The sequence below is a fragment of the Heloderma suspectum genome, chromosome 9 (assembly GCF_057233095.1).
Source record: "Heloderma suspectum isolate Gila_16-S chromosome 9, 16-S_ref, whole genome shotgun sequence".
Taxonomy (NCBI): Eukaryota; Metazoa; Chordata; class Lepidosauria; order Squamata; family Helodermatidae; genus Heloderma; species Heloderma suspectum.
Window position 1 is genome coordinate 384,611 of NC_139466.1, and position 144,179 is coordinate 528,789.

General features: G+C 48.3%; 1 protein-coding gene across 2 annotated transcripts; it reads right to left on the reverse strand.

Annotated features, from left to right (window-relative positions):
- Positions 1-9,894: 9,894 nt before the first annotated feature.
- LOC146338276 (gamma-aminobutyric acid receptor subunit beta-4) lies at positions 9,895-109,545 on the reverse strand. Of its 2 annotated transcripts, none has more exons than XM_084813291.1 (9): positions 109,448-109,545; positions 105,698-105,786; positions 92,239-92,306; positions 45,469-45,689; positions 34,813-34,895; positions 33,823-33,960; positions 18,998-19,150; positions 17,723-17,967; positions 9,895-10,284 (listed from the first exon to the last, which is right to left on the reverse strand). In XM_084813291.1, exons 1-9 carry the CDS (start codon positions 109,543-109,545, stop codon positions 9,895-9,897), a joined length of 1,485 nt encoding a protein of 494 aa, XP_084669417.1. The 2 variants fall into 2 exon arrangements, with proteins under 2 accessions (XP_084669417.1, XP_084669418.1); XM_084813292.1 differs by having other exon boundaries at positions 17,711-17,967; positions 109,448-109,527.
- Between the last annotated feature and the right edge of the window lie 34,634 nt (positions 109,546-144,179).

Consider the following 144,179-nt stretch of genomic DNA (forward strand, 5'->3'; position numbering starts at 1 on the left):
AACAACTCGTTATACTTGAGCAGCCATGTGGCCCGTCCACATTGACAGGGGCCTCCTGGTCCAGGGTCCTTCCAAGCACTATGAAAAGTTGCCAGAATAAGATCTGCTCCCCTCATGCTCACTCCAAATTGGAGGCTACCCACCACCACCACCACCACCACCACCACCACCAAGAACACCACACCAGTCTGTCGTACATTCCCACACTTGGACAGTTTTCATGTACGCCTACCGTGCCTTGAGGGCCCATTGGCTGATGGTGAGTGCTTTGCAGGGTTCTCTTTCAAATGTGTCTGTTTGTACACAGGCCCCCAAATATAAATGTAGTATAAAAAACAGAGGAAAACATCCCACATTCAAATTGACAGTGGAAAGAAAAGAACATGTCTTCTTTCAAGGCTGTATTTTGAAAGTGTAATTTCTCTTTTGGGTTAGAAAAAAAACAAGAAAGATTTCTGACCAATTGATTTTTAACAATTTTAAAATACATTTTAGTTCATGTACATCGCCATTTGCTTTTAAAAAAGGAAGTGTGTGTGTGTGTGTGTGTGTGTGTTTGAACACTTTTTCAAAAAAGAAAAACATGAATGCACACACATTACATTTGTTTGGCACTGTTATGATCTTTTTTTAAAAAAAACATTTTGATAATATTGATCATGTCTTATACAAAACTGTAAACTATTTTCAAGTTTGTTTTTTAAACATTAGTTCATTGTCATCTTCCAAAAACTGTCACTGTTGAAGTAACAGGATTACTAAAAAGAAAAGCCAACACATATATTAAAGGAGACAGTTTTTGAAAGGACACATATTAAGTGATTGGTGAATCGGCACTTCCTGTCACAGCTGCTTCCCTTCTGTAGAATGTGGGTTCTTGATGGCTGTCCAGTCGCAGGAAGTGGCTGCTTGGGAACAGGAAGTGTTTGCTCACCAATCACATTTTCACACCTGTAGAGTAGACAAAGATGGCTCTTTAGGTTATTTTATTTTATTTCTTCGGGTTTTTTTTTCTTTTGTTTTTTTCTTGCCTTTTTATACAAAAAATCTACATCTAAATCACTTTGCTAGAAACATTATTTCCTTTTCTGGTTTGTACACTTTTAAAGCAGAATCTGCTTTCATGGAAAAAAAAAGAGAGACAAAGGTCAAGGACTTATTTCATGCAGAAAAATGCAAATCAAAGAAAGTTCATAAAAACTGGTGTTTTTCCTTTTTTTTCTCCCCCCCCCTTTTCCCTTTTTTTTTGGGGGGGGACACACTGTACAGGATGCAAAGTAGCCACTCAGAGAAGGTTAAAGATGATTCATAGCAGTTCATTCTGCAACATATGCTTATGTGACAATTCCATGGGCTTCCCTGGCCTTTCCCTTGTTTTATTTAATTTCACGTTTCCCCGGTAAAGTGATGTTGCCTCTTTGTTAGACACCAGAAGAGGCAGGTACATCTAAGTCAGCTTCTGAAAAAGGCCAGATTCTCCCCTCACTCAAGAAGCAGCTTCTCTGCCCATTCACATAACGACATTCAGTTGTGCCTCACAGCTCACCCTTCCAGCTAACTGAGGTGTTGCTTGCCATGCAAAGCAGTTGCCCTTTTTACTAAATACTCATCATATGGGATGTTTAAAACTCATCTGGCCAGAACTTGCCTGATTCATGATGAAATGATAAATACAATGCCATGATCTACCAAGAAGCAACTGATGTTACCCACACACAAGATATCAACACCATCAGGACATCTAACATCTTTTTGCTATGGCCCTGGAAATACCCTGAGTTTATAGTCTGCTAAGAAGTGAGGCCTCAACTTGCTGAAACCTTTCCTGCAGTCATCTCCCCATCTTGATTTACTTACAGTCTTGATTGGGATAGGCTGCTGTTTCCATGCTGGACTCAAGAGCATAAGCAATTAAAATCTAGAGATGGTAATAGATATTTGTAAGAGTTGACAAGACTTCAACTTCCACAGACCTATTCATTCTGTAGAATGTCACATTCTGTGTACCGCAGAAGCTTATGCTTGGCCCATAAAAATGACACATAAAAGATGACACACATTCAGATTCCGTTGCCTGCCTCTCTTGTAAAACACATCACTGACATGGGTCCAGCAGCAAAAGGGCTGATTTGTTTTTTCCTGCTTCCACTCAGTCCTGAAAGGGCTGGACATGCTGATTCTGTGCAAAGCATATTGACGTAGGAAATCCACATGTAAATGAGCTTTGGGATGGCATCTTGCAAAGACTAAGAGGAACTCTAAAATCAGAGGGATAGCTTTCTTTCCTCACCCCTGCATGACAAGGCTGCACCCATCAAACTCCCTTCCTTTTCCTAACTATTAAAGGTGCCGGATCTCTGTTTTCCTGTGTGTCCTTCATGAGGATCATAAATTGCAAAAGGGATCCAGGCAAAACCATCCTCAAAAATACTGTCTCTGATATCTCATTGTTTGTGTCTAGCATGACAAAGGCCTTCTTCAGTGGCTTTTGCCTGGAATCTCATGATAAAACCATGGTGGATTCACTCAGAAGTTCATTCCCATCATTATTGTAAAACACAAAGTAGAATCTGCAATTTACACAAACATCTATCCTGTCATTATCACAAGCTGTGTGGCATTTAGGCTGTATGTTTAGTTTGCACCATCTTGCTTGACCCTGGGCTGGCATGAGAGCTTTTAAGACAGGATGGAAGAGGATCATCAGGCAGGCAAACATTTGGAATGGAATGCTGTGCCATTCCCCAGGCCTTCCAAGGGTTCTAGGCCTTTTTGGAGGCCTGGCATGAGCAGGGGCAGAGGCCGTTCCTCCCACTGTGAGGCATAGCCAGTGGAGTGTTCAGCCTGAGGCTTGGCTCTGAATCACAGTCCTTCTCCTCGCCCAGGGTCTTTTCCCTCCTGCCACTTTTCTGCCCTCCCCCTCCCCTTGGGTCTGGCCTAATAATGCTGCTCTCTGTTCTTCAATTCACTCCCTCGCTGTTCCAGCTAACATGCAGTGTGTGGTAGCACACCAGCAACATGGCAGCGCTAATGGGACACAAGTGAAGCTGCTGATATTGTGGCACATTTGCAGGCTGGTGTGGGACAAGTATCTATCCAACAAATGGCCAAGCTGGAGGCAGAGTCTGCTTGTCTAGCACAACTTTCCAATAATTTCACTTGTGTCTCTTACACATCGAAAATATTTTGCCCTGAATCTCACACCATTTCAACCTGCAATTTGTTCCTATAGTCACAATGACATTCTGCCCCTCCCACAGCCAGCTCAGTAAAACAGGTCACTGGCAACCATGTGGCAAAAGAGTCACCAGATGCTTTGCAGATAATAATACCCTCCATAGACCAAGGCACCCTGGATCTGCCCCAAATATGACCCAGTGGCCACCAGTGATAATAGACGTGCATATCTGGTATGCCATATCACAAAGACAGACATAATGGAAAGAAAGGGAGGGGTCCATAACCCTAACACAGCTTCCTCCAAAGGCAGGGAATCATCCTCTCCTCAGGAGGACATTGTTCATCCCTCACCCCACCTGATTCACATTATGATCACCCTCCAGCCCATGAATGCCTGCTGAATTCCTAAAGATCCCAGCTACACGGTTCAACCCCGGTCTAACCAACTGGGCCACCATTAGTGGTTGGTTTGAAGGAACGGCATCTCGCTCATATTTTTGTAACCCTAAATCAGAAGTGTCTTGTTGTTAGAGGGTCGTGTGGGAGGCAAGCAGCCTCTATCACATTTCAGAAGTGGTTAGATGAGCTTCCTGCCTCCTTCCCCAATCTTTATTCTTTTTGTGTTCTTGAAAGGAAGCAAATGAGCATTGGAGTACAAAACAGGGCAAAGGGAATAGCGTTTTGTCCATGTATAAAGCTTTTCTATTAGGTGGAGGGGAATTTCAGATTTCTATTAATGAACTTTCTTTGAACTCTTGAGATTGTCAAATATTTCCAGTTGTTTTCTTTTTAAAATACTAGTATTTGATTTTAACATTTTCATACATGAAAAATGCCATAACTGTTGAGCAGGAAAGTGCAATTTTGAGTGCATGAAAAACCTGTGTGTGTGTTGGGGGGGGGGGTGTCCTTATAATCTAATATTGATTTTCACACACATTACCTGATTTCCTTTGTGCCTGATAATGGCATTACTTCTGGGTTTTCAAACAGGAACATTTATATGTCATTGAAGAGGTCAAAGCTTTCCTGTTTGAGGTTTGGAGAGAATTTCTTTCCATGTCCCTTGTCCATCATTATCAGAAAGTTCTTTTTAAATTTTAATTATCTCTGCTATTGCAGCTATGCAACCATTCACGTCCAACACCTTGCTAGTGTTGTCTGCTAATGATCTTTTCAGCAGAAGCTAAACTTGATCTCCTCACCACCCCAATGCAAGGTTCCGCCTACTTAGTGAGTACTTATTTGGGGCACGTTGCGTCTTGATTATTGGAGGAGGGAGCAGTTCACAGGTGCACCGCACATATTCATCATCTCTTCAAATGTCTGGCTATTATGGATGGAATTAGCGTGCATGGATGGAAAACACACCAAACAAGTGCTGGACCAGAGAGGGGGAGAATGCCGAGATGTCCTGGAGTGCAGCGTGATGAGCGGTGGCATTGACAACGCCGCCACAGATTGCGTTCTGGGCCTGTCATGTTCACCACACACAGAACAACAACTAACACACTGCACAATGCTGGTTTTGACAGAAGAGTTGACACAGCTGACAGAGCTGCACAAGGGGTGCAGTGGAAGTGCTCTTGGGCTGAAAGACAGCGAGAGGATGTGTGCTGTACTCTGAGGAGGACTGCTATAGGCACCTCATGGCTCATTCCTCACTCAGGATTTCCCTGCGAGCAAAAGGAGGCTTGGTTTGGGCATATCAGCGTTGTGACATCACAGCAGGGAGAGTCTTGCGTTCCAACTAGCCCTTCAAGTCTCTTTGGTGATAGTCTTTGCCCGATTCTAATACAGGACTAGTCACATATATTGGTATTTTAGATTGCTCTGCAATTGGGAACATAATCACAGCTCCTCTACCACAGGGTGCTGACTCAACCCTTGTGTTGTCTCAAGTTGTGGAGAAATGGCCGAAGACACTCGCTCCTCTGAGGGCAGAGAAGAAACGCTATGTCTGGGAGCCTCCACATTCTCCCCGTGTCATACGTTCACCTCCACTAGGTGAAGACTGGCAAGACTGGGCGTTGGTGTGCCCTGAAGAGCAGCTGCCCTGCGAAGTTACAGCTGTTCTTTTCCTTCTCAGACTTGCCAGTCCCACACTTTTTCATATTGTATGGTGTGGTAAGGAGGGGAGAGAACGGGACCACTGCAGACCAAATCAAGCTACTGGTAAGAGGTGGTGTGCCTCTTTACCCAACCAATCCAGTCACATAGGTCACCATGAGAAGGGATGGGGGCATTGCACATATCTCCACCCACCACTTAAGTTCATTTTTCAGAAGTGTTTTCTGGTGGAACTCTTTTTAAAAAATTGACATTTCACCTTGTCAGCTGTTCATTCCACCTTTCTCCTTAATAACCACACTTACTTGGTTTACATCAAAATGTCATAAAATAAACCATAACTGAAAACAGAACCCAAGGGCAGGTGATATACAGCCCCCTCCAACCAACTCCACCTTTCCCCACCCTCCTCTCCAGCTTGAGCCCCACAGGAGCACATCCCGAGTCGGGCCCTGGGCCCTCTAGTGCAGCATTGTCTGAACCGACTGCCAGCAGTGCCTCTCTAGGTTTTCAGGCAGAGAAGAGTTTTTCCAAGCCTTCCTGGAGATGTGGCCAGGGATTGAAGCTGCGGCCTTTTGCATGCAGAGCAGGGGCTCTGCCACTGAGCGATGGTCCCTCCCCTCTCTTTCATTACTCTCACAAATCGACTCCCTGCCTCTCAGGTCTGCTGAAGATGCTCTCTGCCCCCCCGAGACCAGCCCCACCTGCTTAGCTATTGGTCCGGGTGACGTGGGCTGCTGCAGAGTCAGACCATCTACTTTGGCTCCTGCTGTCAGCCAGGATGCATGTTATCCTCCCTTCCTGAACTACCCGTCCGACCCTTTAAGAATGTCATACCAGACTGCTTTCCCTCCCTTGCAGCCCAAGAAACCAGCTCCATCCCATTGCAAGCATTCCTTGACATGCCACTGACTACAAGACACCACAAACTACTGGCTTTATTTCTTCCTTATGTTTCTCTGTAACTGATTGCCACTCTCTCTCACTTCCTTTGCCAGGCTTCTCACAGAACCTCAACCCTTGCCTCCACTTGCTCAGCTTCTGGGAAGTTCCTGAACTGTGTCACTGTCCATGGAGGGAATGCTCAGCCTTCTCCCCATTGAGCTCCAAGATGGAGGTTGCTTCTGTGCACAGAGACCACCTGTCCATGAAATCACCATAGAGTCCAGTTTGCTTCATTTATGGTGAACTTTTCCTATATAACCAACAGGCAATTTTATGGATGAAGCTTTGCCTCCAAAAGCATAATATTGCCTTCACACACAGCTGCATTTTCCCACTCTCCCCTAGCATTTGATTCACATGCTAGTTTATCTACTTTCCCCACCCCCCATGAGAAAGGAGTGGAGGGGTGGAGGGATTGATAGAATGGTATCTCCAGTTCATAAAAGTCCCTGAGTGGTGGCCCTATTTTGTGCCAGCAGAAGAAAATGAAGCACACATGACGATTGCACTGTCCTGAGATTTCTGACATTCCCTTCTCCTCCTCTCCCACTCCCCGCTCAGGAAAAAGAGTTGTGATTGCTGTAAACCTTCATATCAGGCCTTCTATCAGGCCAGGATGACCAAACCATAGAGCTGGACAAGGTCCCCTCCAGGGAGCCCCTCCAGGCTCTCACTCAGAGACAGAAGGCCCAGCCTGTGCTCGAAACAGAGAGCAGCCCTGTGGAGTGACCCAAGAACCATCCCTGCCCTTCCAATTACTTGAGCAGATGCCCTGTTTTTTCACTTGCTGCTGCTCTAACATCACAAAACAGCACATCTAGGAGCGAAACAAACTTGTTGCATGGATTAAGGAGGCCTGGATAAGAAGGCAATAATGTCTAGAAAAACTGACTAAAATATCAAGAGTGGCCAAGAAGAAAGTAGAGCAAGCCCCCCTGCTAGCTTGGCACAAGACTCCAGGTGACAGAGAACTGAGGCACAAAGATGGGTTGCCGGTTCAAGCTCTTGACAGGAGATGAAGGGAGCCCTGGCTGAGCTACTTCTGCCAAGATGATAGCCAAGTGAGACCTTGACTGAAGTTCTGAATAGGGATGGGGCTGGTTTGGGCACAGGTGGCACTAACTGGAGTGTGCAGTCAGTGAAAATACATTAACTATGGTGACAGACTCGGAGAGAGCATGAGTTGGGAGGGGCAGCTAAGATGGTGTAGCTGGAGCCTGTTGTCCAGGCAGTGACAAGAAGTTTGCCACAGTTGCTCCACCACTGGCTTTTCTTTTCTTGTTCTAAAGCACAAGGATTCCTGGCTTGCAACAGGTACAGTGTCAATGAAACGGAAACATCTTATCTAGTACAGCCAAAGGTGGAGCTGAAACTCCTCAAAGGTTGCACAGTGTCTGTGTATGTGTGTGTGTTTGCATGAGCGAGAGAGCAAAAGAGATGGGGGGGGGCAGTATGACTTGATCAGAGATGGATTTTGTAATAGTAAACCTTTATAGGATCTGTTAGTAGAGAATGTGACATGTATGCATGTGTTCATATATTTGATAACTACTTTGTGAAGGAAAAGTGGAGAGATCTCCAGCCAGAATCATACAACTTTGCATGGCCTCAAACACCCTCTCAGACATCCATGCACACCACAGCAAAGGGCTGCAGCTCCATCAGCTGACAGTGCCCCTTCTTCCAATTGTTGAATACATCCCACGGGTGGAGCTGACCAGCAAAATGTTTGGCTGAGAAAAGAAAGCTGTCTGTGCACAGGTATTCTCAAAGAGATGGAAAGCAATCCCTCTCCCCTGGTGAAGGTAGAGTAGTACAAATCAAGCTGGAGGATCTTCTAAAATATTGTAACCCAGTGTAAGAGTTGGGGATGAAGACAATTAAAAATAAATGCTATTCTTTTGTTTCCAAAGTATCATTACCCATAAATTATGCTGTGCATGTCATTTGCATCTGTTATCTGATAAGGCTAACTATCCGTTGGCTTTTGAGATGTGCTAGTCTTTTGGCACCCAGGATACAGTGGGGCAAAGGGAGATGCTGAAGATACAACAGGGAAAATGTGTGTTAAATGAAGAGTGCGTTTGGGATGTGCCTCATGCAGTTCTGCTTTTGGTTTTCATGTGGCATTTGGTGCATGTAGTGACAAGAGACATTTTAGGCCAGCTGTTCCAAAACACTTAATGAAGTTACTGATGACTTGCTCTAGGACTGTGAGCTCGCACAAGCACTGCAAAGCTCAGTGACAGCACCTCTGCCTTTCCACTGACCACTGAGGCTTCCAACATGCTTCTAAGATATTGAGTCCTGCATAATCATCCCAGGGAATGAGGGGAGGTGCCTTTGGGCATGTCTGCTATCCATCTTTATCCAAGGTGAGAAGCCATGGTCCACATGAAGGACCATCAGGGCACCAGAAGGCCCTCAGTCCTCCTCTTGCTGCAGAAATGTGTTTGGGAGAGGATGCCCTGCAGGATCACCTATAGGCTTCATTGCCTACAGAGCCCACTTTGCCTGCTTTGGCTCACAGAAAGAGGATGAGGTGAAGAGTGCTCCCATTCCAAATCTCAGCTGCAGTTCTCTTCTCCTGCCGCAGTAGAGAAATCTCCACAGCCTGGTCCCATCTCTCCAATTTGTGATGGAAACAGCATGCGTCACCTTGGCCATTCCCATCCTGATCTGCTGCACTTAGCTGCCTGAACCTACCTGAGAGTGGGATGCTCCCCTACATTCTTGAGATTCACCACAATACATGCACACAGGACCCCCCACACCCCACTGTCCCCAGTTACCCCTCACAGATATCCTCTTGCTAGAACAGACATTACAAATCCCTCCCCACCACCACCACCAAAGGTAATGTGCTTGTACACATTCCCACACATTCCCACTAGAGAACAAAAACAAAAACAACCAAACAGTTCCCAAGCTCTGAAGGCTAGAAAAGGCAGCTTGCAAACATGCCGGTCACTCTGACCTGGGCACCACCCTCTCAGCTGCTCCCCCTTCTACAAGTATTTCCCCATTTCTGCCCAAATCACTGCAAAATAAAGATTTCATTAGTTTTAGACAGATAACTGTATATGTATGAGGCAGAAAGAGAGATAGAACAAAGGAAGTGCATGCAGTGTGAGAATGCAGTTCCATCTTTCAAAGGAATAAACATGAGAGGGGGAGAGAAAATAAGAAAGGGATAAAAATGACCCCAAGAACAAGGAAGTGAGACATCTCTGAGAAAATGGAGCAAAGGGTCGTGCGCTTGCCAGCATGTCCCAAGGTTCACTGATGCAGCTCCATCCTCATTACTGAGTCAGCTGCAACAATGCGTGTTTTTTCAAAAGAAAACAAGTCCACCCCCACACCAGTGGTAAAGTACTTCAAGCCAGAAACTACCAGAAAAAGAAAGAACAAATGAAAGAAAGAAAACAAGATGGTGCCCCTCCTTATCCCTGGAAGCCAACACCTCCCGTCTCCACAAACCCATGTTACCACCACACATGGTCTGTGTGTACATCATGTGCTGAAAAGAGGAGAGACGTTTAGGAGAAATGTAAACCGAAGGTTGGGGTGGGGTGAGAACTGAGAATTTGTCACAATTGAGAGAAAAACCCAGACCCCAAAGACTGCAGCACTCGGGTGGTGGCGGCGGCATTTTCATAGTTTGAGTGTCTTTTCTATTTCTTCCGTGGCTGGCAGGCATCAATTTACATAGTACAGCCAGTAAACCAGGTTGAAGAATCCAAAGGTGATGGGGAAAATGATCCGCGACCACTTGTCAATGGTGCTGACATCTGCCAGGTCCGGAATCTTGAGCTTCAGCTTTGAAGAGCGCCGGCGGAGGCGGCAGTTCGCACGGTTGCGGGCGGCAGCGGTGGCGGCGGCGTGATGGGCCAGTGGGACATGGCGGTCCAGAGCTGGGTGGTGCCCGAAGCCATCTCGGGAGGCTAGTTGCTTGCGGAACTGGATTCCCGATCCTTCGAAGGACATGACAGAGTTTCGCGAATCCCCTATCGTGCTCATCATGTCCGCAGCCAGCAGCTCATTGTTCATTTCCAGAGTGCTGAGAAGGATGTTCCCATATGGGTCAACCTGGAAAGCGTAGCAAGCATTGCACAGCATGAACATTTTACCTGTCCAATGAGTGGTGTCTGATCAAACATTGCAGTTGGCTTCTTTGTTTTAATAAATAATTTATTTATCTGGGCAGCCCCTGCTCATGGGCTGTTAACAAGATTACTTGGAGGAAGTTGCTCAGCAGCTCCATAGGCTGAGAAAGGGACACTGATAGCTCTTGGCCAGGGGGCTCCCAAATGGAGGGGGTCTAGCGCTGCCAATCATTGCTCTTCCACTGTGAGCTAAAAGCAGAGTTCCCATGGACTGTCCACATTCCAGGGGGTCTAGTGCTTTTTGGATGTGGCCAATGGGTGTGACATATCTGAGTGGGCACTAATGTCCCCACCCTTTCTTGACCTCTCATAATCTCTATCCCCTTCCTCCCAAAAGTTTGAAGTGGGTGCTTCTCAGCACCATTTAGCACCCTGTTTTCATGTGTGTGTTTCATTTCCACCCCCAAAAAGAGAGCCTGCAGCACAGGGAAAGTGTGTTGCAGCCTTACTTCCAAGTAAACATGGTTACAATGAGGCTGTAAATCCTGATCCTTATGGTCAGTTTCAAAACTGAGTTAGGAAACTTGCCAACTTGATTTTTTTAGTGAAGCTGCCAAGTGTTGTAATTAGTCAGCTTGTTGGTCAAAACTCATGCATTCATAATGCTGACCTCTGTAGGGAGCTTAGATTAATGTATGTATGTATTTATTTACAATATTTGTATACCGCTCCTTATCTAGAACAGATTTCGGAGTGGTGAACACAAGAGATAAAACAGTAAAAGGATAAAAACATCAGATTAAAATTATGCTATTTTAAAAAACAGGCAAGCAATACAAACCATGACTGTTCAATTAAGGAATGCCTCCTGGAACAGTACTGCTTTCAGGAGGCACTAGAAACAGCACAGCGTTGGTGCCTGCCTGACCTCCAGGGGCAGGGAATTCCAAAGAAAGGGGGCTGCCACACTGAAGGCTCTTCTCCTTGTGGACTCCAGTCAGGCCATAGGTCGAAGTGGAACCACCAGGAACATACCCTCCGATGACCTCAGTGACCGGGCAGGTTGGTAAGGGAGAAGGTGCTCTCTCAGGTATCCTGGTTTAGAGGTTTGTACAGTAGTAGTAAAACCTTACACCTGGCCCAGTAGTGAATAGACAGCCAGTGCAGTTCCCTCAGCAAAGGGGCAGCTCCTGACAAGTGTCAAGCTGCTGTGTTCTGCGCTATCTTCAGCATCCAGAGCAGCCTTAAGGGCAGCCCCACATAGAGTGCATTGCAGTAATCCAGCCCTGAGGTTACTAGTGCCTGTATCACTGTGGCCAAGCGATCCCTGTCCAGCAGAGGCCATAGTTGGCGAATCAGCCAAAGCTGGTGGATCTAGGAGTACCCCCAAACTACAGACCTGATCTTTGGGAGTGCAACCTCACCCAGAACAGGCAATGAGCCTGTCTCCAGGGCTTGGGAACCACTCACCCACAAGGCTTCCATCTTGCCAGGATTCAGTTTATTGGCCCTCATCCAGCCCATTACTGAGTTCAGGCACTGGTCCAGACCACAACTTGCACAGCCTCTCCTGCTTCAGATGTCAAAGGGAGATAGAGCTGTGTGTCATCAGCATATTGATGGTACCTGGCTCCAAATCCCCTAAGGACTGCTCCCAGCAGCTTCATATAGCTGTTAAATAATATTGGGGACAAGACGGTACCCTGCAGAACCCCATAGCTCAATTGCCAAGGGGCTGAGGAACTGTCACCCAATGTTACTTTCTGAAATTGGCCCTGCAGGTAGGAGCAGAACCACTGTAACACAGTGCCTCCGATACCCATCCCACAGGGTCGATCCAGGAGGATCCCACGCGATGGTATCAAAAGCCAATGAGAGATTGAGCAGAATTAACAGGGCTGCACTCCCTCTGTCCCTTTCTCGATAAAGGTCAACCAAAGCTGATTCAGTCCCATAACCAGGATGAAACCCAGATTGAAATGGGTCTAGATAATCAGTATCCTCCAAGAGTGCCTGCAGTTGTTCCACCACCACCCTCTCCAGAACCTTCCCTAAGAAAGGGGTATTTGCAACTGGACAGTAGTTGTCTCATACCATTGGGTCCAGAGTGGGCTTCTTCAGGAGCAGTTGCACTACTGCCCCCTTAAGGACAGCAGGGACCATTCCTTCCCAAAGGGAAGCATGATTCACCACACCCTGGACCCACCCAGTCAAACCCCCTTGGCTAGCTTTTATTAGCCAGTAGGGGCAAGGATTGAGAGGGCACATGGTCAGTCGCATTGCTGCAAGTACTTTGTCTACATCATCAGGCCACAACACATGAAACTGTCCCACAAAATTGGGCAGCTGGTGGCATCAGACACCTCGACTGGAACTGTGCTACCAACAGCATCAAATTTGCTGCAGAAACAAGCGATTTTGTCCTCAAAGTGTGATGCAAAAAGGTCACAGTGGGTCCTTGAGGGCACCAGTGCCCATTCACTGGGGAGAGTGTTAACAGCCCCCGGACCACCCCAAAGAGCTCTGCTGGATGGCTACTTGAGGACACAATGGAGGCAGCAAAGTAAGCTTTCTTTGCTGCCTGCACTGCCACACAATAGGCACAATTATGTGCTCTGGAGTGTGCTCAGTTATCTTTGCTTCGAGACTTGCATCATTTGCACTCTAGCAACATGCAGCCTGTTCATTGCCCATAGCTCCCCAGTATACCAGGGAGCAGAATGGGCACCACAGCCCCGGAGGGGGCACTCGGGAGCAATCTAGTCGATGGCCCTCCACATCTCACTGTACTACAGTGAGGCTAGGGCCTCAGCTAGATCATAGGATCATAGAATAGTAGGGTTGGAAGGGGCCTACAAGGGCATCGAGTCCAACCCCCTGCTCAGTACAGGAACCCAAGTCAGAGCATCCCTGACAGATGGCTGTCCAGCCTCGTCTTGAATGCCTCCAGTGTGGGAGAGCCCACCACCTCCCTAGGTAATTGGTTCCATTGTCGTATTGCTCTGACAGTCAGGACGTTTTTCCTGATGTTCAGCCGGAATCTGGCTTCCTGTAACTTGAGCCCATTATTCCGTGTTCTGCACTCTGGGATGATCAAGAAGCAATCCTGGCCTTCCTGTCTGTGACAACCTTTCAAGTACTTGAAGAGTACTATCATATCTCCCCTCAGTCTTCTCTTCTCAAGGCTAAACATGCCCAGTTCTTTCAGTCTCTCTTCATAGGGCTTTGTTTCCAGCTTTCCAGATCACCACCTTTCTTCACTGGAAAGTCCCCAAGAGTATTCAGAAATCCATCAGATTCCATCAGTCTCCTGGGGCAGAACATCTGAATGGGTCCCCACCCCTGCAGGAGGGAAGTAACATCATGAGTTCAAATCTCACCAGGAAATGTTCTGACCATGACAATGAGGTTACTTGGACCCTCCCCCCCTCATTTTCAGATTACTCATCTCTCAGCTTGGAGCAAAAACCAAATCAAGGGTGTGCCCTGTTTCATGTGTTGGGCTGATGACAAACTGAGACAGCCCCATGGTTGTCATGGAGGCCATGAAGTCCCAAGCTGGAGCTCCAGAGACAGCCTCAGCATGGAAATTGAAGTCACCAAGAACCACCGTTGGTTTCCTCCAACATCACACTTGAGACCACCTCCACCACCTTGGACAAGGAGGCTGTTGGGCAGAGGGGTGGGTGGTACCAATCTGTCTCTATGGCTCAACACCAGGTGCAGCCCCTCAAGGCCTACTCAAAGGAGGAGTGGTTTCCTGGTGATAGGGATGGAGGTTCTATGAACCAAGGCGACTCCCTGCCCCCACCAGCCCTCCAACCTATGTTGGTGCTGCACTGAGTGCCCAGGTGGACAGAGCTGAGTCAGGTCAACCCACCCAGCTCACCCACCCAGGTCTCAGTAATACACACTAGATTGGCCTTCTCATCCACAATTAGGTTGTGGATAAGTGCGGTTTTATTGCGGACTGGCCTGGCATTAAATAGTAGCACCACAAGACAGGAGGGCACAGTGGATGGGCTACCAGGTACATGAGAGGTAAAGGAGGGGGGTAGGAGGGGAACCGTGTATAAACATCTGTGACCCATTCACAGATTGGGGTCTTATGAATTTGTTTTTAATTTCAGAACAGATTGTGGGTTTCAGAGCATGTGCAGTCTGCATCTAAACTATGGCATTTCTATGCACGTGTTGAGTTGGTTGGCGTAATCCTTTTCTTTCAGGAGGAAATGTGATGATGGCACTTAAACCCTTTAGGCAAAGGTTGGCATTTGAACACTTTCCACAAAGCAATCATGTTTGAAGAAACAGCCACATAAGTAATATACGTAAACCTTCATATGCTGATCTATATCTCTCCCCTCCATATACCAATCAGCGATGGCAAGTAAACATTACTTTCTTAGAAATGCCACAAGGAAACAGGGAGGGGTATATAACATGGTGATGCATGACGTCATGATAAATTACGTGATTCCAAGCTACAGCTCCCAAGATGCAGTGTGATATTACACATGCATGAAATCTCGTATACACAGAATGAGATCTTGAATTAAAGGAGAACTCTCATCTGAGGTTACATGGATTTTCCTCAGAAAAAACAAATTCAAGTGGGGTCACTAGAATGCAATGGCTAGATTTTTCTAGTCAATTTCAAAGGAAGGCAGCAGTTGAAATTGACAAACAGCATATCAGTTTGCCTCCTTTAAAAAACAAGGCAGCTTTTTCATAATTTCATTCCAACACAGCAACATTTAAATTTAATAAATAAATATTGAGGGCCAGTGGCAACCTTACAGCTTAACCTTAGGATGGCAACCTTACAGCTAAATCCTTCACAAGTTTACTTAGAAGTAAGGATGTACAGATTCTATAAAATCTGTCCTGTCTGCGTTTCATGGATTGTCAGGTGCCTTTCGTTCCATCGTCTGCTCATGGATTGACTTGGATTTTTTCCGTTTTCCAAAATTTAGGCAAATTCATATTTGCACAAATTCACCTTTGTGGAAATTCACACTTGTGAAAATGCACAAATCCCCCCCAATGCAGAAATCACCCCAATGTGCATTTTCATGCTTTAGCCCATGGGGAAAATGCCCATTTCAGCCAGTGGTTTTTTTTTTTTAAATTTACATATTTTTCTATGACTAAATTTGTATAAAATTCTAGAAAGTAAAAAAAAGAAAAAGTCCACTAGTCTGCAGAATCCCTGCAATTCAGGAAAAACTGGTCCACTGCAGAATCTATGGGTCAGATCCATAGAAATCCAAATTCACTTGATCCTGTTGCAGATTCCTCCTAGAGCCCTGTGTAGAAGGGGGCACCTCTGTGTTCAGTGGGACCTCTCCTGCTTTGTAAGACTGGAGAAGCCTTGGGGAGGGGGAAGGACTTGATCTGCAGGATACAAAACAGCTCTGCAGCTGGAAATGCCAGCCGCAGAGAAAGGAGGGGCATCCCCAAAGGTCATCCACCTTCCCCAAGGACAACTTTTCCCACTGTGCTTCACTCGTGCACTTTCCTGTTCACACCTTCTGAAAAATGGTACTGCTGTTCTGGTCTGTCCCTCCTTACCAGATTTTTTGCAGTTACAAAAAAAGATGGATGCAGCAGTGGAAAAACTAGTGGATCACAATATCATCTGGACTCACCCTAAAATTCTGTGAATAAGGCAGGGTAATTGGACAATAAAACCCTCATATGAAAGCACCCCAGGTCCCAGCAGCATTTATTAAGCATATAGCAAAAATCTGGTGCCAATACAAATATTCAGTGAAGTTGAAACTAATGTTTCAAACATTCTCTGGCTCAGTTGCTTGATCAAAAGTTACATTAAGCTTAAGGGCAGAAACAGATTAATGCAACTGACTGTAATAAAAGATAAAGCACCATAAACTAATTTGGCAAAAATACCAGCATCTGCAGCTGTGTTATTCCTCGAATTATCTTTTTTTAAAACTTACACCAGACTTTAACTGCAAAATAAAATTCACATTGAAATTGGGGAGGGTTCCAAGGCAACTGTTTTTATTTCTTAAAATTCTATTTTAAAAATTAGTGCAAGATTATTTTTGTTTGTTTGTTTGTTTTGAGTGTTTATATGCCACTTCTGAAGTGTACAACCTTCAAACGCCATTAGACAGACTTTTTAAAATTGGTAAAATAATACTGAAATAATAATGATAGTGATGGATCAACCTGTACAGGCCCCACCACTCTCCTATAGATAGTGGGGAGGCAAAATGTACCTTATCAGGTGCATCTGCCTCACCTCTGATGCCACAGAGGATGTAACATGAAAACAGGGCCTCCAACGCATATAGGATCTAACTGCGTCATTGATTCCAAGTTTTGGAAAACTGATAAGTGAAATGGGCCTACTCACGTTGGACTTTATACACATCAGTCCTATTGGAATATTACACCAGTGTGTACATGCCCAGTGATGCCAGAGAAGGGACAGGTGCACCAGGTGGATGGGGAGGTAAAGCCCACTCTCACTCCCCTCCCACTTCCCATAATGAATAGGGAGTGGTTTGGGTCTGTATAGCTTGATCCCACTCACAAGTAAGAGCAAAACTGGAATGGAAACCCACACTGAAACTGTACAAATAAAAGTACTTCAAATAAAAGAGGGTGCCTTTTTTTTGGTCAACATTTCCCACCCCACTGTATAATTTGGTCATGATAGGAAAGCTATTGGCCTCTCTATTCTAATACACAACTATGAATCCATCACATCTTCCACTCAACCAAGATCGTTCAAGAAGGCAACACAGATTAGGGGTCTGGAAATTAAGAATTCCTGAGGGCCCTGGATCTCAGTGGCATGGGGCTCAGCTCATCAAACATGAGTCTCAGAACCACTATTAGTGGCACACATCTTTCCATGGCAGGGAGACACTGGTTTTAAAAGTGGGAAGTTTACACATAAATGTGAAGGACTCAGACTCTGGGCAAAGCATGGGAAGCGGAAGTGTGCGCTGCGAGCCACCACTAATCCCAGGTCGGCCACAGGCACTCTGTAGCATGGGCAAGCCACAGCTGCTCCTACATCATTTGGAAAATAAAAGTGAGAGCCTTACTGAGACCTCTGCTGCAGAGGGGCTCTTTTGTGCAACCAGACAGGGCTTGCTTGGGAATTAGGCAGGGATGCTGGAGTTGTCCTCAGAGCATGTGAGAAGCATTTGTAAGCATCCATCTGTAGAAGTGGCTGGGGATGGATTTTGAGCAGGAAAATATCTAGCAGAGAAATTCTAAGCCGCTCCCACTGCTTCTCCACTCAAAATTGCAGCCTCCCCAAATTACTTTTAACATATATACTTTAAAACTACCTTGGAACTTCATGACATGCATTAGTATGAACCAGGTGGTTTCACTGCTAATCTGCAACGAGGAGGGTGACAAACCTGCTCTCTCACCCTCTTCTCCTCGTATCGGTGCCTCTCATTATTTGCCTTGTTGATGCGCTCACTCTGTTTCTTCTGCTGCCGGGGGCCACGGCCAAAGAAAATGTAGTTGACGAATGCATATTCCAGGAGTGCCAGGAACACGAAAACAAAGCAGCCCATGAGATATACATCGATGGCTTTGACGTAGGGGATCTTGGGGAGGGTCTCCCGCAGGTGGGTGTTGATGGTGGTCATGGTGAGCACCGTGGTGACCCCTACATAGACAGAATGCATGCATGGTTACTCCACAAGTGTTGTGCACTTGTTGTTGCTCTACAGAGCTGACTGCCAGGCAAAAAGAGTAATGATCACCATGAGAGTGGAATTCCAGCTCAACCATCACAGTCACTGGTAGTCCTTGGAGAAGTCTTCATCCCTAAGCCTCAGTCTAATTCTAAAGAAACCAAGAATCAACACTGCAAAATAAACTGCTGAATATAAAATGGGTCAACTTATGTACTTGACTTGGGCATTGAGTTTCTTCATGCTCAAGGTGAAATTTCACTTTTATCAGGGTGGACAGCTAGAAAATAGGAGACAGGCAGGTAGACTGCCTGCTTTGCATGCAGAAAGTCCCAGGTTTAATCCCCAGCAGTATCTCCAGGTAGGGCTGGGAAATACCCTTGTCTGTCTAAGACCCCGGAGGGCCACTGCTGTCAGTCAGCGTAGACAGTGGGGAGCCAGGAAGCCCAGTGGTCTGACTCCATGCAGGGCGGCTCCCTGCCTTCTGCACTGAAGGCCACATCCACGCCGCACTGCGAGATGCGGGGAGTATAATTAGGCTAACTTGCATGTATAATCGCACATACTTAACAATATTTGCATCCCGTTAACATGGACTTAATCCAGTTGCTGGGCATGTTGCTCTTTTACAATACCCTTTCTCTGAAATGGTGACCTTCAAATCTGAAACTTTCAGCATTGAAAAGCAGTGGCCTTTTTGCTGCTGCCTTCTTGTTTATAAAGCACTCTCACTTGCTGCTAGTCTTGCTTTTGTCTTCACGCACATACACACACTTCCTTCATTGCTCAACTCTGGATGCAGCCATCCTCAGTCTAACTGGAACGAGTGACAGGAGATGTTCAAGGCACTTTGTGCAAAAAGCACACATGAATGCCGTTTCAGAGAGCAGTAAGTTCTTTCTCTTTGCTCGCCTAATTAAAACACCCACAAGGGACACACTTCTGCTGCCCCAACCTTCCTATTCTCGTGTCTTTGAGGTAGCTGGTGGGCAAAAGACATACCTAGTGCAACTCGGGCTGCAGAGGCATCATAGTTGATCCAGAAAGAGACCCAGGAGAGGATGGTGATGAGTATAGAAGGCATGTAAGTCTGCAGGATGAAGTAACCAATGTTTCTTTTGATCCGGAAACTGAGGGATAATCGAAGGTAGGAGCCTGTCAATTAGATGATAATAAAACAACAATATGTTTAGGAAAAGGGAGATTTCCAGATTATTCTCTCTGGGAATCTCTAGTTTTAGCTTTTGACCACACAAGACCCAATAGCTGCTGCCTCAGCATTAAAGGGACCCCCCAACCCTCCCACAATCCACCATGGTGAACATGTGTTACTCATCTGAACAAATGCAACACTTTTTCCAAATAGATGCATTTTCCACCAAATTATTAAGGAATAGCAACAATTCCAATTTAAAGTTTGTTAATTTTCCTGCCTCCCAGCTGAGCAGAGCACAGCAGAGCAAGCTGCTCCAGCTGGTCCAGGGACTACAGAAGCAAGCAAGCTCCCAGAGAGCGAGCAACCACAGCGAGCAAACAGGGGGAGCAAACAGGAGTTGGCCAGCGGAGTTGCAGTGGTTGAAGAGACAAAGGAGACAAAGGAGACAGAGGCAAAGAAGTAAGTGGGCTGCAGAAAGCCCAGGGGGCTGCCCTTTTATCCTTCTGATTGGCTGTGAGCTCACCAGGTGCTTCTGAGAGCTCCAACTGAATTGGAGGGGTGTGGCCTGAGTACTCCCAGCAGCTGACTGGGCGGGAAGCTTCAGTCTGATTCCCGCCTCCCAGCTGAGCAGAGCAGAGCAGAGCAGAGCAAGCTGCTCCAGCTGGTCCAGGGACTACAGAAGCAAGGAAGCTCCCAGAGAGCGAGTAACCAGAGCGAGCGAACAGATGGAGCAAACAGGTGTTGGCCAGGGGAGTTCAGCAGGGGAGGTCAAGGGGGAGGCCCCTAACATTTTTTTAAAAAAATTATTTTTCTTCTAACACATACAGTGGGACTCTGCTTTTAACCTCTACTGAGTAGAGGAGCAGGCACAGTCTAGTCTAGAACAATCAGAAAGCTAGACACAAAAAGGGAAAAGAGGCAATGGAAGGACAAGACTCTCCAGTGGTGGTGATCTGCAAAGTGCGTGCAATGTTTGTTTTCTTGCCTGAGAACAACATGGCCTACACCTGCAACAAGTGCAAGTTGATCACGCTGCTGGAAGAAAAAGTAAGAGGACTGGAGCAGTGACTGTCAATCCTCCAGGTAATAAAAGAACATGAAAGGTACTTGGACAGAATGGTGGAACTACAGCAGCAAAGTGAAGAACAGAAGCTTGAAGAGCAGCAGCAAGCTGAGCAGAAGTGGGAAATGCTGAGGTGAGGAAAAATGGAGTAGAGGATACTCCTTGGAAAAGGGTGACAGTTAGGAGAAGAACTAGACACCACTCTGCACCAGTGGGAGCAGTGAAGCTGTGGAACCGATTGCAAGTACTTGCGGATGAGACTGGAGGACAGCCTGCAGAGGAAGAATCACAGGGGAACCTACATGAGAGTGAGCAAGGGGCTGAAGGCCAGTCATGCAGAGGCGATGAAACCCAGGCCTACAACAAGAAGAAGAGAAGATTAGTAGTAGTGGGAGACTCCTTGCTGCGTGGGATCGAGACCCAACTATGTTGCAAAGAACCGTGGACTTGCCAGGTATGTTGTCTCCTGGGAGGACAGATTAGAAATGTGACTGAAAGATTGCCTGCACTCATTAAGCCCACTGACAGGTATCCCTTTCTTCTCATCCATGTGGGAACAAATGATACCGCCAAGCGGAGCTACGAAGAGGTCATGTCAGACTTTGAAGCTTTGGGAAGGAAACTCCAGAACTTTGGGGCCCAGATAGTTTTCTCATCCATCCTTCCAGTAGTTAGGAGAGTGATAGAAAGGGAACGAAATATACTCCGGGTGAATGACTGGCTACGAAGGTGGTGCCGGCTTGAGAGATTTGGATGCTGGGACCACGGGCTATACTTCCTGGAAGATGGGCTGTTGGCAAGGGATGGGCTGCACCTCACAAAGTCTGGGAAGAATGTGTTTGGCCACAGCATGAAGAACTTCATCAGGAGGGCTTTAAACTGAATCCTACGGGGAAGGGAGATGTAAAGTTGGGGTAACAATGGACGAAGGCTCATGCACCTCAATGGAGAGAACAGCTCTAATAGCACCCAATAATAGTCTTCACAAACATGTAGGAAGGAAGCCAGACTATGAAGCACATGGTCTTCGATGTCTATATACTAATGCCCAGCGTATGCGAAACAAACAGAACGAACTTGAACTCTTAACACAGGAGGGAAATTATGACTTGATAGGTGTAACTGAGACTTGGTGAGATGAATCTCATGACTGGAATACAGCAATTGAAGGATATAACTTGTTCAAAAAGAACAGGAGGAACAGTAAGGGAGGTGGGGTTGCACTATATATGAAAAATACATACCTCTGCACAGAAATACAGGAGGATGAGCTTGGTAGCCCCATCGAGAGCATCTGGGTTGAAATAAATGGAGCAAAGAATAAAAGGAACCTGGTGGTCGGAGTCTACTACCGGCCACCCAATCCAGGAGAAGATGAGGATGAAACTTTTGAAAAGCAAATAACCAATGTTTCAAGGAAGCATGATGTAGTAGTAATGGGAGACTTCAATTTCCCCGATATTTGCTGGGAGAGAAATTCTGCAAAACATGGCCCCTCCAAGAAATTCCTGACTTGTGTGGCGGATAACTTCCTCCTACAGGAAGTAGAGGAAGGAACTAGAGGATCGGCTATCCTTGACTTGATGCTAACAAACAGAGATGACTTAGTGAGTAAAGTTGCAGTTACAGGAACGCTGGGGGAAAGTGACCACGTTGTACTTGAGTTCATGGTTCTAAAGGAAGCAAAAGCCTAGTGTAGCCAAACGCGTACCCTGGATTTTAGGAAAGCTGATTTTAATAAACTCGGAACAATGATCAGTAAGGTCCCATGGCAAGCGATTCTAACGAGAAAAGGAGTCCAAGATAGGTGGGAGCATTTATTTATTTATTTATTTATTTCATTGCTATACCTCCCAATAGCTGAAGCTCTCTGGGTGGTTCACAAAAATTAAAACCAAACAGCACACAATAAAACAATTTAAAATATATAGAACATTAAAACCACAATATAACAATACAACCACAATAAAACCTAGCAGCAGTGCAGGAGTTTAAAATACAGATTTAAAACAGCAAAGCTAAAAATTTAGAAAGCTAAAATGCTAACATGCCTGGGAAAATAAAAAGGTCTTCACCTGGGGCCGAAAGGAATACAATGTAGGTGCCAGGTGAACCTCACTAGGGAGCTCATTCCAGAGCCGGGGTGCCACAGCAGAAAAAGCCCTCCTCCTAGTAGCCACCTGCCTCACTTCCTTTGGCAGGGGCTCACGGAGAAGGGCCACTAACAATGATCTTAAGGTCTGGGCAGGCACATATGGGAGGAGGCGATCCTTCAGGTAACCTGGCCCCAAGCCGTTAAGGGCTTTGAATGTTAACACCAGCACTTTGAATCAGGCCCGGAAATGGACTGGTAGCCAGTGCAGCTGGAAAAGTACTGGTGTAATATGAGCTCGCAGGCCAGTCCCTGTTAACAATCTTGCTGCCCTATTTTGGACCAGCTGAAGTTTCCGGACCATTTTCAAAGGCAGCCCCATGTATAATGCATTGCAGTAATCCAGACAAGAAGTTCTTGTAACTAGCTACAGTTATCCAGAGCATGGATAACTGTAGCTAGGCTCTCTCTGTCCAGATAAGGGCGTAGTTGCTATACCAGCCTCAGCTGATAAAAAGTGCTCCGTGCCACTGAGTTCACCTGTGCCTCAAGTGACAGTTCTGGATCCAAGAGCACCCCCAAACTACGAACCTGATCCTTTAGGGGGAGTGCAACCCCCTCCAGAACAGGTTGAATATCACCTAGCCGGGCAGACGAACCACCCACTAACAGTACCTCCGTCTTGTCTGGATTGAGTTTCAGTTTATTGGCCCTCATCCAGTCCATTACCGTGCCCAGGCCCTGATTCAGAACAGCCACTGCCTCACCTGGGTTTGGTGAGAAAGAGAGGCAGAGCTGGGTGTCATCTGCATATTGATGGCACCTCAGCCCACACCTCCGGATAACCTCCCCCAGCGGTTTCATGTAGATGTTAAACCGCATGGGGGATAAAATAGAGCCCTGTGGAATCCCATGGCACAATTGCCATGGCACAGAGCAATAATCCCTCAGCACCACCTTCTGGAATTGGCCATCCAAGTAGGAGCGGAACCACTGCAGTGTGGTGCCTCCAACTCCCAACCCAGACAACCTATCCAGAAGGATACCATGGTCGATGGTATCGAAAGCCGCTGAGCGGTCCAGGAGAATCAACAGGGTCACACTCCCCCTCTCCCTCTCCCGGCAGAGGTCATCCCACAGGGCGACCAAGGCAGTTTCTGTTCCAAAACCAGGCCTGAAGCCCGATTGAAATGGATCTAGATAATCCGTTTCATTCAACAGTGCCTGGAGCTGTCCTACAACCACCCGCTCAAGCACCTTGCCCAGGAAGGGGATGTTGGCCACTGGCCTATAATTGTTAACATCCTCTGGGTCCAGGTTAGGCTTTTTCAGGAGTGGTCTAAGTACTGCCTCTTTTAAAGCGGCAGGCACCACTCCCTCTCTCAAGGAGGAATTTACAACCTCCTGGACCCAGCCGGACAACCCCTCCTTGTTTGATTTAATAAGCCATGAAGGGCAAGGGTCAAGCACACAAGTGGTCGATCGGACTTGGCCAAGCACCTTGTCCACATCCTCAGGCCTCAGTAACTGAAACTCATTCAATAAAACTGGACCAGACGGTGCTCTGAACGCCTCTACCAATGGAACTGCATTAATGGTGGTGTCCAATTCATGACGAATCTGAGCGACTTTATCCTCAAAGTGCCGTGTAAACTCGTCACAGCATGCTACCGAGGGTTCCACCATCTCTCTCCCTGGCCCAGAATGTAACAGGCTGCGAACCACTCAGAAAATCTCCGCTGGACGACACTGAGAAGATGCAATGCTGGTGGAAAAGAACTGTCTCTTTTCCAACCTTACCGCCACAGAGTAGGCTTGATAGTGGGCTCTTACCTGTGTTCGGTCAGACTCAGCACAAGTTTTCCTCCACCTGCATTCTAGCCGTCTTCCCTCTTGCTTCATTGCCCTCAGGTCAGGTGTATACCAAGGAGCTGGCCGGGCTCTGCTCAGAGGGAGAGGGCGCTTGAGCACGATCGTGTCAACCGCCCAAGTCATCTCTACATTCCACAGAGCGACCTGGGCTTCAACAGGAGCACCAGCCATGCCAGCAAGAAAATCCCCCAGAGCCCTCTGGAATCCATCGGAATCCATTAATCTCCGGGGGCGGACCATTTTAATAGGTCTTCCACCCATGCAGAGGGGAAAGGCCGCCAGGAGTCTAAACCTCAGCAGGAAGTGATCTGACCATGACAAAGGGACAGATGTTAATTACTCCACTTTCAGATCACCATCCTCCTGCCCAGTTGAGAAAACCAGATCAAGCGTGTGTCCTTTTATATGCGTTGGGCCGATGACATGTTGGGACAGCCCCATGGTTGTCATGGCGGCCATGAAGTCCTGAGCCGCCCCGGATACAACAGCCTCGGCATGGAAGTTGAGATCCCCCAGGACCATCATCCTAGAGGTCCTCAACACCAAGTCCGAGACCACTTCCGTCAGCTCAGGCAGGGAGTCTGATGGGCAGCGGGGTGGGCGGTACACCAACAGAATCCCTAATCTGTCCCGGGTACCCAACACAAGGTACAGACACTCAAGATCTGCACTCCAATGAGCAGGAAGCCTGGAGAGGGAGATTGAATTCCTATAGACCACGGCAACCCCCCCTCCCCGACCCTCAAGTCAGTGTTGGTGCTGCACCGAGTACCTAGGAGGGCACAGCTGGGAGAGAGTGACCCTTCCCAGTACCCCCGCCCAGGTCTCAGTAATACATACCAGGTCAGCCCCCTCATCCACAATCAAACCATGGATGAGAGAGATTTTATTTTGGGCCGACCTGGCTTTCAGCAGCAGCACCAGCAGACCCGAGGGCAGACTGGTAAGGCTGCCAGGAACCATCAGGTTGGGGGAAGAACCAGAAGAGGGGACAGCTGTAAGGTGTCTAGCCCCTCTTCTCCTCAGCTGGCCTGTTAATCCCCCAATGCCATACCTCCCCCTGCCCGTGACCATAGTTATAGTGGCACCTCCCCGACCCCCTGAGTTGCCCAATAGTCCTCCCAGGCACATATTAAAATCTTAGGATATAAAATGTTCAACAGTATAAAATATAACAGATAAAAGAGATAAAAGAGAACAGCAGCTAAGAAGGAGCAGATAAAGTCCACATTTGCCCCTTTCTCCTTTTAAAAAAGGAAATTCTCAAGGCACAATTACAAACAATTCCAGCAAGAAGAAAAGGTGGAAAACAACAGAAGAAGCCAATGTGGCTTCACAAAAAGCTTAGAGATGACCTGAAAACAAAGAAGGACACATATAGGAAGTGGAAAGAAGGCCAAGCAACAAAGGAAGAGTACAAGCAGATGGTACAGAATTGCAGAGATGGCATCAGGCAGGCTAAAACTGAGAACGAGCTGAGGTTAGCGAGGGATGCCAAAAGCAACAAAATGGCTTTCTTCAGCTATGTGCATAGTAAAAGGCAGAGGAAAGAAATGGTGGTTCAGCTATTAAGTAAGGATGGGAAAATGATAACAGAGGACAAAGAAAAGGCAGAGTGCTCAACTCCTACTTTGGCTCAGTCTTCTCCCAAAAGAGGTCTATGATCCCCCTGGTAAAGACAAAGTACAGCTGAAGGGGCAGGATTGCAGCTTGAGATTCATAGGCATACGGTCAAGGAACACCTAATTACTTTGAATTCAAATCGCCAGGGCCAGATGAACTGCATCCTAGAATAATAAAGGAACTGGCAGAAGAACTCTCAGAACCACTGTCTATTATCTTTGAGAAATCATGGAGGATGGGGGAAGTGCCAGATGATTGGAGGCTAATGTTGTCCCTATCTTCAAAAAGGGTAAAAAGGAGGAACCTGGGAACTACAGACCAGTCAGTCTGACATCAATCCCTGGGAAAATTCTGGAGCAGATGATAAAGGAATCCATCTGGAAGCACCTTGAAAACATTGCAGTGATTACTCAAAGCCAATATGGATTTGTCAAGAACAAATCCTGCCAGACGAATCTGATCTCAGTTTTTGATCAGGTCACCTCCCTTGTGGACTGCGGGAATGCTGGAGACATCATATACCTCAACTTCAGCAAAGCTTTCAACAAAGTGCCCTATGATATCCTGGTGAGCAAACTAGCTCAAAGTGGGCTAGATGAAACAACGATCCGGTGGATCCACAGTTGGCTACAGAATCGGACTCAAAGACTGCTTATCAATAGGATCGTCTCAAACTGGGGAGAGGTAACGAGCGGGGTACCGCAGGTCTCAGTCCTGGGCCCAGTGCTCTTCAACATTTGTATGAATGACTTGGAGGAGGAGGTGCAGGGAATGCTGATCAAACTGGAGAGGGTTCAGAGGAGGACAACAAGAATGATCAGGGTACTGGAAACAAAGCCCTATGAAGAGAGACTGAAAGAACTGGGCATGTTCAGCCTTGAGAAGAGAAGACTGAGGAGAGATAGGATAGCGCTCTTCAAGTACTTGAAAGGTTGTCACAGAGAGGAAGGCCAGGATCTCTTCTCGATCATCTCCGAGTACAGGACACGGAAATGTGGGCTCAAGTTACAGGAAGCCAGATTCCGGCTGAACGTCACGGAAAACCTCCTGACTGTTAGAGCAATACGACAATGGAACCAATGACCTAGGGAGGTGGTGGGCTCTCCCACACTGGAGGCATTCAAGATGAGGCTGGACAGCCATCTGTCAGGGATGCTCTTGACTTGGATTCCTGCATTGAGCAGGGGGTTGGACTCGATGGCCTTGTAGGCCTCTTCTGTGATTGTTATATAAAATTATGAAGTGATACAATATAGGCCACCAAATAAATGATGCAAAAAGAAATTACTTTTAAAAAAACTCATTAACTGGCAGAGGGCACCAGCTTCATTTTCCTAGTTTAGCAGCCAGAGACAATGACAAGGAAACCATGATTATACCTTCCAGTTCACCCCAGTGGAGGCTGGTGGCTCCAATTTCAGTGAGGCTGTAAATTTATTCTGGGTTTCAGTCAGAACTCTAAATTATCTATCCAAGGTGCTGAACCTTATCTCCAAAATAGGTTCAGCACCTTGGATAGCCCGTATAGAGTTCTGGCTGGTTCTGACTGAAACCCAGAATGGCTTCACAGCCCCATGGAAATCAGAGCCACCAGCCTCCATTGGTCCACACCAACATAAATGGGGTGCTAAGGGACCTATCTGGCAGAGAGAGGGCACTCATTGGGCCAGGGCCACCTCCACATGGGACAGGAAGGTTTTGCAATATAGTTTCAGGGAAGCAATTACACCCAGGACTCTCTCTCTCTCTCTCTCAATACACCCAGGACTGTCTCTCCCTGAAATCCAACTAATATTTTGCTAAGCTGAACACCAATATCCTCTATTTTGAAAAAAGGAACCCGAATGCTTATATAATCAAGATACCAAACGTTCTTGATTTGGCAAAATGGAAGAGTTAGAAAAGGAAAAGAGGCAATGAGGAAAAGGTTATGACTCATGACTGCTCAAAGACATGGAAAATATACTATGAAGAAAATTATACCTGATTCAGTAGTACCAGCTAATACTAATATATGGAATATTTATAATATGAAATCCTTCCTGTGCCACCTTTCCTGCAATCTCCCCACATCCTCTCTCTCCTTACTGACCTCCACACAGTCTGTGTAACCCCTTTCCTGGCCATCCCATGCCTGAGACTTTTACAGCTCATAATCAAAAGAGATCCCAAGCAACAAGCAAAAACTCTTTAGCAAGTCCTAGAGCACTGAGAAGCAAACTAGATCTGAGGTGAATTGCATGTTATTATTTATTTATTTATTTTAAAAAAGTTTACTGCACCCCCAAGTGTTTTACAGAATATATTAAATAATATAATAAACAATGGTTAAAACTTATTTTAAATAAGCTAAAAGCAGCTGCAACACCCCACCCCCAAACCAAAATCAATAGTCAGTAATAAAATTAGGAACAGCTGCGTCAATTAATTCAATTGCTGGCAGAACACAGAGAGACAGGAAGATGACCTAGCCTCTCTGGGCAGGGGGGCTCCACTGGTCTGAGGAAAACCCCTCCGGTGTTGCCACCAGCCGTGCCTCTGAAGCAGTGCACATGCAAGAGCAGCATGGCAGCTGATGGGCAGATTCACACAGGGTGAGGCAACCCTTCAAGCACCCAGAGTCCAACCCATTTAGGGCTTTAAAGGGCATAACCAGCATGTTGAATTGCAGCTGATACAATAAAGGGGTCTCATGGTACCAGCACTTTGCCCCAGTCAAATTTCTAGCAGAAGCATTCTGCACTAGTTGATGCTTCTGAGTAGTTTTCAGGTCAGCCCCACATAGATTGTGTTACAGCAGTCCGGTCGAGATGCTAAATATGAGCCAGATGTGTGATGCTGCTGTTTAAAAAGCTAATGTAGTCTTGGGCTGCATTAACAGAAGCATAGTGTCCAGGTCATGGGAAATAATGCTTCTGCTCTATTCTGCTTTAATCAGACCACACTTGGCACCAATAGAGCTTCCTTGAAATGCAAATAGCAGCTTTAGAGGAATGATGCTTGTGAGGAGAATAGTTAAATTTCCCTTACTGGCCCCCACCCCCCATGGTACCACAGCTGCTCAGACTGCCATTTAAATAACCAAAAAGAATGTCTGCTTTAATTGCATTCACACTATTAACACTGCATCTAGTTTGCCTCTGACTGTGATTTGTGTCATGGCACAGAACTGTCTGTGACACTCCAATATTTAAGAAAGAAAGAAAATTATTTTTTAATCAGTTGATTAATCAATTAGAATAAGCAATTAAAACTATACTAATCAATTTAAAAGGGGCCCCTGATTAATCAGGCAACGGGTTTTCATAGAATCATAGAAAAGTAGGGTTGGAAGAGGCTACAAGGCCATCAAGTACAACCCCCTGCTCAATGCAGGAATCCAAGTCACAGCATCCCTGACAGATGGCTGTCCAGCCTCGTCTTGAATGCCTCCAGTATGGGAGAGCCCACCACCTCCCCAGGTAATTGGTTCCATTGTCGTATTGCTCTTACAGTCAGGAAGTTTTTCCTGATGTTCAGCCGGAATCTGGCTTCCTGTAACTTGAGCCCATTATTCCGTGTCCTGCACTCTGGGATGATCAAGAAGAGATCCTGGCCTTCTTCTCTGTGGCAACCTTTCAAGTACTTGAAGAGCGCTATCCTATCTCCCCTCAGTCTTCTCTTCTCCAGGCTAAACATGCCCAGTTCTTTCAGTCTCTCTTCAAAGGGCTTTGTTTCCAGTCCCCTGATCATCTTTGTTGTCCTTCTCTGAACCCTCTCCAATTTGATCAGCATTCCCTGCACATCCTCCTCCAAGTCATTAATAAAAATGCTGAAGAGCACTGGGCCCAGGACTGAGCCCTGTGGCACCCCGCTCATTACCTCTCCCCAGTTTGAGAAGGTCCCATTGATAAGCAATCTTTGAGTCCGATTCTGTAGCCAACTGTGGATCCACCGGATCGTTGTTTCATCTAGCCCACTTTGAGCTAGTTTGCTCATCAGGATATCATGGGGCACTTTGTAGAGTGTTCTTTGAGTCTCTCTTCATAGGGCTTTGTTTCCAGTCCCCTGATCATCTTTGTTGCCCTCCTCTGAACCCTCTCCAGCTTGTCTGTATCTTCTTATAATGTGGTGCCAAGAACTGGACACAGTACTCCAGATGAGGCCTAACCAGTGCTGAGTAGAGGGGAACTGGTACTTCCCGGGATTTGGAAGGTATGCTTCTATTAATGCAACCCAAAATAGCATTGGCCTTTTTTGCAGCCACATCACATGGTTGGCTCATCTTCAGCTTGTGATCTACAAGCATTCCGAGATCCTTCTCACTTGTAGTGTTGTTGAGCCACGTATCCCCCATCTTGTAACTATGGAGTTGGTTTCTTTTTCCTAGATGCAGAACTGGGCATTTATCCCGTTTAAATTTCATTCTGTTGATTTCTGGCCAGTGCTCCAGTCAATCAAGATCCCTTTGAATTTTGTTTCTGTCTTCCAGTGCTGAAGAGCACTGGGCCCAGGACTGAGCCCTGCAGTACCCCACTCGTTTCATCTGGCCCACTTTGAGCTAGTTTGCTCATCAGGATATCATAGGGCACTTTGTCGAAAGCTTTGCTGAAGTTGAGGTGTTCTGGCCCTGGCGAGTTGAATTCAAAGTAATTGACCATATGCCTATTGATCTCAAGCTCCAATCCTGCCCCTTCAGCCTGCACTTCGCCTTTGCCAGGGGGGTCATAGACCCTCTTTCAGGAGAAGACTGAGCCAAAGAAGGAATTGAGCACTTCTACCTTTTCTTTATCATCTGTTATCATTTTGCCATCCTTATTTAATAGCTGAACCACCATTTCTTTCCTCTGTTTTTTACTATGCACTTATCTGAAGAAAGCCTTTTTGTTGCTTTTGGCATCCCTCGCTAACCTCAGCTCGTTCTCAGCTTTAGCCTACCTGACATCATCCCTGCAATTCAGTGCTACCAGCTTGTACTCTTCCTTTGCAGCTTGGCCTTCCTTCCACTTCCTATATGTGTCCTTTTTTGTTTTCAAGTCATCTCTAAGCTTTTTGTGAAGCCACACTGGCTTCTTCTGTTGTCTTCCACCTTTTCTTCTTGTTGGAATTCTTTGTAATTTTGCCTTGAGAATTTCCTTTTTTAAAAGCTCCCACCCATCTTGGATTCCTTTTCTCGTTAGAGTCGCTTGCCATGGGACCTTACTTATTACTGTTCTGAGTTTATTAAAGTCAGCTTTCCTAAAATCCAGGGTACGCGTTTCACTACACTCGGCTTTTGCTTCCCTTAGAACCAAGAACTCAAGTACAACATGGTCACTTTAGCCCAGAGTTCCTATAACTGCTACTTTATCCACTAAGTTGTCTCTGTTGGTTAGGATAGTGGATCCTCTAGTTCCTTCCTCTACTTTCTATAGGAGGAAGTTATCCACCACATAGGTCAGGAATTTCCTGGAGGGGCCATGTTTTGCAGAATTTGTCTCCCAACAAATATCGGGGAAATTGAAGTCCCCCATTACCACTACATCATGCTTCCTTGAAAAATGGGCTATTTGCTTTTCAAAAGTTTCATCCTCATCTTCTCCTGGATTGGGTGGCCGGTAGTAGACTCCGACCACCAGGTTTCCTTTTATTCTTTGCTCCATTTATTTTGATCCAGATGCTCTCGATGGGGCCACCAAGCTCCTCCTCCTGTATTTCTGTGCAGATATGTATTTTTCACATACAGTGCAACCCCACCTCCCTTACTGTTCCTCCTGTTCTTTTTGAATAAGTAATATCCTTCAATTGCTGTATTCCAGTCATGAGAGTCATCCCATCAAGTCTCAGTTACACCTATCAAGTCATAATTTCCCTCCTGTATTAAGAGTTCAAGTTCGTTCTGTCTGTTTCGCATACTCTGGGCATTAGTACAGAGACATCGAAGACCATGTGCTTCATAGTCTGGCTTTCTTCCTACATGTGTCTGAAGACTATTATTGGGCACTATCAGAGCTGTTCTGTCCATTGAGGTGCATGAGCCTTCGTCCATTGTTACCCCCAACTTTACATCTCCCTTCCCCTTAGGATTCAGTTTAAAACCCACCTGATGAAGTTCTTCATGCTGTGGCCCAACACATTCTCCCCAGCCTTTGTGAGGTGCAACCCGTCCCTTGCCAACAGTCCATCTTCCAGGAAGTCTAGCCCGTGGTCCCAGAATCCAAATCTCTTGCACCTGCACCACCTTTGTAGCCAGTAATTCACCCAGAGTATTATTCTTTCCCTTTCTATCCCTCTTCTAATTACTGGAGGGATGGATGAGAAAACTATCTGGGCCCCAAAGTTCTGGAGTTTCCTTCCCAAAGCTTCAAAGTCTGATGCGATTTCATCATAGCTCCGCTTGGCGGTATCATTTGTTCCCACATGGATGAGAAGAAAGGGATACCTGTCAGTGGGCTTTATGAGTGCAGGCAACCCTTCAGTCACGTCTCTAATCCATCCTCCTGGGAGACAGCATACCTGGTGAGTCCATGGTTCTTCGCGACATACTTGGGTTTTGGTCCCACGGAGCAAGGAGTCTCCCACTACTACTACTCTTCTCTTCTTGTTGTTGTAGGCCTGGGTTTCATCACTTCTGCTTGACTGACCTTCAGCCTCTTGCTCACTCTCATGCAGGTTCCCCTGTAATTCTTCCTCTGCAGGCTTTCGTCCAGTCTCATCCAGTTTTAAAAATATGGATAATTATTTTTAATATAATACTTTCAAAAACTGTAGAGTATAAGTAAGCACTATCTTCGAGGAGGAGATAATTATCCATCCCACTCTCACACAGGAGGGGAGTGAACACTTCCTACTCCTCTGAGATGGTGCTTGTTGTGACATGTAAAAGAGAACTGACAGAGCAATACTACCGTGGAACCAATTCCCTGGGGAGGCGGTGGGCTCTCCCACCCTGGAGGCGTTCAAGACGAGGCTGGACAGCCACCTGTCAAGGATGCTCTGACTTGGATTCCTGCAATGAGCAGGGGGCTGGACTCGATGATCTTGTAGGCCCCTTCCAACCCTGCTATTCTATGATTGTATGAATGCTTATCTATTCATAACTCTTGTTTTATGCTGCAGATTTAATCAACTAATCAATCAATAAAAACGCATACAATCCATTACCTTTTATGTCTTTGAGTGTGTAATTTCTATTTTTAACAAATTTAAAGCAGAAATAGACAGAGAATAACTTGTCACATGTGCTTTGCATGTATTTCCATGGATGTTCACATCCAGTCTCTCTGGCAGGCAAAATGATTCTGGGGAGTGAAGCGGGTGGGACAGGGCTTTTCTTACTTTTTGCTTTGTCTGCTTATTGGACCCTACCTGCAGGGTTCGGGGTGGAGATGTGGATGGGCGGGGTCAGATGGATTAATTCCCTGGAAGCCGTAGCAGTAATAATGATCATTTGAGGTGCCTGTGTGTGCGTGCATGTGTGTGTGGGGGGGAGGGGTGCTTCTGAGACAGCATCTTGGACTGCCCAGGCCAGATTGCAGCACAGCCACTGCACAAGGGTGGCGAGATGATCACTGGACTGCTCTCTGAGTGAAGGAGGTGAGCAAGCAGGCCAGTGCAATGGCAGCCATATGTCGCCCACAGGATCCGTAGGGCTGCCAACTGCCTGCTTTCACGGTGTGCAGAGAAGAGGACATCCTAGGCATGCACAAGCCCAGGTGTGCCTGGATAAGAGGAAGTCGAAGTAGGGGAGCCTCACGCCATGCAGGTGGTGCTGCCATGGGAAGAGGAAGGGACTGAGGACATCTTCTGCTGAAGCCTGCCTGCCCTTGGGAGTGATGCAACAAGGGGCAGCAAGAGGCCTGGGAAGTTGGCCTTCATGTATGTGAAGAACAGGCCACATCATTAGGTGTTCATGGCCTCCTTCCATGAAAAATATTTTCCCTAGCAGGGGAAACTGGGTGCCTAATCCTTCAACAGCCACATCAAGCCCACAATGCTCGAGGGAACAGCTGCACCTCTCTCGGCCCAGGTTGTCTGCCCATGTGCCTGACATGAGAGCCCACCTGTGGTGAAGACTACTTCCCTGGTGACCAGTCTCTGCTCAATGATGGTGAACTGGGGAAGCTCCAGCACCTCTATTCCAGTCACGGCGGAGTCATTTCCTTGCCAGAAGAAGACAATGTCGTCGACCGTGTAGCCATCTGGGTGGGAGAGGAGCACAGTCAAGACCAAGCCAGCGGGTCGCAGCAGCCCCTGGAGCCGTGGGGGACACCTGCCATCCCTGGGGGAGGGACCGGCCAAGCGGGAGCCAAGCTCTTCCGCACCGCCACCCAGGCAGGCATCCTGAGCTCCCTGGCTGGGAAGGGGGGAAGGGTGGGAGGCCTCAGCATTCACAGGGCTGGTGTGTGTGGGGGCTTCCAGGGGGCAGAAGGCCCCCTGCCTGAGGCCTGGTGCTCATCAACCTATCGGGGGGCAGCAGCAGCATGGCTAGTTGGAGTCTCTGTCCAGCAAGTGGGTGGGCGGGCGCCAGGGACGGGGGGAGGGAGGCTGCTGCACTCATGGCTTCTGGGTGGGCCAGTGTGCACAAGTGCTGGACACTCTTGTGACTGGGCACCACTGCAAATCTCCCCCCCGTCAGCTTTGGAAATTTAACAGGCAGGGGGGCATGGGCAAGGAGGATCCAGGGGCCCTGGGTTTGCAGTGGCTCCGGACTGGGGAACCTGCTGACCAGCTGGCTGTGATTTCAACAGAAACAAAATTCCATCCAGATCCTACTGCTTTAATTTTGAACCTTTTTGACTGCCACTTCTGGATGTGGACAGGGAGAAAACCCCACTTTAAAAGAGTGCAGCGGTAGAAGAATGTTTGCATGCTGATGACACTTCACATGATTTCTTAGGCAGCAGCCAAGAACCATAGGTGTGGACGTTGCAGCGTTCTGCCTGGGGCTGAGCACTGAGAGGCTGCGGCCGATTCCAGTGATGGGAGACCTGGTTCTCTTTCTTCCCTGTTCACATCCAAACCCATTCGGGTGGGGACTGACTGATACGCACAGCTCTCGATTTCCAGGGTGCAGTTTTGCTGGTCAAGGGGGTATCTCCTCAGATCCATCATGCAAGCAGCTGTGGTGGTGATTCTGAAAAACAAACAGAAGACAAAGGAAGACAAATCAGCATGATGGCTTCTGTTGCTACGACAACCACCGCACGAGGCTGTGGGGAAGGCGTGTAGTAAGGAGGGTGTGAGTGCTGCTCGTCTCAGCACCAACTGCATGGTTTAAATCATTTGTGACTCACTGCAGCCGGCCCTGCATCTCTGTTAAAAGGATAATAGAGGTGGGGGTGGGGAGCCAATGGAAAAGAGTGGGAAGAAGAGGGATACTTGGGTTTGTGACGATGCATGGGGACAAGAAAACATCTATAAAAAAGAAAATGCACACGGCTCTTCTAGGCTCTTAAGAGAGAATCAGTTCTTTCATGTGGCTTGCAGCATCACTGGCTATTTCAAAACGAACTTACAAATTGCATCCAGTGGAGCATTTTGGCTTCTAAAACATTGTTTCTATAAGGTGACTAAAATCCAAGCATAGATCTTTCCTACTGTGGCACAGGCAACCCACAAATCACCAGCGTAAGTTACATAAACAAGTTATATAATTCCCACTTCACCAACACAAAAAAGCCAGTTGCAAATTCATGAACACCAAATAATGAATTCATAAATGACAAAATGGCAACTGCCACTGTACACATCAAGTGCAAAACTGACACGCTGAAAGAGGTCTGAGTTCAATCTACAAAAGCAGTCACATTCAGAATCTGACAGGTCAGACTGCAGAAGACCCATTCTCCATTTCTAGCTGGGTGCACATGATCGCAGGGCAAAATATCCCCGCCACCATGCGTGTGAGATCACAATTTACATAATTACCCGGGATGCAGTGTGGGTTGTTGTATCGTCTGAACCTGTGTGTGGCACAGCAAGGGTGACTTTGTATCCACAGTACAATCCCTACTGCAAGTTGTGGGCTGTGGGGTGGGTATGAAGTTACTCCTGCCAGGCTGCAAGCCAGGTTTGGATGACATGGCAACTCATGCGGCATTGTGGGTAATTATGTAAATCGCGATCACGCCACTGGCAAGCGCAGGGGCAAGGAAAGAAGCAACGATGGGTTCTTTCGCCCTGTGCTCATGCAAACCAAGCCCCTGTCTCTGCTGCCTAAGCAGGCACATAGACTCATAGAATCATAGAATAGTAGGGTTGGAAGGGGCCTACAAGGCCATCGAGTCCAACCCCCTGCTCAATGCAGGAATCCAAGTCAGAGCATCCCTGACAGATGGCTGTCCAGCCTCGTCTTGAAAGCCTCCAGTGTGGGAGAGCCCACCACCTCCCCAGGTAATATGTTCCATTGTCGTATTGCTCTTACAGTCAGGAAGTTTTTCCTGATGTTCAGCTGGAATCTGGCTTCCTGTAACTTGAGCTCATTATTCTGTGTCCTGCACTCTGGGATGATCAAGAAGAGATCCTGGCCTTCTTCTCTGTGACAACCTTTCAAGTACTTGAAGAGTGCTATCCTATCTCCCCTCAGTCTTCTCTTCTCAAGGCTAAACATGCCCAGTTCTTTCAGTCTCTCCTCATAGGGCTTTGTTTCCAGTCCCCTGATCACCTTTGTTGCCCTCCTCTGAACCCTCTCCAGTTTGTCTGCATCTTTCTTAAACTGTGATGCCCAGAACTGGACACAGTACTCAAGACAAGGCCTAACCAGTGCTGAGTAGAGGGAACTAGTACTTCACATGAGTTGGAAGCTATACTTCTATTAATGCAGCCCAAAATAGTATTTGCCTTTTTTGCAGCCACATCACATGGTTGGCTCATATTCAGCTTGTGTTCGACAACAATTCCAAGACCCTTCTCACTTGTAGTATTGTTGAGCCAGGTATCCCCCATCTTGTAACTGTGCATTTGGTTTCTTTTTTCTAGGTGCAAAACTTGGCTTTTATCCCTATTCAATTTCATTCTGTTGATTTCTGCCCAGCGCTCCAGCCTATCAAGATTACTTGTTCAAAGTGCACATGGAACAGGGCTGCTGCTGCTGTCAAACCAGAAGAGCTGCGGAGAAGAGGGAGGTGTGGCAGGCACAGCCTCTCCTACAGCACAATGGTGAGAGAAGTGCCATCCGCCAAATTCTCCCTCTAGTCCAACTGTTAGAACTTTCACAGTGGTGGGCTTTACTGGGAAAACCACACAGCCACGGCTCACCTGTCCCTTGTCTACCCAGTGGCATTTGGGTAAAAACAGCTATTGCTGGATTTCCAGCATATAGAACAATGACTGAAGTTATTCATAGCCTAGCAAGAAATACTATCCCCAAATATTTTCCTGCAGATGTGAGTATGAGTGGGACAGAAGCAATGTGCAGTTCCTCTGTTGTTGTAGGTGTGTGTGGGGTGTGTGTGTCTGTGTGGATTGTGTATCCACAGGCCTTAGTAACCATGCAAACAGGGTTTTTTTGCTGCTACTGTGGGAAGAGGAATCTGTTTTTCCCAAACAGAAAATCTGACTGCTCAACTATGTGTTGAAAAATTGATAAAACCATCAGAAACCAAGTCCTCAATGGGAGAGAAACAACGTGCGTATGTACAGTTGGCAGCAATGCAGCCCTCCTGGTTGTCTGGATTGCACTGTGTTCATCTCTCTCTCTCTCTCACACACACACACACACACACACTCCCACACACACACACATTCTCTCTTGCTGGAGATCGTGACAATGGAACCAATTCCCTAGGGAGGCGGTGGGCTCTCCCACACTGGAGGCATTCAAGATGAGGCTGGACAGCCATCTGTCAGGGATGCTCTGACTTGGATTCCTGCATTGAGCAGGGGGTTGGACTCGATGGCCTTGTAGGCCCCTTCCAACCCTACTATTCTACGATTCTATGCTCTGTGGGGGTGCTTGGGCAGTGCTGATATGAAGTGCAGATGATGGTATCGCCTGGTGGCAGGGGGATTGTAACAGTGGCACTCTGTAGGCCAATAGGGAACTTTTGCCCCCTGCCTCACCAGGACCGCTGGGACCCAGCTTGGTGACAACCTTTTTGAAGACATGTCAATTTCATCAAGTTTTGCCAAAGACCAGATGTGTCTGTGTTGCTCTGTGGGTGTCAAACGTGGTTGGAGAGACCCTGTTTTCTTGTGGCAGAAAGATTCTGACCTCCACACAAGCCCTTAAGATACCCCAGGATAGGGCTCCCCTGCCAAACACGTGTGTGTGCCTGTGTGAGTGTGTGCATGGGGCTGGATGGTGACTGGCCTGCATTAACCATCCATAAGGCATTAATCAAGCAGCACATTCGATGATGCAGGCAGAACCAGCCAAATGTTAACAGGAAAGCTTTGTTATTGTCTAAGCCGTAGAGGGAGCAGGGGAGATCATAAGTAAGAGGGGGAGTGTGTATAAAAACGGAAGATGGAGGCAGGTTGATAGTAAGCCAGAATGGAAGGGATCAGCCTGGCCAAGCTGCTGTCTCTTTAAGAACTGTGGCATGCTAAATTTATCTCTCTGCTGTCTGTGACGATGGTTGTAGGAAGCCTTGAGGAAGCCACTGCTGCCTGACATGCTATAAATAGATCTGAAGAGACAGAGGGAGATACGCGTGCGCGCACACACACACCCCTCATAGGGTGGAGATGCTACATTGCAAATGAGGGGCGAGGAAAGGTGCTTAACCCCTATGGGTGAAGGAAGTGCTAGAGCCTGGGGAGGTCACTGCCAGCAGGCTCCAGGCACACCCTGCCCATGGGAAACCAGTAGGCCAGCCAGTTTCCCCCTGCTTCTCTCCTAGAGATCAGGCAGGAGCAGCAGAGGGATGGCTGCATCCTCAGGGGCATTCCCAGCCCTCGGAGAGGTGCAGCAGTGGGAGTCGGAGGGACTGCTGCCAGGGCCTGTGACTCATCCCGCATGCCTCACGTGGCTTGCTCTGTATATATTGTACTGCACCCGTGGGAAACAGTATCCACAACTGCATTCTCCTCTTTCCCCCTAAACTGTGAAACACAAAAATGTATCAAATGACATTTTTCCAGCTCATTTGCAGGACCCTGTGGGCTGAAACCTCCCTGCAGTGTCCATCCCAGGATGACTGGTGAGCACAGGATGGTTGCAGCAAGGAAGCCTGGTGGGGCTTTATGATGCCCCCCCCCCCCCGGCTCTGTGTCAGGAAGGACCCTGCAGCCACCTGCAACCCAGAGGCTCTGGGGCAACCACCTGCTTGGAACCAATGTGAAGGTGTTCCATTGAATGCGTGGGATGGCCTTTCTGTGGCCACTCATCACAGCTCTGCCCGCTTGTTTTGGGTGAAGCAGGACTTTGCACTTTTGCCCATCAAGAATGCCATCCTGCAATGTGACAAACTCCAGCTACTTTTGGCCCTGGCTTTTCCATAGGTCAATGGCTCTCCCTAGGAAAAAGGTTCCCCATCCCTACTTTACACATTAATTGTGGGGATCCAGACACCATATGAACAAGAATGCGATGTGGCTGCTAAAACACTAAAGTATTTTAGCCTGTGTTAACAGAAGCATAGCACATCCCGAGAACAGCAGCCAGGATGGTGAGGGGTCTGGACACCAAGTCCTATGAGGATTAGCTGAAAGAGCTAGGTATGTTTGGCCTGGAGAAGAGAAGACTAAGGGGAGACATGAAAGCTATCTTCAAATATCTGTCACGCAGAGGATGGAGCAGACTTGTTCTCTGTTGCTCCAGAGGACAGGAATAGAACTAATGGCTGGAAGTCACATGGAGGCAGAATTTGGCTAAACTTTAAGAGAAACTCCCTAACCATGAGGACTGGTTGGCAGTGCAATGGACTCCTTCGGGTATGTGACCCCTGCTCACCGATTTTGCAGCCCCTGTTGACTCTGGTGCTTGTTTGTCATGGCTGCAAGAAAAATGATGTGATTTTGTACAAAAAAAAGCTACATTGGGAGTGCACACTTTTTAAGAAGAAGAACTGTGCTTCGGGAGGCTTCCAGGAGTGCAATTCTGCTTCTAACAAGGTGTGTGCTCCTTGCATGCCTTGGTTTGGTGCAAAACATTGGGGGGGGGGAGTTGGTGCTGTTGGGAATATTGCAACCTCATCTGCAAAGGTACAGGAGGAAAGGGGTAGTGTTGCAGTTAGTTCGTGAGAATTTGGGCATAGCTAGCCTTAGGATCTCTATAGCCTACAGTGTGGCTTCCTGCTCCTCCCCTTTCCTCCCCTTTGGAAGCTATGCTTCTATTAATGCAGCCCAAAATAGCATTTGCCTTTTTTGCAGCCACATCACATGGTTGGCTCATATTCAACTTGTGATTGACAACAATTCCAAGATGCTTCTCGCTTGTAGTGTTGTTGAGCCACATATCCCCCATCTTGTAACTGTGCATTTGGTTTCTTTTTCCTAGGTGCAGAATATGGCAATTATCCCGATTAAATGTCATTCCGTTGTTTTCTGCCCAGTGCTCCAGTCAATCCAGATCACTTTGAATTTTGTTTCTGTCTTCCAAAGTATTAGCTATCCTGCCCAATTTTGTGTCATCTGCAAATTTGATCAGCATTCCCTGCACCTCCTCCTCCAAGTCATTCATAAAAATGTTGAAGAGTACTGGGACCAGGACTGAGCCCTGCGGTACCCTGCTCATTATCTCTCCCCAGTTTCAGAAGGTCCCATTGACAAGATGGGGGATACGTGGCTCAACAACACTACAAGCGAGAAAGATCTTGGAATTGTTGTCGATCACAAGCTGAATATGGGCCAACAATGTGATGTGGCTGCAAAAAAGGCAAATGCTATTTTGGGCTGCATTAATAGAAGCATAGCTTCCAAATCCTGGGAAGTACTAGTTCCCCTCCACTCAGCACTGTTTAGGCCTCGTCTGGAGTACTGTGTCCAGTTCTGGGCACCACACTTGAAGAAGGATGCAGACAAACTGGAGAGGGTTCAGAGGAGGGCAACAAAGATGATCAGGGGACTGGAAACAAAGCCCTATGAGGAGAGACTGAAAGAACTGGGCATGTTTAGCCTTGAGAAGAGAAGACTGAGGGGAGATATGATAGCACTCTTCAAGTACTTGATAGGTTCTCACAGAGAGGAAGGCCAGCATCTCTTCTTGATCATCCCAGAGTGCAGGACACGGAATCATGGGCTCAAGTTACAGGAAGCCAGATCCCGGCTGAACATCAGGAAAAACTTCCTGACTGTTGGAGCAATACGACAATGGAGCCAATTCCCTAGGGAGGCAGTGGGCTCTCCCACACTGGAGGCGTTCAAGACGAGGCTGGACAGCCTTCTGTCAAGGATGCCCTGACTTTGATTCCTGCATTGAGCGGGTGGTTGGACTGGATGGCCTTGTAGGCCCCTTCCAACCCTACTATTCTATGATTCTATGAAACGCTCTTTGAGTCCGAATCCGTAGCCAACTGTGGATCCACCAGATTGTTGTTTCACCTAGCCCACGTTGAGCTAGTTTGCTCATCAGGATATCATGGGGCACTTTGTCGAAAGCTTTGCTGAAGTCAAGGTATATTATGTCTACAGCATTCCCACAGTCCACAAGGGAGGTGACTTGATCAAAAAATGAGATCAGATTCATCTGGCAGGATTTGTTCTAAAAAATCCATGTTGGTTTTGAGTAATCACGGCATTGTTTTCAAGGTGCTTCCAGATGGATTGCTTTATCATCTGCTCCAGAATTTTCCCAGGGATTGATGTCAGACTGACTGGTCTGTAGTTCCAAGGTTCCTCCTTTTTACCCTTTTTGAAGATAGGGACAACGTTAGCCCTCCTCCAAACCATCTGGCACTTCCCCTGTCCTCCATGATTTCTCAAAGAGAATAGACGGCGGTTCTGAGAGTTCTTCTGCCAGTTCCTTTATTACTCTAGGATGCAGTTCATCTGGCCCTGGAGAGTTGAACTCATTCAGATTAATTAGGTGTTCCTTGACCATATGCCTATCGATCTCAAGCTGCAATCCTGCCCCTTCAGCCTGTACTTTGTCTTTACCAGGGGCGTCATAGACCCTCTTTTGGGAGAAGACTGAGCCAAAGTAGGAATTGAGCACTCTGCCTTTTCTTTGTCCTCTGTTATCATTTTGCCATCCTTATTAAATAGCTGAACAACCATTTCTTTCCTCTGTCTTTTACTATGCACGTAGCTGAAGAAAGCTGTTTTGTTGCTTTTAGCCTCCCTCGCTAACCTCAGCTTGTTCTCAGCTTTAGCCTTCCTGACACCATCCCTGCAATTCTGTGCTACCTGCCTTTACTCTTCCTTTGTTGCTTGCCCTTCTTTCCACTTCCTATATGTGTCCTTCAGGTCATTTCTAAGCTTTTTGTGAAGCCACATTGGCTTCTTCTGTTGTTTTCCACCTTTTCTTCTTGCTGGAATTGTTTGTAATTGTGCCTTGAGAATTTCCTATTTTAAAAACTCCCACCCATCTTGGACTCCTTTTCTCGTAAAAGTCGCTTGCCATGGGAACCTTACCGATCACTGTTCTGAGTTTATTAAAATCAGCTTTCCTAAAATCCAGGGTACACGTTTGACTACCCTCAGCTTTTGCTTCCCTTAGAACCAAGAACTCAAGTACAACACGGTCGCTTTCCCCCAGAGTTCTTGTAACTGCTACTTGATCCACTCAGTCGTCTCTTTTGGTTAGGATAGTGGATCCTCTAGTTCCTTCCTCTACTTTCTGTAGGAGGAAGTTATCGGCCACACAAGTCAGGAATTTCCTGGAGGGGCCATGTTTTGCAGAATTTGTCTCCCAACAAATATCGGGGAAATTGAAGTCCACCATTACCACTACATCATGGTTCCTTAAAACATTGGCTATTTGCCTTTCAAAAGTTTCATCCTCGTCTTCTCCTTGATTGGGTGGCCTGTAGTAGACTCTGACCACCAGGTTTCCTTTTATTCTTTGCTCCATTTATTTTGATCCAGATGCTCTCGATGGGGCTACCAAGCTCATCCTCTTGTATTTCTGTGCAGAAATATGTACTTTTCACATACAGTGCAACCCCACCTCCCTTTCTGTTCCTCCTGTTCTTTTTGAACAAGTAATATCCTTCAATTGCTGTATTCCAGTCATGAGAGTCATCCCACCAAGTCTCAGTTACACCTATCAAGTCATAATTTCCCTCCTGTATTAAGAGTTCGTCCGTTCTGTTTGTTTCCCATACTCTGGGCATTAGTACAGAGACATCGAAGACCATGTGCTTCATAGTCTGGCTTTCTTCCTACATGTGTCTGAAGACTATTATTGGGCACTATTAGAGCTGTTTTCTCCATTGCAGTGCATGCGCCTTCGTCCATTGTTACCCCAACTTTACATCTCCCTTCCCCGTAGGATTCAGTTTAAAGCCCTCCTGATGAAGTTCTTCATGCTGTGGCCAAACACATTCTTCCCAGCCTTTGTGAGGTGCAACCCGTCCCTTGCCAACAGCCCATCTTCCAGGAAGTATAGCCCGTGGTCCCAGAATCCATATCTCTCTCGTTGGCACCACCTTCGTAGCCAGTCATTCACCCGAAGTATATTTCGTTCCCTTTCTATCACTCTCCTAACTACTGGAAGGATGGATGAGAAAACTATCTGGGCCCCAAAGTTCTGGAGTTTCCTTCCCAAAGCTTCAAAGTCTGACGTGATTTCTTCGTAGCTCCGCTTGGTGGTATCATTTGTTCCCACATGGATGAGAAGAAAGGGATACCTGTCAGTGGGCTTTATGAGTGCAGGCAACCTTTCAGTCACCTCTCTAATCCGTCCTCCTGGGAGACAACATACCTGGCGAGTCCATGAAATGACATAGGTTTCATTGCCTCTGCTTGACTGGCCTTCAGCCTCTTGCTCACTCTCATGCAGGTTCCCCTGTGATTCTTCCTCTGCAGGCTGTCTTCCAGTCTCATCCTCAAGTACCTGGAATCGGTTCCACAGCTCCACTGCTTCCACTGGTGCAGAGTGGCATCTAGTTCTTCTCCTCCTAACTGTTACCCTTTTCCAAGGAGAATCCTCTACTCCATTTTTCCTCACCTCAGCATTTCCCACTTCTGCCTCAGCATTTGCACTTGTACTTCATTCCCCAAACATTCTTTTCTCCCTGCTTCTCCGAAATATGGTCAAAATTATTTAAGTTTGCAAAACTAGAACTGCAATTCCTGTTTTACCACCACAGCTGGCAAAAAGGAAAAGAAAAGAAAAAGAGAAGAGAAGAGAAGGCTCCAGGTAAATAAATCAAACAGGCATTCAAGACAGCTGCATTTCTATGTGTTTCCTGGGTTCCTGAATTCAGATTAAAAGGGGCAGAGAGCAGAGCCATACAAATAAAGGTAACTTACAGTTCATGCATATTCAAATACAAACCATGCAGATCTATAAAAACACACATATCTTTGCTCAGTTCCAAAATTCCCCTTTGATCTCCAGTGCTAGAAAAAAGGAACAAAATGAAAAACTGGAGGGAAACTCTAGCAAAACGCCACTCTCCATTCCCAATTAATGCACTTAGAATACCTTATGTTGTCTTAGATCCTGTTCAGAATGTTTTATATCCTGCTTAGCTTTTGCAGTGCAACAGTATCATGATGTGCACTCAGCCCATTCTCTCTGGAGCCTATTTTACTGGAGGCATCACTGGATAGTAAACAAGGAATAGAATCACAGAATCATAGTTTCCAAGAGGAGCTTGTAGGCCATCTAGTCCACGTCCACCCCCTGCTCAATGCGGCTTCACACAGTGTTACATAACACTTCTGGGAGGGACTGTAGCTCAGTGGTAAGATCATAAGAACATCAGAAGAGCCCTGCTGGATCAGATCCAGGGTCCATCTCGTCCAGCATTCTGTTCACACAGTGGCCAACCAGCTGCCCATGGGAAACCCACAAGCAGAACACGAGTGTAACACCACCCTCCCACCCGTTCCCCAGCAACTGGTGTACAGAGGCACACTGCCTCTGACAGTGGAGGTACCATAGAGGCATCAGGACTAGTAGCCACTGATAGCCTTCTCCTCCAGGAATGCTCCAGGTAGAGAACCTGCTTTGCATACAGAAGGTCCCAGGTTCCGCCTCTGGCACCTGCACGTAATTCCTGCCTGAAACCCTGGAGAGCAGCTGCCAGTCAGTGTCAACAATATTGTACTAGATGGACCCATGATCTGATTCAGTGTAAGGCACCTTGCTATGTTCAGCACATGGACATGGAGGTTTTAGCCACAAGTAACAATTACCTGAACATCTTGATGTTTTTGTTGTGCAGTATAGTAGGTCTGAAAGGGGCCAATGTCTGGCACTACAGAAATGCGAGACTCTCTTCCTGTCTCCCATCCTGGCTGTGAACTTGGCACAGATTCACGAGATTAACAGCAGGTATCAAAGAGTCCTATGTTACAAACAAGTGTGAACACAAATGCATGACTCTTAGCTGATGATTGTGTGTGTGCGTGTGTGTGTGTGCATGTGTACGCTTTAAAGGAAGGAGCATGACAGTACTAACCAAACCCACATCCTATACAATTGCCCTAAATCATCCAACCTATGTGGACACAAGTCAGACCTCTAATACAGAGCCAGGGGATGGAATGGAGTAGCTGACAGCACACTGGAACCTGGTGTGAAAGAGACGACCTGCAGTGGCAGCTTGAGGCTGAAGATCAGTGCTGAGAGAAATGCTCCGTTCCGGACTCACCTCAAGCCGTACAGGACCGTCCCATCTGGGTGGAGCCGGATCATCCGGTTCTTCACAGTCACCCCATGCAGGAAGGACTTCTTGTCATTCAGGAAGTAGGTGTCTGGGAGCCACAGCTGATCAGCCACACGGTTATCCAGGGTGAGATTCAGAGGCAGGTCACTGTAGGCTAAGCGCTTGTCTCGCCAACTTTGCTGGAAATACATGGTGATGGTGTAGTCCTGGAAGCACAAAGGCAGTGATGGTTAAATTGAGAATATCAGAACATCAGAAGAGCCCTGCTGGATCAGACCTAGGGCCCATCTGGTCCAGCATTCTGTTCACACAGTGGCCAACCAGCTGTTGGCCGGAATGCTCAAGCAGGGCATGAGCACAGCAGCACCATCCCACCCATGTTCCCCAGCAACTGGTGTGCATAGGCTCACTGCCTCTGGTACTGGAGGTAGCCATCAAGGCTAGTAGCCATGGATAGCCTTCTCCTCCAGGAATTGGTCCAACCCCCTTTTAAAGCCATCCAAAATTTTAGAAGAATGGTCCAATTGCCTATCCTCTGCTACTGTGTGGAGGATATGGGGTCACTTTATGGGAAATGCATTCTCTTGGGGGGAAGTCCCAGAGGGAGTCTCAGCAGGGAGGCTTCCAGCAGGGTGCTGCAGGCCCCGATCTGCTCATATGTGGGGAAAGAGCAGCCAGGGGGTTGCTCCTGTGCACCCCAGGACAACCGCACAGGCCATGGCCTTGGGGACATCTGCTAAGACTGCCAGGACCCCACAGTCATCAGCTCCCAGATGGATGGCTGGCAGGGTGGGAGACAGAGATGCTGTCAATGACATAGGCTTGGCTGCAGCATCTACAAGGTGTACATGGTGTCTCCACTAATTGTTTCTCACTGTCAGCATCAATCTAGGCATTCAGTTTGCATAGTTTGATCCAAAGACATTTGGGGAGGGGTTGGTGATGGGATTCTATCCTATTTTGTAGCAGAATCTGTATACAGTTCTCCTCCCCAGTTCTGGATGAAAACCTGCTGTAACTGCTGTGATTATCTTGACTTCTATTAGCCAGGAGTTCTGAGGTCGACCAGGTCGACATTACTGGCCTCCAACTGAAAAGAGCACAACACCATTTCAGGAGCCAGCCAAAGTATCATCCTGACTAAATTTTTCTTCCTCGTTTGTCTGATCTTTCTACACTTCGAGCAATTGATTTAAATCAGCAGACTTCAGGTACCTATGCTCTCATGCAAGGGTCTGCAACCTTTTCAGGCCTATGGGCATATTTGAAAATCTGAGAAACTGTCATGGGCACCACCACAAAATTTCTTCTATGGAAGGCTGCCTACTCCCAAAATGGCTTTCATAGAGGCCTGCCTTTTTGCAAATTTCATTCAATGGTTGCTCAGTTACAGTTTCACAGGAGTTGGTGATGCTCAGAGAAACCCTCTCCAAAATACACAGACACATACCACAAAAAAAAAGAACAGGCAAAGCACCCCCAGATCGCTCCCGAGAGTTTCCCCAACCTTACTAGGGAGCGGGGTGGTGGTCTCTCTCTCTCTCTCTCTCTTTCTTTTCCCTTCAAAGATATTTAAGCTGGGCATGCTGGCAAGCAAAGCACCTGTCAGGGGGCCCTAGCCAGCCTCTTTCAGTCTACTCCAGTAGCCAACTCCAGACACAGACAAAGGATTCTTTTCAAGGCTTTATTCCTTTTGTTCAGTCGTTCAGTCGTGTCCGACTCTTCGTGACCCCATGGACCATAGCACGCCAGGCCTTCCTGTCCTGATAACTCTATCACCAGCAACTAAGCTATGAACAGCAGAGTAACCTATGCCCCGGGTTGGAAACAGTTGGTCCCCGATTGAATGAGAATCACTTGCAGACCCTGAACTTATGGGCTAGGGAGAGTCCCTCCCCTTTTCCCTTGGGTCCTCTGGACGCGACCGTTGCTTGCCTGCCAAATGGGCGCTACGCCTCCTTTCCGCGCCCTCCATAGCTCGTTGTTCTCTGCGTCTGCGTCGAGCATCCAGCCAGTCCTCCTCCTGTGCTCTTTCACTCCCAGGACCGCTATCTATCTCTGGAATGCCGGCAGGAGGAATCTCTGCCAGCTGCAGGGCCTGGGAGGGATGAGCGCGCTCCTCTCCCACGGACGGCTGTTCCTCCTCAGAATCAGAACTGCTCTGAGGTTCTATGGGCTCAGTGTCCACCCTGACAGCACCCAACTTACTTCCTTTCCATTCTAAGAATGCCTCTTAGAGCCCAGAGGCATTATGGGGAAAGGAAAGGAAGGGAGTGGGGCAACTGGTGGAGGCCAATGCTTTGCTTTCCAGTTCCCAATATTATGAAGTTGGGCGGGGCAGGGGCATTGACTGGTACCAAGGGGGATGTCCAGGAGGGTCATGGTGCTCACAGGCTCTTTGTTGGGGACCTCAGCTCTAATGACATCCAGACGAGGCTACTGTACCTTTAAAGGCAGTTTGGAAACTTCAACTGGTGCAAAATGCAGCTGTCTGGATGGGTGAGGGTCAGATGGTTGAAACCGATACCTATATTCTGGGTCCAATTTAAATTACTGGTACTGACCTTTAAAGCTCTAAATGGTTATCAGCCAGTTTACCTGAAGGACCAACTTCACCCATATGAGTTAACCCACACCCTTAAATCAGCTTCAGAGGCTCTCCTTGTGTGCCCAACTGTGAAGTCAACTAGGCTGACAAGTATGACAGACAGGGCTTTCTTGGTGGTGACCCCCAAGCACATACAACTCTATTCCAGTTGAAATACATATGGCCCCATATTTACAGGCCTGTAAAAGAGGCCTGAAACTCATTTTTTTACAATTGTTTTCTCATGAAGAATGATCTTCTTGCAGTATGATATAGTGCTGCTTGGTTTGCATTATCTGATTTTATTGTTCTTACTAGGCTGATGATTGGTTATCATTAGTGTTATTGCCGATTCCTCTTAGTTATTAATTCCCTTATAGTGCAGAGGTTTCAAAACCCTTTCAGCCTGGGGACCAAATTCCAATTTGGGGAGGGTCTTGGGGGCCACATTCCAGCAGTGGGTGGGGTTACGGGCACAGGGGGTGGGCCAAGGACACAGAAAGCAATGTTGGCAGGATGTAATTCTTACCAATTTTGAAATTTTCTCACTAAGCATACAAAACACAGCTAGTTTCCAAGCAAGTCTACTGAGTAAGCCCCAGTGCAACAGCTCTCATGCCTGCAAAACATACTTTGGCTCTTTCTGGGGTCTTGGTGATAGCATTTCGATGCCCTTTTATCTTTGATTGGAGAGAACAGCAAAAGCAGCTTGTGCGTGGGATGTGGAATCCCTGTGGTATGCATCTGCCCGGGATCAGTGGGGTGCCATTCTTGTCACAGTTTTATCATTTGAGATGGATTATTGATTTTTCCATTGTAAATGTATACATTGGAAGGCACTTGAGAGGGTTTGATTCTCATAGGTGGCCTCTGCCACTTGTTCTTTCTCTGACTTGTATGCTAATATTATGTCATCATGAGTGTGTGGATATTCTCTGCCCAATCATAAAGGGGGTTACATTTTTAACAAGAAGGCAGGCCTGGGAATCTCAGTCAGTATCTCCTCCAGTGCCTATGTCAGGTGTTCTGCCTGGGCTGCAAAGCCTGCAAGCCAGGCAGCTGGGGCCATCCTGGACATTTGGACAGGTCTTGAAACACTCGCTTGGCATATTCACCCAATCCACATGGTGAAGGAAGATCATAGAAGCATAGAATAGTAGGGTTGGAAGGGGCCTACAAGGCCATCGAGTCCAACCTCCTGCTTAATGCAGAAATCCAAGTCAGAGCATCCCTGACAGGTGGCTGTCCAGCCTCGTCTTGAATGCCTCCAGTGTGGGAGAGTCCACCACCTCCCGAGGTAATTGGTTCCACTGTCATATTGCTCCAACAGTCAGGAACTTTTTCCTGATGTTCAGCCGGAATCTGGCTTCCTGTCACTTGAGGAACTCATTATTCCGTGTCCTGCACCCTGGGATGATCGAGAAGAGATGCTGGCCTTCCTCTCTGTGACAACCTTTCAAGAACTTGAAGAGCGCTATCCTATCTCCCCTCAGTCTTCTCTTCTCCAGGCTAAACTTGCCCAGTTCTTTCAGTCTCTCTTCATAGGGCTTTGTTTCCAGTCCCCTGATCATCTTTGTTGCCCTCCTCTGAACCCTCTCCAGTTTTCTGCATCCTTCTTAAAATGTGGTGCCCAGAACTGGACACAGTACTCCAGATGAGGCCTAACCAGTACTGAGTACAGGGGAACTAGTACTTCCCAGGATTTGGAAGCTATGCTTCTATTAATGCAGCACAAAAGAGCATTGGCCTTTTTTGCAGCCACATCACATTGTTGGCTCATATTCAGCTTGTGATCGACAACAATTCCAAGATGCTTTTCGCTTGTAGCATTGTTGAGCCATGTATCCCCCATCTTATAACTGTGCATTTGGTTTCTTTTTCCTAGGTGCAGAACTTGGCATTTATCCCTATTCAATGTCATTCTGTTGTTTTCTGCCCAGCACTCCCGTCTATCAAGATCACTTTGAATTTTGTTTCTGTCTTCCGAAGTATTAGCTATCCTACCCAATTTTGTGTCATCTGCAAATCTGATGGGCATTCCCTGCATCTCCTCCTCCAAGTCATTAATACAAATGTTGAAGAGCATTGGGCCCAGGAGTGAGCCCTGCAGTACCCCGCTCATTATATCTCCCCAGTTTGAGAAGATCCCATTGGTAAGCACTCTTTGAGATTGCCATTCATTTCATCTGCTTCTTTGCTATAATAAACAGGAACGTAAGGGGAGCTGTGCTGGATCAAATCAAAGGCCTGCCTTGCATTCTGTTCCCACCATTCCATGCTGGCCAACTAGATGTCCATGAGGAGCTCACAAGCAGGACAAGAACACATCAGCACCCTCCACTCATGCTTCTCAACAACTTCTAAATATTTCATAAGGGGCATGTCTTAAAACTTTATCAGATTCAGGCCCATACTTTGCAGTGGTAGCAACCCTTGCGAGCCGAGTACAATGCTGCAAAGGCACTGCATAGGCTGGGACAGAGTACGGTGCTCCAGTGCAGTTATGGCCAGGAAATTAAAGACAGTAAAGATAGGATTTAAGAGGCGCAAGCAAATGTGCACGTGTGCGCACACAGTGGCCCCTCCCCATAAGTGGGAGTAGATGCCTCCTTGTATCCACTTCTTGAGGTGGATACAAGGTCACTGTGTCACTGAAGAGAAGAAAGTGTGCATTCAATGCAGAAATGTGGAAAGAAAGCAACGACATGTGCAAAGATGTTGCAGGCCATTCAGATGAAACCTGCTCAGTGGCGACCAAAGATGCCCTAAAATGGCTCCAGTACATCCATCATCACCGAACAGTCCAGCATGCTCAGATAGGGGTCCAAATCAGAGCATAGTTCTCAGCAACCGAGGCAATGCCTCTTCATAGCTGACTCTTATGTATCAAGCTCTGCAGTCTCTGGTGGTGAAAAGAAACCCTCTTTGGTCATTGAAACATCAATGAATCACTGAAATTGTGTCAGGATTGCACTGGGTACAGAGGTCTACATTAACACACACCAGCCTAAACTGTGGAGCATGTAGATGGTTGCTCCTATTTTCATTAGCCAGCTTTTGCTCTATTAGGGCAGGAGTAGCGGGAGAAGAAAAAGATGGGAATCCCCTAGGAATAAACATGCACATCCCCTTGTGATAACAGAATGTGTTGCAATCTGCCTTTGGAAGAGAGAAATAGGGAAGACAGATATAGACCAAGGACTTTGGATATACAGCAGTTCACACACACACAAAAGATTGGATGCAAACTGGTTGGCACATGATGCTTGGTCCCTCAGCACATAATGCAACATTTTGCTCTCTCAAACCTCTGCTGAATGGACGCACTTTTCATGCAGTCTGAATGGACACACCTTCATGCAGTCTAAGAAGCCAACTGATTTCATCAATCCAAAGGTTTATGACAGGAAGGAGGCTCAACAGAACAGAAAAATTCCTCAGTCTAAAAACACTTTAGCAATGTGGGTAGGTCATCTCCCTACATTTATGCTGAACAGGAACCCTTTGGGTATGATTCAGGTAAGATGGCTCAGAGCAGTCCAAAAGGTGAAGCACATAACACTGTATCAGTCTGTGATCCATATCAGTTCAAACTGCAGGTGAAGACTCCAGAGTTGGAATGCTTTCCCATGCAATATAACACACACAAGTCCACACATGCCCACGCAACCACACATTCAGAACTAGAATGTGTATGTGAATGAGTGTGGGGAGGAAGCAAGTCTCCCTAACAGTCTAGTTCTGTTACGTATGTGCAAGGAAAGGTTTGGGGGTGGGTGGGGGTGGGGTGTTCCAGGAAGGCCCCGCCCCTTGCAGCCAGAGGTGGCTCCATCCAGCCACAGCCATGTGGGGCTGTGACTGGTGGTTTTGCTTGCAGCCTGCAGTGGTGGCTCAAAGCAGACCCTTCTGGCACCCAGCAGGATCAGGGTCCCATTCTGCTCCCAGGGCACCAGGAGCCTTGTCTTCAGAGGTGCTTTGCCAAGCTGCTGCTGCAACAGAATAGCCTGTGTCTGAAGGGACACAAGTTAGTCTGGGTGCCAGGGGACTTCTTTTCCTGGAGTTGTTCTCCCTCGATTTTCCGTCAGGCCAGGTTTATTTTAACTCACAGATTTTAATTGCTCTATGTGAGCCTTCAGCCTAGGCCAGATAAATCATCCCTTTCCCTCAGGCACTGAGCATGGAAACTGCTGCAGAGATTGGGCCAGCATCTGTTAGCCAGGAATAAATGGGTATAAGAGGTGTGAATTCATTGCATTTCTTATTGGAACAAATATTTTCATCGTATTGGGCTTGTTGGGGTATTGCAGGGATGCACAACTCAAACTATGCCAAGGACCACTCTGCCTACCATGGGAGAGAGGAGTGATATTTGGACCTGGGAGACAGCAGCCACAGACATTGTCCAACATTAAATCAGTAAGGGAAAAAAAGCTTCAAGTAAGAAGTGGAGGAAATACCATTGCAAAGCTTTGCTTATGTGGGGTGGAGGGAATGAGCAGGGCCATTAGCGGGGCAGGCAACATGGTGGTGAATGGGAGCAGGTCACCAGAGCTGCAACAAATTGCCTCTGAGCTTTCAGTTCTACTGCCCTCCCAGCCCAGGAACTGCCAGCAAAGGGAGACTTCTAGTGGTGACCCTGAAAGGGTGCTTCTTCTGCTGAAACACCCAATTCTGACTGCTCCTGCTCAGAAACTATTCAGGTGCAAAAGAGCTGCCGGCTGCGTCTCTCCAGTGCCACATGCTTGCACTTTTCAATGGCAGAATACCCTGCACAGTGTTAGGCTGCAGGCCTGTGAGAAGCTGAAATGCTGCCGCTCTGCTTGGCCAGCTGCCCTGCTTGAGCCTCTGAGCAAGACATTCCTTCCTTTAACTTTACAATGATCTGGGGAAGGGACCCACATCTCTCCACCTTCGTTTTATTACTGATGCCCACTGAGGTGCGAGAAATATTTCTGCTGGTGATATGGTTGACAGAAGCAGACCTGCCTACATGGATAAGTAGACAGGAGAAGTGCCGAGATGCACCTCATGACGGATCTTGCTGCATGCTGGATGCGCCTGATCTCTTAAGCTAAGCAGGGTCAGCCCTGGTTAGTACTTGGATGGGAGACTGCCTGTCAGGGTGGAAACTGAGCCGATAGAACCACAGAGCAGTTCTGATTCTGAGGAGGATCAGCAATCCGTGGGAGAGGAGCCAGCTCATCCCTCACAGGCACAGCAGCTGGCAGAGATTCCTCCTGCCGGCATTCCTGAGATAGTGATCCTAGCAGTGAGAAAGTGCGGGAACGGAGCTTGCTAGAAGCTCGATGCAGACGCAGGGAGTGACGAGCAATGGAGGGCGCGGAAAGGAGGCGTAGCGCCCATTTGGCGCGCAAGCAACGGCTGCCTCCTGTGGACCCAAGGGAAAGAGGGAGGATCTCTCCCTAGCCCATAAGTTCAGGGTCTTCAAGTGATTCTCCTTCAAACAGGGACCATCTGCCTACCCGGAGCATAGGCCACTCTGCTGCTCCTTGCTTAGTCACTGGTGATTAGCATCTGATAGAGTCATTAAGTTGTAAAAGGATTAAAGCCTTGAAAAGAATCCTTTTGTCTGTGTCTTGAGTTGGCTATTGGAGTAGACTGAAAGAGGCCGCCAGGGCGCTCCTGACACCACCTGGGAATCAGGCTTCCTGCATGGAGCAGGGGGTTGGACTCGATGGTCTTGTAGGCCCCTTCCAACACTGTGATTCTATGAGATGAGAACTACGAGAATCCATGTGCTGCAAAGGGGGTGGGGTGGGGGAGGCAGCAACCCATGCACACATGTGAGGAGGACAAGCTGGAATTTGGCTCATGGGCCTCTTCTTCTGCTGGCCAGTGGTGCTGTTTGAAGGGCTGCTGGCAGGATTCAGCCTCAGTGGTGGGGATAATTTCTTAGAATGGAAGCAAGTAAACAAACCACTGCAAGACAGAGAAATGGGGGGCGTGAGGTGCTTACTTTGTACAACAACTTCCCTAACCTTAGTGACAAACAGGGCAGTCTTAAGCTGTGCCTGAAAAATGCTACATTTCCAGAGTGGAAGGCATATCTGTATGGTACAGTTCCACCCATTCCAGGAACTCAGGAAAATCTAGGAAAAAGAAGATGAAGTGGGAACAAGATGCAGCCCTGTGATGCTTGGGCATCAAGAAGCGAGCCCCCTGCCCCTCGCAGGGTCCTTGTTTCCCACATCTTATGGGGGAAGCACAGGATCTAATCAGAGTATGCAGAAATGCCCCCTATATCCTAAAGGCAGTGTGTGCACTAGGCCCATGTGTGGGGCTGGCTGTTGACACATCTTGGGTCAGGGAATGCCATAAATTAATGGTATGTGAAGAAATAAATCCTTTAGTTTAATGTCCTGAACCTCATGCCAATCAGTTTCATTGGATGATCCCAAGCAAGAGAAATGGACAGAAACGTTTCTGTCTGTTCACTCTCTCCATGCTGTGCAGAGACTTCTGGACCTCCGTCATCTTCCCCGTGGGCCCTCTTTCCCCCCACACTGAACAGCTCCAACCTCTCTGGACTTCCTTGACAGGGCTCCACCCTCCCAGCCATCCTCACGGCCATTTTCTGTAAGTCTTTTCAGCTCTATGGGAACCTTGTGGAAATGGGTTAGCCAGAACAACAATCATCAGTTCATAGAACAGTGTGCTGTGATATTTGCTAGGTTATTTTCAGCCCCTTTCCTAATAATTCCTAGCACCAAACATACGTTTTTCACTGCTTTGCATGCTGGACTAGGAGCTTCTGGCTAGTAGCAGCTTGATTTATGAAGCCAGATTTGTTTGTTTGTTTGTTTGACCTGCTGGCCATATTCATTCAGAGCGAAGCCTGCAAGCTGGGCTGCTTCTTTCATTCTGCTTACGCAGCACCTAGGTGTGGGCACTGTATCAATAATATGTCCTACAATTATGACTCTTGCTTATAAGAAATATCTGTTCAGATGGTGTGTAAGTCTGGATGAACATCAAGCCTTGTGCCCACTCCTTTCCTGGGAGGGCTCTCATGGGTGGGGGCGGCACTCAGAGAACGGTGAAGCACAAGCTCCTCTGGCTCCATTTAATTCTATTCATATGTTATCCCAGATTACATTTTGTTGCCTGATCCTCCATGATCTCACTCGCTTCTTTTCTGCCACACTTTTGCCTTTCCTGTTGCCTAGCAACTCAGCATAGTCTTGGAATACTAAGCACTGCCCCCCTCCCGCCTCCTCTTCCCTATACTTGGTTTCTCCGGGGGCCTGAAAACAGATGTGTGTGTGTGGGGGGGATGGGAGTAAATATTTGGGAGTGTCTCATTCCAGCAGAGCTGGTCGGTAATCTTTAATCTGCCATCATGTCCACAACAGAGAGGGATACATCCACCCCACCCTCTTCTCTATTTATCTGCTCCAACAGCAAAATGTCACACACACACATGCATGCACACATACACACACACACACACACACACACACACACACAGGCATCCCTGCATTCACAGACATGCCATGTGCTGCAAATGTATCAATTCTGGTTTGCCAGGAAAGCTGAGCCACATCATAACGCTTCCAGACATGCGCCCATGTGTCCAGAACAACTTTCAGATGATGTGCACACACTTTCCCTTCTTTCCTTAACTCTTGTGTGGGTGGGGGAAAAAATTAGGTATGAAGGAGCTGATCACTAATTGAAGTAACCTGCATCACATAACAGTTCTTAGTTCACATCCAGTTTGGCATTATTATTACTTAAAGCAGAAGCAACAATATCAATAGGGCTTGATATAGTATGCTTGGTTAAACTGAAGCCAAAACAGAATTTCCCACAAATTCAACTTTGCATACTTTTTAAAAAGTCTGAAATAATGTCTTTGAGTTTAGGATGTTTACACTCACATTCAAAATAAGAGAATTTCAACAATTTATTTTAGCACATTGGGGGGGGGGTGCGTGCGCGCGCAAAATAAGTAAGAGACAATGGACAAAGGTGTGCATGGCTAGTGCAGTAAGTATAAACATGCCCAGTGCCAGTGGGCCAGCAAAGAAGTGCAGGAACTGCCTCTTGCCAGCTCCCTCCACCATCAAGTCTTCTGCCTTTGCATTCACCAGGAGGTCTGAAACAGATGCGATGTGCGAGAACTGCAATCAGATCTCCCAACTTTTCCTCCCTCCCTCCCTCCCTCCCTCCCTCCCTCCCTCCCTCCCTCCCTCTTTCTTTCTTTCTTTCTTTCTTTCTTTCTTTCTTTCTTTCTCCGAACTGGGCATGTGCCCAATTGAGATCTGAGCAGAGCTGCTGCTTCCCCCGCTTTGTGCGCTTGGGTGTGATGGGCGCCCCCCCCCCCCCGCAACCTAGGTGTTCCCGTGTGGGTCACCACAAGAGGGCAGGCCTGTTGCAAAGGTTCAGGACCTCGGCCAGCTCCCTGAGGCACAGTCAGCAAACATGGGCTGCAGGCAACCTGGGGACAGTTGGCTGGAGCTGCCCAGGGGAGCTCTAATGGCCACGGTGTTGTTTGGAGCTCCCTCTCAGGGAGGCTGTTGCGACTTAAAGGGGGCATGCCTCATCCCACAGATGTTTGCTCCCGCAGGTCTGGGGGGGGGGATGTGCTGCTGCTGACTCTGGGCTGCCCTCCCGTGTCAAGGAGGAGAAGGAAGTCAGAGGAGAGAGGCAGAGCTCCTGCTCAGGCACCGTCAGTGCCAGCAGCACTGGCTTCTGAGGCTTTTCTCCCATAGGGATTTCCCGCAAGTTGGGTATGTCCAGGGGGCATGGCTTCAGCCTCCCATCTCCCCCATCCTCCATGCGATGAGGGCCCAGGCCTGGGGCCATGACACGGGGGGGGGGGCTTTGAACAGGGAAATGGCATGGAGGGAGGGCTAACCTCCTCCCCCAGTGCCACTGCTTCAACCAGACTGTGCCCTTCCGCTGCTTCTAACAGCAACATTGGGAGATCTGATCACAGGTGCTGCACATCATGAGATTTGGGGCTTCTAATAGTGTGTCCCCAAATAATATGGAGATAGGAAGGCAAGGGAAGGACCCTCCCCAATTCCACATAAGTCTTCCTCCAACATCTGATTAGGACTAGCAGGTCTCTGGAATTCAGTACTGGGCAGTAGCCTACTAAGACAGACCTAGTTAGAGTCCAAATGCTCACCAGTTCCCTGTTCAGCCACCATGAAAAGGAGCACATACCTGCATTGGTTGAAAAATAGCTTGGGGCAGAATGGAGTCCACAACAGGTGTTGATTTCTACAGCAAATATTGGGTTATTACCAGTTACTGCAGTTGTGAAGGTTGCATATCTTGGATGCATTTGATTTTGCATATAAAAATGTCGCAGACTGGACTTTTTTTATATCAGAGCCTTTTGGCTCCACTCACACCTTGTCACTTATTTCTCTGTAACTACACACACATACACACACACACACACACACACACACACAGAGGGAGGGAGGGAGGGAGGGAGGGGGATTGCACATGCATACATACCTGCCAAGCAAGGATAACTCTTCATGCATCTGACAAGTTGGGTGCGTTAGCTGTAACAGACTAGCAAGGCTACCCCTCTATCCTTCCAAGTGAGCTTCTCTGTCTCTTTGTCTCGTGTCTGTCCTGTGCCTTGGGGCCTTATCCGGTGCTTTATCAGGTGCAGTGCAACCTGAAGAACACCACACTCTGCACACATTTCTGAACTGCTTTCAAGAGTAGGGAACCCTTAGAATCACACCTTAGTATCCCCCTCTTCTCTACCACCTGGCGTCAGTGCCCTTTGTATTTGATCTGCAAACAGTTGCAGCCAAGGATGGTGAGGGGAGGAAAGGGGGCTGGGGGGGGGCATGGCTATCGCTGAGCAACAGGAGGTTTGCCATTGTACATGATAGAAGAACCATGAGATTTTTCTGTGAGATGAGAGGATAGGGACATACATAAGAGGTGGGCTTGGGGCTCTGGGATCTGGGGGCTGCAGAGGGAGCTGCTGGATGGGTATGGCAGGAGAGATGTGAGGGGGGCACATTGACCAAGGGATGGGACAGAGAGGGCTATTTAAGCCAGAAGGAGCTAGTCATTCACTTCTAAAAAGAATGGTTTGGGGCTCAAATCTGCTTGAGCCTTCTGAACCAGAAGCCCAGATAGGCTGGGCATTATTGTGATCATTCAGCAGTGAAGGATATCATAGAATCATAGAATAGCAGAGTTGGAAGGGGCTTACAAGACCATCGAGTCCAACTCCCTGCTCAATGCAGGAATCCAAGTCAGAGCATCCCTGACAGATGGCTGTCCAGCCTCATCTTGAATGCCTCCAGTGTGGGAGAGCCCGCCACCTCCCTAGGTAATTGGTTCCATTGTCGTATTGCTCCAACAGTCTGGAACTTTTTCCTGATGTTCAGCTGGAATCTGGCTTCCTGTCACTTGAGCCCATGATTCCATGTTCTGCACCCTGGGATGATTGAGAAGAGTTCCTGGCCTTCCTGTCTATGACAACCTTTCAAGTACTTGAAGAGTGCTATCCTATCTCCCCTCAATATTCTCTTCTCCAGGCTAAACATGCCCAGTTCTTTCAGTCTCTCTTCATAGGGCTTTGTTTCCAGTCCTCTGCTCATCTTTGTTGCCCTCCTCTGAACCCTCTCCAGCTTGTCTGCATCCTTCTTCAAGTGTGGTGCCCAGAACTGGACACAGTACTCCAGATGAGGCCTTACCAGTGCTGAGTAGAGGGGAACTGATCGTTGTTTCATCTAGCCCACCTGATGAGCAAACTAGCTCAGTTTGCTCATCAGGATATCATGGGGCACTTTGTCGAAAGCTTTGCTGAAGTCGAGGTATATGATGTCTATAGCATTCCCACTGTCCACAAGGGAGATGGCCTGATCAAAAACTGAGATCAGATTCGTCTGGCAGGATTTGTTCTTGACAAATCCATGTTGGCTTCGAGTAATCACGGCATTGTTGTCAAGGTGCTTCCAGATGGATTGCTTTATCATCTGCTCCAGAATTTTGCCAGGGATTGATGTCAGAATGACTGGTCTGTAGTTCCCAGGTTCCTCCTTTTTATCCTTTTAAGTTAATTCTGTTTGTTTCCCATACTCTAGGCATTAGTATATAGACATCGAAGACCATGTTCTTCATAGTCTGGCTTTCTTCCTACATGTTTGTGAAGACTATTATTGGGTGCTATTATAGCTGTTCTCTCCGTTGCAGTGCATGAGCCTTCGTTCATTGTTACCCCCAACTTTATCTCTCCCTTCCCCATAGGATTCAGTTTAAAGCCCCCCTGATGAAGTTCTTCATGCTGTGGCCAAACACATTCTTCCCATCCTTTGTGAGGTGCAACCCATCCCTTGCCAAAAGCCCATCTTCCAAGAAGTACAGCCCATGGTCCCAGAATCCAAATCTCTTGCATCGGCATCACCTTCGTAGCCAGTCATTCACCCGGAGTACTTTTCTTTCCCTTTCTAGCCCTCTTCTAACTACTGGAAGGATGGATGAGAAAACTATCTGAGCCCCAAAGTTCTTGAGTTTCCTTCCCAGAGCTTCAAAGTCTGACGTGATTTCTTCGTAGCTCCACTTGGCAGTATCATTTGTTCCCACATGGATGAGAAGAAAGGGATACCTGTCTGTGGGCTTTATGAGTGAAGGCAACCCTTCAGTCATGACTCTTTGCGACATACTTGGGTTTCGGTCCCACGGAGCAAGGAGTCTCCCACTACTACTCCTCTTCTCTTCTTGTTGTTGTAGGCCTGGGTTTCATCATCTCTACTTGACTGACCTTCAGCCTCTTGCTCACTCTCATGCAAGTTCCCCTGTGATTCTTCTGACTGTCCTCCAGTCTCATCTTGAAGTACCTGGAATCGGTTCCACAGCTCCACTGCTTCCACTGGTGCAGAGTGGCGTCTAGTTCTTCTTCTCCTAACTGTCACCCTTTTCCAAGGAGTATCCTCTACTCCATTTTTCTTCAACTCAGCATTCCCCACTTCCACCTCAGCTTGCTGTTGCTCCTCAAGCTTCTGTTCTTCACTTTGCTGCTGTAGTTCCACCGTTCTGTCAAAGAACTCTTCATGTTCTCTTATTCCCTCTTATTTATTTTAAAATAAAATAAATATTATATTTATTTACATTAGTGATATGGGGTGGATCCCCACTGCTATAGGGGATTGGGAATTGTCTACAGAAAATTTCCAATTTTTAGAAATGCATGGTTTTATAAAATTAATTAGTAAGATAATGAATGAACATTGAACACAATGGCAGTCAAACTGGGCAACTGGAATGGATGCAATACTAGTAAAAAAAGAAGTGGTAATTAATTTTTATTAGGTGACTGTCTGTAGGAAACACATTTTTGCACACAGCTCTTCAGACATGCTAAAATTGGTATGCTAATGGTTTTCAGCACCTTACAGGGCAATCCTATACATGTCTACTCAGAAGTAAGTCCCATTGAGTTCAGTGGGGTTTACTCCTAGGTTAGCCAGTGGTGGGCACATCTGGGATTCTGAGCATGTGTTGTGGGCACACCCACAAAATGGCTGCCATGGGGGGCATGCCTGCTCACAGAACACTCATTTCCCAGAAGGCAAATTGCTGAGACTAAAATAAAAGGAACTGAATCATAGAATCACAGAATCATAGAATAGTAGGGTTGGAAGGGGCCTACAAGGCCATCGAGCCCAACCCCCTGCTCAATGCAGGAATCCAAGTCACAGCATCCCTGACAGATGGCTGTCCAGCCTCGTCTTGAACGCCTCCAGTGTGGGAGAGCCCACCACCTCCCCAGGTAATTGCTTCCATTGCCATATTGCTCTTACAGTCAGGAAGTTTTTCCTGATGTTCAGCCGGAATCTGGCTTCCTGTCACTTGAGCCCATGATTCCGTGTCCTGCACTCTGGGATGATCAAGAAGAGATGCTGGCCTTCTTCTCTGTGACAACCTTTCAAGTACTTGAAGAGTGCTATCATATCTCCCCTCAGTCTTCTCTTCTCAAGGCTAAACAGGCCCAGTTCTTTCAGTCTCTCCTCATAGGGCTTTGTTTCCAGTCCCCTGATCACCTTTGTTGCCCTCCTCTGAACCCTCTCCAGTTTGTCTGCATCCTTCTTCAAGTGTGGTGCCCAGAACTGGACACAGTACTCCAGATGAGGCCTAACCAGTGCTGAGTAGAGGGGAACTAGTACTTCCCGGGATTTGGAAGCTATGATTCTATTAATGCAGCCCAAAAGAGCATTTGCCTTTTTTGCAGCCACATCACATGGTTGGCTCATCTTCAGCTTGTGGTCGACAACAATTCCAAGATCCTTCTCGCTTGTAGTGTGGTTGAGTCACGTATCCCCCATCTTGTAACTGTGCCTTTGGTTTCTTTTTCCTAGGTGCAGAACGTGGCATTTATCCCTATTCAATGTCATTCTGTTGTTTTCTGCCCAGCGCTCCAGTCTATCCAGATCACTGCGAATTTTGTTTCTGTCTTGCAAAGTATTAGCTATCCCGCCCAATTTGGTGTCATCTGCAAATCTGATCAGCATTCCCTGCACCTCCTCCTCCAAGTCATTAATACAAATGTTGAAGAGCACTGGGCCCAGGACTGAGCCCTGAGGTACCCCACTCATTACCTCTCCCCAGTTTGAGAAGGTCCCAGTGATAAGCACTCTTTGAATCCGATTCTGTAGCCAACTGCGGATCCACCGGATCGTTGTTTCATCTAGCCCACTTTGAGCTAGTTTGCTCATCAGGATATCATGGGGCACTTTGTCGAAAGCTTTGCTGAAGTCGAGGTATATGATGTCTACAGCATTCCCACGGTCTACAAGGAAGGTGACTTGATCAAAAAATGAGATCAGATTTGTCTGGCAGGACTTGTTTTTGACAAATCCATGTTGGTTTCGACTAATCACGGCATTGTTGTCAAGGTGCTTCCAGATGGATTCCTTTATCATCTGCTCCAGAATTTTCCCAGGGATTGATGTCAGACTGACTGGTCTGTAGTTCCCAGGTTCCTCCTTTTCACCCTTTTTGAAGATAGGGACAACGTTAGCCCTTCTCCAGTCATCTGGCACTTCCCCCATCCTCCATGATTTCTCAAAGGGAATAGACAGCGGTTCTGAGAGTTCTTCTGCCAGTTCCTTTATTACTCTAGGATGCAGTTCATCTGGCCCTGGAGATTTGAAGTCATTCAAAGTAATGAGGTGTTCCTTGACCATATGCCTATCGATCTCAAGCTGCAATCCTGCCCCTTCAGCCTGTACTTCGCCTTTGCCAGGGGGGTCATAGACCCTCTTTTGGGAGAAGACTGAGCCAAAGTAGGAATTGAGCACCTCTGCCTTTTCTTTGTCCTCTGTTATTGTTTTGCCATCCTTATTTAATAGCTGAACCACCATTTCTTTCCTCTGCCTTTTACTATGCACGTAGCTGAAGAAAGCCTTTTTGTTGTTTTTAGCATCCCTCGCTAAGCTCAGCTCATTCTCAGCTTTAGCCTTCCTGAAGCCATCCTTGCAATTCTGTGCTATCTGCCTGTACTCTTCCTTTGTTACTTGGCCTTCTTTCCACTTCCTATATGTGTCCTTTTTTGTTTTCAGGTCATCCCTAAGCTTTTTGTGAAGCCCCATTGGCTTCTTCTGTTGTCTTCCACCTTTTCTTCTTGTTGGAATTGTTTCTTGGGAACTGGACCAAGAACCTCATTACAAGGCACAGGTGGGGACTGAGCTCAAAGCATAAAGGCACTCATTTGAAACCAAACTAAAGATTGTGCTGGGGGGCAGCCCTTCACTTTTCCGCAGGCCACTTTGCAGCCCTTCACTTTGCAGCAAGCCAGTTTGGGCAGCCAGTTTGGGCAGCCCTTCACTTTGCAGCAGGCCAGCCTCCCAGTTTAAAAAATGTTTTTTAAAAACCTTAACAAATACAATAAAAATCACGTGGCACCATGGCACCATGTTGGAGACTCCAGGGATAGGATCACTCCCCTCATTTTGTCTCTTGGTTTTACCTGCAATCTCCAATCCTAGTACTTTGGGAAGGGATATTTAGGCAAAATATTACAGGACTGATCTAGTGTTCAGTGTTTTTTGCTAGTTCTTTCTCCCAGGAGCAGAAACCTTTAAAGTGATTTGGTGGACTCTTTGGGACCTGGGAGGCCACTTGCATGGAAAATTATGGACGTTCAAGTTCTCCTGCCTCTACACCTGTGGGCTCCACAGCCATCATCCACCCCTGTCCTGTTGCACTTTCTGTGACTTTGGTGCCAGCTGAGCAGAGAAGAAGCAAGCATTCATCATGCCCCCCCAGTCCCTGCACCTATCCTTCCGATGTTTTGCTGGTTTCTCGCCTAGGGAACCACTATGACACATGCCGTTTTCATACAAATCCCCCCCAATGGGGGGGAGGGGAAGTGAATCACTCCCCCCTCCCCCCAAATCCAACACTTCCCATCCACAAAAAACAAACACTGAACTGAAGGCCTCCTCTATGTTGTTTGTCATTTTCCTAACAATTGCCCACAAAAAACAATAGAATAAGCACATCCTTAAAAAACAAAAACAAAACCTAAATGTAAAGGCTACTCTTGCACAATGCTAACTGCACCTATTTGTCTGAATCAATTTGATCCCCTTAAAAGGGGCAACTGTCCCTGCAAATTTCATCCAATTTTGTGAAGGAATAAAAAAGTTAATGGCAAAAAAGCTGCATGTACCTACTGGTCTGAGATTGGGCAGGTTAATTCCCCTCATGGGGAAACACTATGCTGCACATTTAATCCAATTGTATCAACCACAACAAAAAGTTATAGCTGTTTGTTGGTTTTAAACAGAATGAACTTGAACTCTTCATACAGGAGGGAAATTATGACTTGATAGGTGTAATTGAACCTTGGTGGGATGACTCCCAAGACTGGAATACAGCAACGGAAGGATATAACTTGTTCAGAAAGAACAGGAGGATCAGAAAGGGAGGTGGGGTTGCACTGTATGTTAAAAATACATATTTCTGCACAGAAATACAGGAAGATGAGCTTGGTAGCCCCATCGAGAGCATCTGGGTTAAAATAAATGGAGCAAAGAATAAAAGGAACCTGGTGGTCGGAATCTACTACCGGCCACCCAATCAAGGAGAAGATAAGGATGAAGCTTTTGAAAAGCAAATAGCCAATGTTTCAAGGAAGCAGGCTGTAGTAGTAATGGGGGACTTCAGTTTCCCCAATATCTGTTGGGAGACAAATTCTGCAAAAAATGGCCCCTCCAAGAGATTCCTGACTTGTGTTGCTGATAATTTCCTCCTACAGAAAGTGGAGGAAGGGGACTGGAAACATAGCCCTATGAGGGGAGACTGAAAGAACTGGGCATGTTTAGCCTGGAGAAGAGAAGACTGAGGGGAGATATGATAGCGGTCTTCAAGTACTTGAAAGGTTGTCACAGAGAGGAAGGCCAGGATCATTTCTTCATCATCCCGGAGTGCAGGACACGGAATCATGGGCTCAAGTGACAGTAAGCCAGATTCTGGCTGAACATCAGGAAAAACGTCCTCACTGTTAGAGCAATACGACAATGGAACCGATTCCCTTGGGAGGTAGTGGGCTCTCCCACACTGGAGGCATTCAAGATGTAGCTAGACAGCCATCTGTCAGGGATGCTTTAACTTAGATTCCTGCACTGAGCAGGGGGTCGGGTTTGATGGTCTTATAGGCCCCTTCCAAGCCTACTATTCTATGATTCTAAATGACAGTTAATGGGAGGCATGAAGATTTGGATTTCCGAATCGAGATTCAGATTTGGACTCAAATTGAAGCATGATGTAGCTGGTCCAGGTTGCTGGTCCAGGGACTACAGAAGCAAGCAAGCTCCCAGAGAGCGAGCGACCAGAGCAAGCAAACAGGGGGAGCAAACAGGAGTTGGCCAGGGGAGTTGCAGTGGTAGAAGAGACAAAGGAGACAAAGGAGACAGAGGCTAAGAGGTAAGTGAGCTGCAGGAAGCCCAGGGGGCTGTCCTTTATCCTTCTGAGTGGCTGTGAGCTCACCAGGTGCTTCTGAGAGCTCCAACTGAATTGGGTGTGTGTGGCCTGAGTACTCCCAGCAGCTGAGTGGGCAGGAAGCTTCAGTCTGTTTCCCGCCTCCCAGCTGAGCAGAGCACAGCAGAGGAAGCTGCTCCAGGGACTACAGAAGCAAGCAAACTCCCAGAGAGCGAACGACCAGAGCGAGCAAACAGGGGGAGCAAACAGGAGTTGGCCAGGGGAGTTCGGCAGGGGAGGTCAAGGGGGAGGCCCCTAACATTTTTTTCATTTTTTTGTTTTATTTTATTTTTACTTTTTTTAACTAACTTTTTTCATTTATTTGTCTTGTAACACACACTTCCACACCAGTGGGACTCTGCTTTTAACCTCTACTGACCAGGCACAGGCTAGTCTAGAACAATCAGAAAGCTAGACACAAAAAGGGAAAAGAGGCAATGGAAGGACAGGACTCTCCAGTGGTGGTGACCTGCAAGGTGTGTGCAATGTTTGTTTTCTTGCCTGAGAACAACATGGCCTACACCTGCAACAAGTGCAAGTTGATCACGCTGCTGGAAGAAAAAGTAAGTGGACTGGAGTGGCGACTGTCGACCCTATGGGGAATAAGAGAACACGAAGCGTTCTTGGACAGAATGGCAGAACTACAGCAGCAAAGGGCAGACCAGAAGCTTGAAGAGCCACAGCAAGATGAGGCAGAAGTGGGAAATGCTGATGTGAAGAAAAATGGATTAGAGGATACTCCATGGAAAAGGGTGACAGCTAGGAGAAGAAGAACTAGACGCCACTCTGCACCAGTGGAAGCAGTGGAGCTGTGGAACCGATTCCAGGTACTAGCGGATGAGACTGGAGGACAGCCTGCAGAGGAAGAATCACAGAGGAACCTGCATGAGAGTGAGCAAGAGGCTGAAGGTCAGTCAAACAGAGGCGATGAAACCCAGGCCTACAACAACAAGAAGAGAAGAGTGGTAGTAGTGGGAGACTCCTTGCTGCGTGGGATCAAGACCCAAGTATGTCACGAAGACCTGTGGACTCGCCAGGTATGTTGTCTCCCAGGAGGACGGATTAGAGACGTGACTGAAAGGTTGCCTGCACTCATTAAGCCCACTGACAGGTATCCCTTTCTTCTCATCCATGTGGGAACAAATGATACCGTCAAGCGGAGCTACGAAGAAATCATGTCAGACTTTGAAGCTTTGGGAAGGAAACTCCAGAACTTTGGGGCCCAGATAGTTTTCTCATCCATCCTTCCAGTAGTTAGAAGAGGGATAGAAAGGGAATGAAAAATACTCCAGGTGAATGACTGGCTACGAAGGTGGTGCCGACGAGAGAGATTTGGATTCTGGGACCACGGGCTAGACTTCCTGGAAGATGGGCTGTTGGCAAGGGATGGGTTGCACCTCACAAAGGATGGGAAGAATGTGTTTGGCCACAGCATGAAGAACTTCATCAGGAGGGCTTTAAACTGAATCCTACGGGGAAGGGAGATGTAAAGTTGGGGGTAACAATGGACGTAGGCGCATGCACTGCAATGGGGGGAACAGCTCTAATAGCGCCCAATAATAGTCTTTAGACACATGTAGGAAGAAAGCCAGACTACGAAGCACATGGTCTTCGATGTCTCTGTACTAATGCCCAGAGTATGGGAAACAAACAGAACGAACTTGAACTCTTAATACAAGAGGGAAATTATGACCTGATGGGTATAACTGAGACTTCGTGGGATGACTCTCATGACTGGAATACAGCAATGGAAGGATATAACTTGTTCAAAAAGAACGGGAGGAACAGAAAGGGAGGTGGGGTTGCACTGTATGTGAAAAATACATATCTCTGCACAGAAATACAGGACGAGGAGCTTGGTAGCCCCATCGAGAGCATCTGGATCAAAATAAATGGAGGAAAGAATAAAAGGAACCTGGTGGTCGGAGTCTACTACCGGCCACCCAATCAAAGAGAAGACGAGGATGAAACTTTTGAAAAACAAATAGCCAATGTTTTAAGGAAGCATGATGTAGTAGTAATGGGGGACTTCAATTTCCCCGATATTTGTTGGGAGACAAATTCTGCAAAACATGGCCCCTCCAGGAAATTCCTGATTTGTGTGGCAGATAACTTCCTCCAACAGAAAGTAGAGGAAGGAACTAGAGGATCGGCTATCCTTGACTTGATCCTAACCAACAATACTTGAGTTCTTGGTTCTAAGGAAAGCAAAAGCCGAGTGTAGTCAAACGCGTACCCTGGATTTTAGGAAAGCTGATTTTAATAAACTCAGAACAACGATCAGTAAGGTCCCACGGCAAGCGACGCTAACGAGAAAAGGAGTCCAAGATGGGTGGGAGCTTTTAAAAAAGGAAATTCTCAAGGCACAATTACAAACAATTCCAACAAGAGGAAAAGGTGGAAGACAACAGAAGAAGCCAATGTGGCTTCACAAAAAGCTTAGGGATGACCTGAAAACAAAAGAGGACACATATAGGAAGTGGAAAGAAGGCCAAGTAACAAAGGAAGAGTACAGGCAGGTAGCACAGAATTGCAGGGATGGTGTCAGGAAGGCTAAAGCTGAGAATGAGCTGAGGTTAGTGAGGGATGCTAAAAGCAATAAAAAGGCTTTCTTCAGCTACGTGCATAGTAAAGGGCAGAGGAAAGAAATGGTGGTTCAGCTATTAAATAAGGATGGCAAAATGATAACAGATGACAAAGAAAAGGCAGAGGTGCTCAATTCCTACTTTGGCTCAGTCTTCTCCCAAAAGAGGGTCTATGACCCCCCTGGCAAAGGCGAAGTACAGGATGAAGGGGCAGGATTGCAGCTTGAGATGGATAGGCATACGGTCAAGGAACACCTAATTAATCTGAATTAGTTCAGATCTCCAGGACCAGATGAACTGCATCCTAGAGTAGTAAAGGAACTGTCAGAAGAACTCTCAGAACCGCTCTCTATTCCCTTTGAGAAATCATGGAGGACGGGGGAAGTGCCAGATGACTGGAGGAGGGCTAATGTTGTCCCTATCTTCAAAAACGGTGAAAAGGAGGACCCTGGGAACTACAGACCAGTCAGTCTGACATCAATCCCTGGGAAAATTCTGGAGCAGATGATAAAGCAATCCATCTGGAAGCACCTTGACAACAATGCCGTGATTACTCGAAGCCAACATGGATTTGTCAAAAACAAGTCCTGCCAGACGAATCTGATCTCATTTTTTGATCAAGTCACCTCCCTTGTGGACCGTGGGAATGCTGTAGACATCATATACCTCGACTTCAGCAAAACTTTCGACAAAGTGCCCCATGATATCCTGATGAGCAAACTAGCTCAAAGTGGGCTAGATGAAACAACAGTCCGGTGGATCCACAGTTGGCTACAGAATCGGACTCAAAGAGTGCTTATCACTGGGACCTTCTCAAACTGGGGAGAGGGAACAAGTGGGGTACCACAGGGCTCAGTCCTGGGCCCAGTGCTCTTCAACATTTGTATTAATGACTTGCAGGGAATGCTGATCAGATTTGCAGATGACACCAAATTGGGCGGGATAGCTAATACTTTGGAAGACAGAAACAAAATTCGCAGTGATCTGGATAGATTGGAGCGCTGGGCAGAAAACAACAGAATGACATTGAATAGGGATAAATGCCACGTTCTGCACCTAGGAAAAAGAAACGAAATGCACAGTTACAAGATGGGGGATACGTGGCTCAACAACACTGCAAGCGAGAAGGATCTGGGAACTGTTGTCGATCACAAGCTGAATATGAGCCAACCATGTGATGTGGCTGCAAAAAAGGCAAATGCTCTTTTGGGCTGCATTAATAGAAGCATCGCTTCCAAATCCCAGGAAGTACTAGTTCCCCTCTACTCAGCACTGGTTAGGCCTCATCTGGAGTACTGTGTCCAGTTCTGGGCACCACACTTGAAGAAGGATGCAGACAAACTGGAGAGGGTTCAGAGGAGGGGAACAAAGATGATCAGGGGACTGGAAACAAAGCCCTATGAAGACAGACTGAAAGAACTGGGCCTGTTTAACCTTGAGAAGAGAAGACTGAGGGGAGATAGGATAGCGCTCTTCAAGTACTTGAAAGGTTGTCACAGAGAGGAAGACCAGCATCTCTTCTTGATCATCCCAGAGTGCAGGACACGGAATCATGGGCTCAAGTGACAGGAAGCCAGATTCCGGCTGAACATCAGGAAAAACTTCCTGACTGTTAGAGTGATATGACAATGGAACCAATGACCTAGGGAGGTTGTGGGCTCTCCCACATTGGAGGCGTTCAAGACAAGGCTGGACAGCCTTCTGTCAGGGATGCCGTGACCTGGATTCCTGCATTGAGCAGGGGGCTGGACTGGATGGCCTTGTAGACCCCTTCCAACCCTACTATTCTATGATTCTATGAAACAGCTAGCCTCCTAATTGGTCTGAGCTGAATTGGGTTGTTTTCCAAATCACCAAATCATGGTCTGAACTGTATCTTGGGGCCAGTGGACACCACTAGTGAGTACCCCTCATACGTTCATAAGCAAAAACAATATGTCTTCACATAACTTGCCCATGGAACACATGAACGTTAAGATGGCTGCTAATATAAATGGCTTTTTGAAAAAAAAAATATCCAAGCTGGATAATGGGATTTAAGCCTATTTTGTGGCTACAAATGTTTGTTTGTTTGTTTGTTTATTATATTTCTTAGCCCCCTTTCAGGACAGGAGCTCTTCCAAGGCTGCATACAACAAAAAAATGCATAATAAAAATTGGTGCAGTATTAAAAATGGTAAAAGCACAATAAAAGCAGCATCAGCACAATTACACTGTTAATGCTAACCAGATGCTGTAGAGCAAAATTCTTGCTCCTGTCAATGGATCTTCCTATGCGGCCCCACACGTGATCTGCTCTGGGGTATCTGCCTGGGGTATCTGAGCAGCTAAGCTCAATGTGCCATTGGTTGCCCCAGTTTGACAGTCCTTGGGCTCTTGGATGGATGGACGGATGGATGGATGGGACGATATTTCAGCCTGCAAGAAGGAACTGCAGCAGAGCCCTTTCTGTCACCAAACTCTTGTGCCTTCTCTCTTTATGAAACAGCCAGGCTGAATTCTGTGTGCTCAGCTATGGCAGTGGCAGCTTTGTCTACTCTTTCCCATTGCTCACGTACATTCTGTTGCCTGTAAGGAGATGCCTGCTTTTGCTGCGTTGGACAAAACCTGTTTTTCAAATATGTTTCTAGGGGTTTAGAAACAGCAGGCACAATATGTTACCTTGTTTAATTCATGCAGACATGCCAAGGTGAGTCTGCTGCTCTCCAGCCATCACCTTAAGTGTGCTGCACACACAGAGAGTCAGGATCTTGCTACCCAGATCACACAGCAGGAGAGATCAGGAGAACAACCTTGAGGGAGTGTATCCAGCTTAAGCAGAAGCATGTCAGCCCTTGTAAAGCAAACATTTCAGGAGTGCCTCATTCATGCTGCTTCAGACCCTTGCCGGCCACCATCTTCCCTACTTACTAATCCTGTGGTAACTTTTAAACTGGTTGTCTTACACAGCGTTAAGGTTAACAGCACAGCACTGAATGGCTGGATTACGTAGTGAAGGGAGAAGGAAATGGTGCCAAAGGAGCAACAGACAACTACAAAACCATTAGAAAATTGGAACACGGATACACTTAGGGGTCGGGGGGACTCTACGCCTCCGGCAAATCTCCTGCTTCAATGTGGGACACTTAGTTCAGGTGTAATTTGCCTTGGATTGCTAAAAAGAAGTGCCTTTACCATGCCCCATTGGACCCAGAGCTTGAAGCAGAATTTCCCTGATCTCCTTTGGTCAGAGTTGTTTAAAGATTCTAGGGGTGTCCCTGACGGCATGGAGGACAGGCTAGTTGCCTTCCTCCCTTCTTCATGACCTCTTTAAAGTCTCCTAGGGGACAAATACATTGTTGGACACTAAGGCAGCCATCCTCCACACCCCTACTTAGACGTAAGCCTCTCTGAGTTCAGTGGTGTTTCTTCCAGAGTAAACATGCATGGATTGGGATGCCTCCTGCAGCCCCATCACATTCAGCCTGAAACTGCCTACTATGAGCAGATGCACAAAACCTGCCTGCCTCAGCAAACCAAGTGAAGCAGTAGACAGTCACTTGAGAGGCCAGAGGGAAAGGGCAGGGGACGCAGTCACGTTCTGTGAGAAAGTTGCCATGCTGGAGGTTTACTCATTTCTGATGAGACTGCTTGCCTTGGAATTCAGTATTGTGTTTACAGTATGCTTTATAATGTGATTGTAGTAGTAGCTGTTGTCCATTCAGACATCTACCCCCTGTTTTGGTTTCTCCCCCAACCAGAGGGTCTGCGGTTGTCTTACCAGTCTGCCCTCAGGCTGCTGCTGCTGTTGAACTTAAGGTAGGCTCATAATAAAATATCTCTCATTCACGACTTGGTTGTGGATGAAGAGGCTGATCTAGTATGTATGACTGAGGCCCAGCTGGGGGAGCTGGGAGCAGGGAACAGTTAGTCTTTCCTAGTTGGGTAGTTGGTTCTGCAACAACATGAGGATTTTGGAGAAGGCATCACTGCAGTCCACAGGAATTCCATCTCTCTCTCTCTCTCTCTCTCTCTCTCTATCCCCCCCCTCACTTTGTCTCCAGTTGAGTGCCAGTCTGCAGTGTCTGTAGCTCATGTTGTGTGAGCAGGATGGGTTAGGGATTTTGCTGGGGTACCAGACACCCCACTGAGCAGCATTTTCCTTGCCTGAGCTGATGGAAGTGGTCTCAGACTTGGTGTTGTAGACCCCACAGATTATTATTCTGGGGGATCACAATGTCCTCGCTGATGCCACCAGAACTTGGGCAGCCCAGAACTTCATGTCCACCATGACAACCATGGGGCTGTCCCAACATGTTGTTGGCTCAACACATGCAGTAGGACATACACTAGACTTGGCTTTCTCTAATGGGCAAGAGAATAGTTGTGTGGAGGCGAGGGACTTTACAGTCTGTCACTAGTCATGATCAAATCACTTCCTGTTGATATTTAAACTTGAGGTGTCTACCCTCTCAGGCAACAGGTCCTCTTGAAGTTCTGTTCTGCCTCTGTCAGGGTGAGGGCTTAGTGTTGTTGGGCACTGGCAAGGCCTGGATTACGAACATAAGAAGAGCCCTGCTGGATCAGACCAAGCATCCATCTAGACCAGCACTCTGTTCACACAGTGGCCAACCAGCTGTCGACAAGGAACCCACAAGCAGAGCATGAGCGCAATAGCACCCTCCCACCCATGTTCCCCAGCAACTGGGAGACATAGGCTCACTGCCTCTGGCACTGGAGGGAGCACATAGCCATCAAGACTAGTAGCCATCGATAGCCTTCTCCTCCAGGAATTTAACCCCCCTTTTAAAGGCATCCAAACTGGTGGCCATCACTACATCCTGTGGTAGAGAGTTGCATAGTTTAACTATGTGCTGTGTGAAGAAGTCTTTACTTTTATCTGTCCTGAATCTTCCACCAATCTGCTTAATAGGATGACCCCAGGTTCTAATATTTTGAAAAAAGGGAGTAAAATGTCTCCCTATCCACATTCTCCACACCATGCATAATTTTGTAGACCTCTGTCATATTATGTCTCCCTTTACCCTCCTTTCTCCAAGCAAAACAATCCCAGCTGTTGTAACCTTCTCTCATAGGGCAGATGCTCCAGCCCCTTAATCATTTTAGTTGCCCTTTTCTGCACTTTTTCCAGCTCTATAATTACAGGGTCCCACTAATGATCAGCGATTCACCAGGGTTTGGGGCAAGTAGGGATGCTGGAAAAATCCGCCATGGACTCAAATGAGGCTTCATTCCAAAGAATCCGACCTGCAAAGTCCTCAGTGAACTGGGCCCGCTCACCTCTGGGTCCATAAGTGTTCCCGCGGGGTGGCTCTCTGGCTTTCGAAAAGAAACAATAGGCTAACAGCTGCCGCCATTAGCCTATCACAGGAAAATCACAGCCATAAACGGTGTATTTTACACCATTTGCAGCCGTAAAGCATTTACTCTTATGTAAATACAGCCATAAATGGCTGCAATTTACATAAAAGTAAGTGCTTTACAGCTGCAAGTGGCATAAAATACACCATTTACAGCTGTGATTTCCTCACAATAGGCCAATGGTGGCCACCATTATCCCCTCGCTCCTTTTCAAAAGCCAGAGAGCCACCCTGAGAACTCCAGCGGCTGTGTTAGGGCTCCAGGTAAATCTGCAGGGCCCCAAGTGGCCCGGATTTCCTCACAGTGGACCCCCCCCCCACTGACCTGACGTCAGGGGGTTCACCCTTCCCTGTAGGCAAGTCAGGTTTTCCATAGAGGCAGGAACGGAAACAGGACAGCACCACAGAGAGCTCCAAGTGGGGCTCAAAGCCAGACATCCTTGTCTGTACATTACTCCAACAACTGGCAAACTCAGAATGATCCTTAAATAGGACCTGGGCTTCCTAGACAGTGCTGGCTCCTCCCACACACTGCATGAGGCCTTCTCATTGAAAGGGGTCAAGCTTGCTTTTGATGCCTTTGACTGTGATAGCGTGAAGACAGCTGGAATATGGTTGTGGCTTCAGAACCTGTCCTCAGAATCTGAGGATGGCAATGCAAACTCCTCCAGAAGCAGGGAAGCCTGTTCCAGGGGCTCTTCTGGGATTGAGGGCCCTGAAGCAGGTGCTTCTGGCCACATCCTCTTCTGGGTTTGAGAGGTGTACATCAGAGGTTTCTCCTCCTGAGGATGGGGGACTGGAACACTGGGTCATGGCATCATGGCTGCTCCCCTCTACAGAGGTGTGGGACTTATTAGGATAAGAACAAATCCTGCCAGATGAATCTGATCTCATTTTTTGATTAAGTAACCTCCCTTGTGGACTGTGGGAATGCTGTAGACATAATATACCTCAACTTCAGCAAAGCTTTCAACAAAGTGCCCCATGATATCCTGATGAGCAAATTAGCTCAAAGTGGGCTAGATGAAACAACGATCCGGTGGCTCAGGATAGCTAATACTTTGGAAGAGAGAAACAAAATTCAAAGTGATCTTGATAGACTGGAGCACTGGGCAGAAAACAACAGAATGACTGTTGTACTCTTCAAGTACTTGAAAGGTTGTCACAGAGAGGAAGGCCAGGATCTCTTCTCGATCATCCCAGGGTGCAGGACACAGAATAATGGGCTCAAGTTACAGGAAGCCAGATTCTGGATGAAAATCAGGAAAAACTTCCTGACTGTTAGAGCAATACGACAATGGAATCAATTACCTAGGGAGGTGGTGAGCTCTCCCACACTGGAGGCATTCAAGATGAGGCTGGACAGCCATCTGTCAGGGATGCTCTGACTTGGATTCCTGCACTGAGCAGGGGGTTGGACTCGATGGCCTTGTAGGCCCCTTCCAACCCTACTATTCTATGATTCTATGAAAGTCTAGCCCCATAGCAGGTGCAGTGCAGCTATGGCTGGTATGACTGGTGCACCTGTCAAAGTCCTGGTACATCTGTGAAATGGAGAGATAGCCTGGTCGGTGGACACAATCAGTCCTGAGCAACCTCTCCTGCTTAGCTGAGCCCATCTGAGCTCAGGCCAATTAAGCAAGTTGGGAGATGTCTGAGCAAAGGGGAGGGGCAAATGTCAGAGCAACTACAATTGAGCACTAGTTAGAGCTCATTATCAATTCTACTCTGTGATGGTAGCAAAGCATTTTTTCTCCACCACCACTGAGTCCTCTCAAAGTTGCCTAGTGGAGCTTTTTCAAGTTGTTCAGGGCCTTTTAAACCTGGCCCTAATGGTGACATTGTGGAACCCTTGGTGGGATGCTATGACATGTTTAAAATACATGTTGAGGGCAAAATCAGTAGTATCCATCACAATGTCTGCAGTTGGTACAGGTCAATCCTATATTGTTTTCGTTTGTTGGGTCCAAGGATGTGAACAAGGTGCTTGGTAATGTTCAGCTGCCCACATGTTTGCTCAACCATCGCCCCTTGTGGCTGATTACATCTGGCAAGGAGGGGACAGCTGGCTTGGTTCAGGAGGTAGTCAGCTTCATTTTAAGAGAAGGAGTGGTCCGAGCCTCCCTAAAGAAAACAGTAGTGCAAACACTATTGAACAAACTGTTGGTGGACCCAGAAGGTCTTAATCATTACAGGCCAGCAGCAAACGTCCACTTCTCGGCAAGGTGCTCAGATGTCTGGTGCTAACCAGATCCAGGTTGTCTTTGATGAGACTGATTTTCTGAGTCCACTTAAATTGGAGTTCAGGCCTGGTTGTAACACTGAAATGGTCTTGGCTGCCTTGTGGGATGACTTCTGTTGGTTGAGAGATGTGGAGAGTGCAGCCCTCTCAGTTTTTCTTGATTTCTCAGCAGTTTTAACCTGGAGCATCAACCTGGAGCAAGCTCTCTGAGCATGAGGAGCCCCAGTGACAAAGTATCAGCACACAAGCAAGTTAAGCACCCATGCAAGTTTAGCAACAGGGCAAGGAGGCCAGGGCAGTTGACTCTTCTAGGAAGTAACTATAACTAACTAACTAACTAACTATATAAATATATAAACTGTAAATACATTCCCCACTTTCTCCTAATAAATAACTTAATTTTCTGGGTAAACAAACCCAATACTGACAATAAAATGGTGGTTATGAAGGTAGAAAGCCAGCAGAGTTATGGGGGCTATCCAGTGTATCGCACAGAGTGCCAAAAGTCAGCTGGATAGAAGTCATGGGGGTGTGCTTGGTGTAATGAGCTCCTGGTTCTCTGGGTACAAATTTGTTCCCTTAACGCCAAGCTGGCTGACCTGGAGAAGCTGACAGAGGCAGAGAGGTTGGTGGATGAAACCTTTAGAGACCTGATAGAAAGAAAGGTTCCTCCTGTGCAAGCACCGGGTCATTACTGACCCCTAGAGGGACGCCGCTTATGCTGGCGTTTTCATGGCAGACTACAGCGGGGTGGTTTGCCATTGCCTTCCCCAGTCGTGACTACCTTTCCCCCAGCAAGCTGGGTACTCCTTTTACCGACCTCGGAAGGATGGAAGGCTGAGTCAACCTGAGCCAGCTACCCGAGACCCGACTTCCGCTGGGATCGAACTCAGGTCGTGGGGAGAGTTTCGGTTGCAATACTGTCGCCTACCACTCTGCGCCACATGAGGCTCTAGAGACCTGATAACACTATCCCAATCCCTGGAAGTCAGCTCCTCTGTCAGAATGGGGGGTCTCAGGGAAGGATGGCATCAGTCTGAGGAAGAGGGAAATGATTCCTTAGAAAGGACCCATTCCTTGGAAGATGAACAAATATCCTCTCATCCTGAGGATGTTCCTCCAGGGGGCAGGGAGTTTGAGGTAGTGGGAGATTTGTTCATTAGACACATAGAAAGGTGAGTTTGTGATGGGTGTGTAGACCACATGGTAACTTGCCTGACTGGTGCAAAGGCTGCAGATATCAGTCACCGTCTAGAGAGCTTTGTAGATAGTGCTGGGGTAGAGTCAGTGGTCATGGTCAATGTTGGTACCAATGACATTGGGAAATGTAGTTGTAAGGTCCTGGAGGCCAAATTTTGGTTGCTAGGGAGGAGATTTAAATCTAGGACCACCAAGGTGGCTTTCTCTGAAACTCTACCTGTTCCACATGCAGGGCCAGCTAGACCAGCAGAGCCGAGGACTCTTAATGCATGGATGAGACAGTGGTGTAGAGAGAAGGGGTTCAGATTTGTTAGGCACTGGGAAACATTTTGGGACAAGCCAGGCCCATACAAGAGGGATGGGCTCCATTTGAACCAGAGTGGAGCCAGGCGAAAAGGAGCTGGGAAGTATCTGATTCAGCTTGAATCATCCCTAGGGGATGAAGATGAAAATGCTTCCAATTGCCCAAATGGGGACAGGGACAGAACAGGCCATGCACATATAGTGAATCATAGAATCATAGAATAGTAGGGTTGGAAGGGGCCTACAAGGCCATCGAGTCCAACCCCTTGCTCAATGCAGGAATCCAAGTCACAGCATCCCTGACAGAAGGCTGTCCAGCCTCGCCTTGAACGCCTCCGGTGTGGGAGAGCCCACCACCTCCCCAGGTAATTGGCTCCATTGTTGTATTGCTCTAACAGTCAGGAGGTTTTTCCTGATGTTCAGCCAGAATCTTGCTTCCTGTCACTTGAGCCCATTATTCCATGTCCTGCACTCTGGGATGATCGAGAAGAGATCCTGGCCTTCCTCTCTGGGACAACCTTTCAAGTACTTGAAGAGCGCTATCATATCTCCCCTCAGTCTTCTCTTCTCCAGGCTAAACATGCCCAGTTCTTTCAGTCTCTCTTCATAGAAACATGATAACCAGTGAAACATGATAATCAGTCAAAGAGGCCTAAAGGCCACAGGAGAAGATGCACACACTAGAGAGATCTGGGGAGGAACACCATGTATAGATGTGTCTATCCTAATGTTAGAAGCCTCTGAGCCAAGATGGGAGAGTTGGAGTGCCTGGTTTTAAATGAGAACCTAGATCAGTGGTAAAATGTGTGGTGGTTTGTGAATTATGGTTGAACTGAACACACAAAAGCTGGGAAATTATTTGTCCAACCATCACACCAGCCCACTTTCAAACCATAACACACCTTGGGCAAAGGGACCAGCACATGGGTGGCAAGTGATGAAGGTCAGGAGCCCATTGGACAGCACACCTGACTGTTGAACCACAGGGTTCTGGGACCTATCAGTCAAAACCCTGAGTGCTCAGAACTGTGAGATAATTATTCATGCCAAGTCAGAGTTGCCCCCTCATTTCATGCTGATTAATCATCTCTGGGTGCCTGCTTCTGTAGCCTTCTCTGTACCTGAAGATCAAGCTGCCTATAATCCTGTAGCAGTGAAGGGGTTATCAGCCTGAGTGCTGGCTAGCAGAGAGGAAGATACAGTGGGAAAGCCAGCAACCAGCAGTAGAATGGTTAACATCTTGGCCCCACTGGGCTGCACCACCACTGCAGGGGTAAATGGCTCCTATAGCCTGCACCTTTTGTCCCTCTCCCTGTTATTCCCAGCTCTCCCAGTCTTGTGCCATCAGAAGAAGCTGCTAGCAGCATATAGTATAGCAGGGGCATTACTCATTGCAGTCGCTTAGAGGCTTCAACCATTGGTTGATACATTGTAGCTGAAAATGCATCCCCAGCTAATTACAAGCCACTACAACTGCATCCTCAGCCACTGATAGCCTATTAATATCAACAAGGTGGCGATACCATGTGTAGCTAGCAACTGGAGCTGCCTGAAATGAACTCCTGCACTCCTATGGGCAGGTAGGAATGGGGTGGAGGCGATGGAGGATGGGGGCTGTTTGTCTTGCCATGCTGCTGCAGCCCCATGGGTAGGGATAGGGGAGAAATCCTCCACGGATCCCAGTGAGGCTGGATTCAAAAGAATCCGCCCCCCTGGAGTCTGTGGAGGATCAGACTTACCTCCGCCTCCTGGAGAAATCCTCGCCGGCCAGATCCTCCCTGCCAGCCAGCTCCGGAGTGCCAGCGATACAGCCGCCATTGCCGTATCACTGGCTGAAAGGATTAACTGCAGCCGCAAATGGCATTCATGCGTCCCTGCTTTTACGTGATAGGCTACGCAGATATTTGCGGCTGCATTTACCTTAAACTAAGGCCTTTAAGGCCGCAAATGGCATCCTGGACGCCATTTGCGTCCACAGTCACTTTCCTCCCTTCAACCAGCGATACGGCATGGCGGCCGTATCGCTGGCACTCTGGAGCCGGCCGGCAGCTCCGCAGACTCACCATGGAGTGGTGCCGGCCGGCTGGCGAGGATTCTGGGGGGGAGGGACGGATTGCCTCCCCCCCCGTGGACCCACACGGACGCCAGATAAGGGGGTTTCGTACACCCCTACCCATGGGGCCCAAAAGATTAACTTTTTGTTGTGCTGGGCACTGGCTTTCCTCTCTCTCTCTCTGGTATGACATGTCATCTCCCTCTTTGCCAACCAGTGCTCAAGCTGTTATCCCCTTCACTGCTGACAGTGGCACAGGTAGGGAGTGGTGGAACAAGGTGGGTGCCTGTGATGGGTCTGGAGGGTCTGGAAGGGGGAGCTTGGTTGGGGGCTCCAGGCTGGGGGGCAGTTGAGGGGAAGTTTGGGGGGGGTTCATACCTAGATCTCTGCAGTGGAGGTTCGTGGCCAATCTAAATGGTGGGGCAGAAAGGGGGGCACTGGAGGCAGAGCCAAGGGGGTCACCAGAGGTGGACCCAAGGGCACCTATTTTGCTGTACGCAAGCTATTTGCAACACAGTCCCCCCCCCCCGAGATTTCTTCGGAATAACAACACAGAGAAAGCAGTTTGTGGCAGAGCCCACTTACTGAAAGCGGGGGGGGGGGAAGAAACCCATTTCACACACACGGAAGTAAGTCCCATTGAATTCAGCGAGATGTACTTCTGAGTTGACCTACATAAGATAACTGTATATATCCCATCATTTAAAAGCACGTGGCACACACACACAAATAATGCCGGTGTGCATCTGTCGCAACAGCAACGATAACGATGATGATGGTAATAATAAGGGTCATCTTAAATCGCAGCACCATAAATTGAAAAGGATTCATATTAAGGACAGGATCCACCCAAGCGCTACACACACACACACACACACACACACACGTGAGAATTTGTCAGATTGCAAATGCCTCCCCCTCCACACACCCCGCCCAAGCAGAAATACACTTTCACACAACATGGCAGCACAGACTTTAACGCATTGCCCTTAACCCTATTTGTTGAGTCACAACCCCATGGAGACAAAAAATGTGAGTCAGCCACCCTTCTGCAGGGGCAGGGCACAGTCCCTGTCATTCCCTCTCTCTTCCTGGATCGATTGACCTGGATGAAGCTGCTCTGCCAGGGGCGCCAGAAGGCCCCTTTGAATCCCCCTCCTCACCGCTGGCTGCATGCCACAGCTCGGGGCAAACTTTCCGAAGGGTCCAACAGACCTCCCCCAATACAAACAAATGGGACTGGGGGGGAAGCTCATATCTCCCCCAGTCCTTGACCAATCTTGCTGGATTTCCACCGCACTGCTAGTGAGGTCAAAATTCTCACCCAGTCTGGCAAATTTGGCAGCTTTCCACCCATATTTTGCTAAACAGGCAGTAGGTCACACCTTTTCATTCTTTTTTCTCAAATTTTCACTCATTTTTTTTCTATCTTAGCCTATAGAATCATAGAATCATATCATAGAATAGTAGGGCTATTTAGTAGTAGGGCCCCTCATTTAGGTCCTCATAGACAGACATTAGTGTTGCCCTTTGAGATATAGGTCTGTGGGGAGTTCTTCTAGTGCATAGAAGAACTCTGCACCTAGGAAAAAGAAACCAAAGGCACAGTTACAAGATGGGGGATACGTGGCTCAACCACACTACGAGCGAGAAGGATCTTGGAATTGTTGTCGATCACAAGCTGAATATGAGCCAACAATGTGATGTGGCTGCAAAAAAGGCAAATGCTCTTTTGGGCTGCATTCATAGAAGCATCGCTTCCAAATCCCGGGAAGTACTAGTTCCCCTCTACTCAGCACTGGTTAGGCCTCATCTGGAGTACTGCGTCCAGTTCTGGGCACCACACTTGAAGAAGGATGCAGACAAACTGGAGAGGGTTCAGAGGAGGGCAACAAAGATGATCAGGGGACTGGAAACAAAGCCCTATGAAGACAGACTGAAAGAACTGGGCATGTTTAGCCTTGAGAAGAGAAGACTGAGGGGAGATAGGATAGCGCTCTTCAAGTACTTGAAAGGCTGTCACAGAGAAAAAGGCCAGGATCTCTTCTTGATCATCCCAGAGTGCAGGACACGGAATCATGGGCTCAAGTGACAGGAAGCCAGATTCCGGGTGAACATCAGGAAAAACTTCCTGAGTGTCAGAGCAATACGACAATGGAACCAATTACCTGGGGAGGTGGTGGGCTCTCCCACACTGGAGGCCTTCAAGACGAGGCTGGACAGCCATCTGTCAGGGATGCTCTGACTTGGATTCCTGCATTGAGCAGGGGGTTGGACTCGATGGCCTTGTAGGCCCCTTCCAACCCTAATATTCTATGGTTCTATGATTCTCTATGTGAAAAATACATATCTCTGCACAGAAATACAGGAGGATGAGCTTGGTAGCCCCATCGAGAGCATCTGGGTTAAAAGAAATGGAGCAAAGAATAAAAGGAACTTGGTGGTCGGAGTCTACTACCAGCCACCCAATAAAGAAGACGATGATGAAACCTTTGAAAAGCAAATAGCCCATGTTTCAAGGAAGCATGATGTACTAGTAATGGGGGACTTCAATTTCCCCAATATTTGTTGGGAGACAAATTCTGCAAAACATGGCCTCTCCAGGAAATTCCTGATGTGTGTTGCTGACAACTTCCTCCTACAGAAAGTAGAGGAAGGAACTAGGGCATCTGCTATCCTTGACTTGATCCTAACCAACAGAGATGACTTAGTGGATAAAGTAGCAGTTACAGGAACTCCGGGGGAAAATGACCATGTTATACTTGAGTTCATGGTTCTAAAGGAAGCAAAAGTCGAGTGTAGTCAAACGCATACCCTGGATCTGAGGAAAGCCAATTTTAATAAACTCAGAACAATGGTAAGTAAGGTCCCGTGGCAAGCGATTCTAATGAGAAAAGGAGTCCAAGATGGATGGGAGTTTTCTAAAGGCACAATTATAAACAATTCCAACCCCCCAAAAAGGTGGAAGACAGCAGAAGAAGCCAATGTGGCTTCACAAAGAGATGACCTGAAAACAAAAAAGGACACATATAGGAAGTGGAAAGAAGGCCAAGTAACAAAGGAAGAGTACAGGCAGGTAGCACAGAATTGCAGGGATGGCATCAGGAAGGCTAAAGCTGAGAACGAGCTGAGGTTAGCGTGGGAGGCTAAAAGCAACAAAAAGGCTTTCTTCACCTACGTGCATAGTAAAGGGCAGAGGAAAGAAATGGTTGTTCAGCTATTAAATAAGGATGGCAAAATGATAACAGATGACAAAGAAAAGGCAGAAGTGCTCAATTCCTACTTTGGCTCAGTCTTCTCCCAAAACAGGGTCCATGACCCCTCCCCCCGGCAAAGGCAAAATACAGGCTGAAGGGGCAGGATTGCAGCTTGAGATCGACAGGCATATGGTCAAGGAACACCTAATTACTCTGAATGAGTTCAAATCTCCAGGGCCAGATGAACTGCATCCTAGAGTAACAAAGGAACTAGCAGAAGAACTCTCAGAACCACTGTTCATTTAAATCATGGAGGACGGTGAAGTGCCAGATAATTGGAGGAAGGCTAATGTTGTCCCTGTCTTCAAAAAGGAGGAACCTGGGAACCACAGACCAGTCTGACATCAATCCCTGGGAAAATTCTGGAGCAGATTATAAAGGGTTCAGTATGTACGCTCTTCGAAAACAATGCAGTGATTGCTGGCAGCCGACATGGATTTGTCAAGAACAAATCCTGCCAGACTCATCCGATCTCAGTTTTTGATCAGGTCACCTCCCTTGTGGACTGTGGGAATGCTGTGGACATAAGAGACCTCCACTTCTGCAAAGCTTTCAACAAAGTACCCCACGATATCCTGATTAGCAAACTAGAGAAACGTGGGCTAGATGAAACCACGATCCGGTGGATCCACAGTTGGCTACAGAATCGGACTCAAAGAGTGCTTATCGATGGGACCTTCTCAAACTGGGGAGAGGTAATGAGTGGGGTACCGCAGGGCTCAGTCCTGGGCCCAGTGCTCTTCAACATTTGTATTAACGACTAGGAGGAGGAGGTGCAGGGAATGCTGATCAAATCTGCAGGTGACACAAAATTGGGTGTGATAGCGAATACCCTGGAAGACAGAAACAAAATTCAAAGTGATCTTGATAGGTTGAAGCACTGGGCAGAAAACAACAGAATGACATTTAATAGGGATAAATGCTAAGTTCTACACCTAAGAAAAAGAAACCAAATGCACAGTTATAAGATGGGGGATACGTGGCTCAACAACACTACAAGCGAGAAGCATCTTGGAATTGTTGTCGATTACAAGCTGAAGATGAGCCAACAATGTGATGTGGCTGCAAAAAAGGCCAATGCTATTTTGGGCTGCATTCATAGAATCCAAGGCAAACCATTCAACATCACAGTAATTCAAGTCTATGCCCCAACCACTGAGGCCAAAGAAGCTGAGGTTGATCGGTTCTATGAAGACCTACAACATCTTCTAGAACTAACACCAAAAAAAGATGTCCTCTTCATCATAGGGGATTGGAATGCTAAAGTAGGAAGTCAAGAAATCACCAGGATAACAGGCAAGCATTGACTTGCTGTACAAAAGGAAGCAGGACAAAGGCTAATAGAGTTTTGCCAAGAGAACACGCTGATCATAGCAAACACTCTTTTCCAACAGCACAAGAGACGACTCTACACATGGACATCACCAGATGGTCAATATCGAAATCAGATTGATTATGTCCTTTGCAGCCAAAGATGGAGAAGCTCTATACAGTCAGTCAAAACAAGACCTGGAGCTGACTGTGGCTCAGATCATGAGCTGCTTCTTGCAAAATTTCGGCTGAAATTGAAGAACGTAGGGAAAACCCCTAACCATTCAGGTATGACCTAAATCATATCCCTTATGAATATACAGTGGAGGTGAGGAATAGATTTCAGGGATTAGACCTGATAGACAGAGTGTCTGAGGAACTATGGACGGAGGTCCGTAACGTTGTTCAGGAGGCAGCAACTAAATCCCTCACAAAGAAAAAGAAATGCAAGAAAGCAAAGTGGCTGTCTGATGAGGCTTTACAAGTAGCTGAGGAAAGAAGGGAAGCGAAAAGCAAGAGAGAAAGGGGAAGATATATCCAACCGAATGCAGATTTCCAGAGAATAGCAAGGAGAGACAAGAAGGCCTTCTTAAATGAACAGTGCAAAGAAATCGAAGAAAACAACAGAATGGGAAAGACTAGAGATCTCTTCAAGAAAATTGGAGATCTCAAGGGAACGTTTTGTGCAAAGACGGGCATGATAAGGGACCTAACAGAAGCAGATGAGATTAGGAAGAGGCGGAAAGAATACACAGAAGAACTATACAGGAAAGATCTGAATGTCCCTGATAGCCAAGATAGTGCGGTCACTGAATTTGAGCCGGACATCCTAGAGAGTGAAGTCAAGTCGGCCTTAGGAAGCATCACTAACAACAAAGCTAGCGGAGATAACAATATTCCAGCTGAGCTATTTAAGATCCTAAAAGATGATGCTGTTAAAGTGCTGCACTCAATATGCCAACAAATTTGGAACACTCAACAGTGGCCACAAGACTGGAAAAGGTCAGTTTACATTCCAGTTCCAAAGAAGGGCAATGCCAAAGAGTGTTCAAACTACCGCACAATTGCGCTCATTTCACATGCCAGCAAGGTTAGGCTCAAAATCCTACAAGCTAGGCTTCAGCAGTATGTGAACCGAGAACTACCGGAAGTACAAGCTGGGTTTCGAAGAGGCAGAGGAACTAGAGATCAAATCGCCAACATTCACTGGATCATGGAGAAAGCAAGAGAATTCCAGAAAAATATCTATTTCTGCTTAATTGACTATGCTAAAGCCTTTGATTGTGTGGATCACAACAAACTGTGGCAAATTCTGAAAGTGATGGGAGTACCAGACCACCTTACCTGTCTCCTGAGAAACCTGTACGAGGGTCAAGAAGCAACAGTAAGAACTGGACATGGAACAACCGATTGGTTCAAAATTGGGAAAGGCGTATGACAAGGCTGCATATTGTCGCCCTGCTTATTTAATTTATATGCAGAGTACATCATGAGAAACGCTGGGTTGGATGAATCACAGGTCGGAATTAAGACTCCCGGGAGAATTATCAACAACCTCAGATATGCAGACGATACCACCCTAATGGCAGAAAGCGAAGAGGATCTCAAGAGCCTCTTGTTGAGGGTGAAAGAGGAGAGTGCAAAAGCTGGTTTGAAACTCAACATTAAAAAAACTAAAATCATGGCATCTGGCCCCATCACTTCCTGGCATATAGAAGGGGAAGAAATGGAAGCAGTGACAGATTTTATTTTCTTGGGCTCCAAGATCACCACAGACAGTGACTGTAGCCATGAAATTAAAAGATCCTTGCTCCTTGGGAGGAAAGCTATGGCAAACCTAGACAGCATAGTAAGAAGCAGAGACATCACCTTACCGACAAAGGTCCGTATAATCAAAGCTATGGTTTTCCCAGTAGCAACGTATGGCTGTGAGAGCTGAACTATAAGGAAGGCTGAGCGCCGAAGAATTGATGCTTTCGAACTGTGGTGCTGGAGAAGACTCTTACGAGTCCCCTGGACTGCAAGGAGGTCAAATCAGTCGGTCCTAAAGGAAATCAACCCTGAGTGCTCATTGGAAGGACAGATACTGAAGCTGAAGCTCAAATATTTTGGCCACCTAATGCGAAGAGAAAACTCCCTGGAAAAGACCCTGATGCTGGGAAAGACTGAAGGCAAAAGGAGAAGTGGACGGCCGAGGATGAGATGGCTAGATAGCATCACCGATGCAATGAATATGGACTTGAGCACGCTCTGGGAGAGAGCACAGGACAGGAAGGCCTGGCGTGCTATGGTCCATGGGGTCACGAAGAGTTGGACACGACTGAACGACTGAACAACAACAACAAGACATCCAGGGAGGAACACACCCGTTGTTTGCCAGCAGAGTGATGCTCCCAGAAGCTTGGAAAGAAGGCACACATGGCATGGGTGGGGTGCAGCCCTTAGTGCCTTCTGGAGGGGCAATGCAGCTCCCTGACTCCAGAGATCTCCCATTCCTGCTCTGCATGGTTTGGGATCTCAGGACCTGATAGAACCCCTTCTCCTGTATGTACTGGCCCATAAGCCTCAACTGCCTCCTCAATCCAAGCTTTGGAGGATGGCAGTAAGACAGAGGGATGTTTTTGTCTTGGCTCCCTGTCTTGGGAATGCTCTCCCCAGGGATGTTTGCTGGTGCTCATATTGTTATTTTTGGTACCAGCCTAAGCTTTTCCTGTTCTTTGAAGCATTTTAATTACTTCAGTATTTTTAGTAATTTAAGAAGTACTATTTTAGTGCCTGTAATTTTTTAGAAAGTTCTTGTACCTGATGGTGGTTTTAGCCTTGTAATCTGCACCAAATTTTATCATTCTATGTTGTATGTTGATTGTTTATGCTGTGTTGGATTTCATAGAATCATAGAATAGTAGGGTTGGAAGGGGCCTACAAGGCCATCGAGTCCAACCCCCTGCTCAATGCAGGAATCCAAGTCAGAGCATCCCTGGCAGATGGCTGTCCAGTCTCGTCTTGAACACCTCCAGCGTGGGAGAGCCCACCGCCTCCCTAGGTAATTGGTTCCATTGTTGTACTGCTCTAACAGTCAGGAAGGTTTTCCTGATGTTCAGCTGGAATCTGGCTTCCTTTCATTGATCTATTGTGTTTTATATTATTGTTTTCAATTGAACTGTACAATGCCTGGAGAATGCTCCTGGTCTTTTTCAGAGGTGAGCGCCCATGCCCACACACCCCTGAAATGCGAGCCTAAGCTTCCAAGTGCCTTCCATTAAACCCAGGAGTCCTCTTTGTATGTTATTCACGTGAAGGGGCCTCACCTATGTGATGGATGGGGGACCATGCTCCTGGCTTCCCCACTCCCTACTGTCAGGCATGCTGCCTGGCCCTGCCCACAGGTGCGCATAAAGAATGTCTGTGTGCAAGAAGATACTCGTATCTGTGTAAGCTTCTGTGCAACAGGAACCTCGGTGTGATGGGGTGCCCCAGTTCTGCGGAAGCCTGCACAGAAACAACTGCCCACATGTGGGACCTTCCCGGGCAGGGGACCACTTGAGCAGGTGTTCTTGGCTGGTGTTATAATGACAGCTGGGAGTAGCCCAGAAGGAGCACTTGGTGCTTGAAGACGATGAGCTCTGGTGACGGAGAAACGCTGCTCTGCCAGAGGCGCCGGTGTGCGATAGAAGTGTCCTTAAAAGAAGGCCTTGCCAGCTCAGAGACAGCATTCCTCTGTTAGATGGCAGCCAGGATCCAGGATGGAAGCATGCACTGTAGTACGCGGCACCTGGGAGAAATGCATGTTGCCAATGAAAAGCTGTCTTGCCTTTGCTATTGCAATAAAAGGGAAGCTTCTAAAACTCCAGAAGCCTCGAGTTTTGCATGTGTGCATGTCTCCTCAAAAGTCCACCATATCAGAAGACAACATCTGTGAATTTAATTTAGATATGGTTGCAGACTACATCATTTTGGGGTCTTTCTTTTATTTCATTTTAAAGATATGTATACTTTTGATCAGGAACTGTGGACAGGAAGGTACAGTGAGACTTCTGGGATGTGGCAAAGCTGTGTAAGTTCAGAACCTCTGAGGTTCTGTACCCTCCCTAGTCCCTGAAACAGGAAAGGCTTTGCGTCCATAAATCCTAGCAACTCTTTATCTAAGCAGAAGCAGAAATGCCTGGCTTCCTAATGGTCTTGCAACATGGGCAGTCTCCTTGGCCCTCTAGTTTCAGATACTGGCTGTACTGACAATGAGAAGAATGGCACCTCCAGTTGCTATGGGCTGTACACAGGTTGGAAAGAGGCAGGGCTTATGTACAAGCTTACAAATGAGAGGCTTCTTTTCAGAAGCAAAACCTTTGATGCTGTTCTCCTTCTCTTGCCAACTTCCAGCAAACCACCCAATTCTGGTATCTGAGTTGTTGGTGGAAATGGTCTTCATTCTTTGCCACACTGGGTTGAGAAGGACCTTCCTTCTGGAGGGGAATACAGACATCTTGCCCTGTCTGATATTTGGGGATTAATTAATGGTACCATAAGCACCCACTGCCATGGCAACGCAGCCCTGTGTGCACACCTTTAATTATGGCATGAATGGTCTGTGCCTCTCCACACACACCGTGGGCAATGGCCTCGCTTTTTTTTGCTTGTTTACTCTGTGCCTGGATACCAGTTGTATCTTGTGGTACAAAATGACTTAATACCCTCACCTCAGACAAGGAGCAAGTTCGCTCCTGACACCTTACAGCACTGGATTTCTTCACATGGCTTGACCTTTGAAGCCCCAGTTGCTGCTTTGGCTAATGATGGTGACAGGGTCACCTTTTACATAGGACAGTAAAAACAAAAAGGGACAGTGAAAAGCTGCCAAAAGATCTCTCCAAACTTGGTGAATGGCCAACAGAATGGCAGATGGGGCTTCCCCAAACTTTGTTTCTCCAAATCATTGATCTGTTTCTTCAGTATATTTACTTGGGAACTCAGTATGGCTTACTTCTGATTAGGCACGCATAGGACTGCACTGTTAATTTCTGATTCCCCCCACGCACACACGCACACTTTTTTTTTTTTTAGGAAAGATGTGTGTGTGTGTGTGTGTGTGTGTGTGATGTGTGTGTATGTATATGTATGTAAACACACACACACACACACACACACAAAATATTTTCCCTTGTAATTCAGGTTTAAAAATAGGGTGGCATAGAATGGAGTATCCAGCTCTTTAACCCCTTTTCTTCCACCTGCTAAAAATATGTGTGTGCCACATATCACAGACATATCCCCACTGGTTCCAGCAGCTCTACTTCTACTGTTGTAGCAGCAGAAGTATTGCCCTGGCATTGGGATCATGGGAGCCCTTTAAAGGTGAATTCTTTCAGGCAGAGGAAAACAGGAGACTGTCAGAAGTGGCCATCTGTGGGATGGAGATAATCCTGGTGTCTTTAAGCAAGGAGACAATATGAGTTCTGAAAGAAACAAGTGCTACTCCATGTTGGGAATGGCCAGTTGGAATAGATGTCTCCCCGGCAGAAGTGAGGGATGTCCGTTGCTGGGAAATCCTGCCATTTGGGGGCTTGCTAGACTTTCCCAGTGTGCCCAACTCGGCTTGATTTTGCAAGCCAAGCTGTGTGGTTTTCCCAAGTTCTGAGGACTTTTAATGTACTTGGGGGGAGGGGGTCTTGGCCATAATTTGCACAAATAGAAATTTGCACAAACAGAAATTTGCACAAATTATGGCAGCAAGTTTGCGCATTTTTTACACATACACAAATAATTTATGGAAACTCTACCAGGTCGCCAACTCATTGCACACCAAGTCGACCCAGCTGGTGGAAGACAGAGCAGAGTCAGGGACTGAGCTGCCAAAAGCTCATCAAGCTCCATGCCCCAGCCAGAGCCCTCCTCCCTCTGCATGCAGAAGGTCCTAGGTTCAACCCTTACCATCTCTCAGTTGGACTTGGAAAGACCTCTGTCTGAAACCCTAGAAAGCCCCATGCCACTCAGTGTCAGCAGCTTCCTATCTACCTTTTGCATGCCCCCTCCCTCCCTCCCTCCCTCCCTCTCTCTGTCTCACACACACACACACACACACCAGCATTCTAGGAATAAAATGCTATTTTTTATTCTGTAAGCCACCCTGACAGACAGACAGACAGACCGACAGACAGAGATAGCAGGGGAACCTCCTACATGCTCCCTGAAAAACTGGCCTAAGGAGCTTGATCCCCACAGCCTAAACAATCCCAGAGATGAGCCAGACCCAATCAGGGAAATCAATAGAGAGAGGTGGCCAGGAATCCCATCGAGGGAGGAGCAGGCCCGCTGCAGCCTCCGACACCTGATGCACTTGACTGAGGCCAAAGCAGCCTTTCTGTGTGTGTGTGCGGGGGGCATGTAAGCCATGCCAGTTGAGTCATGAGTAGGGGGAAGAGGATTGAAAGAGGCCTCAGAGGCACACAAGTAGCAGGAGAGTCCACAGAACGGCCAGGTTCAATCCCTGGAAGCATCTCTAGTTTATAAAAGGGTCGGGTAGCAGCAGGGGATGGGAAGAGCCCCGCTGCACCTGGAGAGCAGCATTCTGGGCCAGATGACCAAATGAACTGGCCTGCTGGAAGGCAGCTCACTATATTCCCCATCATCATGTTCCTACAAGGGCAAATGCCACTGCAGGCTCCCCACTGCAAGCTGTGTGTGTGGCACTGGAGAGGGTCTTTCGAGCTCTTTCACCCACAGGGGTACCTGTATGTCAGGGGGGTTGCATCGCTTTCAGCCCAAGAGCTGAATTTCTTTCGGAGACGCTCTCAGGGCCATGTTCCAGTGGTGGGTGGGGCTGAAGGCAAAAGGGGCGGGGCCAGAAGTGCCAGCAGACTTGAGCTGAAAGCTCTCATTGCTTGTTACTACGCTCAAGAGAGGCATGCCAGGAGAGGCTAAGCCCAGGAGAGGCATGCCATCCTTTTTGAAGGGGGGGAGGCTGCACGAAACCTGGGAAGCCACCAAATAACTGGTGATCAAATGAAAGGGGTGGGGCCAGGTGAAGGGGTGTGGCCTTCTGAGGAACCCCAGAGGGCCCAACTGGGGCCCAGGCAGGCCATATTTGTCCTGTGGGCGGGAACTTCTCCATTCCTGTGTTCTGTTTAGTCCTATGGGGTAAATAGTCGCGGGGGGGGGGATTTCTATTTTTAAAAAATAGCAAGGAGGGAAAGGGTGACTCCCGCCCCTGTTCCCACAACTCTGGTCAGAATCTCGAGCTTCTGGCACTGCATGTTCCATTCAAAGATCTGATTACAGATCTTGTCTTGGCTATGGTCTAGCCACCTTTTTCAACCAGGTCCAAACACAAACTCTCTCTCTCTCTCTCTCTCTCTCTCTCTCTCCCCAAATGCAATATTCCAAACATTCTTCCATCTTGCCAGCTCTGATCTAGGCCAGTGGAGAGAGACCCAAATTCCAGAGGCTTGGAATGGCCACTAGCCTTCAAAGGCCATTAATTAGGAGACAATAAGCCACCATACAACTGTGTTAAGCAACTACAAAAACCTTGTTTTTCTGGTCCCTAATTTACTGCTTCAAAGCAAGTTCTAGGCTGGCCCTTTGGAGTTTGGGGGCTTGTGATGCCCTTTATAATAAACTCACAACCCAGAACTTCAGCTCAACATCTAGCATACTAGAAGCTTCTTCCACCAGACAATAAACTCTTAGGTACCTGTTCCAGTAGCTGCAAACTCAAAACACTCCCTTTCTCTCACTGGCCACATTTAAGGCTGAAAAACTGTTTCTTTTCACCCCCTTCCCAACAACTGGAGTTTGACATAAATTCCAGGGTGGGAGGGGGTGCAAGCTTCTGCCTCATAACCACATTTCCAGGCAGTCACCATCAGGTAGGTGTCAGCATCTGCAGCAGCTTCCTCAGCTTCATGTGATCTGAACAGAAGTGAAGCCTGCAATGATTAGGAAGGATCCCACCTCACACACACCACCATTTGTAGTATAAACAGCAAATGGAAAGATCACATGGGAGATGGAGAGCCCTCCCCAGCTTTGGACGGATATCCAGGCTGAGCCAAGGTGATCATACATTCTCAAACACCCACATCCAAGAGGATTAATTTTAGTCCCTTGGTGATCTAACATGTCATAGCAGAAAATCCCAACACCAAATTGAATGGAGCCCCTGGCCTTCTGCTCCCACCTCCAGCATGGCTCCTCTTGCGAACACCACCGTACAAGCAGGAGATATGCTGGGTTTGGGCAAGCTTGCCAAGAGGTCACCTGGGGCTGTGCTGAATCCTGATGGCTGATTCAGGCCCCACACAAGTGCTGGCTGTGGTATCACAGCAGGTTTATCAGCTGGGTTCTACACCACTCCTTCCAGTAGGGTTTCATCTGGGCCAAAGGAAGCGAGGAATGGCTGGGTGTCTGGGCTGTACTTAAGGGGACAGTGCACTGCTCATTGGCCATGTCTGGATGCAACACAAGACCCCATGTCAATTCAAGACAGTTCTTTCTGTCACGGTCCAGGGCCTCCCTCCATTGTAGCATTTGCCTCCACCTAGAGGAAAGATAGATTGTTTGAAAGATTCCCATAGGAGAAAGCCCACAGAAAGCAACATGAGCAGTTTAAGCATTATGTTTTATATACTTCTCATATCTGGGTTAAGAAAATTTTCCTGTGAGCATCTCTATGAGCATGCGTGATGCACCTCACCTGTCTCTTTAGGCTGTTGGACCTCCATTGGGGTTTGCAAGTGAAGTTGATTAGGAGAAGTCAGTCCTTCCCCTTTCAAGTCTAATCATGGTGTGCTAGACCAGCAGCATGATTTGGAGTTACCAGTGCACAAAATCTAGACACAGGTAACCATTTCATGACTTTTTTTTAGTACTTACCATGTTGACTTCTGAAATCTGATCAATGCTTGAAATATGGATGCTCATTCCCACCGTAACAGGGTTACCTGAAACATAAGGAGTCAGTGATGAGAAGCACTTTTTGAATCTAGTTTTCCAACTGGGTGTGAATCTTAGTTGATAGGGACCTAGCTCAAATTTAGCCAGTTTGCTAACCAAAATATCATGGGGGACTTTATCAAGTGCTTTGCTAAAATCAAGATAAATTACATACACAGCATTCCTACAATCCACTAAGCTAGAAGCCCACTCAGAAAGAGAAAGAAGATATAGGGATGTACGAAAGTTCCACCACGGATCTCGGGGAGGCTGAATGCCAGCGCATTCGGCCCCCCGAAAGCAGTGGCGGAACGGCCCCCCGCCCCCCCCCGGGACGGGACTTACCTTAGGCGGTTCTTCCTGGCGGCGGTGGCAGCTCCGGTGGCGGCTCTGGCGGCAATTTGGCGGCGGAGGCGGCTGCGGCGGCCGGTCTTCCAACCGGCTGCCACTGCCACCATTTCCAGGTAAAAAAACCCAATAAACAAAAAAACGTGATAGGCTACGTAAAGATTTACATAGCCTATCACAGCTAGATTTAAAAAAAACACCGTGATAGGCTACGTAAATGTTTACGTAGCCTATCACGGCTGATTAAAAAAAACCAAAAACGCACGTACACAAATGGCGGCACCCATGGGCGCCGCCATTTGCGTTCCTTATTTTGGTACGTCTTAGTCTACGTAAACGTTTATGTAGACTAAGACGGCGAAAATAAGGGGAACACAAATAGCGTAGCGTCTACGCTATTTGTGTTCCCCTTATTTTTGCCGTCTTAGTCTACGTAAATGTTTACGTAGACTAAGACATGCCAAAATAAGGAACGAAAATGGCGGCGCCCATGGGCACCGCCATTTGCATACGCGCGTTGTTGTTGTTGTTGTTGTTTTAAATCAGCCGTGATAGGCTACGTAAACATTTACGTAGCCTATCACGGCTGACTGCAGGGACGCAAACGGTGGCGGCTATGGCCGCCGCCATTTGCATCCCTGCTAGCCAGCGGCCGGATGTCCTGCCTTGCGGAGCGGAGCCGGCCGGCCAGGATTCCGGGGGGGAGGAATGGAGCGCCTCCCCCCCCGGCCAGGATTTCGGGGGGAGGGACGGAACGCCTCCCCCCCAGCATCAGCATAATCCGCGGAAAGGTAAGTGACTTTCATGCATCCCTAGATTCATATGGCAGGATTTATTCTTGACAAATCCTTGCTGACTTCTGCTTATCACTGCATGGTCATTAAGATGCTTACAACTGAACTCCTTTATTGTGTGTTCTAGTATCTTCCTTGGTAACAAAGTCAGACTGACTGGTCTGCAGTTTCCCAAATCCACCTCCCCACCACCACTTTTAAAACCTGAGACATTTGCCCATCTCTGGTCTTGTGGCATCTCACCCATTCTCCAGGGAATGCTCCATGTTTGCAATGAATCCAAGTGAAATCCTAGAGAGGGTGTGTGTGTATGTGTGTGTGTGTGTGTGAGAGAGAACGAGTGACACAACATTCATACCTAGGAAGAGTTAGGTCAGGAATGATTGTTGTCCATCCATGGATGGATGGCATGAAGAATGCCCTGAGTGGGAACTGGCTAATGGCTCTCCTATTGGAATCTGTGATGACTAAAAATTCTGGTTACTTTGTCTAGCTTGGTAAAATATGCGGACCCAAGTTCATTTACAGCATAATCCTATGCATTATTATTCAGAAGTAAATCCTATTGAGTTCAATGGAACCTGGTCCCAGGTAAGTGGGCATAGGATTGCAGTCTTAGGGGGTTAACACAAAATACTTAATTTCATAACCAGTTCATGACTGGTTCAAGGGCCAGTGTGGTGTAGTGGTGAGAGTGTTGGGCTGGGAGATCCAAGTTCTAGTCCCCACTCAGCCATGGAAGCTCACTGGGTGACTTTGGGCCAGTCACAGACTCTCAGCCCAGCCTACCTCACAGGGTTGTTGTTGTGAGGATAAAATGGAGAGGAGGATAATGTAAGCTGCCTTGGGTTCCTTGCAAGAGGAAAAAGATGGGATATAAATGCAATAAATAAATAAATAAAATGATACCATCATAAAGTCATGGAAATATTTGTAACATCATCAACGTAAAAAACTGTTGACATTTCATATTTATCAAAGGAAACACAAGGAGGTATCTCCCTCCTTTTTTGAAATTTTAATGAAAAAATCACACTTTGAATGCAACATTTGTTTACAGTTCTGCCTTAGCACATATTGTCATAGCTGGGTTTTGCATAGTTTTTGAACCGGGAGATACTGTATAGAACTAACATTTAGCTGGGAAGAACCCTCTCCATGTTGAATTAAGACTATGCAGGGACCCCTCACTTACCCTGAACACAGAAAATGATACCACTCCCTCAGTTCTGAGCGGCAAGGAGGCAGGGTTCTCCCAGCACTCTTTAGTGACTCCCTAACACAAACACCCCCCCCCGAATGTGCCTCTCTCTACCACAGAATGCCAGCAGGGGCGGGGGGCAATGAAGATTGCTGCCTTGGTTGACCACTTATGAATCACAAAAGAGGAAATGCATCACCAAAAAAGAGGGCAAAAAAGGACCTCAACTTGCATAAAATTTGCATATGCTAATGCATAGGTGAGATGCAAATTTAGAAATAACGAGTATAATTTAAATAGAAATACAGTACATCTAGTGGGGAAGACGGTGACGAGGCTCCCTGTGTGTCTTGCTCCGTCTGCTGCCAGGTGCTGCTAAGGGTGGCTGGGCAACACCCGGGCCCTGCTGGGCTGCCCCTTCTGAGGGGTCTTTATCCTGAAACCGGACTTGGACTGGGCAGCCCTTCCAACAGAGGATGCCTCCAAAGCAGAGGACACCCCTCTGGCAGCCCATCTAATAGAGGACTGTCCTCTGTCAAAGAGGACACATGGCCACCCTAGGAGACAGTGGAGGCCTTCCAAAAGCAGGGAAACCTCTCTCCAGCCACCTCTTTTGAACCCCCAAACCTTTTGGGCTTTTGGGGGCCCCCTACTTCCAGCCAGAGACTCCCTGGTAGCCCTTCTAATATAGGATGGCTTCTGTAAAAGAGGACCTGTGGTCACCCTATTGCTACCACAGTCCTTAACAGCCACCAAACGATAAGAGGACCTGCTCTTTATAGCCAGTGACAAGGAAACCCAGGTGGAAGCACTCAGGAATATCCTGGAAAGCAGCCATGCTCCTCCCCACATCACTTCCAAGTACAAGTGTTTAGGATCTGGAATCATATACTTCGAAGGGCCATCTGATTTCCACAAGGAAGCAGGACTGTGCATTTGCATGTCATCATTTCTGACCAAAACAATGTATCCTTCCTGATGACAACAGGGCCTTACTGCCATTGAAATCATTGGCATGTTGACTTTTCGGCAAGGGTCAAGATTCACACTGAACTTAAGGGGTCATATGTTTTTAAAGGGGCACCTGGTGAACCTCACTAAGTCAAAGGCTGCAATCCACTCTGAGATGGTCTGCGTATCTGTAACCCAAACACAGCTAGGGTAACTTCTGTGGATGAGGGTTTGCTTATGACAAGCCCTGTGAAGTTTCAATGAATCTTTGTAGTAGATTCATAGTAGAGGAAGGAACTAGAGGATCGGCTATCCTTGACTTGATCCTAACCAACAGAGATGACTTAGTGGATAAAGTAGCAGTTACAGGAACTCTGGGGGAAAGCGGCCATGTTGCACTTGAGTTCTTGGTTCTAAGGGAAGCAAAAGCTGAGTGTAGTCAAACGCGTACCCTGGATTTTAGGAAAGCTGATTTTAATAAACTCAGAACAATGATCAGCAAGGTCCCATGGCAAGCGACGCTAACGAGAAAAGTAGTCCAAGATGGGTGGGAACTTTTAAAAAAGGAAATTCTCAAGGCACAATTACAAACAATTCCAACACGAAGAAAAGGTGGAAGACAACAGAAGAAGCCAATGTGGCTTCACAAAAAGCTTAGGGATGACCTGAAAACAAAAAAGGACACATATAGGAAGTGGAAAGAAGGCCAAGTAACAAAGGAAGAGTACAGGCAGGTAGCACAGAATTGCAGGGATGGTGTCAGGAAGGCTAAAGCTGAGAATGAGCTGAGGTTAGTGAGGGAGGCTAAAAGCGACAAAAAGGCTTTCTTCAGCTCAAGTTACAGGAAGCCAGATTCCAGCTGAACATCAGGAGAAACTTCCTGACTGTTAGAGCAATACGACAATGGAACCAATTACCCAGGGAGGTGGTGGGCTCTCCCACACTGGAGGCATTCAAGACGAGGCTGGACAGCCATCTGTCAGGGATGCTCTGACTTGGATTCCTGCACTGAGCAGGGGGTTGGACTCGATGGCCTTGTAGGCCCCTTCCAACCCTACTATTCTATGATTCTATGAATCCATTGCATCTCCTATTGTGTTTCTCCTCTTGAATATTTTGCTAGTTTATTTAAAGGACTGGAATTGTTACAAGAACAAGTGAATTTTGAGCAGGCAAGGAAGGTATTTGGGGAAATGGATGCCTGAGTCAATGCGATGGGGCTGAGGGAGGCTTCCACTGTCTCCTCTACCTCACCCCTGGCCTGCTCCATTAATTTGCTTGCATTAAAAGGGCCCAGTATTTGGAGATGACTTTTTGTTGGGTACAGCAGTTACAGCTTAGTGGCCTGCAGAGTGTCTTCCAGTCTCGCACATCTGTTCCTCCATACTTCCCCACATCCACTCAAATGGATTCATTTGACATTCCATAGACCACTCCCCCCCGTCCCGTTCTATCATCACAAGTATGAAGCCAAGCAGGCTCAAGCCATTTTCACTCTGCATCTCTGCAATGAAAGGGACCTGAGGGGCCAACTCCCCTGTTTTGAAGTGGAGGCAGCACCCTGTGTTCCTGAAGCATTGCTGTCCAATGCCTAGCCAATGTTTTCTCAGTAACCTCCAAGGAAGGAAGTCCCACCACCTCCCTGGGCCACTCATTGCTTTGCTGGATGGCTGCGATGTTTTATGCCAGCTGCCCTGCCATTTATTTTCTTATCTAATTCAAATATTTCTTATCCACCTTTTAGGATAAACTCTCACAAGGTGGCATACAACTAGATTTAAAACCATAAACATAATAAAAGAACAAAAGTAATGGGTAGTATCCAATATTAGTCCTACATAGAGTAGACAATGATAAAAAAAACCCATGATAAAATCAAAATTAACAGGAAGAAGCAGATAACCATATATACAACAGCCCACGTAGAGCCCTAATTCAATGAGAGGCCAAGGTAAATAGGTTAGACTGTACGGCTCACCAGTAGTTCTATGATGTTGGGTCCTGAAAGACATCAACTGGAACAGATTTCCACAAGCAGGGGGCCACCACCAAGAAGGCCCTGTCCCTTCTGCCCACCAGCCTCATTGCTCTTACATGAGGGCACTTAAGTCCAGCCTCTGATACTGATCTCAGGGTGTAGGCTGGTGGGGTGGTCCGTCAAAGAATCCAGACTCAGAACACTGAGGGCAGAGAAGGGGACTGAGGAAACTGACTAATAGGTCAATTTCAATTGCTCTCAGTTTCCCACTTTTCCCACTTTCAGTTCCTTATGTCCCATTTCTGCATCAGTTTGCTTAAAAAAAACAAAGTCTGCACAGAAATTCATATACATTTTTGTATGCATTTCTCTGAATATATGCATTTCTGTATGCACCTTTGCCTAATATAACCTTTGAGCTCAGCTCAGCCTGAAGCTAAAAAGGCCTTTCAAAATTAAAAAGTGAACTGCAATCCCCAATAGGCCTGTCCTCCTTTTGGAATTAGTTGGAGATCTCCCCCCCCCCCGGCAGATAGGGCAATTTGCAGATTTATAGGGAGCATCAAAATTGCAGGAAATCGTATAGTTCCAAAGCAAGAAAGAGGGCAAGAGCACCATCACCCTGTCAAATACCCAGGACCTACTGTCAATAAGAGTCCAAGGCTGTGCTGTGCCTTGGGAACTCAGACACTTTTTAGTCAGATGCATACTCCACCTCCTTTCTTCATTCAGTCAGGATCCTAGGCAGGCATTTCCCTACCCCATATGGCTAGCACCTGGACTCTTTCCTGGGTTAAAGAGCACACATTCCCCAAATGTTGTCTCCCTCTCTAACCTGTCATAGCCAAAGTGCCCTTGGCATGTCCTGAGCTGCCTCCAGCATACGCGAGGCCTAGTATGGCACTGTGGAAGTGCTAGGGACCTGCTGGGCCACAGCGCTCTCTGTTCTGCAGGGTCTTCCCTAGGCTGACCCTACTAGCTTATTACCCAGGATGGAAAGATGGGAGGAAGTTTCTCTGGTGATGGCAGGTCGGGTCCCTCGCAAGGACTGTTGGCTGCAGGTACGGGTGGAAAGGTGATGGAAAGTTGCCAAGCTTCCTTGCCAACTGCTTGGGGTTGCTGCAGGGTTATAGAATCATAGAATCATAGAATAGTAGGGCTGGAAGGGGCCTACAAGGCCATCGAGTCCAACCCCCTGCTCAATGCAGGAATCCAAGTCAGAAAATCCAAGTCAGGTTCCCTCCTAACCTTTGTCTCATTTCTGAAGTTCTGAACTTGTCAAATGTGGCTGGACCCATGTTGGTGCTTTTGATCAATAAAAGCACAAGAACAAAATTTTGGCCCAATTCACGCATGCACATGCATTGTCACAAGGAACTGCTTGAAAACAAAACTGGAAAGAAATGTGGCATTCCCCCAGACACACGCAGCACCAATTTCAGCACCTCCAATTAGGGATGTACGGATTGTGTACAATTTGTTCCACCTGTGTTTCATGGATTGTCAGGAGGCTTTCATTCCGTTGTCCACCCATGAAAAAAAAAATTTTTTTTTGTTTGTTTCCGAATTTGTGTAAGTTCACACATGCAAAATGTGCAAATTCCCCCCAAATGCACAAATTCCCCCCAAATGCTCATTTTCACACTTTAGCCTAAGGGGAAAATACACATTTTTGGCCTGGTTTTTGGGTGTGTGTGTGTGTATTTTTCTATGATGAAATTTGTGCATAATTCCCAAAGATTAGAAAAACAGCCCACAAGTCCATGGACTCCACCCAACGGGGAAAAGCCAGTCCACTGTGGAATCCACAGGTCAGATTCATAAAAATCCAAACTCATTTGCTTCCTTTGAGGATTCCTCTGACATACCTACATCCAATGCAGCCCCTCCTGGGGTGGGGGCACTGCAATGATGTCAGCGCAGATGCACGGGAAGAGCACATAGGAAAAGCTCACTGTTAGAAACTCCACCCATTCAGTCACGCTTCTGAGTAGCTACAAGGACACATGTGGGAACTGGGGGGTTGTTGTTTCCCTAAGCCTGAGCCTTCCATCAAGCCTTGCAGCATAGCACTAGAAGGCTCAGCTCCTGCCCATCGAGCAGTGCACCACTCTGCATGAGAAAGGGCTGCCCTTCCTGAGTTTTTCCAACACCTCCACCTTCTCTTTGACATTCCCAAGTCCCCAAGACTTGCTTACAGCCCCAGGAGCTGCCCAGTGTACTTAGACTTCATCAAGTCTTAGTCCCTACAGTTGATGCAGATACACGTGGGATCGAGACCCAAGTCTGTCGCGAAGACCCGTGGACTCGCCAGGTAGGTTGTCTCCTGGGAGGACAGATTAGAGACATGACTGAAGGGTTGCCTGCACTCATAATGCCCACTGACAGGCATCCCTTTCTTCTCATCCACGTGGGAACAAATGATACCGCCAAGCGGAGCTATGAAGAAATCACGTCAGACTTTGAAGCTTTGGGCAGGAAACTCCAGAATGTTGGGGCCCAGATAGTTTTCTCATCCATCCTTCCAGTAGTCAGAAGAGGGATAGAAAGGGAAAGAAAAGTACTCCGGGTGAATGACTGGCTATGAAGGTGGTGCCGATGCAAGAGATTTGGATTCTGGGACCACAGGCTATATTTCCTGGAAAATGGACAGTTGGCAAGGGATAGGTTGCGCCTCACAAAGGCTGGGAAGACTGTGTTTGGCCACAGCATGAAGGACTCTATCAGGACAGCTTTAAACTGAATCCTATGGGGAAGGGAGAGGTAGAGTTGGGGGTAACAATGGACAAAGGCTCATGCACCGCAACAGAGAGAATAGCTCTAATAGCACCCAATAATAGTCTTCACAAACATGTAGGAAGAAAGCCAGACTATGAAGCACATGGTCTTCGATGTCTATATACTAATGCCCAGAGTATGGGAAACAAACAGAACGAACTTGAACTCTTAATACAGGAGGGAAATTATGACTTGATAGGTGTAACTGAGACTTGGTGGGATGACTCTCATGACTGGAATACAGCAATGGAAGGATATAACTTGTTCAAAAAGAACAGGAGGAACAGAAAGGGAGGTGGGGTTGCACTGTATGTGAAGAATATATATCTCTGCACAGAAACACAGGAGGAGGAGCTTGGTAGCCCCATCGAGAGCATCTGGATCAAAATAAAGGGAGGAAAGAATAAAAGGAACCTGGTGGTCGGAGTCTACTACTGGCCACCCAATCAAGGAGAAGACGAGGATGAAACTTTTGAAAAGCGAATAGCCAAAGTTTTAAGGAAGCATGATGTAGTAGTAATGGGGGACTTCAATTTCCCCGATATTGTTGGGAGACAAATTCTGCAAAACATGGCCCCTCCAGGAAAGTCCTGACTTGTGTGGCGGATAACTTCCTCCTACAGAAAGCAGAGGAAGGAACTAGAGGATTGGCTATCCTTGACTTGATCCGAACCAACAGAGATGACTTAGTGGGTAAAGTAGCAGTTACAGGAACGCTGCGGGAAAGTGACCACGTTGTACTTGAGTTCATGGTTCTAAAGGAAGCAAAAGCCGAGGGTAGCCAAACGCATACCCTGGATTTTAGGAAAGCTGATTTTAATAAATTCAGAACAATGATCAGTAAGGTCCCATGGCAAGCGACTCCAACAAGAAAAGGAGTCCAAGATGGGTGGGAGTTTTTTAAAAAGGAAATTCTCAAGGCACAATTACAAACCATTACAACAAGAAGAAAAAGTGGAAGACAACAGAAGAGGCCAACATGGCTTCGCAAAAAGCTTAGAGATGATCGAAAACAAAGAAGGACACATAAAGGAAGTGGAAAGAAGGCCAAGTAAGAAAGGAAGAGTACAGGCAGGTAGCACAGAATTACAGGGATGGTGTCAGGAAGGCTAAAGCTGGGAATGAGCTGAGGTTAGCAAGGGAGGCTAAAAGCAACAAAAAGGCTTTCTTCAGCTACGTGCATAGTAAAAGGCAGAGGAAAGAAATGGTTGTTCAGCTATTAAATAAGGATGGCAATATGATGGTAGATGATAAAGAAAAGGCAGAAGTGCTCAATTCCTAGTTTGGCTCAGTCTTCTCCCAAAAGAGGATCTAAGGCAAAGTACAGGCTGAAGGGGCAGGACTACAACTTGAGATCAATAGGCATATGGGCAAGGAACACATAATTACTTTGAATGAGTTCAAATCTCCAGGGCCAGATGAACTGCATCCTAGAGTAATAAAGGAACTAACAGAAGAACTCTCAGAACCGCTGTCTATTCCCTTTGAGAAATCATGGAGGACGGGGGAAGTGCCAGATGACTGGAGGAGGGCTAATGTTGTCCCTATCTTCAAATAGGGTAAAAAGGAGGAACCTGGGAACTACAGACCAGTCAGTCTGACATCAATCCCTGGGAAAATTCTGGAGCAGATCATAAAGGAATCCATCTGGAAGCACCTTGACAACAATGCAGTGATTACTCGAAGCCAACATGGATTTGTGAAGAACAAATCCTGCCAGACGAACCTGATCTCATTTTTTGATCAGCTCACCGCCCTTGTGGACACTGGGAATGCTGTGGAGATAATATACCTCGACTTCAGCAAAGCTTTCGACAAAGTGCCCCATGATATCCTGATGAGCAAACTAGCTCAAAGTGGGCTAGTTGAAGCAACGATCCGGTGGATCCACAGTTGGCTACAGAATCGGACTCAAAGAGTGCTTATCAATGGGACCTTCTCCAACTGGGGAGAGGTAACGAGTGGGGTACCGCAGGGCTCAGTCCTGGGCCCAGTGCTCTTCAACATTTGTATGAATGACTTGGAGGAGGAGGTGCAGGGAATGCTGATCAAATCTGCAGATGACACAAAATTGGGCAGGATAGATAATACCTTGTAAGACAGAAACAAAATTCAAAGTGATCTTGATAGACTGGAGCGCTGGGCAGAAAACAACAGAATGACATTGAATAGGGAGAAATGCCAAGTTCTGCACTTAGGAAAAAGAAACCAAATGAACAGCTACAGGATGGGGGATACGTGGCTCAACAACACTACAAGCGAGAAAGATCTTGGAATGGTTGTTGATCACAAGCTGAATATGAGCCAACCATGTGATGTGGCTGCAAAAAAGGCCAATGCTCTTTTGGGCTGCATTAATAGAAGCATCGCTTCCAAATCCCGGGAAGTACTAGTTCCCCTCTACTCAGCACTGGTTAGGCCTCATCTGGAGTACTGTGTCCAGTTCTGGGCACCACACTTGAAGAAGGATGCAGACAAACTGGAGAGGGTTCAGAGGAGGGCAACAAAGATGATCAGGGGACTGGAAACAAAGCCCTATGAAGAGAGACTGAAAGAACTGGGCATGTTTAGCCTTGAGAAGAGAAGACTGAGGGGAGATAGGATAGCGCTCTTCAAGTACATGACAGGTTGTCCCAGAGAGGAAGGCCAGGATCTCTTCTCGATCATCCCAGAGTGCAGGACACGGAATAATGGGCTCAAGTTACAGGAAGCCAGATTCCGGCTGAACATCAGGAAAAACTTCCTGACTGTTAGAGCAATACGACAATGGAACCGATTCCCTTGGGAGGTGGTGGGCTCTCCCACAATGGAGGCATTCAAGACGAGGCTGGACAGCCATCTGTCAGGGATGCTCTGACTTGGATTTCTGCATGGAGCAGTGGGTTGGACTCGATGGTCTTGTAAGCCCCTTCCAACCCTACTATTCTATGAGTCTATGATTCTACACATGGGGAAAGAGAAGGCGGAAAGGAACCACAAAAGCTGGCAGAGCTCTAAACTGACTGCCCAACATGTGGTTCCCTTAACAATGAGTGTCCTGTTCATATGCCCATGGCAGGTTTGATTCTGTAACTATTTCTTGCTCCATAAAAAAATAAAAAATGCCGCTTGACCTCAAAGGCATGCAGAGAAAGTCTGAAATACTAAGCTGCTTTGTAAGCCTTTTGCCAGGCATGGAGTCTACAGAGTTGGGATAGTGTAGAGGTTCAGAGATGGCTACTAATTAGGACATCCCTAGTTTAAATCTCACCTGTGCCATGAACTCATAAAATAACACGTTCATTCATTACATTTTTATACTGCCCATTAGCCAAAGCAGTCTGGGTGGTTTACAAATATTAAAACTAGTGCTGTGCCTAACATTTCTTCCACATTTTTTTTTCAACCATTCTCATTCAATTTGATAGAAAAGAAATTGCTTTCGAAAAGAAATTCAAAGGAGGAGAAATTTTGGAGAAATTCTCATGGGTTGGGTGTGGGGTTCTTGTGCTTACCTTACTTATGAGGTGGCTGCTGAGTGCGCATAAGTGTCCTGTCTGTCATTGTACAATAATCTCTGTGGCAGCCTGTTGCCTCCTCGGCTTCCTGCACTTCAGTTAATGCTATCATGAGGAAGACATCATAAGGCAATTCCTCCCATGGGGCTTTTTCAGTTCAGGAAGTGCAAGTGGCCTGGGAGGCTGCAGAGCAATGGAAAGCTGTTCACTAGAGAGAGAAAACACACACAGCTCCCTCGGCCACCTCACAGTGATTAGGTAAGCTCAAAAAGACCACCAAAAGAAATTCAAAATTCTGCCTTAGAAAAGTGGAAGCCTCAACACAGTTGATGCTGTTGCCACTTGCAGGAGCAGTGCAATAAACCAAAAACCCTTAGGGAAAAAGAAAGAACCTGTGCTACAACCCCTGCCAATAGTGAGCCCTATCTGTGAGAAACTGTTAGAGAATTTCTCCTCCCCTAGGAGAAATTTGGTGAAATTGTCTCCCCAATTTCTCTTCCCACAAATAGGCTGGAGAATTTTGAGAGGCGATTTGTGCACAGCTCTAATTAAAACCGTAAAAATACAATACCATAATGTAATATACAATAATTTTGCACAATCAACAACAAAAATCTCAGGACCCATTAAACATCTTATCATATGCTGCCTAAGAGTAGAGATGAGTCTTAACCTAGCACTGGAAAGCTGACAATGTTGATACCAGGAGGATCTCACTGAGGAGAGTATTCCATAATCAGGGGGCCACCACCAAAAAGGCCCTCTCCCTTGTTACCATCCTCCAAATTTCCCTTGGAGGAGGATCTCAGATAAAGGTCATAGTGTATGGGTATCCTCTCATTTCAGGAGAGGTGATCCACCAGGTTTGGTGGTCCTGAGCCATGCAAGGCGTTATACATTAAAACCAGCACCTTGAATCAGGCTTGGAAACATACGGGCAGTCAGTGCAGGCAGGCCAGGATTGGTGTTACATGCTCAGACCTTCTGGTCATTGCTATCAGTCTGGCTGCCACATTTCACCAGCAAAACAAAATAACAAATGTTCCAGTCCCAACACCATGTCAGTCAAAGGCCACAATGCCAGATTAATTGACATCACAATCAGCACTGGGTTTCCCCCCCTAATTCTTCCTTGTTTCTGACTCTTTTTGGATTCCCCTTTTTTGCAATTAGCAGGTTCCAGCATCTCTCAGAAAAAAGAGCCAGCTGCTGCTGAATGAATATTTCATCCTGTATTCATAGCACTTGAGAAAAATAACACAAGCAAGAGCTCCATGTACATGAGTTGCTCAGCTTGAGGAGACATGGATGGATGAAGGATGGATGGACGACTGGCCAACATACTGCCAGGCTAAGTGACATGGCAGCCGTAACATGGGGGAGCTGCTTGGAGGATGGGAAGGGCTTGAGTCGTGCACTGAGGACAGCACAGCTGAGATGTGTTGCAAAGCAGCAGCAGCAGAGTTGCGGCCACTGCAGAAATGCCAGCCACAGACAATGGCTGCTTCTCCCCCCCCCCCCCGCCCCATGTTTCCTAGCACTGAGTGGACAACGGAGGATGAATCTGACCTGGCATCACTCATCTCACTGTCTGATGACATGTCAGGGCCAAGCAGGAGCAATGGAGAGTGAAAGAAGGGTTGTGAGAAAAGAGTCAGGCTGGGGAGGTGTTGGGAAAGCCATGCTGAGCTTTCCCAGCCAGAGGGAGGGAAGGAGAGGCGTGGAGGGAGACAGAAAAGGGCTGGGAGAGCTGCAAAAGGCGCCTCAACTACTGCGGGCAGAAGCAGGACAAGCAGTGTTGGAATGGCCCCCGGCCCCTGGCCAAGAGTAGAGAAAAATGGGATCCGCATACCTCCAAAGTCGGGCCGGAGGCGGACATCGTACCCTCTCAGCAGTTTGTCCACAATCTCTTTGACCACCGAAATATTCCCAGTGGAGGGGCTGGAAGACAGAAAAGCACCATGTCCTGGTCACCACCATGGCCTCACACCCATAGCCATGGCACACGCCGCAGTGCCCCACAGCCACCCACAATGGCTGGCCCCTGGAAGCTCAGCACGACACGAATCCTGGCGCAGGTTGGACAGCCGGCAGAGCTCCTGCTGTCCTGGAGCCGACCAGCGGGGTGGTGGCGTCATGGGTAGGCCTGCGGCCTGTTGCAGTGAGCAAAGGAGGTTGCTTGGGGGTGTTGTGAGACCAGTGAGGGGAGCAGCCACGAGGTCTGGAGTAGCAACACCCACCCCCAGGCTTGCTCTCACAAGCACAGTCCTGCTGACCCTCCTGTGCCACACGCACAGGTTCTCCTAGAGCACCGATAAGGCTTTGCCCAGAGGCTGCTTTTGCATGCACTTCCGAGGCATGAACGGACCACCTCCCACTCCGCCTTTCCCTTGGGGACATGCATGAGCTACACAGGAGACGGGTTCAGGACTCATGGTGGGGTGGGGGGCTCTCTTGACCCATCAGGCACCATCCCAAGGAGGCCTCTAGTGTCACCTCAATAATAATCTGACAACCTGACCCATTTTCCTCATGCTGCTCATGGTCCCCAGCATATGTTCGCACACTCACTAGACACAGAACACTGTGTGTGTGTGCGCGCGCGCGCACGCACGTGCCTGCCTCCCCACATACGTTCTCATTACTGTTCCCACTCTTTTATGTGTACACATAAGAACATAGGAAGAGCCCTGATGCTGGATCGGACCCAGGGTCCACCTAGTCCAGCACTCTGTTCACACGGTGGCCAGCCAGCTGCCCACAGGAAACCCGCAAGCAGGACACGAGTGCAACGGCCCCCTCCCGCCCATGTTCCCCAGCCGCTGGTGGACATAGGCTTACTGCCTCCGATACTGGAGGTAGCATATAGCCATCAGGACTAGTTGCCACACCATCCTGTTAAAAGACTCTGCTACAATACACAACATTTGCCTGATCCATGACATACACAGCATCTGCACTTGGCTCACAAACCTTCTCATCCACCCATTCCATATCCCTCCCGCTTACACACAAAAGCTTTCCATGTTGCTTTTGCCTTTCTCACCGTGTTGCTTTTTCACATCTCTCTCTCCTTAGTCACCCCCCACCTCTGTTTTCTCAACATGGACACCATTTCTGGCTCTTCCCCTTCAAGGCACATATAAGGTTCTTGAGCCTTTGAAAATGGATGTTCTTTGCTCTGTAGAGCAAGTGCCCTTATACAGACTACAAGAAGCAAGACTCCATCTTTGCACCCGTGTGCGGGTAGATGAGTCTGCCTCTGCCCCTAAGCTAGCTGTTTTCCATAGAGAGGCTGGCTGGCAACAGTGTTTTCCATTGAAAGGTGTGTATCAGGTTGAGTGTGTGCGTGCGTGCATGTGCGCACGCACATCTATGAGAGAGAGTGAGAGAGACCTTCTACAAATGAAGGAAACAAAACACTGGTGGTGGTGGCGGAGAGGGAAATGAAGAAATGCCACCATCGTGTATGTTGCTGCTACATCCCACCCTCCAGGTCCAGCATCAAACTTTGCTCTGTGCAAAGAGGTTGCATCAGGATGCCAAGTCCTCAGACCAAGACACCTCTGCAGGCCCACAGGTGCCCCCGTCTTTGCCAGACACCTTCTGGAGGTGAAAAGCTGCAGCATAACACATCCACTCAGCCAGAGTTGGGTCCTGTATCCAGGTAAACACAATTCATTCTCCACCTCACATACCTGTATGTGATTCACACACATAGAATTAATAGTATAGAGTGGACAGGTAGGCTGAACCTCCAAATGCATGTTTCTGTGGGTGCAGAGCAGGCCTGGCCTGACCGTCCTGCATACGGCAATGACTGCCATGGGACAAGGGTTGGGGGTGAGACTCTTGGGGCCAGACTAGCACCAGCCCCTCCTCAGCCAGCTGAGATGTAGCCCTTATGAGCTCGGATGCCTGTTCCTTGGCCAAAGCTTTGCCTCAGCCAAGGAGCTCCTTCCTCTTGGGAGGAATCAACAGACATGTTTTTTGGCCAGGATCTGGCAACTGCAAAGCAGCCCACAGTCACAGAAGGAAGCAGAAGGAAGGAACCCAGCATCAGGCAGCACCAGTAGCAGCTGGTGACTGCTACTGCCGCTCGTACAGCACAAGTGTACACAGAGGCACATCCAGGGACATGAGTTAGGATTTGGGAGAAGAATAAGCACATGGATTGCTGAGGCATGTGTCTTCCATTAGAATACATCAGAGGGTGCCAACAGGTCCTTTTGGCATCAAGTCTGCTGGTTGACGTGTTGCTATGGGGCTGTTCTCTTTCCTTTCTTCCACTTGCACCCCATGCATGCTTGTGTGTGTGTGTGTGTGTGCAGATGTGTAGCAAGTAGATGTCTGTGCCTGCTTGCCTAGGGAAGAGCACTGTACAAGGGTTTCCCTGCATGAGTGTTCTGATCATGGTTTAGAGTATGCATCTTATTAGGTCTGTGTTTGTAGCAAGCTTCTGAATTACACATAACTCTTCTTTAGAGAGGAAGGCTTACTCTCCTGCCCTAAAACCACAGCTGGCAAGATTGGATACAGGTCTGAAAAGCACCTGCTGGTGGGGGAGGGGACCCATCTTCAAACGATAAAAAGTCGTTTTGCAGAGTTTGCCAGCATCTGAAATGATCATCCTGCCCTTTTCCGACGGCTCTGCTTTTTGCTCACAGGGCTCCAGCAAGGCCTGGAGGTGCAAGTGCCTTCATTCCTTTTACGGGAGGGAGGTCACAAATAGGGTCTGTTTGCGCAACGAACTCCACCTCACCCCTCATCCCCAGGCACACGTGCGTGCACACACACGCGTCCCCCGGGTCTAAATGCTCAGTTTCCAATCTTCCTGCTTGGGGGGGGGGGGTGAGACTACCTGTAGGGCAGGCGGGAGAACGTGGACCTGTGTATTTGAATCAAGCGCGGAGGAGGCAGATCACTCTGCTCCCGGGGCTTCTGCGGATTTCATCTCCCCGCGCACACACGCGCGCGGCGCAGGGGCGCAGGGCCGGGCGGGCAGGCCATGGCCTCGGCGACTGTCTGGATCGCGCGCAGGGAGGCCAGCGTGGGCGCCGCCAGCGGCTCGGCGCCGGCTGCGTGCGGGCGGGCCGCGGTCCCTCGAGGCGGCTCTCGGCGCCGCCGTCCCCTCGAGCGCGCCGTGGAGGAAGGAGGCCCGGGCGGGCGGCGGGGGCGCCTTTCTCCCGGGACAGGGGCGCCGAGGGGCGCCAGCCACGCCCCCTCCGCTGCCCCGGGCTGCCTCGGCCGGGCCAGCGGCGCCCACGGATCTGCCCGGCTGCCCCGGATCCGCGCCACGGCCTGTGCGCAGGCGGCGCTCGGCTCTTGCCTGGGCACACGGGGGTGCTGCGGCCGGCTGGCTGTGCGTCGGCGGGCTCCGGGGGAGCCTGTGCTGCCTCGCCTGCCTGCCTGCCTGCCGGTCCTGCGCCCCCTGCACCCCGGCCACCTCCCCCCCCTCCCACGGCAGATCCCGCGAGCGCCAAGCCCCCAGGCACCCAGCGAGTCCCCGCGCGAAAGCAGCAGCAGCAGCAGGGGGGGACGCGGCCAGCAGCAGCAGCCCCCTCTCGACCCCGGCCGCCCCGGGAAAGGCATCTCTTCTTACCTTTGAGCACAGCAGGCGAGACAAAGAGCTGCTAAAGCGGCGACGAATCCACTCAGTCTGTCTGCCTGAAATCTCCACATTTCCACCAACACCACCATGGAGGGAAGGAAGGTCTGTTGGGGAGGGGAGGAGAGGAGCCGGGAGGGGAGGGGAGGGGAGGGGAGGGGGAGAAGGAGCTGCGATCAGTCACCCTCCCAATAGGGAGAAGAAAGGAGGAGATGCACAATTTCCTGAGGGTCGGTCGGTGGTTTGCTTAAAAACATACAAATAAAATGAAAATAAAATGACATGAAGTGTTTAAAGGGGGTGCGGGGGAGACTCCCCAGGCGATCAGTGCCCGCTCCAGACTCCGCTTCTCCTGGCATCCAGCAGCATCCTCTCAGCGAGGCATCCTCTGGCAATGGAGAAGATCCCCGGGGAGCGAAGGAAATTAGCGCCCGCAGATGGACTGAGCAAAACGCAGAATCGGCTCTCTCAGGCGGCGGGAGGGGGGAGAAAAGGAGGGGGGGAGAAAAAGGGGAAAAAGAACGAAAAAGACCCCAATTTCTCCTGGCTCCCCACTGGGCTCCCTCCCCCTCCTGCTATTTCGCCATCCAGCCCTGCAGAGGTTGCCTCGCTCCGACGATCCACCTTCAGAGAGGAGGAGGAGAGTCGATGTGTGAGGAGGAGGAGCGGGGGGCGGCGGCGGCCAGCCGGAGGAAGCGTTAGCGAGCGAGGCGATGTGGGCGCTCGGCTCCCCCGCCCCTCGCCTGGGTCCCCCTTCCCTATTTTTAGAAAAGGGCTGCAGCAGCCGGCACTGCCTGCTCAGTAGGATCGCTGTGGCGCGGAATAGACAGGATAGGCTCGGGATGGATCTTGTGGGGGCTCTGATGGCCGGGGGAGAAAGGGGGAAGGGAGAATCCAGAAAGAGGGGGAGGAGCGCCCCCCCAGCGCAGACGGAAAGAAGCGCTTCTGAAGTCAACCCGGTTCTCCCCGATCTTCGTAGCAGCAGCAATAACAGCAACAGCGACAGACAAACGTCGGAAGAGGGAGGATGAGACGGCAGCGTCTGAGGGGCGGGGGGAACATTTCGCCCACCCGCCGACCCCAAATTGCTGGGTAGATCAACGGCATTCTGACGTCATGGCTGCGAGTGCTAACGCTGGCCGGGGGCCGAGGCCGGAGCGGGACGTGGGGGCAGCGCCGCCGCGCGCGGCTCGGAAGCGGAGCCCGTCCACGCCGCCGGCGTCGTGGCCGTGGCCGTGGCCGTGGCCGTGGCCTGGCGGCAGCAGCGGCCAGCGGCGTGTCTGGAAAGGCAAGCGACGGAGGGGGCGCGCGGGCCCGCCGGGCGGTTTCTCGCTCGGTTCCGGCCCGGGAGGGAGACCGCCTCGAGGCTGCAGCCACAGCGTTCCTCAGGCGGCGGGGAGAGGGAGCGCCCGGGAGGCGAGGCTGGCTCGCGGCGTCCTGGGGTGCCCGCGGAGGTGGCCCCGGCCCGGCCGCGACGCTTCCCCGCTGACTGGGCAGCAGCAGCAAGCGGGCGCGGGCGGCTCGAGCGGGCGCGGCGCAAACGAGGCTGTCGTCGGCGGCGGGTCTTCCTTGCCGACACCAGCTAACAGCTGGCCCACATGAGCAGAAGCCTCTCAGGCCCGTTCCCCCCAGAGAGCCAGTGGCTCAGCAGCTGAACTAGGCCAGGAGCCGCCGTGGGTGGCGGCGGACTTGGGCCAGAGCCAGGGCGACCCCTGGGCGCAGCGCCCCTCAGCCTGAGCCGAGGCCCCGGAGGGCAGGAGCGCGTTCCTCGCGCCCCGCAGGGCCGGTCCTGCCGCAGGAGGCAGCGTGAGGCAGATCTCTCAGGCCGCAGATGCTGAGGTGGGGCGCGAGTGCCAGGCGCTGGGCGACAGAGCTCTGTGGGCTGGGGAGCCTGCCCTCTGCCCCCGGAGCTGCCCTGCTGCCCTCGGGTCCCAGGGGCAGTGTGGAAAGAAAAGGCCACGGCCAGTCCAGCCCGCTTCCGCGGGGTGGGGTGGGGAGAGGGGGCTGGGCGGTTGGCACCGTCCTGCTCTTTGCCTTGGGCAGAAAAATGTCCCGGCCCTGGCTGGCAAGTCCAGGCAGGGAAGTGCCACTTCTTCCTGGCCTCCTCATCGGGCCCTGAGGGCCACGTCTTGAAAGTGAACAAGATGTAAGCTTGTTATCTCTCAAGTGGAGTCTGCTCTTAACCCACCACCCTTGAGTGTGTTTTGTCTACATCTGTGTCACTGACGGGGGCCTGATTTGGACTTCGTTTTGGTCGTATGAAGGATTAAACTTGGTACCTATGTGGTGAATGGCACTTAAAGGCTAATTAATTTTGGAGCTTAAGTAGTTAACGCAGTTTAGTTCTACGATAAGTTTAGAAATAGTGCCAAGTCCCGTCTTCAGAAATGAGACTAACACCCATCTTTAGAAATTAGGCTAAGTCCTGTCTTCGGAAATTATTCTAAGACCTAACTCTAGAAAACAACGATAAAATTGTCTGAGAGCCTAAGTGTTGAAGAAATCCATATTTAACCTTTATACACTTGTTCGGGTCATAGGTTGGGTCCTCAGTGGGTGGTGAGACAACCAGCTTCCAATCAGAAATGAGGTGCATGGGTGGCGGGACTACCCATCTCCCAATCAGGTGTCTACTTATCCCCAAACTACCTCACATTTTATGTCCATGTGTTTCCAGCATACTCATTAAAGGATTAATTTGTTACTGAAAATTCTCCAAAATCCCCCCATCTGGGTGTGTTATCTTGGCTGACAAGTGTATAAAGGTTTAGGTAGTAACGCGTTCTTTTCCTCTTCTTCATCTTCGTCTTCTTCACTTCGCTCTTCCATCTCTAATCTTCACTGGACCTCCAGACCAGGATTTGAGTAAATATGGATTTCTTCAACACTTGGGCTCTCGGATAATTTTTTGTGAACTGGGCAGAGAGCTTCAGCTATTGGGCAGTATAGAAATGAGAAATAAATGCATAAATAAAATAATTTTAACTTTGTTTTCTAGAGTAAGATCTTGGAATAATTTCCAAAGACAGGACTTAGCCTGGTGCATCTTCTTTGAACTCATGATCATCTTTGGCCCTCCCAGCCATTGCTGATGTCATCTTTATGATTTCTGAACCAATAGGCGTCAAGTAAGGATGTTTCTAGTACTGCTTATCTTAACAGGTGCACAGCGTGAGCTCCTTGGCACAGTCTTTTGCTCAGACTCAGCACCTGAGCGTGTGTCGAAACCAGTCTTCTTATTTCCTTATCAGGAGCTGCGAAGCCTTAGTCAAAAGATAGCTCACTGTGACCTTGGAACACAGCCATACTGTACAGAGCTATTTCTTTTAGTGGCAACTTTTAAATAACTGTCAGAGCCTTCAGTTCAGGAGTGTTAAATGTCATCACATTTTATTTATTTATTTATTCATTCATTCATTCATTCATTCAGTTTCTATACTGCCCAATAGCCAAAGCTCTCTGGGTGGTTCACAACAATTAAAACCATAAAATACAACACGATAAAATAAAATATATATGTTTAATTGTTTAAAACTACAGTATAAAATCAAAACCAAACTAAAACCTAGTGGGAGTGCAAAGGTTTAAAATACAGTAACAGATTTAAAACAATAGAAATTGAAAGACTGAAATGCCTGGGAAAATAAGAAAGTCTTCACCTGGCACTGAAAAGAGCACAATATAGGTGCTAGGTGAGCCTCCCTGGGAAGCTCGTTCCACAGCCTGGGTGCCATAACAGAAAAGACCCTCTTCTTGGTATCCACGCACCTTATTTCCTTTGGTGGGGGCTCGCTGGAGATGAACTTAGGGTCCAGGCAGGTATATATGGGAGGAGATTATCTTTCAGGTAACCTGGCCCCAAGCCATTTAGGATTTTAAATGTTAAAACCAGCACTTTGAAGCTGGCCTGAAAATGGACTGGTAGCCAGTGCAGCTGGAAAAGTACTGGCATAATAAGGTCACGTTGGCCAGTCCCCATGAATAATCTCTCTGCCTTGTTTTGGATCAGGTAAAGTTCCCAGACCATTTTTAAAGGCAGCCCCTTGTATAACACATTGTACTAATCCAGACAAGAGGTTCAGAGCATGGATAACTGTAGCTAGGCTCTCTCTGTCCAGATAAGGGCGTAGTTGGAATATCTTCCTAAACTGATAAAAGGTGCTCCATGCCACCGAGCCCACCTGGGTCTCAAGTGACAGTTCTGGGTCCAGGAACACCCTCAAACTACTAACCTGATTCTTCAGTGGGGAGTGCAACCCCCTTCAGAACAAGTTGGCCATCACCTAGCCGGGCAGACGAATCACCCACTAACAGTACCTCCATCATGTCTGGACTGAGTCTCAGTTTATTGGCCCTCATTCAGTCCACTGCCATGCCCATGCACTGATTCAGAACAGCCACTGCCTCACCTGGATTTGATGAAAGGGAGAGAGAGAGCTGGATGTCATCCGCAGCAGTTTCATGTAGATGTTGAACAGCACAGGGGATAAAATAAAGCCCTGTAGAACCCAATAGCATAGCTGCCAAGGCAGAGACCAATAATCCCCCAGCCCCACCTGCATTCCATTTTAGTCCAGTTAAGTTTTGAAAAGGAAGGTGCTTCTTATAACTGGTTGATTCAAACTGGCATAAAAGACAGACATTTTGAAAGGGTGGAGAAACACTAAAAGCCAAAGAACTGGCTGGCTAATACAAGTCAATAGATGTACATCAGCACCTATCCTGCCTGTCTGCTCTTATCTCTCCTTACTCCCAGTTAGGGTTGCTGGAAACCGCCACTGGCAAAATTCCTCCATCAGGATCTACATGTGGCTAACATATGCCCCTGTGGCTCTTTGCCCACAAGTTGCCTGCCCTCCCATTTGTGTCCCTTGCCTGCCCAATTCCATCCTGCCAGTGGAACACAGAGCCTCCTATTCTTAGGTCCCCTGTGATCTTTTGCTCCAGATCTTCCATTCTTCAGCTACATATCCTATTCTGAGTAGCCAAAGTGTATATAGACATAGGGCAAGGTGGAATTGTGCCTGCTGCATAGTGTCTGCACAGGAGGCCTTTACGGGTCCATCCCAACAGAATGCAAAAACAGAGCCTAAGCACCAGTATTTATTTTTTTGTAACATTTATATCCCACGTTTTCCTCCAGGGAGCCCAAGGCGGCATACATAGTCCCCCTCCTCTCCATTTTATCCTCCCACAACCCAGTGATGTGGGTTAGGCTGAGACTGAATGACTTGCCCAAAGTAACTCAGTGATCTTCATGACTGAGTGGGGACTAGAACCTGGGTCTCCATCTCAGTCCAGCACTCTAACCACTACACCATACTGGTTCTCATTGAGGTGTGTGCACATGAGGCCAGGGCCGCTGCAAGCTCTCCTGCTGCCTGAGGCGGGAGAGCACCCCCGCTCTACCATGTCCTCCAACCCCCCATTGCCACCCTTGTTATGTCTCTCCGCTCTCCCAGGAACCCACCATGTCACCTTCCACGCCTACCATGTTTCCTACCTACCTACCCATTGCCGCCACCACCGCTGCTCTCTGAAGAGTCACGTCGGCTATACAAAGCGCTTGGCACAGCTCTGCAGAGATCTGGCCAGGCCCAAATGCCTGGCTGTGATGGGTCCTTCCTCAGAGCCAGGCACTGTGGGAGAGGGTATCCCCGGAGGTCACCCACAGTACTGGCAATCTCCAGGGATACCTCCTTCCACAATGCCTGGCTCTGAGAACCAACCTGTCAGAGCCAGGCATTTGGGCCTGGCCAGCTATCTGCAGAGCTGTGCCAAGCACTTTGTACGGCCGACGTGGCTCTTCAGAAAGCAAGCCCGGTCCCCCACCCTCCAGCTCGCTCTGAGAAAATTCCCAGAGCAAGCCAGAGAGTGTGTGTGGTGTCTGTGGGGGTGTCTAGCTGCTCCAAGGGGTGAACGTGCGGGGGACACATTGCTCCTCCCACTCTGCTGCCTGAGGCGGGGGATTCACTGTGCCTCGAGAGGGCCAGCCCTGCAGGAGTCCCCTATCCAGACAGACTGTGACCATGTAAGGGCTGTGGTGGGGCCAGGAAGTGCATTTCCACCCACCCCTTCCATGTGTACACCTGTCTGCACAGGGCTCCTGCCTCTGCCACTGATGCCCCTGCTCATTGGTCCATTGCTGTTCTTGTCTCACATTGTCAGGGTGGACACTGAGCCCATAGAATCCCAGAGTAGTTCTGATGGTGAGGAAGAGCAGTCGCTCCTGGGAGAGCTGGGAGACAGAGATTCCTCCCACCCACATTCCTAGTTTAGAAAGCAGTCCAGGGAGTGACCCAGCACAGATAGCAGACTTGGTGGATGCGCGGCGCAGACGCAGAGAGCGGTGCCAAATGGAGGGCGCGGAAAGGAGGCGTAGCGCCCAGTTGGTGCTCAAAGAACGGTTGCGCCCAGAGGATCCAAGGGAAAAGGGGAGGGATTCTCCCTAGTCCTTATATTCAGGGGTCTGCCAGTAATTGCCTTTCAAACGGGGACCAACTGTTCCAACTTGGGGCATAGGGATGCTGCTGCTCAGATCTAGTTGCTACCTGTAGAGCTGTTAAGTTGTAAAAGAAGAATAAAGCTTTGAAAAGAATCCCTTTGTCTGTGTCTGGACTTGGCTACTGGATTAGACTGAGAGCCCTCCAAGGAGCCCTTGACACACATTCTTTGAGCACCCATCTGGTGGCCAGCCTTCTGGCACTCCTCTGCCTCCTGTAGCATAAGTCCTTCCTGATACCAAGCACTTCTTAAAGCATTTCTTCAAAGCCCCTGCCTGATCAACCTCTTTCTTGTCTATCTCCTCTGTTATATGAAGCTGCCTTATACTGAGTCAGACCTTGGTCCATCTCGCCCACTATTATCGACACTGACTAGCCATAGCGGCTCTCCCAGTTTTCAGGGATCAAACCTGCAATCTTCTGCATGCAGAGCAGGGGCTCTACCACTGAGCCTCACCTCTTCCCCAAGCTTTTCCCTCAAGCCTCGTTCTCTGCCTACCCTTCTTTCATTTTCCGTTCTCATCCCATTTCACTTATTTTCTTTCTTTCTTTCTTTCTTTCTTTCCTTCCTTCCTTCCTTCCTTCCTTCCTTCCTTCCTTCCTGGCTCCCTGCCCCTCAGCTTCCCAGCCTCATAGGACTCTTCACCATCTTCTGAGTGCTCCTGTGTGAGGTTTTAGTCCCAGCCAAACTGACAACATTCCCTCCCTTCACTGAAGCTGGACTGGGAACTGGTTAGTCCCCTGAGCTACTGAGCACTCTGTGACATCAAATAGCTCTGCCAATCAGTGCCAGAGGATTCACCACCAAAAGCACAGCCATTGCTGCAGCACCTGATCACCCCACCTCTCTAAAGTGGCCAGGCTGAGCAAACAGGAGTGCAAAAAGCTCAACCGCCAGTTTCCAGGAGCTTCAGAGCCCTTTGCCCAAATCAGAAGTAAGTCACCTGGGTCAGAGTCTGCAAAGGTGTGAACTGTGAGAGATCTGTGAGCCCCGCCCCGCCTCGCCCCAGCCCCACCCTGGCCAGCAGAGAGCAAGGCCTTCTGGCCTCTCTGCTGTAAGGACGCCACACTAGCTATTGGCTCAGTCGTTTGGGTCCAGGACCGATAGCAATGCGGAGCATAGAAAGCTGCCTTATGCCCAGCCAGATCGTTGGGCCAACCGTGCAGTACGGCCTCCACTGGTGGCGGCAGCTCTCCTGCCTCTGGGGTGGGGGCAGGCTTCCCAGCCCAGCCTGGAGATTGGCCACAGGGCCCTCTGCGTGGGAAGCAGATGCTCTGCCATGGACTCACAGCCCTTCCCTCCATGTCAGCAAGGGTGCACTGTCCTTACAGCCTTGGTTCAGACAAAGGAGGCCTCACCCTGTCATGCATTTCTCCAAGGCCCGGAATCCAATAGGTGCAAAGGCGCCTGAGGCAGCACGATGAGCCAAGCTGTTTGCCCTGTCTGAAAGGAGTAAAGCCGTTCTCCCTTCTTTCATAGCAGGAACAAAGGGTGGTGGACCTTACCTGATGCTCCAAGAGCCAGCAACAGATTAGTAAGCCAATAACTCTGATTTACACTAGCAAGCAAACACACGCACACCATCTTAAAAGACAGGCTATGCTGCACGTTGGTTCACAAGCACGGGGAGAGGGGGGTACAGAGAATGAAGGAGACCATGTTCAAATCATCACACAGCCATGAAGCTCACTGGGTGACTATGTCTCAGCCTAACCTACCCCACAGGGTTGTTGTGAGTATGCAATGGGACCATGTACGGCCCCTGGGCTCCTGGGTGGGAGGGAGGTTAAATGAGATAAATTAGCACAAATATTTGGGCTGCACAAGATGTTTGTGTGTGAACATGTTGGCACAAGAAGGAATGTTTTGGGGAGTTCAGCAAATGTTTCTTGTCCCTTCCCACCTTGTTTATTGTCTGGGCACTTCTGTTCCCCACCCCCACCAGCTGTTTTGACATCATTTTTGTCTTTGTCTTCCTGGAAATGTGATTCCCGCCTATCAAGGATCATATAGTGAACATGATGGTATCAAATGCCGTGTAGCCAGTTGCCATCTCAGAACCAGTTCAGAGCAAATGCTTTCACCCCTGCCATCCCCACTGCCTCGCCAAAAGTGGCATGCGGCATGTGCTTTTTGCAGATTGCAAACAAATTCATCAAAAAAGGCCACCTTTGGGCTCAACTTTACAGAGAAAATTTAAAGTCTCCCTCAGGCAAAAAGTGCCATTTTCTTAATCGATTTTGGAATCAAGTTGCCATCTTCCTAACCCTTCTTGTTCTGACCAATGCAGTCTTCCAGTATTTTCAGGGCAGGGAAAGAGACAGTGGTCATGTGGCAGGCAGAAGAAATTGATTTTCAAATCAATCCAGCTGTCCTAGCAATATTCTTTCTTTGCTGAATTGTTTTCTTAGCTCTTCTACTCAGGGAAACGCACATTCAGGCATGGGGCAACTTGAACCAAGCGGCCCTTCTGAGCTGAAGAGTTGGTGTCTCTGCCTAAGCACCAAATCACTACCAGCCCTCGCAAAGCTCATCACAAACCATGCTGCCTTCATGCATAATTAAGAGCCTCCAGAGTGAAATGCTGAGGCCAAAACAAGAGAGGTAATTAAAAGGGAAAGGGAGCAAATAGCTCCTCTGGGAACTGGAATGCAGAATACCCAAAAGAGGCCAGGGAAGTAAAGCAGGACTGGACCCGAGGAGGCGGTGGCGGTGGCGAGGGAGCCTGGATAGGAGCCAAAGGCGGCAGCAACAGAGCCAGGCAGTGCACAGGTCCTCCACGTCCCTTGGCTTGCGACAGAGTCCTTCACATTAGGAAGAGCTGCTGGATGCTTCCTCGAGCGCCCATTTGGGGAGGGCTGCACAATGTCTGAACCAGGTGCTATGCTGCTGGTTTTAAATGGGCAAATAGGCCCGCTGAGCTGGAAGCGCTCAAGTAGGTCAGCAGGGGCCCAGGCAGGGCTTAAGAATATGAGAAGAGCCCTGCTAGATCAGACCCAGCGTCCATCTAGTCCAGCATTCTGTTCACACAGTGGCCAACCAGTTGTCAACCAGGAACCCACAAGCAGGGCATGAGTGCAACAGCACCCTCCTGCCCGTGTTTCCCAGCAACTGGTGTACATAGGCATACCTATGGAGTTTAGCTGGTAGCAGACCCTCCTCCCAGACTGAACCCTGCAGGGTTTGTGGGTCTCTTTGCCCCAAAGCCAAGGCGAATAGAAGGATGCTGTCAGCTTGCAAGACAAAGGGGGCATGACACTCAGCCCACCTTGCAAGAACAAGATACTCAGAGTGCGAAGTGAGGCCAGAGACATGTAAGGGCATCTCAAAAAAGGTAAAGGTGTCCCCAGCCAGTCATGTCCGACTTTAGGGTGCGGTGCTCATCCCCGTTTCTAAGCCGAAGAGCCAGCGCTGTCCGAAGACGCTTCCGTGGTCATGTGGCCGGCATGACTGAACACCGAGGTGCACAGAGTGCTGTCACCTTTCCTGCCGAAGCGGTACCTATTTATCTACTTGCAATTTCTTGCTTTCGAACTGCTAGGTTGGCAGGAGCTGGGACTGAAGACGGGAGCTCACTCTGTCACGCGGCACTCGGGTCTCGAACTGCTGTCCTGCCGACCTTCCGGTCTGCAGTTCAGCGTCTTAACCACTAAGCCACCGCGGCCCCTAAAGGCATCTCTACGCCAGCCTAAAATCCTGCATTTAAAATGGGGCTTTCTGCTTCCATTTTAAATGCAGGATCACAATGACACCCTTTTTCACCCGCTTCCTTTCCCTCCTCCCACTTCCCCCTCCTTCTCCCCATATCTGAGTCTTCCATTATCTTTCATTGATCCTGCTCCTCTTCTTGCCGCTTTTACACTTTTCCCTGGAGGAAACTGAAGCTGAACACAAGGGGGTAATTTGATACCTCATTATCTGCTATCTATTTAAACATGAACCAAAGGGCATCTAGTGCAGGAGACGCCTTGGAGATTCACAGCATCATGTAAAGAGTCCACAAACTTCCATGAAGGAGCAATCTCAATCGCAGGATAAAAGCTCCATGTGAAGAAAGGCTAAGACCAGAACAAACCCTATTGGCTCCTCAGGTCATGTGATCCTGCTTCAGCTTTAAACTGAATCCTACAGGGAAGGGAGATGTAAAGTTGGGGTAACAATGGACGTAGGCGCATGCACTGCAACGGAGAGAACAGCTCTGATAGTGCCCAAGAATAGTCTTCAGACACATGTAGGAAGAAAGCCAGACTATGAAGCACATGGTCTTCGATGTCTATATACTAATGCCCAGAGTATGGGAAACAAACAGAACGAACTTGAACTCTTAATACAGAAGGGAAATTATGACTTGATAGGTGTAACTGAGACTTGGTGGGATGACTCTCATGACTGGAATACAGCAATTGAAGGATATAACTTCTTCCAAAAGAACAGGAGGAACAGAAAGGGAGGTGGGGTTGCACTGTATGTGAAAAATACAGATCTCTGCACAGAAATACAGGAGGAGGAGCTTGGTAGCCCCATCGAGAGCATCTGGATCAAAATAAATGGAGGAAAGAATAAAAGGAACCTGGTGGTCGGAGTCTACTACCGGCCACCCAATCAAGGAGAAGACGAGGATGAAACTTTTGAAAAGCGAATAGCCAAAGTTTTAAGGAAGCATGATGTAGTAGTAATGGGGGACTTCAATTTCCCCGATATTGTTGGGAGACAAATTCTGCAAAACATGGCCCCTCCAGGAAATTCCTGACTTGTGTGGCCGATAACTTCCTCCTACAGAAAGTAGAGGATGGAACTAGAGGATCGGCTATCCTTGACTTGATCCGAACCAACAAAGATGACTTAGTGGGTAAAGTAGCAGTTACAGAAACTCTGGGGGAAAGCGACCATGTTGTACTTGAGTTCTTGGTTCTAAGGGAAGCAAAAGCCGAGTGTAGTCAAACGCGTACCCTGGATTTTAGGAAAGCTGATTTTCATAAACTCAGAACAATGATCAGTAAGGTCCCATGGCAAGCGACGCTAACGGGAAAAGGAGTCCAAGATGGGTGGGAGCTTTTAAAAGAGGAAATTCTCAGGGCACAATTACAAACAATTCAACAAGAAGAAAAGGTGGAAGACAACAGAAGAAGCCAATGTGGCTTCACAAAAAGCTTAGAGATGACCTGAAAACAAAAAAGGGCACATATAGGAAGTGGAAAGAAGGCCAACTAACAAAGGAAGAGTACAGGCAGATAGCACATAATTGCAGGGATGGCGTCAGGAAGGCTAAAGCTGAGAATGAGCTGAGGTTAGCGAGGGAGGCTAAAAGCAACAAAATGGCTTTCTTCAGCTACGTGCATAGTAAAAGGCAGAGGAAAGAAATGGTGGTTCAGCTATTAAATACGGATGGCAAAATGATAACAGAGGACAAAGAAAAGGCAGAAGTGCTCAATTTCTACTTTGGCTCAGTCTTCTCCCAAAAGAGGGTCTATGACCCTCCTGGCAAAAGCGAAGTACAAGCTGAAGGGGCAGGATTGCAGCTTGAGATCGATAGGCATATGGTCAAGGAACACCTAATTTGAGCTTTGAATGACTTCAAATCTCCAGGGCCAGATAAACTGCATCCTAGAGTAATAAAGGAGCTGGCAGAAGAACTCTCAGAACCACTGTCTATTATCTTTGAGAAATCATGGAGGACGGGGGAAGTGCCAGATGACTGGAGGAGGGCTAATGTTGTCCCTATCTTCAAAAAGGGTAAAAAGGAGGAACCTGGGAACTACAGACCAGTCAGTCTGGAGCAGATGATAAAGCAATCCATCTGGAAGCACCTTGAAAACAATGCCGTGATTACTCGAAGCCAACATGGATTTGTCAAAAACAAGTCCTGCCAGATGAATCTGATCTCATTTTTTTATCAAGTCACCTCCCTTGTAGACCGTGGGAATGCTGTAGACATCATATACCTCGACTTCAGCAAAGCTTTCAACAAAGTGCCCCATGATATCCTGGTGAGCAAACTAGCTCAAAGTGGGCTAGATGAAACAACGATCCGGTGGATCCACAGTTGGCTACAGAATCGGACTCAAAGAGTGCTTATCAATGGGACCTTCTCAAACTGGAGAGAGGTAACGAGTGGGGTACTGCAGGGCTCAGTCCTGGGCCCAGTGCTCTTCAACATTTTTATGAATGAGTTGGAGGAGGAGGTGCCACAGTTGGCAGGACACGGAATCATGGGCTCAAGTTACAGGAAGCTGGATTCCGGCTGAAGATCAGGAGAAACTTCCTGACTCTTAGAGCAATATGACAATGGAACCAGTTACCTAGGGAGGTGGTGGGTTCTCCCACACTGGAGGCATTAGAGGCGAGGCTGGACAGCCATCTGTCAGGGATGCTCTGACTTGGATTCCTGCACTGAGCGGGTGGTTGGACTCGATGGCCTTGTAGGCCCCTTCCAACCCTACTATTCTATGATTCTATGATCCTATTACCTGAGCAGACAGCGGGAGCAAAAAGCTCTACAAATGATATCAATTCACCAGCTAAAGTCTGGGGGAAGATTGAGGGCTTATATGTGGGCTGTCCTTAGTTCACCAGTTGCAGCTGGGTGTCCTCCTTCAGCGGCTACAACTGTGTCTACCTCCTCATGAGTAACCCCTTGTTCCTGAGTGAGCCCTGGGCAAAAGGGTCTTCTGGTAGCCGAGTGGGCAGCCTGGTAGTGATGACTCAGAGCGTCCTACCTGGCCTGCCACTGCCGTGGGATGAGGGAGGAGAGTCAGGAACCACAGCAGGACTCAGGGACTGCAGGTGAGGGATCCTTGCGTCAGGACTGCTCAGCACGCCTGTGCCTTCTGTGGGAGCGGGGTTTGCAGAGGAGTCCCAGTCCTCCTGCATCCCAAGAGGAGGACTGCTGGGCTGGGGTCAGCTGTGGTCTGACACCCCACTGGATGAACCCTGCAGGGGCACCTGCAGACCGCATGCAGGGGTGGCGCTGCAGAGCAGCAGAGATCGAGCCGGCAGCCAGCCCTGCTCTCCGCCAGCAAGAGGCCCTGATGGGGAGGAGCTTTGTCCAGAGGGAACCCCCCCCCCCCCCGCAATCCACGCTAACAATGTCTGCCAAACCACCCTGAGCTTCATGCCTGTTTATGACCTCAAGGGTTCCTGATACAGAACAAAACTCCTGGCCCAGGTTTCCTTTGCCCCAGAGCCCTGAGCATTGCTTTCAGCAGCAGTGAGCAAGGCAGGCTAGGAGCTACTGGTGCCCTGTGGAAGAGACGAGCACCTGGGTCTGGTCCGTGGAGCGCCGGATTGCAAAGGCTTTGGGTGGGTCCGCAGTTGCGTCTGAGGCACCACACCGCATGTGGGCAGAGACCGCCACCTGCCATGCTCCTGGCCTCATGAGTGGCGAGAGGGGCAAGTGGACCATGTGGGAGCAGGCTGGGAGCACCCACTGCGAGGAAGACACGGGGAACTGCCTCTGTTGCCTTGAGTGCATGCCATTTGATGCGGCGTTGCTTAGCAACTGACTGGGACGAGACTGAAGCAGTGCAGGCTCTTCTTTCTCAGCTCTGTGAACACGCAGGAGAGAGAATCATGTAGAGCTGCAGTGTGTCTCTGTGGCAGGGGATGTGGTGGGGGTGTAACGCATGAAAAGGAGTAAGAAAGAAGACATGAGGTGGAATAACAGAAGCATCCCTGCGAGACAGGAAGGGAAAAGAGGAAGAGGCAGGCAGGCAGGCCTGTGTGTAGGACCCTGCCAGGATGCTGTATGGGGGAACCCTGTTTTAACTCCCCTGGCAGTGCTACTCAGCAGCTTCTGGGCTGCAATGCTGGCACTGACCTGCTTGTGACTGTGCTGTTATAAAAGGTGGGAAGGCTTTGGCAATCTTTTGCTATAAAGTTCACATCATTCTGACGGTGTTAGTGCAAAAGCTGACATGGCTGCGGCCAAACTTTGCCTGGTTCATGTCACCTACAGGTTGAAGATTTTCAGCAGAACATTAGAAGAGCCCTGAAGCTGGATTGGACCAAAGTCCTCTCTAATCCAGCATCCTGTTTCCCACAGTGGCCCACCAGATGTCATGACAAGACTTCTATGAACTCCGAAGAATGTGGGGCAGCTTGTTTGCTTCACCACAAAGTTACGGTGCTACTGGGCCGGGACAAACTCCCATTCAGTCTGAGCCAAGCCTTGTCCCTCCCTCTGTCACAGGACCTGCCCTGCCCTCATCCATGAGTAGAAGGGAGTCCAGGCCAAACAGAGTGCCCACTTCTGTTCGCTCTTCCCCTCCAATGAGACTTTCTGCTGCCAATGGGTGGAATCCTTTATTTTCCTTGCCTGCCTCCACCAAACCACTATGAAATCCTCTGGGTCTCTTGTAAATACTTTTAGGTAGTTTGGGATTTCACTTTTAAGCATGGGGTGGGTAACCCAACAACAAAAGAGACCACAAAGATTAAACAACAAAATTTTAAAAGTTTACTGAAAAGGTATTATTATTAGGAAGAAGGGTTTAATATCGGAATAGTTAGCATGCACACAACAAAATCATAAGCACCTTGAAAATAATGCCGTGATTACTCAAAGCCAACATAGATTTGCCAAGAACAAGTCCTGCCAGACAAATCTGATCTCATTTTTTGATCAAGTCACCTCCCTTGTAGACCGTGGGAATGCTGTAGACATCATATACCTCAACTTCAGCAAAGCTTTCGACAAAGTGCCCCATGATATCCTGATGAGCAAACTAGCTCAAAGTGGGCTAGATGAAACAACGATCCGGTGGATCCACAGTTGGCTCCAGAATCGGACTCAAAAGAGTGCTTATCAATGGGACCTTCTCAAACTGGAGAGAGGTAACGAGTCGGGTACCACAGGGCTCAGTCCTGGGCCCAGTGCTCTTCCACATTTGTATGAATGACTTGGAGGAGGAGGTGCAGGGAATGCTGATCAAATTTGCAGATGACACCAAATTGGGCGGGATAGCTAATACTTTGGAAGACAGAAACAAAATTCAAAGTGATCTGGATAGACTGGAGCACTGGGCAGAAAACAGAATGACATTGAATAGGGATAAATGCCAAGTTCTGCACCTAGGAAAAAGAAACCAAATGCACAGTTACAAGTTGGGGGATACGTGGCTCAACAACACTACAAGTGAGAAGGATCTTGGAATTGTTGTCGATCACAAGCTGAAGATGAGCCAACCATGTGATGTGGCTGCAAAAAAGGCCAATGCTCTTTTGGGCTGCATTCATAGAAGCATAGCTTCCAAATCCTGGGAAGTAGTAGTTCCCCTCTACTCAGCACTGGTTAGGCCTCATCTGGAGTACTGTGTCCAGTTCTGGGCACCACACTTGAAGAAGGATGCAGACAAACTGGAGAGGGTTCAGAGGAGGGCAACAAAGATGATCAGGGGACTGGAAACAAAGCCCTATGAAGAGAGACTGAAAGAACTGGGCCTGTTTAGCCTGGAGAAGAGAAGACTGAGGGGAGATATGATAGCACTCTTCAAGTGCTTGAAAGGTTGTCACAGAGAAGAAGGCCAGGATCTCTTCTTGATCATCCCCGAGTGCAGGACACGGAATCATGGGCTCAAGTGACAGGCAGCCAGATTCTGGCTGAACATCAGGAAAAGCTTCCTGACTATTAGAGCAATACGACAATGGTACCAATTACCTAGGGAGGTGGTGGGCCTTCAAGACGAGGCTGTACAGCCATCTGTCAGGGATGCTCTGACTTGGATTCCTGCATTGAGCAGGGTGTTGGACTCGATGGCCTTGTAGGCCCCTTCCAGCCCTACTATTCTATGATTCTATAAGAGTAAAAGGGTAAGAAAATAACCAGGGTTAAAGGCATGTAGCTAGCCTGACTAGATTGCATCCCTGTTTCCTCTACGTTCTTCCCAGCAATATCTTACCATCAGAGTTCTCAGCTTTTCCAAGCTTTCAGCTTCTCCCCATGAGCTTTCTTTCTTGATCCTTTTTCCTTCTTTATTCTAAAAACTGCCCTTTTGCCTCAGCTTTTTTTGTATTAAAGTTAGCCTGTACTCTGGTAACCCACCAATCAGGAGGGCTCACATTTGCCTTAAATTCCTTCTGCTGACCTTTGCACACATTTTTACAAACCCTCTGAATTTTGCAGAACTGAAACCTATCTTGCAGAATTACAGACCCTTTAGCACCACTGTGTAAGCAAACCCTCTTCTGTGGACTCCTTATCTTGCTGGCCATCTGCTGAAACTTGTTCTTTGGCTTGCTTTACAGACCTGGTGGCACCAAGCCTGGTAACACATTAACTGCATTTTTAACCTTTTGATTTTACAGTGAATACAGAGAGAAGAAATTAACCCCATAACATCCAAAAAGCTATATACAAAATTATGAGACAGTTCTGTTTGTTCACACCCTCCCTAACAAAGCAACCTACACCACAGGCTAAGAGCCCCACAAACAGAGCAAAACAAGCCCACTCTCATGATTTTGCATCATGGGAAGGCAAGTCTCCTTCCTCACTCCCTGGTTCTTGGGAACAGCCAGGAGATATGCCAAAGGCAGGCCTGTTCCTTAAAATATATATGGCTACCAGAATGTTCAACGGAGAATAGGATTTACTACGACTTCTATTTAATCATCTAAAATATGTATTTTATAAATTTCTGCAGCAAGTCTTATTTGTAAGACCCTTTGTTTTCACTGGGCTTTTAGTGGTCTGAAACAGGGTGGCAGTACACATGTCCATATTTTACCCTTTTTATTTTTACTGGTGGCTTCATGTTTTAAATAGGCCGTAACCTTCCCTGAACGTTGGGTCTCCTGGCAGAGTAATCCAAAGCTTTTTCTTGTCTGCTGGCACCAGCTGCCTTCCATTCTTGCTTGCTGGTCCTGGGCCGGGTCATGATGCCAGTCAATACAGGAGTTGAATGGGACACGTGGTGACCCCCAGGCACTTAATGTGGTGGCGTAATATGTGGAGGTTTTGGCTTGAGGACCGGGGAGTGTGCGTGCGTGTGCGTGCGTGTGCATGTGTACCGCCAGGGGGAGCCCATCACATGACTGCTCCCTCAACTTCCATCCAGCTCCTTGCTCCTCTGTTCAGACAAGGGGTAATAGCCAGTTCCCATTTCAAAAAATCCAGACTGAAACTGAACAAGCACAAATGTTTAGTAAGATGTCATGCTGTGACATTTTCTATGAAAATACATATAACGAAGGCAATGTGTTCACTTTGATCGAACCCAGTAATATAGAGACACACAGCACAGGGGAGAAATTGCCTGCTCTGCAGGGGGTGAGGGTAGCCTCGCCTAGTGCTGCTCACACACTCCTGCTTTAGCTCCCCTCACCAGAGCCAGCCAAACTCTTGGCTGCTGTATTTAACTCAGCAACAGTCTTCTTGCTGAGGAAATAAGGGCGCTTGCCAGGTCAGTCCCACACGGGGTGCCATTTCACACCATCCCCATGCACAGAGGTAATGTGTCCCCTTTCACATGTTTGCACATCTGCTTTGCAAAAACATGTGAGCTGTAACAGAGAACGATGACTGTCTGCCCATCCAGCCATAGGACCCAGTGGTCCTGCTGCTCACCAGCAAGACAGCTCTCCACCAGCCCTGGCCTTTCCCCTCTACCTCATCTCATAAACCTTGCATGGGCTCTTTTACAACCCCATTTAAGCCTTAAGATGCCACAAGCCCTCCAAAGGACTCCTGCAGGTATCCAGGCAAGCTATGAATGGGGTTGCAAAATGACAGTGCCACAAACGGGCCTTGGATCAACTAGCGGGACCAGAATAAATGGGGGGGGCACGCAAAGGGCATTTCTGGGGTGGGGGGTGAGCTTTGGCCCACATGTTAGATTACTGAAGGAAAAATAATGGTATATTTCACAGTAATACTTCCACCGTAAACATATTTTTTTCCTGAAGACAGTCCTGTAGATTTTTTTTAAAGAAATAAAGGTTAGCTTCAAGTAAGCATGCTTAAGATTTTAGCCTGATTTCAATTTCCAATTTATGATTTCATCATATTGTCCACAGGGTTCCAGCAATGGAGAGGGTGTATAGCAGTGAGCTACTTGTGGGGGGCTACTTGACTCCCCCCACACACAATACACACGCACACACAGCCTACACCTGGCTCCTCCCCTCCAGGCCCAGCCCAAATCCTCTGTTGCAGGTGCCAACACGTCCTTCTTACCAGGTTTCTCAGTCCTGCTCTCAGTTGTTTGGTACTGGGCCAAGTGGCACATGCCGGTTGGGTGGTGGTCCTCTTGGCTGTCCAAGCAGGCAGGGGAGCAGGTATCATACTTAGAAAATGCAGCCAAAGGATTTTGTTTTCAAAGCAGACCAATCCACGAAGCCGTCGTGCCAACAGGAAGTAGGAATTAGTTTGGGCCCAGGGCCACTGTGCTTAGCATGCACAAAGTGCCTCATTCCCATGGTTTTTCAGCCACAGCCAGCACATCACAGTTTAGTGCCAGGGAGGCTCCTCAGAGGGTGTGTATTCCAGGCTAGATTGAAGCCCAGCATCTCTGTCAGGAATTGCAAGCCACTTGGGTGTTGTGGAGCTGGACCCAGTGGTCAGAGAAATCCACAACACAACCAAATGAGTTCAGATTTTAATTAATCTGACCTGAAGATTCCACAGCGGACTGGTTTTTCCCGTTAGGTGTATTCCACAGACTTGTGGACCATTTTCCTAACCTTCGGGAATTTTGTGCAAATTTCATCATAGAAAAATATGCAAAAGAAAAAAAAAAACCCACCCTAAAATGTGCATTTCCCCCATGGGCTAACATGTGAAAATGCACATTTGGGGAGGGGGGGTATGTGCATTTTGTGGGAATGTGTGTGTTTTTGCATGTGTGAATTTGCGCAAATTCGGAAACTAAAAAGAAACACCCCAGTGCTGTTGATGGGCAGACTTTGGAATGAAAGGCGCCTGACAACCCGCAGAACACAGGCAGAACGAATTTTACACATACTTGGACCTATAGACTACAGAGACCTGCTGCACCAGGCAGCCTTGAGCTGATCACTACCTCTCTCAGCCTAACTGGACCACCTAAGTGCGGTGAGAGGTATGCAGGCCATCCTGAGCTCCACATGGGAAGACTGAGGTGAAATGTTATTGTCATTGTTATCCACTAAGGAGCAAGGAAAAAAGAAAACACAAAGACTGTCAAGCAAGAGTTAAAAATGCATGGAAATAGCCCAGCTCAGTATTTTCAGTGGGGAAGCTTGCTGTGGAAAACCAGGACAGTTGATGACAAACATCAGCACCAACAAAAACAACCACATCTCCTTGTAGGCTTCCCCAAGGACATCAGTCCTGCTGCAGAAATAGGCCCACCGCCACATGTTCTGGCTTTCTGTGAAGAAGATTCTCCATGTTTCCATGTTTCTACATAGAGGGTGGGTAGAACCCCCAGCCCATCTCTGGCAGAAGGCCATGGCTAAGGAGGCCTGGGTAACAGAGAGATGGAATGTCACCGCAGCACTGAACATTGCTCTTAAGCTGGCGTGCATGTGTCTAACGTCGTTAGGCTTTAATTATCGTTAATCAACACCTTTCTCTCTTGAGAAAAGAGGAGAGTTAGAGGCTAATGCTACCCTCTTCCCCCACTTCTGTGTCGGTGAACCACTCCTGCTGCTCACAGGAGATGGAGGGCAGAAGAGGCAAAACAGACTTGTATGGAAGAAGGTACCCTGGTCCCAAGCCAAAGAGGACTTTATAGGACATAACCAGCACTGTGAATTGTGCCCAGAAACAGACCAGTAGCTGCTGAAGCTGGTAACAAGGGAGTCACATGTGCCCTGCAACCGGCCCCAGCGGACAGTCTGGCTGCAGCATTCTGGACCAGCTGGAGTTTCTGAACAGTTTTCGAAGGCAGCCCCCCTGCAGAGCCTGTCCAAACAGGATGTAACTAAGGCATGTGTGACTGTGGCCAGATCAGACTTCTCCAGAGAAAGGCACAGTTGGTGCACTACCCTCAGCTGTGCAACCATTACATCAGCGTATAGGCTGGTCTGAATGTCTGCGGACCACCCCCACCCCCATTCCACTTCAAGACTGTGGTCATGCAGGCCCCATGAATTCCACACCACGTCAGCATTTCTCTCCCCACCCCCCTTTTTATAACACCCTTCCTGATGAAGCGGTCTTGAGATCTCACAGCCTTGCACATTTCTGGGGTGACCAAATAAATGTATTACATTAATATGGATTTTGGAATTGTTCTTGTGGGCAACACAGCTACCTTTGTGTTTTTTGAGATAGTAAAAAATAGTTTAAATGCCTGGTTAAATTAGAAAGGGTTTGCCTGGCACCTAAAAGGCAGCAAAGTTGGTGCCAGACAAACCTCCCTGAGGTGGCCACCCCAGAGCTGCATGGCAACTACCGAAATGCCCTCCCCCTTGTGGCTGGGAGCCTCACCACCACTGGACATGCTTTTGGGAGAAGGCTGCGAACCTTCAAGGGGTGGTGGTGGTAGGGCAGGAGATGCTCCTTTTGACTAGTCAAGGACTCCCCTTCCCCCATACACACAAGCTCCCCATTTAAACTTGCATGGGGTTCCCAGGGAAGCTGAGGTCAAGTGCAGGGAAGGTGCGCTGCAGTGTTTAGAGTGAGAGCCAGTGAGAGCCAGTGTGGTGTAGTGGTTAGAGTACTGGACAGCGACTTGGGAGATCTGGGCTCTAGGCCCTACTCAGTAGTAAAACTCACTGGGTGACTTTGAGCCAGTCACTGACTCTCAGCATAACCTACCTCACAGGGCAGGTTGTGAGGATAAAATGTAGTGGAAGGGGATCATGTATGCTGCCTTGGGCTCCTGGGGGGAAAGGTGAGGTAGAAGGGTAGCACATGCAAGGGGCCTGCCAAGCAGGAGAGCTCTGCAACAGAGCCGCAGGAAGCCCCTCCGGCCTGGCATTTATGGGGGGCCAAGAGCAACCCCCCAAGATGCCCATGGCTGGCCACGCCCGTCTTCAGGCATCGGAGGGGCTCACATGGCCATGGCCGCATGGCCCCACCCCCCCATCCCCACCCCTGCCAGGCATCCCCCACACAGGCCCACCCTGGTGTTGTCCATTTAACAGAGATTGGATTCCTGCACTGAGCAGGGGCTGGACTCGATGGCCTTGTAGGCCCCTTCCAACCCTGCTGTTCTAGGATTCTATGAACTAGCAGTCCAGGCAGGGGTGGCCTCTTGTTGGAATCACCGTGTGCACTGCAGGTGCTGAATGAAGGCTGGAGTCATAGCAGGCTGGGTGCATAGCAGTGAGCTACTTGTGGGGGGCTACTTGACTCCCCCCCCCCCCGCACAATGCACACGCACACACAGCCTACCCTTGGCTCCTCCCCTCCAGGCCCAGCCCAAATCCTCTGTTGCAGGTGCCAGCACGTCCTCTCCTTGAGGCATCTGTGCACTGTTGGACTCTAAGGTGGCCTCTAAGGTGCGCCTCAAGCAGCAGCTCATCCCTGGGAGAGTTCCGCGAGCCCTCCCTTGCAGCGAAGGCACCTGGTTGCTTTTGGAAAGGCACTCGGGGCTTGGCCAGCTTTTCGCCAAGGCCAAATGTCTCCCTCTCCTCTCTTCCACAGTGAATAGGGGTCTGATGCGTCTGGATGAGGAAGGCTTGAATGAATGTTGATGAAGGCTGTGAAGGAGAACTGATCCACCCTCAACTGCAGGGGTGATGCTGGGGGCATCCAGGTGCTGAGAGTCTTGGAAGGGCGTAGTTATTTGCTGGTCCTTCATGGTCAATATAATGAATCCACCCTGGCGCGAGGGGCCTGCTGTGCTCTAAGCGGCATGAGGGAGCACCGGCTTGACTTCCTCGCCCCGACGCATCAGACCCCCATTCACAGTGGCAGAGAGGAGAGGGAGACACTTGGCCTTGGCGAAAAGCTGGCTGAGCCAGGCTCGCCCCGAGTGCCTTTCCAAAAGCAGCCAGGCGCCTTCATTGCAGAGTTGACATTGTGCTTTTGTAACCACAGTTGCCAGCTTTTTGTGTGCTCCATTATGCCCAGCTGCTCATGCGACTGCTCCATCGTCTGCCCTTCTGCTCTGCCTCTTCCTTCCTATGGAAATGCAACCCCTACCTCTGGCTACCCTTCCACACACACAGTCCAGAGAGACCAGCCACGTGCTTCTTTCCAGCCGGCCTTATCTCTCCGCTTGGCCACAGCACATTCCTGGAAGGAACTGTCTTGCTCGCCCTGGGTGTGTTTTAGGGAAGGCCAGGGAGTCAGGGAGCAAGAAAATGCTCCTGTCAGCAGAAACAGCTGTCAGGTGAACATGGGCAGATTCAGCACCTTGTCAGTCATGAGAAGAGGGTGCAGGAGACCAGCCACTGCCTCTCATCACTTAATTGCAACCGTTAATCATAATTCTGTTGACATGGAGTGTGGCTGCCACCCGTGCTCCCTCGCCTCTTTCTCCCGCCCTCAAGCCCACTCTTATGCACTCAGGGAGGCTCTAACCATCACTCCAAGGAGACAACATCACCTTGCAAGGGAAGCATCCTGTCCCTTCCCCACCACACCTGCCATCAGAAAACTCCTTTATTTCTTCCTGCAAATATACAGTGCACCAAACTGTAATTATATGCATCCCATTAATGATGATATCCAAATTCTTACTCTAACATTACAAAAAAGGAACCACAGCCACACCTCTCTGTCTGGACTGGTTTATCTGCCCAAGTGGGGGGCGGGGGGGATTCTGTCTTTTTATTTTTTTGAAAGACACACACTTTATCAGTATGTCATGGATAACAATTCCATGGAAAGTTGTTCTATGTAAAGACAACTTGGATGGCTTTAAAGGGGGATTAGACAAGTTAATGGAGGAGGTTAAGGCTATGTATGGCTACTAGTCCTGATGTCGCTATGCTGCCTCCAGGTTCAGAGGCAGGATGCATCGGGACAGTATCAGTTGCTAGGGAACATAACCAGGAGGGAGCTATTGTCCTCATGACCTGCTCATGGGCTTTATTTCATTGTGGGAACAGAATGCTGCAGAATGCCACCTCTGGACTGATCCAGCACACCTCTTCTTACATGATGTTCTTATGCTTGCGCTAATCACATGGGGCGGCTCTTCCTCCCCAAGCTCAGCCCTTGACAGCCTCACCTGGCACTGTGAGCTCCATGGATTTCAGTAGCATGGCAGCCCAAGTGAACATACGCAGGGAACTGGCTGGCTCCATTCCTTGCATGAGAAGAGGAGAACATGGGCAGCTGGCCCTCCCTCAGGGGCACACTACACTGTCTCTGGTCCAGCTGGGCCCCAATGGGCTTCATAGAATCATAGAATAGTAGGGTTGAAAGGGTCCTATAAGACCATCAAGTCCAACCCCCTGCTCAAGGCAGGAATCCAAGTCAGAGCATCCCTGACAGGTGGGTGTCCAGCCTCATCTTGAATGCCTCCAGGGTAGGAGAGCCCACCACCTCCCCAGGTAACTGGTTTTACTGTCATATTGCTCTAACAGTCAGGAAGTTTTTCCTGATGTTCAGCCGGAATCTGGCTTCCTGTCACTTGAGCCCATTATTCCATGTCCTGCATTCTGGGATGGTCGAGTATTGATCCTGGCCTTCCCCTCTGTGACAACCTTTACTTGAACAGCGCTAACCTGTCTCCCCTCAGTCTTCTCTTCTCCAGGCTAAACATGCCCAATTCTTTCAGTCTCTCTTCATAGGGCTTTGTTTCCAGTTCCCTGATCATCTTTGTTGCCCTCCTCTGAACCCTCTCCAGTTTGTCTGCATCCTTCTTCAAGTGTGGTGCCCAGAACTGGACACAGTAGTCCAGATGAGGCCTAACCAGTGCTGAGTAGAGGGGAACTAGTACTTCCCAGGATTTGGAAGCTATGCTTCTATTAATGCAGCCCAAGAGAGCATTTGCCTTTTTTGCAGCCACATCACATGGTTGGCTCATATTCAGCTTGTGATCGACAACCATTCCAAGATCTTTCTCGCTTGTAGTGTTGTTGAGCCACGTATCCCCCATCTGGTAACTGTGCCTTTGGTTTCTTTTTCCTAGGTGCAGAACTTGGCATTTACCCCTATTCAATGCCATTCTGTTGTTTTCTGCCCAGCACTCCAGCCTATCAAGATCACTTTGGATTTGGTTTCTGTCTTCCAGGGTGTTAGCTATCCCGCCCAATTTTGTGTCATCTGCAGATGTGATCAGCATTCCCTGCACTTCCTCCTCCAAGTCATTAATAACAATGTGGAAGAGCACTGGGCCCAGGACTGAGCCCTGCGGTACCCCGCTCGTTGCCTCCCCCCAGTTTGAGAAGGTCCCACTGGTAAGCACTCTTTGAGTCCGATTCTGTAGCAGGTGCTCCCTCATGATGTTTAGAGCACAACAGGCTCCTCACCCCCAGGGTGGCTTCATTATATTGACCATGAAGGACCAGCAAATAACGACCTTCCAAGACTCTCAGCACCTGGATGCCGCCAGCATCACCCCTGCAGTCGAGGGTGGATCAGTTCTCTTTCGCAGCCTTCATCAACATTCATTCAAACCACCACACAGCACCGGCCGGCCGGCCGGCCACCCAACACCCGCAACAAAGGTGCCTGGTTGCCCTCAGACACACAAGAGACTGAAAAAAAACACCACCTTCTCCTCCAGAGAAGGAAGAGGGAAGGGCTGGGAGGGAATCCCTGCTTTGCTGGCCCATGTCTCCTCTTTCCCTGCTGCTGCACTGATTCCAAAGGGAGCACATGATCAGTTATGCCTGTGGTGAAAATAGTTACACCTAAAGGACATACATGCATGGGCTGTCCTGAGACAAGGATCCCCAGAACATCCCAGCAGAGCTAGGTGTTGAGTTGTGGGCAAGACACAGGTGGTGATAGTCCGCAGGTGGTTGCAGGAATGTCTCATGGATAATGCCAGGGGGGTCCTGACATGATCCTAGACTGGCTGGGCATCAGGTTCTGGATCCAGCAGACAAGGTGGGGCAGGCACACACAGCCCTCCCCTGAGATTCTTTGCTGAGCCTGGGGCAATGGTCAGACAGAGCCATGCAGGCTTCTTGTGGTTCCTCTCATGCAGCAGGACTGGATCTGGACATGGTTGAGGTGCTGCTGCAGCACAGCAAAGGCCAATCCTCTGCCTGAGAGCTGTCTGGTGGCATGGGGTGTGGGGGCAACCCTTGTGCCCTCAAAGGCTGCATGCCCCCTGTGGGTGGTGGGTCAGAAGCTGCATGCTGGTGATGGTGGTTGCCGAAAGCAGTGATAGAATCATAGAATAGTAGGGTTGGAAGGGGCCTACAAGGCCATCGAGTCCAACCCCCTGCTCAAGGCAGGAATCCAAGTCAGAGCATCCCTGACAGATGGCTGTCCAGCCTTGTCTTGAAGGCCTCCAGTGTGGGAGAGCCCACCACCTCCCCAGGTAATTGGTTCCATTGTCGTATTGCTCTAACAGTCAGGAAGTCTTTCCTGATGTTCAGCCGGAATCTGGCTTCCTGTAACTTGAGCCCATTATTCCGTGTCCTGCACTCTGGGATGATCAAGAAGAGGTCCTGGCCTTCTTCTCTGTGACAACCTTTCAAGTACTTGAAGAGTGCTATCATATCTCCCCTCAGTCTTCTCCAGGCTAAACATGCCTAGTTCTTTCAGTCTCTCTTCATAGGGCTTTGTCTCCAGTTCCCTGATCACCTTTGTTGCCCTCCTCTGAACCCTCTCCAGTTTGTCTGCATCCTTCTTCAAGTGTGGTGCCCAGAACTGGACACAGTACTCCAGATGAGGCCTAACCAGTGCTGAGTAGAGGGGAACTAGTACTTCCCAGGCTTTGGAAGTGATGCTTCTATTAACGCAGCCCAAAAGAGCATTGGCCTTTTTTGCAGCCACATCACATGGTTGGCTCATGTTCAGCTTGTGATCGACAACAATTCCAAGATCTTTCTCGCTTGTAGTGTTGTTGAGCCACGTATCCCCCATCTGGTAACTGTGCATTTGGTTTCTTTTTCCTAGGTGCAGAACGTGGCATTTATCCCTATTCAATGTCATTCTGTTGTTTTCTGCCCAGCGCTCCAGTCTGTCCAGATCACTTTGAATTTTGTTTCTGTCTTCCAAAGTATTAGCTATCCCACCCAATTTGGTATCATCAGCAAATCTGATCAGCATTCCCTGCACCTCCTCCTCCAAGTCATTCATACAAATGTTGAAGAGCACTGGGCCCAGGACTGAGCCCTGCGGTACCCCACTCGTTACCTCTCCCCAGTTTGAGAAGGTCCCATTGATAAGCACTCTTTTGAGTCCGATTCTGGAGCCAACTGTGGATCCACCGGATCGTTGTTTCATCTAGCCCACTTTGAGCTAGTTTGCTCATCAGGATATCATGGGGCACTTTGTCGAAAGCTTTACTGAAGTCGAGGTATATGATGTCTACATCATTCCGACGGTCTACAAGGGAGGTGACTTGATCAAAAAATGAGATCAGATTTGTCTGGCAGGACTTGTTTTTGACAAATCTGTGTTGGCTTCGAGTAATCACGGCATTGTTGTCAAGGTGCTTACAGATGGATTGCTTTATCATCTGCTCCAGAATTTTCCCAGGGATTGATGTCAGACTGACTGGTCTGTAGTTCCCAAGTTCCTCCTTTTTACCCTTTTTGAAGATAGGGACAACATTAACCCTCCTCCAGTCATCTGGCACTTCCCCCGTCCTCCATGATTTCTCAAAGAGAATAGACAGTGGTTCTGAGAGTTCTTCTGCCAGCTCCTTTATTACTCTAGGATGCAGTTCATCTGGCCCTGGAGATTTGAACTCATTCAAAGTAATTAGGTGTTCCTTGACCATATGCCTGTCGATCTCAAGCTGCAATCCTGCCCCTTCAGCCTGTACTTCGCCTTTGCCAGGGGGGTCATAGACCCTCTTTTGGGAGAAGACTGAGCCAAAGTAGGAATTGAGCACCTCTGCCTTTTCTTTGTCATCTGTTATCGTTTTGCCATCCTTATTTAATAGCTGAACCACCATTTCTTTCCTCTGCCTTTTACTATGCACATAGCTGAAGAAAGCCTTTTTGTTGTTTTTAGCATCCCTTGCTAGCCTCAGCTCGTTCTCAGCTTTAGCCTTCCTGACGCCATCCCTACAATTCTGTGCTATCTGCCTGTACTCTTCCTTTGTTACTTGGCCTTCTTTCCATTTCCTATATGTGTCCTTTTTTGTTTTCAGGTCATCCCTAAGCTTTTTGTGAAGCCACATTGGCTTCTTCTGTTGTCTTCCACCTTTTCTTCTTGTTGGAATGGTTTGTGATTGTGCCTTGAGAATTTCCTTTTTTAAAAGCACCCAGCCATCTCGGACTCCTTTTCTCATTAGAGTCGCTTGCCATGGGACCTTACTGATCATTGTTCTGTGTTTATTAAAATCAGCTTTCCTAAAATCCAGGGTACGTGTTAGGCTACACTCGGCTTTTGCTTCCCTTAGAACCAAGAACTCAAGTACAACATGGTCGCTTTCCCCCAGAGTTCCTGTAACTGCTACTTGATCCACTAAGGCATCTCTGTTGGTTAGGATCAAGTCAAGGATAGCTGATCCTCTAGTTCCTTCCTCTACTTTCTGTAGGAGGAAGTTATCCGCCACACAAGTCAGGAATTTCCTGGAGGGGCCATGTTTTGCAGAATTTGTCTCCCAACAAATATTGGGGAAGTCCCCCATTACTACTACATCGTGCTTCCTTAAAACATTGGCTATTTGCTTTTCAAAAGTTTCATCCTCATCTTCTCCTTGGTTGGGTGGCCGGTAGTAGACTCGGACCAATAGGCATGGCCAAGGCCCGTTCTCCCTTAACCCGCTCTCATTCGTGCACGCACACACACACACAGCCTTCCTGCTGTCTCACACACCCTTTCCCTACAGCCCCCCCCCATCTCAGCACATGAGGATGGGGAGGTTTAAATCCCACCCCCTACAGGGAATTTCCAAACCACATCCCTAGCCCCCAGCTTCTCCCAGCACCAATCACCTGGAGCTGGGGGGGGGGGAGGTGTGCAATTTAAGTGCAGAGGGAGACATGCAGGATGACCCTCCCTGAGAGGTGCCCTCCCTGTTTAAATCATGCTCCCACATGCCTCCTCCCATCACAGTCACATGCCACGCCCCCAGCCTGCCCAACAGCTGAACAGTGGGCTTGCAGGGGAGAATTTGGGAACCCACTGTGGGCGGCTCTCAGGCCTCCCACCCTTTCATGTTGTCTGTATGTCTTACGGGCTTCTACATCACAGGGGTGGTTATTATATTCCCCTGTTCCCTTCTGTGTCTGTCCCAGACCACTCAGTGGATTCGATCAGCAGTGGGCAGACTTTGGCTTGTGGGATCTACTTTTTCCAGAGGCCAATTTGTTAGACTTTGCTGTTTCTTCCCCCATTCCCTGCTTTTTGTGATGAAGAGTTCTGTAGAACTTGAAAACTTGCAAATTGTTTGGTGAAATTTTGGTTGGTCTAATCAAGATATTGCCCAACCATAGATTTTGGGTTAGCCGTGTTAGTCTTTTGTAGCAAAAACAGTAGTCTTGCAGCACCTTGAAGACTAATAGATTCATGAAGGTGGACCCCATACAGTGCACTTCATCAGAGGCAAGCTACCTTGCTTTTTACATGAAGGCCAAGTTCCAATGGGAACCAGGTGCAAAACACTGGCTCAGGGGGCCTCCCCTCCTAGGAATGATAGAACAGGGTGCCTCTGAGTACAGGCTTAGCCCAGGAATTTGTTTTAAAGGCCAGAACTGAACTCTCAAATCTCATTGGCTCGATGGGATTGTTTTTCCTATTGAAGTGGAGGGGAGCTTTACAGATTAACCCCCCCTTCCGCTCTCGCAGTGGCTCCAGTTCCCTTCCCCTCCATGTTTACTGTTAAATAAACAAATACAGATGTGATCGGCAGCAATGTATTTAGCATCACTTGTATCTGGGCCCTTACTCTTTGGTCCTGGCTACGGAATGGCTCATGGCTCCTAACCCTCAACTCCTGCCTCACCGCTGACTGCTGCTCATGGCTCAGCTGTGACCCCGCCAGGTGCCATTCCGTGCCACCACCAAGCTCCACCTCCTGGCCTCTGAGGCACCTTCTTTTAGCTTCTAGGCTCCACCCCTGAGTCTCAGCATCTTGAATTCAGGAGACCTGGCAATGTCGCTGACCAACCAGTTCCTCCGTGATCCATGTGAACAGTGACCCAGGAGCAGTTCTGAGTGTGTCATGTGCATCCCCCAGCCCTGCTCCCTTATGATCCAGAATTCTTCATAAGGCTTTGGGTTCCCTTGTAAAATGAGTGAGGATAGAGGATGACAGAGACAGACCACAGACACATGAGCCCGCCCCGCCCCACCAGACGGCAGACAATGAACAAGGCCAAGGGGCACACAGAAAGCTGTGGGACAACGTTGAGCATTTCTGCTGAAAGTGCTCAACCTTTTTTAGGCCCTGGCCTGACTGGAGCAGAAGAAGGAAGAGGGGCGATGAAGACCAGATGGTTCAAGGAACAGTCCACCTACTTTGTTTATTTCACTTGTGTAAGGTTGCTTTGTTTTGTTTTTTGATATATAACAATGCAATCTGATTTCCACTTCCCTAGGAGTAAGTCCCACTAAACTCAATGGCAGTTACTTCTGAGTAGGGATGTATAAGATTGCACTGCACCTCATTACAGCATGTTAGAGCCTTTTTAAAGATATACTTTGTCTGTTAAGAATAAACCCTTGCTAGACACAGCATGGCTGCTATGGAAAACTTTTTATTTATTTATTACATTTCTGTCTCACCTTTCTTACAAGGAGCTCAAGGTAGCATGCATGGTTCCCCTCCCCATTTTATCCTGACAACAACCCTGTGAGGTAGGTTTGGTTGAGAGATTGTGACTAGCTCAAAGTCACCCAGTTTAAACCTGAGTCTCCCATCTTAGTGCTGACACTGTCAGCCTTCCTCAGCCTGGTGCCCTCCAGATGTGTTGGATTGCAACTCCCATCATTCCCAGCCAGCATAAGGAAGGCTGCTCTAAGTCTAACCACTGAACCACGCTGACCCTTGCAACCTGTTTATTTGAAACAGGTTGCAAGTGGGTACCTGCAATTACCACTTACCACTTACCTGCAATTGAGGTAAGTGGGTTGCAGGAAGCCCAGGGCGCTGCCCTTTATCCTTCTGACTGGCTGTGAGCTCACCAGGAGCTTCTGAGAGCTCCGACTGAATTGGAGGGGTGTGGCCTGAGTACTCCCAGCAGCTGACTGGGCGGGAAGCTTCAGTCTGTTTCCCGCCTCCCAGCTGAGCAGAGCAGAGCAGAGCAAGCTGCTCCAGCTGGTCCAGGGACTACAGAAGCAGGCAAGCTCCCAGAGGGCGAGCGGACAGAGCGAGCGAACGGGGGGAGCAAACAGGAGTTGGCCAGGGGAGTTCGGCAGGGGAGGTCAAGGGGGAGGCCCCTAACATTTTTTTTTTTAACTAACTTTTTCCCATTTATTTGTCTTGTAACACACACTTCCACACCAGTGGGACTCTGCTTTTAACCTCTACTGAGTAGAGGAGCAGGCACAGGCTAGTCTAGAACAATCACAAAGCTAGACACAAAAAGGGAAACGGGGCTATGGAAGGACAAGACTCCCCAGTGGTGGTGACCTGCAAGGTGTGTGCAATGTTTGTTTTCTTGCCTGAGAACAACGTGGCCGACACCTGCAACAAGTGCAAGTTGATCACGCTGCTGGAGGAAAAAGTAAGTGGACTGGAGCGGCGACTGTCAACCCTCCGGGGAATAAGAGAACACGAAGAGTTCTTGGACAGAATGGGGGAACTACAGCAGCAAAGGGCAGACCAGAAGCTTGAAGAGCAACAGCAAGATGAGGCAGAAGTGGGAAATGCTGAGGAGAAGAAAAATGGAGTAGAGGATACTCCTTGGAAAACGGTGACAGTTAGGAGAAGAAGAACTAGACGCCACTCTGCACCAGTGGAAGCGGTGGAGCTGTGGAACCGATTCCAGGTACTTGCAGATGAGACTGGAGGACAGCCTGCAGAGGAAGAATCACAGGGGAACCTGCATGAGAGTGAGCAAGAGGCTAAAGGTCAGTCAAACAGAGGCGATGAAACCCAGGCCTACAAGAAGAAGAAGAGAAGAGTGGTAGTAGTGGGAGACTCCTTGCTGCGTGGGATCGAGACCCAAGTATGTCGCGAAGACCCGTGGACTCGCCAGGTATGTTGTCTCCCGGGAGGACAGATTAGAGACGTGACTGAAAGGTTGCCTGCACTCATAAAGCCCACTGACAGGTATCCCTTTCTTCTCATCCATGTGGGAACAAATGATACCGCCAAGCGGAGCTACGAAGAGATCACGTCAGACTTTGAAGCTTTGGGAAGGAAACTCAAGAACTTTGGGGCCCAGATAGTTTTCTCATCCATCCTTCCAGTAGTTAGAAGAGGGATAGAAAGGGAACGAAAAATACTCCGGGTGAATGACTGGCTACGAAGGTGGTGCCGACGAGAGAGATTTGGATTCTGGGACCACGGGCTATACTTCCTGGAAGATGGGCTGTTGGCTAGGGATGGGTTGCACCTCACAAAGGCTGGGAAGAATGTGTTTGGACACAGCATGAAGAACTTCATCAGGAGGGCTTTAAACTGAATCCTACGGGGAAGGGAGATGTAATGTTGGGGGTAACAATGGACGTAGGCGCATGCACTGCAATGGAGAGAACAGCGCTGATAGCGCCCAATAATAGTCTTCAGACACATGTAGGAAGAAAGCCAGACTATGAAGCACATGGTCTTCGATGTCTATATACTAATGCCCAGAGTATGGGAAACAAACAGAATGAACTTGAACTCTTAATACAGGAGGGAAATTATGACTTGATAGGTATAACTGAGACTTGGTGGGATGACTCTCATGACTGGAATACAGCAGTTGAAGGATATAACTTGTTCAAAAAGAACAGGAGGAACAGAAAGGGAGGCGGGGTTGCACTGTATGTGAAAAATACATATCTCTGCACAGAAATACAGGAGGAGGAGCTTGGTAGCCCCATCGAGAGCATCTGGGTTGAAATAAATGGAGCAAAGAATAAAAGGAACCTGGTGGTCGGAGTCTACTACCGGCCACCCAATCAAGGAGAAGCCAAGGATGAAACTTTTGAAAAGCAAATAGCCAATGTTTTAACGAAGCATGATGTAGTAGTAATGGGGGACTTCAATTTCCCCGATATTTGTTGGGAGACAAATTCTGCAAAACATGGCCCCTCCAGGAAATTCCTGACTTGTGTGGCGGATAACTTCCTCCTACAGAAAGTAGAGGAAGGAACTAGAGGATCGGCTATCCTTGACTTGATCCTAACCAACAGAGATGACTTAGTGGATAAAGTAGCAGTTACAGGAACTCTGGGGGAAAGCGACCATGTTGTACTTGAGTTCTTGGTTCTAAGGGAAGCAAAAGCCGAGTGTAGTCAAACGCGTACCCTGGATTTTAGGAAAGCTGATTTTAATAAACTCAGAACAATGATCAGTAAGGTCCCATGGCAAACAATGCTAGCGAGAAAAGGAGTCCAAGATGGGTGGGAACTTTTAAAAAAGGAAATTCTCAAGGCACAATCACAAACAATTCCAACAAGAAGAAAAGGTGGAAGACAACAGAAGAAGCCAATGTGGCTTCACAAAAAGCTTAGGGATGACCTGAAAACAAAAAAGGACACATATAAGAAGTGGAAAGAAGGCCAAGTAACAAAGGAAGAGTACAGGCAGGTAGCACAGAATTGCAGGGATGGCGTCAGGAAGGCTAAAGCGGAGAACGAGGTGAGGTTAGCGAGGGATGCTAAAAACAACAAAAAGGCTTTCTTCAGCTACGTGCATAGTAAAAGGCAGAGGAAAGAAATGGTTGTTCAGCTATTAAATAAGGATGGCAAAATGATAACAGATGACAAAGAAAAGGCAGAGGTGCTCAATTCCTACTTTGGCTCAGTCTTCTCCCAAAAGAGGGTCTATGACCCCCCTGGCAAAGGCGAAGTACAGGCTGAAGGGGCAGGATTGCAGCTTGAGATCGACAGGCATATGGTCAAGGAACACCTCATTACTTTGAATGAGTTCAAATCTCCAGGGCCAGATGAACTGCATCCTAGAGTAATAAAGGAACTGGCAGAAGAACTCTCAGAACCGCTGTCTATTCTCTTTGAGAAATCATGGAGGACCGGGGAAGTGCCAGATGACTGGAGGAGGGCTAACGTTGTCCCTATCTTCAAAAAGGGTACAAAGGAGGAACCTGGGAACTACAGACCAGTCAGTCTGACATCAATCCCTGGGAAAATTCTGGAGCAGATCATAAAGCAATCCATCTGGAAGCACCTTGACAACAATGCCGTGATTACTCGAAGCCAACATGGATTTGTCAAAAACAAGTCCTGCCAGACAAATCTGATCTCATTTTTTGATCAAGTCACCTCCCTTGTAGACCGTGGGAATGCTGTAGACATCATATACCTCGACTTCAGCAAAGCTTTCGACAAAGTGCCCCATGATATCCTGATGAGCAAACTTGCTCGAAGTGGGCTAGATGAAACAACGATCATGTGGATCCACAGTTGGCTACAGAATCGGACTCAAAGAGTGCTTATCAATGGGACCTTCTCAAGCTGGGGAGAGGTAACGAGCGGGGTACCGCAGGGCTCAGTCCTGGGCCCAGTGCTCTTCAACATTTTTATTAATGACTTGGAGGAGGAGGTGCAGGGAATGCTGATCAAATTTGCAGATGACACAAAATTGGGAGGGATAGCTAATACTTTGGAAGACAGAAACAAAATTCAAAGTGACCTGGATAGACTGGAGTGCTGGGCAGAAAACAACAGAATGGCATTTAATAGGGACAAATGCCAAGTTCTGCACCTAGGAAAAAGAAACCAAATGCACAGTTACAAGATGGGGGATACGTGGCTCAACCACACTACGAGCGAGAAGGATCTTGGAATTGTCGTCGATCACAAGCTGAATATGAGCCAACAATGTGATGTGGCTGCAAAAAAGGCAAATGCTATTTTGGGCTGCATTCATAGAAGCATAGCTTCCAAATCCCGGGAAGTACTAGTTCCCCTCTACTCAGCACTGGTTAGGCCTCATCTGGAGTACTGTGTCCAGTTCTGGGCACCACACTTTAAGAAGGATGCAGACAAGCTGGAGAGGGTTCAAAGGAGGGCAACAAAGATGATCAGGGGACTGGAAACAAAGCCCTATGAAGAGAGACTGAAAGAACTGGGCATGTTTAGCCTTGAGAAGAGAAG

Bases quoted from the DNA above. Each gene is read 5' to 3' on its own strand.
- LOC146338276 (XM_084813291.1), bottom strand. From the start codon at position 109,545: ATGGTGGTGTTGGTGGAAATGTGGAGATTTCAGGCAGACAGACTGAGT. The intron at 45,690-92,238 runs GTAAGTACTAAA...TTGTGCTTCCAG, and splicing joins AGATTTCAGAAGTCAACATG to GACTACACCATCACCATGTA. The intron at 34,896-45,468 runs GTGAGTCCGGAA...TTTGTTTTTCAG, and splicing joins ACGGTCCTGTACGGCTTGAG to AATCACCACCACAGCTGCTT.